General features: G+C 37.8%; 2 protein-coding genes and 1 non-coding gene across 5 annotated transcripts in view; 1 reads left to right on the forward strand and 2 right to left on the reverse strand.

The window, feature by feature from the left end:
* Positions 1–1,182: 1,182 nt before the first annotated feature.
* On the reverse strand, positions 1,183–86,196 carry LOC115214275 (flocculation protein FLO11). The gene is made up of 9 exons (XM_029783420.2): positions 83,875–86,196; positions 25,350–25,433; positions 18,697–18,918; positions 14,537–14,711; positions 14,251–14,327; positions 11,524–11,808; positions 11,291–11,367; positions 8,629–8,748; positions 1,183–5,761 (listed from the first exon to the last, which is right to left on the reverse strand). The coding sequence occupies exons 1-9, from the start codon at positions 85,886–85,888 to the stop codon at positions 5,588–5,590; spliced, it is 3,228 nt and encodes a 1,075-aa protein (XP_029639280.1). The 5' UTR covers positions 85,889–86,196; the 3' UTR covers positions 1,183–5,587.
* LOC115214591 lies at positions 79,897–79,999 on the reverse strand. Its single transcript, XR_003881927.1, has one exon. It is a non-coding gene; the product is annotated as a U6 spliceosomal RNA (small nuclear RNA).
* A 25,285-nt stretch (positions 86,197–111,481) lies between the features above and the next one.
* Positions 111,482–142,734, forward strand: part of LOC115214227 (cell cycle checkpoint protein RAD17-like) — a 52,524-nt gene continuing 21,271 nt past the window's right edge. The window contains exons 1-13 of one of the 3 annotated variants that reach the window (XM_036504703.1): positions 111,482–111,557; positions 114,825–114,933; positions 116,919–117,143; positions 124,558–124,632; positions 127,082–127,235; positions 128,406–128,530; positions 130,299–130,351; positions 131,539–131,664; positions 132,974–133,043; positions 135,246–135,357; positions 136,734–136,928; positions 137,262–137,350; positions 138,852–138,998. In XM_036504703.1, coding sequence (XP_036360596.1) covers positions 114,847–114,933; positions 116,919–117,143; positions 124,558–124,632; positions 127,082–127,235; positions 128,406–128,530; positions 130,299–130,351; positions 131,539–131,664; positions 132,974–133,043; positions 135,246–135,357; positions 136,734–136,928; positions 137,262–137,350; positions 138,852–138,998 — 1,458 coding nt within the window. In that variant the 5' untranslated portion in view covers positions 111,482–111,557; positions 114,825–114,846. Of the gene's footprint in view, positions 111,558–111,969; positions 112,227–114,824; positions 114,934–116,918; positions 117,144–124,557; positions 124,633–127,081; positions 127,236–128,405; positions 128,531–130,298; positions 130,352–131,538; positions 131,665–132,973; positions 133,044–135,245; positions 135,358–136,733; positions 136,929–137,261; positions 137,351–138,851; positions 138,999–142,734 lie in introns of those variants that run through there. The other 2 variants (XM_029783345.2, XM_036504704.1) reach the window with 2 other exon arrangements.

Here is a 142,734-nt window from a genome sequence, read left to right on the forward strand (position 1 = left end):
TAGCTATATAAAGCCGGAGAGCGGCTCACAAAGGATTTGGTGAGTGATGCCAAGACACCCTCAGCCTTCTTGACAATTTTAGTGATGTGTTTTGTCCAACGCAAATCACTGTCGACAATAACACCCGGGTCACGTTCACGTGAAGACTTTTTGAGACTAGTGTTGTGGAGGGAGTAGGTGGACGCTGGGTTTCTCCTCCCAAAATGCATGGTGGTACATTTGTCCACAGCCAGCTTGAGTTGCCAGTCCATGATCCACTGCTGCATTGTGTTCAGGTCTGCTTGCAATAGAGATCTATAGTGTACAGGATTTGACCTCTTTATTTCGAAGTACAGCTTGATGTCATCTGCATATTTCAGCACTGTGGCATTCTTTAAGTTGGCATCTATGTCATTAACATATGCAACAAATAAAAGGGGGCCAAGAACAGATCCCTGTGGTACACCAGATGTCATCTCATAGGGCGAAGAGTGCTGTCCTAAAACTGTGACGACCTCTTTTTGGCCGAAAATAAAGGACTTCAACCAGTTATAGAGTTCGTCTCTTACACCCAACGCAGAAAGCTTCACCATAAGTCTTTTGTGTGGCACAGAGTTAAAGGCCTTAGCAAAGTCCAGGTAAACATCCACCCAGGATCTGCGATCAGTGATTTGGGTAACGTCCTCAAGAAACTCGATAAGTTGATTACAGCAGCTGGAGTTAGGAATAAATCCAAATTGTGACGGCTGGATGAGGCTGTGAGACTTCCAGAAGTTCCAGAGGGTTTCTCTGATACAGGATTCCATCAGTTTGGCGATGCAGCTAGTAAGACTGACGGGGCGATAGTTGACAGGCGATGTGCAGTCGCCTTTTTTGAACAGAGGGATGACACTGGCAGTTTTCCACTGTCTTAAAAACAGGATACATTAGATAATATAGTCTCAGATATTCCTAAATGGACAAAAAAGGTCAAAGTTGGAATACCTCTCTGGCCATAGGTCCGTTTCTTTGATCAGTGTTGACCTGGAGCTAAACAACACAACATTTATATACCTGTCTCAGAGGAACATCACAATAGATACAATATGTTTTTTTTTTAATGTAAGATTATTTAATAAGCAATCTAGCAACAAGATCTCTTATTCCTTTTGTTGAAATTTTTCTTTCAAAGATTTTTTAGTAAAGAAAAACAAAACAATAATATGGTTTCATAAATAGGAATTTTTTTCTCTTTCTCAAATACTAAAAGATGGTAAAAGCAATGATGAACAACAGTGACAAAGGCACGAAATGCCTGTCCCATTACAGGTATATCCTTGCACAAATGTCCACAAGTCCAAATCCTAAAGATTATAATAATATGAAGTTCTTGTATTGTAATGATAAATTCTGATTGTGTAAGATTTTCATAGGATAATTTCATTTCATTTGTTTGTGTGAGGGTGTGTGCATTTGTATATATGTATGTGTGAATTATTTGGTTTGTTTTATGAGCTATGATTAACAATAGAATAAATTTAACAAATTCGTTAACAACAACAAAAAAAAAAAAGAAAAACAAACTAAATTTCTCAATTTCACACACATACTTTCTTTAGACACAGGCTGATTCATAGGTAAATAAATAAGGTATATGTAGATTAATAGAAGTAGACAGGGGTATTTGTGGATAACTTGGGAGACTGACAGATTTTTAGGTAACTAAAACATATGAATAAGAGGTAGACAAATTGATAGATAAGGAGAGAACTGAGCTATAAAGATTTAACTAATATAAGTAAACAAGTCAAAGAGAGTGAGATGGCAGAGTGCCAAATAAATATTTGTTATACAATAATAGCATTTATATGTACAGACTCTTATACACACATACAATCACACATACTTATGCTTAACAAACCTGTACCCGCCCATGAAAAACTACAATTTCATTATGAATTCCAAAGCTTTGTTAATGAGATATCTTTAGGTTCAAGTCATAGAATTAGCAGGATGAGCGTGTCTGATCCATTTTTTTTTCTTTTTGTGCGTGCATGTGTGTGTGTTTGTTGTATACCCCACCCATCCCTACACCACCAACACAGAACAATGTACAAGTTCCATTTCTACATTTGGAATTTTGAAAAAGTTTAAAAAAAAAAAAAAAGAAAGAAAAAAAAGGTTTGATGATAGTAAAATTTTAGTTTCTCATTTTCAGCTTATTACTGGGCTTGGCTTTTGTTATCGAGGCTCCTAAATTTCATATAGAAAAAAAAATACATATAGGTATTTCAAACTAATTAGGAAACCTCTTATAGTTAGTCACTCAACATGCTGAAAATTGCAGCCAAATCTTCCTCAAATTACACTCTACCATCTTTAAAAAAAAAAAAAAAGTTGAGATACACTATGTCTGAATAAAAGACAGTGATGATCACATGCTGTGACATCTTTGATCATAGGTCTGCAAGAGCAGGACTGACCTGGAGCTATACAACCACAACAATATACCAGTATTTAAAAGAAAATAAATGATATGTTAGCATGTTATGAGGAGTATCATCAATATCCAACATCAAGCAATCTTTCATCCATGAAAATGCAGCATTTTTCTTTGTCTACCTTATTCTCCTTTAATCAATTCATTTAATTTTATTCTCAACCACTTTGCCTTTACAAGAAACAATACTGCAATTCTTTGAAGGAGGCGCCTGAACCAAAACATTAAGATATTTCTTCTCCTCGTTGCACACCAACAAATCTCAATGTTTTGCTTCATACTGATTTGAAACCAGAACAATGCAGACCAGAACTAGTCTCCCAAATACTATTACTGACATACATCAAGTTAAGGAATATATATATATGTGTGTGTGTGTGTAGCAAGAGTGTACCATCTGGGTAGGCAAAGTAAGCAATGCCTATCCAGATTGAAACTATACATATTAATTATTTAATATAAAGGGTAAATGACTTCTAATTCATTATGAAAATGCTAAATTAATGCATGGAATTCAGTGTACAATTCAGTAAATGGTTAAATTTTGGTGTCAGGCAGCTATATCTACTGCCCTTCAACTATAATGTATAGACTAACGCATAAAGTTTGTTAGTCCCACATGCTGCAGAAGGTATAAAATGTAGAATGAAAACTGCTTGGGGTGTCATTACAGAGTGAGGAGTGCACGTGTGTGAGTTACATTGCATGCTTGTTTGCTTCTAACGATTGAGCTAATTTTAAGAGATATATCATATTATGTGAATGTATAAAACAGTAATAATATATTATAAATTATATATATATATACATACACAAATATGTATCTAATATCTTCCTTATAAAATAGTGTTTGCATGCATTTTTAAATACAATCCAAACTTTTTATGTACTTATAGATGTATGTAAACAAATATATATATATATATATATTTGAGAGTAGACATTTTCACATATTGTCTCATAAACGTCCTTTTGAAAATTTACTTTAATGCCTACTGCCTATGAGTATTTACTCATGGAACATAACTGATATATGTATTTGTATAGATGGTATGTTATTTTTTCTTGCTAAAATATTGATGCCCTTTCTATTAAGAAAAAAAAAACCTCTATTTTCCACCACCTACGCATACTGAAGCAACAGGCCTTATGTACCTTTGCATCAGTGCAGATTACAATGGTTATTGTAAGATGTGAACTTACGACCATAATGGCTTATAATACAGCCTTGTAACATTATAAATAGAGTAGCTTTCGTCTTCTTTCTAATATATGTCTATGTGCATGTGTGTGTATGTATATATATATATCATCATCATCATCATCAGTTAATGTCCATTGTCCATGCTGGCAAGCTGAGAGGCTGCACCAGACTTCAGTCTGATTTGATATGGTTTCTACAGCTGGATGCTACACACATAAATATACATACTTGTATATATATATATATATATATATATACAGATAGATAGATAGAGAGAGAGATACATACAGAGTAACTATAATGTACAATTTGATATCCTAAATTCTTATAACTTCGGTATGCTGCAAATGATAGAATTAATATGTAAAAACCATTTAAAAGCTAAATGCATGAATTTTATTGCTATCAATCAAAAATTCATTAAAATTATTTAATTAAAAAAAAAATGTTTAATAGTTACTTCACTTTACTTTATAGGAACATGTAAAGGCTATTGTTTACTTAATTAAAGTTCACTTGATAGATGACCTGGGTGCTAGGATAATTAACGTGATTTGAACATATTTTTAGAACTTCAGAACTGAAATGATGGTGGACATGTTGAAAAGGAATAATTTTAAGAATAAATCGATTAAAAATGTAATACTTTCTTTCACTTAACCGTTTTTCACAGATAAATTATATGATATGTAGAACTGAAGTTATTCATGTTTAAAATTGCTTAAGAACTTTATAATAACCCTATATATATGTTTGTGTGTATCATAGTGTAAGAATTGTAAAATATATTAAATACATGTTTTATGTAGTTCAGACTCTATTTGACATAGAGTTCAATATGCTTGTTAGAGTGAATAGATATGTTAAGGTTAAAAGCTGATAATTGACTCAGTTTTGTCCTTGGCAGGACCATTTGCATTAGTTCACAATAGTCTTGAACAGTCCAGCCTAGAGCAAAATTTTGAGTAGTCTGCTAACTTTTGAGAATATACATCATTAATGTGGTCTACATTGAAGGCTTTACTGTGGGGTGAAAAGGTTTTAGCTTTCCTAGTGTAGCATGCATGCTCATGCAAGTCTTAGACCTCTAGCATTGCTGGTGGTGGTGGTGGTCATAGTGTTGCTGCTGTCGATGAATAGTGATGTTTACTTGTTGACATTGATATATGTTTGATTTGGGAGAATAGGATTCAAATTATTCACAGGCTTACTTAGTGAGAAAGAATGAGAGAAACTGATGCATCAGACAATCAACAAAAGACAGAAGTGAATACGGAGGTAAAGAAGAGGTAGGGAATAAAGAAGTTGAGGATACTGAATAAGGTTGGGCAGGGAAGAAAGAGTGACGGATGGAGGTTAGGACCTACAATGGAGGAAACTGGATGGAGTAAAGATGAGGTTTGAGACGAGGAAAGGGATAAGATCAATGATGAGCAAATGGGAAAAGGAAAGAGGTAGCAATAACAAGGAAATAATTGAAAGGGATGATGGAATATGGCAAGGGAGGAATTAGTAACAAAAGGAAGAGGAAAGTAAGTCTAACATCAAGTGAGATAATAATTAAGGAACTGAAAAGAGCTTAGTGGGTAGCAAAAGAAAGATGAAGGAAATGAAATTTGAAATGACTATAGAACAAGGAACCAAGATTTTAATGAAGAAGGAATCAATAAATGACAGGTGGGATATAGCAATAACAGAGCAGTTTAGCTCTCGGTATAAGGATGGAATATAAACACAAACAAACAAATTGCCAAAAAAAAACAAAAAAACGTGGGGACATATTTTTTCATAAGAACATAAAAATGGTAAATTTTGGTGCCTACCAAACTGACAATGATTTATAAATACTAACAAATATTTCTAGAGACTGAAACAGTGTAGGAAACACTGTTATCGTTCTGGTCGATGATGATGTCATTCCTTATTCATAGGACAACAAAGTCATCACTTTCACTGGTCGGCTGCTTTAGTTTGCCATCTTGGTCAACATAGCGGATACGGAGGTAGCGTTCTTCATTTAATTCTAATTTGTCCATTTGTAAGTCACCACTTCGGCCATCAACAAATGCAAACGCTGGGTAGAGTCCTTTTTGTTTCAGCTGAAGAAGAAAAAGAATATAACAGATAAAACAGAGAAGGAAAGCAGCACTAATAATTTTTGTTTTAGGTTTCCAAGACAATTAGAAGAAAGAGAAGACAATCTTCATTACTTTAGACCTGGTTTAAATGCTTGCCACAAAGGTGTGGAGGCTCTGCTAAAGGCACTCAAGGGCCAAGTGGTGAGCTTAAATCAGTAGAAAGGTTAGTGTGTAGAGGGAAACCTGTTTGCCTTCTACAGCTTGTTACACTGTTGTGGCTATGTGGTAACAAGCTTGCTTTCCAACCACATGGTTCCTGGTTCAGTCCCACTGTCTGCCACCTTGGGCAAGTGTCTTCTACTATAGCCTTTGGCTGACCAAAGCTTTGTGAGTGGATTTGGTAGGCAGAAACTGAAAGAAGCCCATCATGTATATATATATATATATATATATATATATATATTATCATCATCATCATTTAGCGTCCGCTTTCCATGCTAGCATGGGTTGGACGGTTCAACTGGGGTCTGGGAAGCCAGAAGGCTGCGCCAGGCCCAGTCAGATCTGGCAATGTTTCTACAGCTGTATACCCTTCCTAACGCCAACCACTCCGTGAGTGTAGTGGGTGCTTTTTACGTGCCTATATATATATATATATATATATATACTTTTGTTTCAGTTATTTGACTGCAGCCATGCTGGAGCACCACTTTGAAAGGTTTTAGTCAAACAAATCAACCCCAGGACTTATTTTTTAAGCCTAGTACTTATTTTATCTTTTGCCAAACCACTAAGTTATGGAGACATAAATACACCAACAGTAGTTGTCAAGTGGTGATGGGGGGAGGGGACAAACAGACACAAAGACGCACACACACAGATGTATACATATATGTTTCTTTACTACCCATAAGGGGCTAAACATAGAGGGGACAAACAAGAACAGACAAACGAATTTAAGTCGATTATATCGACCCTAGTGCGTAACTAGAACTTAATTTATCGACCCCGAAAGGATGAAAGGCAAAGTCGACCTCGGCGGAATTTGAACTCGGAACGTAACGGTAGACGAAATACGGCTACGCATTTCGCCTGGCGTGCTAACGGTTCTGCCAGCTCGCCGCCTTATCATATATATACATATATACATGCCTATGTGCAATGATGATAATACATATATACAAATATAAGATGTTATAGATTTGAATGGTGTGAACTGTATAATTGTGCTGACCACTTCACCAAGGCAGTATCAACTTTGTCTAAATTAGAAGACTTAACCAGAGGCCTGTCAATAGGAATCACAGTCCACATTGTATCAAGGTTCTAATTGACAGCCGATTGACTCTAATGACTATTCTGTTTCTCTCTCTACCACTCTGCCAATTTCATACACACACATACTATAGTAACCAGAGTAAGAACAGGTTGGAAAAAGCTAAGGGAGCCACAACTGCTGCTGGCAAAAATAATCTTTTTCCCTCAGAGTGAAGGGTAGATTGCATGATGCTTGAGTTAGAACTGAAATACTGCATGATAGTGAGACATGGGCCTCAAATGCAGAAAATGTCACAAAACTGGAAAGTAATGAAGTGTGTAAGTGTGCATGAATAACAAAAGACAAATGTGTTAGGAGAAAAACTGGGCATAACAGGAATCAGAGATAGTATGCAAGAAAAAAGACTATGCTGGTATGGACATATACTGCTTATGGATGAGACAACTGTATAGAGGTCACTGATCACTTAACGTAGATGGAGCTTTTAGAAGAGGGAGACCCACAAAGACATGGGATGAAGTGGTGAAGGCTGATCTCAGGACCTTGAACCTCAAGGAGATGATAACAAAAGACCAGAATGACTGGTGGTATATGAACTTTAGGAAGACCAAACTATCTCAGTGAAACAAATTCTGAAAGCACAATGTGTATGTGTATATGCATAAGTGCCCTCCTTATTGCTCAGTTTCCATCTCAAAATATCCACACAACCCATCTTTCTCACTGCAGTATTCTGTCACTATAATTAAATGTGAGCAAAATTGCATACTTTACCAGCTATCTTCTCAACTACATATCACCTCTCTCTCTCTCTCTCTCTCTCCACTCTTTCTCTCATCCTTTTTCTGTCTAGTGTACCATTATTACTATTCTGCTGATCTTTACCCACTTTTTTTCTGCGCTGCCAGTCATTTCCTACTCTCCTCTAGGACCCATTAACTTGAATATATTTCATTATCCATTCATTATCCGCCATTCACTTCATCCACTCATCAACCCTACTTAATTTCTTTAGTTGTCACCTACCCTGCCTACATATCATCCCTCATTATCTTTTCTTCATTATATTCACCCCCTCATCCATTCCTCCTCTCTAAACCAGTTGTTATTCTCCCATACACACTTGCAGCCTCTCTCTCTCTCTCCATACTCCCAGTTCTATCCCCACTCATGTCTACTCACCACATAACTTGAGGGTCCACTCTCACACCTCATTACCATTATCTTCTTACTCTCCAGTTCCACTATAATTGAGTTAAGGTGGCGAGCTGGCAGAAACGTTAGCACACCGGGCGAAATGCTTAGCGGTATTTCGCCTGCCACTATGTTCTGAGTTCAAATTCCGCCGAGGCCGACTTTGCCTTTCATCCTTTCGGGGTCGATTAAATAAGTACCAGTTACGCACTGGGGTCGATATAATCGACTTAATCCGTTTGTCTGTCCTTGATTGTTCCCTCTGTGTTTAGCCCCTTGTGGGCAGTAAAGAAATATATAATTGAGTTATATCAAATATCTCAACCAACTAATGTTTAAATTAACACAGAATAAAATCAATGTGGCCACTGCCTGATAGCTGAAGCTAGTAAGGGAATAAAAAAACAATACTCACATCTTTGCTTTGGGTTACAAATTTTTCAAATTCTCCTTGGTTGCGACAATAAAATCCTATGGTGCAACTGGGATCCATGTCTTCAAATGGAAGTTTCCTTGGGGTTGTGCAATGGAATGACTGTAAAACAGAAAATTTTCAAAATATAATTAAGCAGCGATAAAATAAATATTTAAATGTCTGAGATGAGTTATCTTTTATCGTTTATTAATGCATCATTGGACTGTGGCCATGCTGGGGTGTCACCTCGAGAATTATTAAGATTATAATAGGGAAAAAGTTCACCATACAGCTTTTTCATTTTGAATTCTATACCACTCACTCATGGCACCTTGGGCAAGTATCTTCTACTATAACTTTGGGAGAAAGTAGAAGATGGAAACTGTATAGAAGCCCATCTTATGTATGCACATGCATACATACATATCTGTGTGTGTGTGTGTGCATGTCTACTCTTTACTCTTTTACTTGTTTCAGTCAGTTGACTGCAGCCATGCTGGAGCACTGCCTTTAGTCGAGCGACTCGACCCCGGGACTTATTCTTTATAAGCCCAGTACTTATTCTATCGGCCTCGTTTGCCGAACCGCTAGGTGACGGGGACATAAACACACCAGCATCGGTTGTCAAGCAATACTAGGGGGACAAACACAGACAACCAAACATACATGCACACACACACCACACACACACACACACACATATATATATATATATATATATGTATATATATACATATATATATATGTATATATATACATATATATATATGTATATATATACATATATATATATATATATATATATATAATATATATATATATATATATATATATATATATATGTATGTATATATATACATATATACGACGGGCTTCTTTCAGTTTCCGTCTACCAAATCCACTCACAAGGCTTTGGTCAGCCCGAGGCTATAGTAGAAGATACTTGCCCAAGGTGCCACGCAGTGGGACTGAACCCGGAACCATGTGGTTGGTAAGCAAGCTACTTACCACACAGGCTTTTGGTTTCCATCAACCAAATCTACTCCCAAAGCTTTGGTTGGCCCACAGCTGTAATGGAAGACACTTGCTTAAGGTGCTGTACAGTAGGACTGAACCCAAGACTGCATAGTTGGGAAGCAAGTTTGTTAACCACACAGCTGCATGAGAAATGGGTTCCAATGCAAGGCAGCTTTGCCAAAGGAGAGAATTATTGTTTGCTGTGGTTAATTAATGTGAATAAACAGTTAGAATGAATGGCAGGCAAATGAAACTATGCTGAAATAAAACAGAAACATATTTATATAATAGAAATTACAATGGAAGACATGGATGTGGTCACATGTAAAGTAAATCTATTGAAAGCTGTTGCTGTAAATAGTATTCTTTTATATTAGTAAAAAATGTTTTTTTCAGCAAATGAAACAATCTGTTTGTTCATCTGTTTTTCCATGCTAGTATGGGTTAGAAGGATACATAGTGAGGCATTGTTTTATGCATGTTATCCTTTGTGACACTAACACTCAAGTGTTTTTCAAATGACGGAGTTTTCATCCCCTCCTCTTCAAAAGCACAGAATTAGTAGATGATTTGTAGCTCAGTACTTTTTCCAAACCATATGATATCAGGTTCTGTCCCACTGTGTGGCACCTTGGGCAAATGCCTTTTGCTGCAGCCACAGGGCAGCTAAAGCTTCATGAGTAGATTTGATAGAGAGAAACTGAAAGAACCTATTGTGTGTGTGTATATATATATATATATATATATAGGATGTGTGTGTACCCTTGTCTAGACATGATGGCTGTAAATGAGCGTCATACAAGCAATGTTGTTAATTTTTTTGTCTTGCATGGAAATCAAGTCTTAGTTTGGGGAAAATATAACTTTGCTTGGAAATAGGTGAGGTTTGGCAACAGGAAGGACATCTGCCTGTAGAAAATCCACCTCAACAGATTCCTTCTGACCCATGATGATGATGATGATGGTGATGGTACAACCCCACCCACCCTCCACATGCACAATGGACATTGTATGGGTCTTCCTCTATTAGAGTTATTCTCAAAGCATTGGCCCAGAGCTATAAGCAGAAGACACTTGTCTAAGGTGCTGTGCCGAGGAATGAACACAAAACCACCTGGTTGTAAAGTGAAATTCTTAACCATGCAACCATGCCTATGCCTTCAACAATCTTTCACTGAAAAACATTTAATTCTTTTCATACCTCTAAAAATTGGAAAAGCTTTCACTAAAATCCCATATCTTTTCTAGTTTTTCTAAGATCCTGCAGTAATGGTTAGATTACACTTTCATAATAAAACCAAAGCCAGAATGCTAAAGCACAAATCTACTCTTTGCATTCTGTTTTCAGTTAAATTTAATTAATTTAAATTCCAGAGTTGCCTCCCCTTGCTATTTGCACTCAAATTTAATAGTTTTATTAATGATTATTCTCCTTACAGAGACTAATTACGATTAATTAAAATTTTAATTCTCACTTCATTAAATATATTAATATTGACTTAATTATATGTTGAGGATGGTTGATATTTTTGGTAGAATAAAAAAAAAAATTTTTTAAACTTTGGTAGAGTCTTAAATTTGATACGAAAGGGAAAAGATCAATAAATGGGAGGCAAGAGGGAAGGTAAAAAAAATATAAACTTACTGAAAATGGGAAATCTCCAGACATCACATCAATGTTGTCTTGGCAATAGTGAGGATCAAAGTATATCAACTTCTTATCTGAAAAATGAATAAAACAAACCCTTTGACATATGAATTGATAACATCTGGCTTCTGATGAGTGTGAGTGGGTGGAGTGGGGGTGAGTATAAGTGGGGAAAGATAGAGATGAGAGGTAGGAAATGAGGGGAGGCACAAATAAATAATACTACTTACCCTGCCAACCAACAAAATAGAGAGAGTGCTTTGGTTTACCACCAATAATACCGATACAATGTTCTTCTGCAAGCAGACTCTGAAGGCATGGAATGTACACAGAGTTAAGGGCTTCTCCACCAAGACGAACAGGAATAAGGACCACCACTGCCCGTTTCCAGCGGTTTCCAGAATCAGGCTCAGGCACTTCATGGTTCCCTTCATTTCCATCACTGTTGTTAGGCACCTTCAACAAAGTGTTGTTGTTGCCAGACATACATAAATCTGCTACATCTTGTAAATAAACTAATTAAAAAAATAGTGAAAAAAAACAACAATCAGAACCATATGAGAATAAATTGAAAGCAAGATAATTAATAGCTTAACTTCATATCATTTCACTTTATTTTTCTATCATGAAGGTTTCTATTTAACTAATTATAACCTGATAAAAATTAATTCAACCCTTTAGCATTTAAACAAGCCAAATCTGGCCCAAAATATTCTACTTGTTTCCGAGGAAATGACTAGAGATCGAGACCTTTGGAAGTATGGTGTGCATGAGAAGACCCGGCAGGACAAGTGAGACCATAACCTGTGGCCTCTACTTAGGATGTAGCCAGTCCACTTATGCATATCTTTCCTCCTTGGGACACAAAACTCTACTTGTGAAGACCTGTTAAGGCAAGTGAAAATCAAAATCAAAATTGAAATCGATCAACATCAATGGAAATTGTAGCTGTGATACCAGTGCCGGTGGCACGTAAGAGAACCATCCGAACGTGGGCGTTGCCAGCGCCGCCCCGACTGGCCTCTGTGCCGGTGGCATGTAAAAAGCACCATCCGATCGTGGCCATTGCCAGCCTCGCCTGTCACCTGTGCTGGTGGCACGTAAAAAGCACCCACTACACTCACGGAGTGGTTGGCATTAGGAAGGGCATCCAGCCATAGAAACATTGCCAGATCAGACTGGGCCTAGTGCAGCCTTCTGGCTTCCCAGACTCCAGTTGAACCATCCAACCCATGCTAGCATGGAAAGCGGATGCTAAACGATGATGATGATGATGCTCAAACTGACTAGATCCAACCTTTTACACCTAACCTACAAAATCAATCTGAGAATAAATACTCACATAATTGAAATCTTGAAGCTATGAAATAATGTATGATTAATTCAAAACAATGTTGAATAAATAAGCATTACATTTGACAGAGTGATCTGCATGTGAAAGGGTTAAACAAACTCCTGAAACTAGAATTGTGTAAACGGTAATAGAGAACCTTAGATTTTGTGATTGTAATGAAAGCAAGATGGACAATGAAGGTAAGTAGACTAACAACCTCTGAGTAGAGAGTACACGTCACATGAAGCTGCTGAAGTGTGTTCCAGGTTAGGTCAGGTAATTCTATGTACCTTAATTCACTTATCTAGGAAAAAGGTACAAGTACTTTTATGGTGAAGTTTTTTCAATAAACTAATACCACATGAAAAAAAAAGGTAAAGTTACCTTTTCGAGTCATACTAACTCATAAGGGGCAATTTCTCGGTTTCATGGCATATGTATTCCCCACCAGGACAGACACTAGTCCGTCATGAGATTACTCATTTTTGCCAGCTGAGTGGACTGGAGCAACATGAAATGAAGTGTTTTGCTCAAGAACACAACGCATTGTCATCATCATCATCATCATCGTTTAATATCTGTTTTCCACGCTAGTATGGGTTGGACAATTTGAGGACTGGTGAACCAGATGGCTGTACCAGGCTCCAATCTGATCTGGCAGAGTTTCTACAGCTGGATGCTCTTCCTAATGCAGGAATCAAAGCCACAGTCTTACAATCATGAGTCCAACACCCTAACCACTAAGCCATGCGCCTCAACAATACCACAACCATGAAATAATTTTCCTTCATTTGCTTAATATTACAATATTCAGAGTTGGGTACCAGCTCTATGGTGAACTATGTGGTTTATGAAAGGATTAATTTTGTGTGTGTATGTGTGTGTGGAGAGAGGGGGAGAGAGAGAGAGTTTCACAGCAAGCTGAAATGAACAGGCCATCAGTTTCCATCACTGGTACACAACTGCATAAGTGACAAAAAAAAAAACATGTCAATGGTCCAAACTACTTTATTTCAATGGCTCTACTCAAACAGCTGTTCAAATGTACACATTTATATAAATTCTTTTTTTTTTTTTACATTACAGTCAAGAGAGAAGGAAGTGTCCATGGCATTGTACAGAGCTTATGATACTAGTAGGAGGAATAGAAGAGGTTATCCTCAAATCAGAGACTCAGTCCAAATCCAAATGATTGAAGACTTCATTTATCATACCTTGGCTGATAGACTGAATTCATCACCCAATTTTACATCATCACCTGGCACCTTGAGTGCCAAGTCAGCCATGGTGGGATTTGAATTCACAACACAAAGAACTGAAACAAATATCGCAAGGTATCTGGCCTGACATTCTAACAGTTCAGTAACCTACTTTGGTACTTTTCATTAGTTCCAAAATAATTATAAGTCTAAGTTGACCTTGATGAGATTTGAACTCAGAGTATAGAATATAAAGTCCAGAACAAGTACCACAAAGCATTCAATTGGATACTCTAGTGACTTTGCCAATTCACTGCCATTAAATGTGATGAATACTATAGAGCAGAACTAAAAATATGTTAGTCACAACAAGAATCAGACTTAATACTGCACAAAGTACCAAACAGTTGATTTCAAATACCTACCAGTGCAGTCGGCAGCTACATACACGCAAATCTCCCTTAGAACAGGTTGGCACTCATAACTCTTCTCCATTGCCAATCTAAAAAGATATAAAATTAAACCAGCTGAATAATGACATGGATAATTAGCTTAATTAAGTTAATGAACTTGTGGAAATCATTCTTATACACATTATAATAATATGCACATTGTAGTTCTAATAGACAATTAAAGACTAATAATGTCTGCAGTTCTAATAGACTATTAAAGACTAATAAGTAAATAACTTTCATTATTGTGTATACTGACCTCAGCATTGTAGCTACAGTTGCTGGCCCATACCATTCTCCAGGCTTCCGTCCTAGAGTTGAGCCAATATCCACTAGCTGATGTACAGAGAAGGGGCACTGTTGGTAGTCTGCAAACCATTTAATAATCTGGCGGTAAACATTCAGGTCTTTATCCCGATGCTGAAGCCGCCAACCTAGTAACAAAAAAGAAAAAAATATATATATCAGACATGCTATACAGGAATAAGATTAGGTGTGGCTGTATGGTAAAAAAGCTTGCTTCCTGGCGAGCTGGCAGAAACATTAGCACGCCGGGCGAAATGCTTAGTGGTATTTCATCTCCCGTTACGTTCTGAGTTCAAATTCCGCCAAGGTCGACTTTGCTTGGGGTCGACTTTGCATGGGGTCGATAAATTAAGTACCAGTTACGCACTGGAGGTCGATGTAATCGACTTAATCCCCTTGTCTGTCCCCTCTATGTTTAGCCCCTTGTGTGCAATAAAGAAATAAGAAGTTTGCTTCCCAACCAGATAGTTTCAGGTTCAGTTCCACTGAGTGGCACTTTAGGCAAGTGTCTTCTACTATAACCTTGGTCCAACCTAAGCCTTGTGAATGAATTTGGTGGACAAACTGAAAGAACCTGTTTTGTGTATGTGTGTCTCATCATGTTGGAATGTTGAACACTGCACATTTTTTTGTCTCCCCATTTTTTTTCCTCTTAATCCTTTCTGTCAAGTGTAGGCTTGAAATGTAAAAGACTTTTCCATTCTTCATAAGCTTTAAACTAATACACTTACTTGTTGTTCCTACACCTGTTTTCATATTTTGTTTTCTGTAAATATATACTGTGTGTACACTTAGGTATATAACTACTATTGCATGAGTTAAAGCCCCAAGTAGATTATCATTATCCAGTTAGTCAACCACTGCACTTAGTGCTACTAATTATAATATGCTGAGTATAGGTAGTAAAAAAAATTAAGAAAAACACCAGCATAAATATTTAGTTCCAAGATATGTTGCACTATTGCAATTATTTGGAACTCAGCATTGGATGATCCAAGTGCATTCAGATGCCTAACCACACTTAGTCATCAGGGGAATACTTTAATGCATTCTGTTACTAATATCTGAAGTTAGACACATGGCAAGATCATTTATAAGTAATTAGAGAAGGAAGTAGACAGAAAGCACAGTTCCTGCTTTTCCTATCTTTCTCTCCCTCACTAATCAATCTCCATTTATTTTCCATTCATTTTCATTGATCTTCACTCCATTCCATCTCATTTTATATATACCATCATCATTGTTTAATGTCTGCCTTCCACGCAAGCATGGGTTTGGTTAGGTCGACTATCTCAGGCTACTGTGTCTGTTTTGGCAAGGTTTTTACAGCTGGATGCCCTTCTTACACCAACCACTCCACAGAGTGGACAGAGTGCTTTTTACATGACACCAGCACAGGCAAGGTCAATTTTGGAATGGTTTTTACAGCTGGATGCCCTTCCAAATACCAACCACTTTACAGTGTGGTGGACTGGATGCTTTTTACATGGCACCAGCACCAGCAGGGTCACCATATATATGTATTTACTAATTGTGTTTTATGTACAAGTATACCTTGACTTTTTATCCTGTTTACTACTATGTTGTTCAGTTTTTGCCTTCTTCTTTCTTTTCACCACTTCCTTCTCTAAACACTTACAAATAATGCTCAGGGAGTGTTACCACTAGAACAAGAATAGCCTGGGCAAAGTTCAGAAAGCTTCTACCCCTACAGGTGACAAAGGGCCTCTCGCTCAGAGTGAAAGGTAGATTGTACGATGCATGTGTACGAACTGCCATGCTTCACGGCAGTGAAACATGGGCTGTGGCAGCTGAAGACATGCATAGGCTAAAAACAAATGCATGATCTGCTGGATGTGTAATGTTAGTGTGCACGCATGACAGATTGTAAGCGCCCTGAGAGAAATGTTAGACATAAGAAGCATTGGATGTGGTGTACAAGAGAGATGTTTGCATTGATATGGTCATGTACTACGGATGGATGAGGAGAGCTGTGTGAAGAAGTGCCACTCACAAACAGTGGAAGGAATCCGGGGTAGAGGGAGACCCAGGAAGACATGGGATGAGGTGGTGAAGCATGACCTTCGAATGTTGGGCCTCACAGAGGCAATGACAAAAGACCAAGACCTCTGAAGATTTGCTGTGACTGAGAAGACCCACAAATAAAGTGAGTTCACAGCTGTAACCAACACCAGTGTTGCATAACCAGCCCACTCAAAAGTTCCTTGGATCATAGAGTGACATGCTGTGCTTAAAGAGACCTATTGAGTCAAGTTCATCAAAATCAAATCAAATCACATTCAAATGGAAACTGTAGTTGTGATCCCCATGCCGGTGGCATGTAAAAAGCACCACCCAAATGTGGCCAATGCCAGCACCGCCTTGACTGGCTTCCATGCCGGTGGCACGTAAAAAGTACCATCCGATTGTGGTTGATGCCAGCCCCCACTGGCCGCTGTGCCGGTGGCACATAAAAAAGCACCCACTACACTCTTGGAGTGGTTGGCGTTAGGAAGGGCAATCAGCTGTAGAAACACTGCCAGACCAGACTGGAGTCTGGTGCAGCCTCCTGGCTTCCCAGACCCCAGTCGAACCGTCCAACCCATGCCAGCATGGAAAACATGTTAAACGATGATGATGATATTATATATATATATATATATATATAAATATATATACACAAATATTTATATATACTAGCAGAGGTACCTAGCATTGCTTGAGATTAAAATGGCATAATTTTTTATTCTTTTATTTGTTTCAGTTATGTGATTGCAGTCATTGCTGGAGCAGCACCTTTAGTCGAACAATTCACCCCCAGGATTTATTTTTTGTAAGCCTAGTACTTATTCTACCGGTGTCTTTTGCCGAACCGTTAAGTTATGGGGACATAAACACACCAACATCAGTTGTCAAGCGATGGTGAGGGTACAAAGACAGACAGACAGACACACACACACAAATAGACACATATATATGACAATCTTCTTTCAGTTTCTGTGTACGAAATTCACTTGCAAGGCTTTGGATGGCCTGAGGCTATAGTATATATTTATATATATACATATATATATATATATATATATATATAAAGAAAAGGTGATCATGACAGACAGGCAGGGAGACAAAGAATTTTATATATATAGATTAAGCACATGTATTAAATGTTAATTTAAGGGTTAATATGTAACTGTAAATACCTTGGAACGTTGCAATTGCTACAAAAATTTCTAACTGGTAATTGAATGGTAAATGTGTAAAATAAGATGATCTTAATGTTATCACAATAGAATTAAAAGTGAAAGAATAAAAGTAAAACAATATTATAGTTAGAATTAAAAGTGAAACAATATATCACATTACAATGTAGATGTTATTGTTTCACTTTTGACACATAATACAGAACCAGTCTAAGAGATTGCTCCAGGCCTGCATTAGGCAAGAAGTTGAAAATTTGCCCAGGACACTCCATGGACCCTAAGTAATGCATGTGTAATTTGAATGAAATCAGTTTGGTAGTTTTAGTGATTCACACATAGAGACACACATTCTCAGTTTTACATACATATATATATATTACCTTTCTGTTAAGGTAAGATCAACAAAAAGACATATGCCATCTAGTGAGAGATAAATATTGTTTAATGCATACGGTATATAGTTCTGAGCTACTACTACGTTCATACACAGGAGATGTTATCTAGGCAGGTTTTAATAACATGCTCACTGTCTCCAAGCAATCACCGGGCTCTGAGCACATGACCTAAATTGCATAGGCCATGTATTTCCAATGTATGAAATGTTACAGCTCATAACTATATATGTGTACTTTAAACAATACATACATACATACATACATATATATATATACATACATATATATATTTATTTATTTATTTATAATTATTCATGCGGATGGGCAAGCTAGAGGTAGTAGATAGCTTCCGTTGGAAGTCAATAAACATGAATTCAATGGGAAAATATGTTCTGCATTGTAAGGGAGATACATGCTTTAGTAAGATATTTGAGGAATGCAACTCTTCTACAATACAGGAGCTGTCTACAATTATTAAATGGCTAAATAAAATACAATTGATGTTGAGTAACACTTACCTCTGCCAAAAAAATGTGTAATAAATCCTTGTGCTAACATCATCTGCCCAGACCGTATCATACAACCCCACCCACAATCTGTTGTGAACTTAGTGCCCTTAAAAGGTTCAAAGTCACGCCGATATGTAAACCAGAGGCGACTTGCAAAATCCATTTTAAACAGCTCCATGTTGTTCACGCGATTACTCTGACCAATCTCTTTGCCTCTGCCATCAACTTCATCTGAAATAAACATCAAGAAATTATTGGAAAAGAATAAAAGAACACAACTCAAAGTGGATTTTTTTTTCTTTTACCTGAAATGGAATTTCATCTGTTTAATTAAACACTGTGAAAAATACAGAAAACAATGATAATAAGAAAACTGGAATAAAGTTTCCTCTTCAAATCATTATTCTAATGAGTGCCACTAAAGATTTTGACACCCTATATAGTCTGTGACAAACAAGATAGTTTGGCAGGATTTGAAGTCTGAATGTAAAAGATTGTAGCTAAATACTGCAAAGCATTTTGTCCAATGTATCAATGATTCTATTGATTCACTACCCTCTTAACAACAACAGCAACAACAACAGTCTCAAATTTCAGCACAAGGCCAGCAATTGTAAGGAGTAGGGAAAGCTGATTACATCAACCCCAGTACTTGACTGGTACTTATTTTATTGGCCCAAAAAGGATGAAAAGTAAAGGTAACTTTGGATGAACTTAAACTCAGAATGTAAAGATGGATGAAATGCCAATAATAATAATAAAGATAAGAAGTATGATGAGATGGAAAACTGAACCGACATTTTATGGAAAAACCTTGCGCATCCCGGATATCAGAAGAGGGATTTTCCAGGGTGATTGCCTATCCCCATTGCCTTTTGTTCTCTGCATGATACCCCTGGCCTTGGTACTATGGAAAATTAACCTGGGGTACCAACTAAAGGAAAAATCCCAAACAATCAACCACCTCCTCTTCATGGATGGTTTGAAACTGAATGGCAAAGATGCGAAACAAGTAAGTTTCTTGGTGAACACAGTCCACTGTTTTAGTACTGATATTAGAATGGAATTTGGACACATGAAGTGCAGAATAATCTACCTAAAAAGAGGCAATTACGGAACAGAGACTTGATTAAACAAACCGAAAGGGAAGGATACAAATACTTTGGTGCACTAGAGTTCAACGAGATAATGGAAATGGAAATGAAAGAGCAACTGAGGATGGAGTATTTCTGAAGACTGAGGTTGGTGTTGCGTTCAAAACTGACTGGATGAAATAAAATCTAAGCAGTTAATATGTGTGCAATAACTTCACTTTGGTATGTAGCAGGAATTATAAAATGGCAAAAGAGAGAGATGAAAAAATTGGATACCAAGACCAGAAAAATGTTGATAGTACACGGAGCCTTCCACCCTCAAAGTGACAGTGATAGGCTGTACTTGTTCAGAAGAAAGGGTGGGAGAGGTTTAATCAGTTGCCAGGACTGTATTGAAGCAGAGGAAAACAGCCTAAGGTGGTACATAAAAAATGCCGTAGAGCCACTGTTGAAACACATGATAAAGGCTGGTGTCATCAACACTGAAAATTGTGTAACTAAAGACAAATTTAAACAAGAAATGACCAAAAAAGAAAAAGCATGGAAGGAAAAGATGTATGGACAATTTGCAAGAGATGTGAACACTAAGACAGAAACAGAGGACCAGTGGCTATGGATGAGGAGCAGTGACCTGAAGATAGAAACAAGCATTCATATGCACAGCTCATGAACAAGCATTAAGGACCAACCATATGAAGTGCAGAATAGACAACACTACCAATAGTGACAAATGCAGCATGTGTGGTGAGAGGGGTGAAATGGTATGGCACATTGTTAGCGAATGCCCGAAATTAGCACAACGTGAATACAAAAACACCAAGACAATGTGGTAAGAATGATCCATTGGGAGTTCTGTGGAAATCACAGCCTACAAAGACCAAAGATGTGGTATGAGTAGACTCCAGAAGGAGTCACCAAAAATGGGAAGTGCATAATCCTGTGGGATGCAATGATCTAATGCAATCACTTGACCAGACTTCGGAAACTGGACATTGTTGTGGTGAATAAAAAAATGAAAGAACATGTATGATAATCGACATAGCATACCCTGGCGACAACAGGATCAATGTGAAAGAAGAAGGAAAACTATACAACTATGATGATTTGAAGAGGAATGTATGTCTTCATGCCTTTCAGCTTTGTCCACCACAGCCACCAGGCAAAGGAAAACTGCCCAATTAATAATAATAATAACAATGGTTTCAAATTAGGGCACAAGACCAGCAAATTTTGAGGGGAGGGAGTTAGTCAAAACCATCAATTCCAGTACCTGACTGAGGCTATACTTTATTGATACCAAAAGGATGAAAGCTCAAGTTGACTTCAATACTTGAGTTTGATATAATCAACTAAACTTCCACAACTAAAATTACTGGTCTTCTGCCTAAATTAGAGTCAACTATTATTATCATTATCATTATTATTATTAGGCTCTTTGTAGTTTAAAATACTTTGTACTATAAAAAAAGCAACATTTGCTTTTTTTTATAGTATGTGAGAAATATTTTGTATGGAATGATGAGCATGATGTAGCTGTATGCATGTGTGCTGTATCTGAATGTGTGTGTGTGTGTTTGTATGTGTACGTTTATTTTTTGTGTGTATGTATGTCTGTGTGTGCATGAGAAAGAGAGAGAGAGAGAGAGAGAGAGAGAGTGTAAGAGAGAAAGCTATAGGGTGTGTTTATAAGTGTGTAAGAGAAATGTCTGTATGTAAAAGTCATTACTGAATCTAATTGTATGTGGAGGTGGATCATACACCAACTCGTGTATATTAGATTACAGTCAGCTCATTTCTATTTATATATACATACATACTTTACATACAGACATATACACACTTGTGTATTACCACATTCATATACATGCATGTACACATCTGCACTCATATACACACACACACACCACACACACACATATATGAATTAACATGCACATACACAAGTATGTAAAATTACCATCATTTTACATCTACTTCCTATACTGGCATGGGCCAGATGAGTCACCATGCTCTTTATCTGGAATTACTATTCTCTATGACAGGTTGGAGGACCACATCTCACACTTACATTCTCCTTTTTTTTTTTTTTGGTATGGTTCATATGGTAGGGTACCATTCCTAACACTAACTAGTTTAGAGAGTGTACAGCATGTATTGTCTAAGCACAGATGTAAATATAAAAAAAAATAATTAGAAATAACAAACACATGTTCTGTAGGGGTGCATGGATTAGTGGTTAGGGTGTTGAACTCATGAGCATAAGATTGTGGTTTCAATTCCTGGACTGAGCAATGCATTGTGTTCTTGAGCAAAACACTTCATTTCATATTGCTCCAGTCCACTCAGCTTGTAAAAATGAGTAATCCTGTGATGGAGTGACATCTTGCCCCAGTTAGGAATATATATGCCAGAAAAACTGGGAAACAAACCTTATGCTCAGCTTCATCATCATCATCATCATTTAATGTTTGCCTTCCATGCTGGCATGGGTGGAACAGTGTGACAAGAGCCAGCCAGGCAGAAGCCTGCACCAGACATCTGTAACTGTTTTGGCAGGATTTTTACAGTTGGATGCCCTTCCTAACACCCACCACTGAGAGGAGTGGACTTAGTGCTTTTTACATGGCACAAGCACAGGTGAGGTCAGTTTTGGCAATGTTTTTACAGCTGGATGCCCTACCAAATACCAACCACTTTACAGTGTGTACTGGGTGTTTTTTAGTGGCACCTGCACTGACAGGGTCACCAAGTACTTGCAAAAAAAAAATAATAAAAGCTATTTTGAGAGGGGAGGCAGCATTAGAGAAGGTGATTTTGTGTCGGATGATGAAAGGTTATCGTGAGGCAGAGAAACAAAAATAGGTGTCTTGCTGTAGAGGAGGTACAAGGTTTCCCGACTGGAGAGAGATCAGGAATGAAGACAGAAACAGGTGTGCTGCTGCAAAGGAAATACATGGTTGCCCAGCCTGAGAGGAGTGCAGGAGAAGGAGAGAAAGTTGGAGATAGCAGGATAAAGATGGTGGAAAAGTGCTGGGCATACTCACAAGGGACAGGAATCAGAATATAAATGGGATGGTTAAGTAAAGGAAGAGAGAGATATAGATGGTGGCAAGTGCCAGGGCCTTATGGAACAATAAGAAATAACCAACACATGTTTTATATAATGTGTAGTATGAGTGGATGGTTAAAAATTTACTTTGCAGCCAAGAGGTATTGGGTTCAACATCACAGTACTTATATAAAGTGCATTGTAAAAACAGGTAGTTTAATAGAGAAAGTCCTATTGAGACCATTTAGGGTATATAGTTAGAGGATCTAAAAGCAGTATTAAGAAGTTTATTGATAAACTCAAATGTAAAACAAAATGTTGGTACCATTAACTAACAGTAAATCAATGACCCTATTCAGCCAAAACAACACTGTGAACCATTAGGTTACATTATCAGCTTCTAATGTTAGTTTGTGCTAAGAGTGCTTTCCACATACTAGTTTTCCATGCAGTATCTGCTTTGGAATCATCTAATCATTCATTTGTTCAAGGTGATTGGTCCAATATAAATTGTGCTTGCATACCATAACCTCAATACTTAGATTTTGATTCCCTTCAAAATCTCTGTGTCTAGAGTCTATGAGGAGCAGCTAATATTCAAAATATGTCATAAGCATCTCAAATAAAAGCACTCAAGAACCTTTACATAGTGCTTGAATAGGATCCATGTCACGAACAAAGAAAGGAAATCAATACACAGGTATGATAAACACTTATCAACCTTGTGATGCCTTCTTGAGAAAAGACTTATGACATATCAAGACTGAAAAACTGTGAAGGAATCAGTTGCTTTCTAAAGCCTTAGAGGTATTTCAACTAAGATAGACTATTTTAGAATTGTGTTTCCTGTGGCAGACTGGTACATTACAACAATCTTGTCTGGACTAATTCTGAGTCCAAATACCTTATAAGATGTAGAATCAAGATCTATGAGAATTTGAAAGTCCTTAGTAGTAAGTACTATCATCTTCTTAACTAGTTGGAGTCATCTCATCTGCATTAAGGAGATCATTAATAAAAGAGTGAAAAACTTTTGCATTTGCAGTAAAACACTGTAAATTGAAGAGATGATCATAAGATTGCTATCATATATATATATATATATATATATGTTGTTTAAAAGTAAAAGCACATGTGAGAGTAACAATGAAATACAAGGAAAAGAGAGCTGAGGCAAGGATGTCTTCTTGTTGATATCATTTCTACAGGAATGGATCCTGCCATGCTCCCACTGACACTGACTCATGCTTCCATGTTATGAAATGGTTTAATTAACAATATAAAGTGTTCTGAACAACAAAAATTTATAGAGTAACTCTCACAGGTATGCATTATTCACAGAATCAAAGTTTTTTTTATTAGATCAATGTAAACCCTAAGAATGACCATATTCTGCTTATAGTACCTTACTTGTATCTGTCTTACTGTAAAAATAAAATCCATTGGTCATCTACCAGAATGGAAACCACTCTGAGATCCAGGAAGGATATCAATTACAAAGGATTTATTCAGGTGAGTAAGAAAAATTCCTGCCAGAACCTTGTCAACAGCTGACATTAGAGTAAAATTCCTCTATGGTTCTATGCTTTTTTCTGACACTCCTGCCTTTCGAAAGAGGTAACATAATTGCTTCTTTCCATTTTTTGGAAATAGTATTGCTTCTCTAGATTACATACACTAAGTTCATGAAGACTGTGTGATATGAATTTCCCCAAAGTGCAAGACCGTAGTGCAGACTTCAATCTTTAACTTTCTTAAGAAAAGTGAACACATCAGATAATGCAAACCTATATACCCATCATTCACCAAAATATGGAATAATCTCAGCTGTATTACAGGTCCGCTTGATCAGCATTGGACTGGAACCAAAAAACATTTTGGGACTGACTGGCCTACATTGAATAAAATAACCAGAATTTGTTTGTCAGTCAGGTTTAGGCAACCAGAATTATTAATGAGTTTTGGGCAGAGACACAATACAAAGACTATAGAGGGATTGAATTCACGATCTTCCTCCTCTGAACTTTAATCCTTCAGCATCTAAGACAGCCATATCCAGCTAAAACATACTACTTGTTTTATGTTTAAACTGGTCAAATCCAGTTTCTAACAGCTATTATACAATATCATACTAAGAGTAAACAATCACTTCATTGAATCTCAAAGCTATGAGATAATGCATGATTAACCCAAAAGGATATGAATAAATAAGCATTATATTATAACTGAATAATCTCACTTACACACATGATGCCCTACATGGTTGTTAAGTCTGCAAGAAATAGAAGCCAAATTGTTGTCAAATGACATCCTATTATCGTGAAAAAGAAAGACACATTGTTTAATGTGATCTATGATGTATTGTGCCAGGAAGAGGTAGGGATGGTCATGCTAGGTCTTTTCTGACAGACCTCATCATGGGCTATACCAAAACAACAGCAACATCAACAGTAAATAAAAAAAATGAGTCACCATTCAAAAAGAGAAAGAATTAAAATAAATGAGAATTAATAAGTTACCATCATGTCTTCTATGATAATGTTCTCCAAGGAGGAAAATAGGGCTGTCATAGCGAAAACTTGTCTTTCGGTTCAACGTCCAACCTAATTAAGAGAAAAAAAATATTTTGACATAAGAATGCTTTATATATAAACAAGTTTCAGGTTTATGAATATACAAAGAGAATATGAAATAAAACCTGTTCTTTATGAAAAAGTCTGTGGAAGATAGAGCCTGCATTATATATAAGGGTCATACAATTGTAGGTAATGAAATCTGTCATAGAAATGGCTCAAGACATAGTCAAAAACAAGAGAGGAATGTGGTGGAGTAAAGTCCTTTATATTATGAGAAATCATTTTAACCTTTTTAGCAAATGAATCATCACTAAGCCATGAAACAGAAGTCATCAATAAGTTATCTGGATTGTAGTAGAATTATGTGTGGCATGCTCTATCTGTTTTACAATTAAATCCGGTTACAATGTAGAACTCAGGTGGAGTCATGGAGTCAAACAGTAAAGACAGACATGTGGGACCCTGTTAATGCATTAGAAGCTCTAACTTCACAAGATTCTGAATAGACTGGTTGGCAACCAAACAGAGAACTTGAATTCTAATGTAGCTAACAATACACCAACTATTTTGGTATGTGTGTGCGAGTGTATGCATACTTAGAAACAACTCAAACAACCTATTCACACACACAGAGAGTTTACAAGAATAACCACACACATACACACTCACACATACATAGTTTAAAATAATCAGAAAGCAATTCTATCATTACAATCATTACAATAGTTTATCATCAATAATTAGTACATATTATATTGATAATGACCCATCTCATTAGATGGCATCTTAAAACACACACATGTACATATATACATATATGTGTGTGTGTGTATGCATGTGTATATATGTGAACAAGCATGGCTTAGTGGTTAGGGTATTCAGCTCATAATTGTAAGGCTGAGAGTTCGATACCCAGTAGTGCAGACACTATTTTACTGCTCCAGTCTACTCAGCTGACAAAAATGAGTAGTACCTACATTTAAAAGGGCCAGCTTTACCACATTCTTTGTCATGCTCAATCTCCCTGAGAACTACATTAAGGATACACATTTCTATTAGGGTGTTCAGCCACTTGCATGTTCATTTCACAAGCAGGCTGTTCCGTTAATCGACTGGAACACTTGTTATCATAACTGAAGAAGCGCCAGTTATAAATATGTATATATATATATATATATATATATGGTAAAATATTTTACCTTCGCCCATCCGATACAATAGATGAATTAATTGCATTGCAATTATAAGCATTTATGTATTTGGCATTTGGGTGCTTCACCAGCAGTATATTGGATAACTGATATCCCATAGTGGGTTACCCTCATAACCCCTATCTTACTTTGTACTATATATATATATATATATATATATATTATATATATATATATATATATGCTGAGACCCCCTTCGGTCATGACTGACCGTGGGATTGAACTTAGAAAGTTACTCTCCCAAGCACAAGTCCGGGCCAGGTTCTTTATGGAAGATCAGCAGTCACCCATGCATACCAGCCTCTCCTCTCCACACCACCAGTGTTATCCAAGGAAAAGGCAACAGCCTATACAGCTTGGCACCTGTGACATCGCAACTCATTTCTACAGCTGAGTGAACTGGAGCAACGTGAAATAAGTGTCTTGCTCAAGAACACAACATGCAGCCCGGTCCAGGATTTGAACTCACAACCTCATGATCGTAAACTTGACGCTCTAACCACTAAGCCATGCGCCTTCATAAATATATATATATATATATATATATATATATATATATATATATATATGCTGGCCACTGATAAAATCTTTTTTAAAAATTCTATCCTTATATTAGAAGTATATATATATATATATATATAATGTAGGTAGTTAGGGCAAATCCAGCTGTTTCCTCTTAAAGCACATCTGTGTATTCCATCACTACAATCCAATATATAGTCCCACTTGCTGCTGTATGTTAGTTCAATATACATATTAAAATTGAGAATTATGGAAATATCATTTGTAGGGTTATTGTATAACATTAATAGGAAATTGGAAACCATCACAAGTATTGCATTTACTAATCGGAATTAACAGTTTTACATGTTAAATAGACATTTAAGAAATTTCCTATTGGAAATTCTTCAGACAGAAATTAAATAATACAAATTTTATGTTTGGACGAAGTGTTTATATTTAGACAGTAATCAGGAGCAGCACAGACAGCCCCAGTGAAGGAAGGGTCACACACACGTGCTGACATACATGCACACACACACATATACACAAACACAAACATACATACATATATATATATATACATATGCATGCATACATATACGCATATACATATATATACATACACAGACAAATGTACATGTACATATACATACACATATACAAATATATATATATATATATATATATATATTATATATATATATATATATATATATATATATATATATATATAATATATATATATATATATAATTAAGTCAAAATAAGGGTGAAAAAATTGGATATTAATTTAATAACACCAATTAAAACACCAAGTGGCCTAGCGTATAAAAGACTGGGATTCAGTAAATATTATTAATACACAACTATAAGAGAGAATCAGCGTCCACATAGTGGATTCTCTCTTATAGTTGTGTATATATATATATATACACACATGCAGAGACAAACTGTAATTCCTATTAGCAAATGAAACATATGTAATGGCAAATAAATAATACCAAAAAATTTCCAGTTTCCTGTTTTGTTTGTTTGTGGATGCATACCTGTGTGTATGTGTATGTGTGTGTTCTCGTTCATTTGCTCATTTTATGTGGTAGCATAGGTTAGATGAATACCTATGCCCAGAAGATCCTAATACATTTTCTTATTACTTAAGGGAACTTAAGCCATTGAAGGAGTCTTTAACGAGATGGAGATAGCTCCAAATGTCCCTCAGACCATACCCTGTTGCCTTAGAAAAATGGTATGACACATTTGATAATGTGGAGGCACATGGCCTAGTCGTTAGAGCAGTGGACTCGCGGTCAAAGGATCATGGATTCGAATCTCAGACTGAGCGATGTGTGTGTTTATGAGTGAAACACCTAAGCTCCACGCGGCTCTGGCAGAAGGTAATGGTGAACTTCTGCTAACTCTTTCACCACAACTTTTCCTCACTCTTTCCTCCTGCATCTTGTAGCTCACCTGCGACGGACTGACGTCCGGTCCAGGTGAGGAACTTATACGCCAAGGAAACCGGCCCTTATGAGCCAGGCATGGCTCGAGAAGGAACAAACAAATGTTCCTTCTAAAGGATGAAACAACAACAACATTTGATAATGCAGTCTAATCCTGAGAATAAAATAAGACTGCATGTTCAAGACAGCAATAGTTACATTGGATCAAGGCTAAGCAACAACAACAACAACAACATGAAAAAAAGTCTGTACCAGCTCTGAAAATAGTTGTCTAACACATTACACAATTTCAAACAATAAGTTATAGACTGAAGTCTTAGATCAAACAGGCTTATAGTAAAGTAAACAAGCCTAAATTTGTATGACAGAGAACCCTAAAAGCTGTAAGATCATAACAGTACCACTATATTTCATGAAAAATAGCAAAAAACCATTTACATGAAATACAGGCAACTGATATGAATAGTTGCTTTCTAAAATATATGTTAGGAGACCTGAACTGTTTTTTGTAATGTAGGTTATCATTTGATATAAGCTATTTATACACAACAAGTGATATACTTAAACATGTGGGAAGATACCTTAAGATAATGGTCACTAGTATGGTTATGATGATGATGATGATTATATACATTAGTAAAATTTCCATGTTTCAAAGGAACAGTGTGTGAACTTCATTGTTCTGATTTATATTTTACAATTATAATATAAGAATTCTTAGTTGTCAAAAATGTTTCTTAAGCAGTTTGTCTTCCAGCCTGCTTGCTCCTTATCAGTCCAATGTAAGCTTGCCTTTGGAGAAGACATTTCTATTTATGCAAAAGATATATATCTAATTGATCAAACTGCTTGCAACTTCCCAATGGAAAATGAATACTCAACAGTACAATAGAGTATTCATAATCTATTATATGAATCTTCTATTGAACAATATAGCCTGAGTACAATAGAGTATTCATATAACATAGTATGAATACTCCATTGTACAGGCTTGTACAGCAATGGTAATGAAAGCAATCTGTCTAATCCACCAAATGGTCAGAATTTTTATGGAAAATCCATGTAGAAGCTGACTATTGTGTCTACTAAAAACGTTACATGTCTCATACATGTAAAATAACAACATTGCAAATTACTTAACAAGAGAACCTGCTACAAATAGCAAGCCAGACTTCACCTTCTTGAACAAAAAACGGACACATTGGATAACGTAATCCCAGAAAGACAAAACAGTCATGGCTGGGATACCTATGATCATAGATTTGCTCAATCCAATATCATTATCATAAGTATCATAGCCTCAGAGACTTTCAGACTGATTCCTCTACAACTGACTTGTGCATTTATTCACAGCCAAACCATAAACATGTGCATTATCATGAAACGAAGGTTATCAGCAAAGAGTAGGTTATCATTATATGTAGATTATAGATACCATGATCAAAATTTTATGCCTGTTTTCTGTGCTGGTAGAGTTTGGATGGGTCATCATAGTATGAGCAAATTCTTATTCACAATTATTCCCTTTGTAGATGGGTTGGGAACAAATCTCGCTTGTATGTTCCATTTTTGGCATGGATGGATTTTATGGCATGGATGATCAACAAGGTGTGATAAAGTGATAAGGAAGGGAGTAATGTGAGAGAGGGAGTAATGTAATAGATTGCAATGATGATGAGCACTGGTGAAGGATTGAGAGAGAATGTCAGTGAGTGATGCATAAAAACAGGGATGAGCAACTGTGCATGTATGTGTGTGTGTGTGTATGTGAGAGAGAGAGAGAATGTGGATGACAGAAAGGGATGACCTGGAAGAGCAGGAGGGATGACTAACAATACAGAAGAAAGATGTGAAAGGACATTAAATATGGAGGGGTCCAGTGCCATTCCTTATTTTACACACACACACAATGCCAGCATGGAAAACAGACATTAAATGCTGTCCATTACTGTTTCTAACAATGCTACCATTTTGGTGGGTTTTCTTTTATGTCTCAGTCAGAAGAAGACAGGCTGCTCCCGTGATCTTTTGCATGGCCCCTAATATTAATAGAAGTGGGAAAGATAAGAAGAAACTACAACTTAGTGGTTATCCTCAGACAAGGATCCTAGTATAAATACTTACAACAGACTATATTTTAAGGGCCAGGTGGTGGTGATGGAACTGGACAACATACAAATCTCTTTGACCATAATTTGCTCCAAAACTATATATGCCACATCCTAATACGTTACTACTTTACCTTCTATGGGTTTTCCCTGCCGCTAAGGCTTGACAAAGCATTATAAGCAATGTTTTGTTGAGGCAACAAAGAAACCTTTATGCGGTCTCTTGACCTGCTAGAAACGGCTGCAAAATCTATTTACAATTCACATCCAACTCTCTTTCAAACAGGATAAGATTTAATCTGGAGAAAGGGGCTCTGTTTATGGCCTCCACAGGCACTCTGAGGCCAGTAATGTTGATAAAATTAATGTTCCTCTAAACTGCTGTAGCAAAATCTTGAGCAGGGATGGAATTCCCAAGAGCTGTTATCCAGAGAAGGAGTGAAAATAATGGTTAGTATAGTGTCTGGTTGGGCTGGGAAGGGGAAACACAATTTGAGTGATAAGAGGAGAGACAAATGAGTCAGGAGTGGAAAAGCCATGAAACCATTGTAATCATAGATGAACAATAGATAATCTTGAAGAGAATGCTATTGTTCATATTACTGCATCATTAAGGATGACCCGAGGTTAAATAACAACAACAAGTCTTTCTGTTCAGTTAGTGGTCAGTAGTAAACTTTTGAAATACATTCAATCTTTGCCAGACACCCAAGACAACCAAATAATTTTGATCTCTTCAATACCATTTCTTTAATTTCTGTTGATTTGTTTGGTTTAGCCATTATAGATAAGACCAGAATGGAGCAACACCTGTGGCACATAACTTATGACAATTAGTAGTCCAGTACTTTAATGTTTTAGAATTTAAACCAACCATATCCAACCCAAGTATTTTACCTGTTTTATGCTCCAACTGACCAGATCCAGCCTCTCACACCTACCCTACAATGTCATTCTAAAAATAGATGATTACACTATGACAATCTTGGAGGTGTGAGAGAATACTTGATTAATTCAAAACAATATAAAAAAAATAAGCATTGCATACAAAATAATCTGAATGTTATTCAGCCACTGCTCACCAGCCAGTGAGGAAGCCTATACATGGTCACTTAACTACTAGAAATAGCAATCAAATTTCCTTCAGATCACATCCTGTAAAGCCTCTGTTAATCAATGTTGACCATGCATCTGCACATGTGTGTGCAGACTAAGGCAAGACATTTTGCCAAGGAAGACTAGCAATTGAGCATGCAGATAAGTGTCCTCTCTCAACCCTACTAAGGTAGGTTTATCCAAGGATGGCTGTTGACATGGGCCAATACAGTTTGGTATTAGTGTCTTTGTAGGTATTGTTGTTAGAATACAAAGAGCTATAACAGATACCATAAGACATCTTGCCTGATTCCCTAACTATTCCACCAATCCATTGTACTGAATTGATACGTTCTTTTTTTAACAATCCTGAAAGAAAGCCAAATTTGAACCTGGTGGGATTTGAACTCACAGCATGGAAAGTCGGAGCAAATACTGTGAAGCATTCTATTCAACATTCAAATGACTACGTTCATAAGCTTTAAAACTTTAGCATTTAAACTGGCTATATCTGGCCTAAATATTCTACATGTTTTATCTTCAAACTGGCCAGATCCAGTCTCTCACACTTACCCTACCATATTGTTCTAGAAATAAACAGTTGCACCATTCAGGTTTCAAAACTAATGCATGACTGATTTTTATCAATGTGAATAAATAAACATTAAATTTGATAGAATAATCTGAATGCTAAAGGGCTAATCACACCCTACTATTTTACGTAAACAAAGGCACTTGACAATGTAATCTCTTTTGTTTACAGAAGGAGAAAGGCTATATGTGGTCACTCAATTTTACTAGAAATGGCAGTTAAGCTTCCCTCAAATGAACACCCTACTATTTTAAATGCACACGGTTACTTTGGCAATGTAATCCCTGATATATATATATACTGAAAGACAGAATGGTCATGACTGGAATGACTTTCAATAATAAGTGAACTCAATCAGGACTGATATGTTGCTAAACAACAACAACAATATTTAATATGCTTAAATTCCCTTATCAACTAAATATGGTGCAAACAACAAATGAACTAATAATTCTCTCAAATTTTGGCATAAGATCAGCAATTTTAGTGGGTTGGGAGTGGGTCAATTACATCAAACCCAATGCTCAAATGGTACTTTTCTTCTTTTTTTTTTGTCTGAAGTACCAACAATTCTGCTAGCTCACTACCCTAATAATGACTAATAATGAACTACTAATGACTTGAATTCCTCTAAGTCCTTAATATGAGATTAATTACACATGTAGGTTTACCAAGTATTAACAGGATTGTGCTGCCCATTCATAGGCAATACTCTTAGTAACACATTGGGTTATCTAGGCAACAAAAGAGACACGTCACAATTTAAATTAATTTGGGTTCTATGTAAAATAATATTCATCATTGAATGACACTGCTTTGTTCTCTGATGCATAAATATTTCTTATAAGCTTTTTAATATTTACTTCAGTAAACATTTGGGAAGGTCTCTGGTATGAGGATAGCTTCCTTTATCCTGTCTCAGAAAATCTGGAAAAGGTCATGAATGTTGCCTTTCCTTTCTTGGACAAAACAAGCAAACCAGTAAGCTAACAACCCAACCAGCCAGCAAACAAGCAAGTGAGCCAAAAAGCCAGCAAACCAGCAAGCAAGCAAGCCAACAAGCTAGCCCATTACTCATGGGAGGGTTGTTGCGGTAGAGTCCTCAGGCACCTCCTCCATAGAGTCTTGTCAGAAGCAACCACCATTACACTTTCCCACTGAATTCCCAAGCATGACCAACTGAGACTACAGATGTTATCTAACCATCACATTCTTGGTCTACCCCTAGGTGTTCTGCGGGTTGGCTTGGTTTGAAGACTTTGTCTTGCAATTTTCTTCTAACAACATTCTAATCATATGTCCATAGTACTGGAGCTGTGATCTCTCAATGTGGCTTGACCTGGAGAGACTCCTTGATCTCTAAACTACACACCCTGTTGAGTAACAATATTCCAGAGAATTGGTCCTCCCAAGAAAGTCCTCCCTGCATACTCTGCAGGTTATGGGAACATCACTGAGACAAGTGGAGAAGTTTAAGTATTTAAGGGCCATATTCATGAGTGATGGAAAACTGGAGGCTGAATCGGATGATAGAATTCCCAATGCTAGCACAGTAATGTGCCAACCTCAGCATTCAACCCTCAAAATGAGAGGTTGGTACAAAATTCAAACTTGCTACTTTCAGTTTGATTTTCGTGCTTATTCTCTATGGTTATGAAAGTTGAGAAATGACGAAAAGAGTAAAATTATGAATACAAGTGGTCAAATGACTAAGTAAGAAAAAAAAGGGGGAAATAAATAAAAATGTGACTACACTCTCGGAGTGGTTGGCGTTAGGAAGGGCATCCAGCTGTAGAAACACTGCCAGATCTGACTGGACTGGTGCAGCTTTCGGGCTCCCCAGACCCCAGTTGAACCGTCCAACCCATGCTAGCATGGAAAGCGGACGTTAAATGATGATGATGATGATGATGATGTGAGTACTATCCTCATTATATTATCATTTTTCAAGCAGACAGCATCCATGAATAATTTCCCTCCGTAATATATTCAAACAGAACATGAATTAGTTCTATATTGCTGTTTACAATGATTAACAACTTCCTTCATGTTTACTATTTACTCTTAGATACTGTGCTATTCTGCTCAGTTTAATAATTGAGATAACATTGTTGACATTTGAATTGCAAACAGATAAGTTCTACTAGATTAACTACAATAAAATAGTACTGTAGCAATAAGTAGAGTACTTTTGTAGTAATATGTATTGTAGCAGTGAAGTAATTATGTAGAATGGTACTATAATAATAGGCATCCCAACTGAGTTTTTCTTCCCTGTTCAGCCCTAGGCTGACCAATGCATTTTGAGTGAATTTGGTAGACAAAAACTGAAAAAAGCCTCTGTGTGTGTGTGTGTGTATGTATGCACGTGTGTGTGCATGCATGTATGTGTGTGTGTGTGCATGTGTGGATGTATGCATGTATGTATATGTATCTATATGCAGGCATGTGTATTACTTTCTCCTTGTCTTGACATCATGCGATAATTGTAAAGGAGTGACCTGTCAAGCAAGTGATGTCTTTCATTTTCCATATTCTTTGGGAACATGCCTGCTTATGGGGAAATGTTACAGATGAGGGTTGGTGACTGGAAGGGCATCTGGCCACAGAAAATCTGCCTCGAAAAATTCTGTCTGACCAATGTGAGCATTGAAAAGTGGACATTAAAACAATGATGATTATGATAATGCAGATTAGTATGATATATAACAGTTTCTAGAAGGCAGAAAGAGCAATATCTGATTCTAACCAGCCAGCAAACCAGCAAGCCGAAAACAAGCAAGTCAACAAGCTAGCCAGCCATTTTCTCTGCCCATTTTCATGAGAGGGTTGTATCAAATGGGTAAGTAATAAAAGTTAATATCACTGACAATCTGATTTATTGCTGAATCTTTCCATGGTAACTCAATTTGTTAAAGATAGTAACCAAATCTTTTCAAATCACACCCGACTATGCTGAAAAAAGGAAGGACATATTGGACAAAGTATTACTAGATATACATAAAAAAATAAAATGGTCCTGGTTAGACAATCCTTGATTATAGAGCTGAATTGGAGCTAAATAATAACCTAGATGCACTTAGGCAAGTTGAATTAAATATATTGTCTGATTACACTTCTGCAATGGATTTAAACTTAAAACTTATGAAGCAGTAGTCCAGTATCAGATCTACTCACAATTCTATTGTGAAATACTAAGATGGTGTGAGTCAAAGTAGGAGCCTCTACATGGCCAGTCAGTCTGTAAGAAATAGAAGCCAAATCTCCCTCAACTTACAGTGTGCTACCTTAAAAAAAGGGAAGGATGTATTGGATAATGTAGATTTAGGTACTTTATATCTAAATAAAAGACAATGGTTACAACTGGAACATCTTTGATCTAAGTCCAATGGATCAAAATGGGCCTGGTGTTAAACAACAATGTCAATGAGGGAACTTCTATATGCTGAAAACAATAGCTAAATCTTTCTAAAATCATGGCTTACCATCTTCAAAAAGGAATGACAATTGGATAACCAAGTCCTAGACACATTGTGCCTGAGAAAAAAAAAAAAAGAAGAAAATATGCCTAGCTATAATATCTTTGATCAGAGGTTTCATGGATTATAGCTAACCCATGGGGCCAAACAACAATTAAAATTGTGAAGATCAACTAAATCCACCATCCACTCATTTAAAACAAGATGAACTTTATGTCTCAGAATGAAATGATAACACAAAGTACATCTCTGATAGACATAAATCAATAATGGAATAAATTTATGGTAAGTTTTATAGCATCTGCTAAAAAAAAAAGAGAAAATTATGAGGAAACGTAGCAACAACAACTGAAACAAAAACAAAATAATTCTTAAATAGCTGTCATGTCTGAATAATCTAAAGGAAGGGAAATGAAGAGATGGAGAATTTGTGATTTCCCAAGCGCATCAGTGCATTGAGTGCAATCGCTTCAAACAAGAATGAAAAACTCAGTTGTGAACTCAATATGGTGCCTATTGTTATAGTACCATTCTACATAATTACTACACTGCTACAATACATTTTACAACAAAACTGCTCTACTTATTATTGCAGTACTATTCCAATTATTGTTATATATTTTACATATCACTGCAAAACTACTGAGTTGTCCCATAAATAATGTAGCTTTTTTTAATACTTCTTTTATTTTTCAAAATTAAGATAAACAAAGTTCGTTTTTAATCTGAAATATATTCTCATTCATTTTCTACAATGCTCTTCCATCTATCTGATAGACTTGCAAGGCCCCTCTTCCAAAATTCACTTGCCCGTGATGAAAAATACTCCTCCACTACTGTTCTGACCTCATCTACATAATTCATATTTTTTCCATCCAAATGATTTTGAAGACAGTAGAATAAATGATAATCAGTTGAAGTAATGTCTGGTAAATATGGTGGGTGGGGTATCGTTTCCCATTCAAGCTGCTCCAGCCTTTGGAATGTCATCCTTGCTGTATGTGGTCGAGCATTATCTTGATGGAAGAACGCCTTTCATCATGAAACCAAAGATGGTTGTTTTCCTTCAAGAACTGACTTAAGTTATTTAAGTTGCTCAAGCTGCTTGCAGTAGATCTCCTTTCTTATCATTTGGATTAGGTTTAAAAGTCCAAAGTGGACTAAACCTTTCATATCCCACCAAACAGATAATACCTTATGTGGGTGAAGAATTCTTTAGCCTGGGATGCTGGCGTTTCTCCTACCCAATGTCTTTGGCACTTGACATTTCTCATCACCAGTCACTATTTGGTCCAAAAAAGGTTCATTCGTGAGATATGACAGCAAAGAAGAACAAGCATTCACTCTCTGCGCAATTAGACTCAGAAAGTTTGTGAGGAACCCAATGACCCAATTTTCTGACTTTTCTGGTGGCATGCAGGTGTGGTTGAACGGTTGAATGACCAAATTCAAGCTTCTCTGCTAGTTCCTCAACAGTTACGGTGGGATTTTGTTCCACCATGGTTTGCAGGACATCCTCATTGAGCTCTACAGATCTTCCAGTACAATGCTCATCTTCTAGGATGTAGTTTCCGGCTCTGAATTTCTGGAACCATCATTGACACTGGCTTATGCTTATTGTCTGATCCCCATATACTGCATTAATAGTCCTCACACTTCCCATTGCGTTGTTACCTTTATTGAACTTATAAAGCCAAATATGCTCTTTTGTCACTTCCATGATAGCTTTGAAAAAATAATTGTTAAAATCGAACTGCACTCTTCAAAACTTGCACTAAGAATAAGGACAAAGTAAAATTACTATGTTCTTTTATAGCAAGTTGATGCAAGTATTTTTGTCCCCCTCTGACTTTTAGTTCATGCAATTGAAAAAAACGCATTATTTATGGGATGACCTGATATTTCCATGTAGTGCAACCAAGACTGACTTAGTATGAAACAAACCAGCTATTTTATAGATTTTATCAAAATGTGCATCTATTTTCTTAATAAACAATACAGGCATATAGCTTCATAGATCAGAAGCTGGACTAACAAGATTTCAATACTCTGCAGGTGAACTTTGCTTGTGTGTGTTTGAGAGAGAGAGAGAGAGAGCACAGCATGACCTAATTTAAGTGTTCTAATTGTCGGTGAGCAGGGAGTTGTGATAACTGAAGAACAGGCTAGACTAGAGATTGAAGGTAGATATGAAAAAAAAAAAAAAGAAAAAAAAGAATTGGTGCATTAGCAAAATCATTGGGGCATCAGATAAAATGTCTAGTGGTATTTAGTTATGGCTTCTTACTATCTGAATTGAAATATCAACATCAACTTTGCTTTTCATCTTTCTGATGAGGTCAATAAAGAAAAACACTGATCAAGTACTGGCATTGATTTAAATTTCAATAATGCATTCCAACATAATATGTGTGAATGGAATTTATAATAGAAGACAAATTTTAAAAAAAGTTCAAGGTCTTTAAAAAATTTTTTTCGTGTTTCTGAGAATTGATTGTAACTTTTTTTCTTTTTCTCAGGCTTTATAAGACTGGAGGAAGAAGCATTGCCCATAACTTCTGCAGGCCCCACCAAGATCTGTGAGCTTCATGCCTTTAATGTTCCATTATTATTAAATTGTTTAAGGTGGTAAGCTGGCAGAATCATTAGCATGCTAGGCTAAATGCCTTGTGGCATTTTGTCTGTCTTTACATTCTGAGTTCAAATTCAGTCAAGGTTGACCTTGCCGTTCATCCTTTTGGGATCAATAAATGAAGTACCTGTCAAGTATTGGGGTCAATGTGATTGACTATTCCCCTTCCCCGCAAATTCCAGGCCTTGTGCTTATATTAGAAAGGATTATTATTAAACTATTGTAGGTCTGCCTCTGTAGGAAAGACATGAGTGATAAGGTTCTGAAGGATCAAAGTTCTGAGGAAAAAGACCTGGGCATAATGGTTAGTGTGCAGCAGAGGGGTTGGGAGCACCAAGAGTAAGGAAAGGTGGAAAGATGAGTGGATCTGAAGAACCTGAACGGCAAGGTACAAAACAACCCAGCTCTGAGGAACAGAAGTAATGACTGAAAAGACAGCAAACTTGTAGGCGAGAGGCTGGAGCATATCCATTTGTGACTGAATTTCAGTCAGTCAAACAGCCCTTGTCTGGATGCAGTTTATGATGTATGTGTGTGTAGTAGCAACAGCACTATTCCAGATATGAGAGTAGTACTCCATTTTAAGTCTCACTTGAACTCAATAGAGGGTCAGTAACTGTTAAGGGTTAAAATATTTTCTGATTCTCATCAACATATTTAATGTTGTCAACATCTAAACTCTAATTAGAAATACTTATGTGGTGAGGAAAAGACAACATTAGCTAATTCTTTTTATCAATGATAAAGGGTCTTTAACGATGGAAATATAACCCTTTTTATACTAATCTGTTTGAGACTGGTTCTATGACACAAAACTGGTTTTTGAAGGTGCATGTATTTCAATTTAAAACTTCATAATTCTCTGTATGAAAAAAACCTTTCAAGTTACATGCCAAATATAGTTTTAATAATCAATTCTAGTTTAGATACAGTTAGCAACTTTTTTGCAAGAAGGGATTAGTTGATTACATTAACCCCTGTATGTAAACTGGTACTTCAATTTATTGAGCCCAGAAGGACAAGAGCCAAACTTGATCTCAGCAAGATTTGAACGTCATATACAAAGAACCACAACAAATACCATGAAGCATATTTTCTGATGGTCTACTGATTCTACCATCACTCTTACAAGCTTAATAATGCAGAAATTATTTTCTTAAATCCTTTTTTTGCTTATTTTCAAAATTAATTTAAGCATAACGGAGAGTTGGTGGAATGTCAAATAATTCAATTGCTGGCAAGAGTAGAAAAATTTAACATTTCATACAAACAACTAATTCATTTTCTTCAAGTCTCTATTGAATGGCACTGACCTGAAATGTTAAAATTTTCCACTTCTCATGGCAATTGAATTAATCAAAAATCTATGAACTCATATCTTTTTGGTTTATTGTTATTGATACAGACCTTCAATACTCTTCTCTAATTCCAGATTTTAACTTAATTTGAGATATAGGCTGAGTATTTTGCTGAAAATATGGTCACAAAATGGTTAACATATCTAACACTGAAATAAACTTCAATTTCAGTTTATTTTGCATGTCAGGTCAAGAAATTAACTGAATGAAGCTTCTTTAAGTTTTCATCTACCAAATCCATTCACAAGGCTTTGGTTAAACTAGGGTTATAGTGGAAGACACTTGCAATGGGACTGAATCCAGGAGTATATGGTTGGGAAGCAAGCTTCTTAACCACACACCCATACAATATATATATATACATGCATACACTCAAACATATGTATGCACATAAATACATACACACATATATATACACATACATATGTACATATATACATATATATATATACATTCAGGCACACAGATAAAAAGATAGATGCATATATACATACACATAAATATACACCCACATATATATGTATATATACACATATATGTACATATAAATATAGCCACAGACATCTACACTTGTACATCATCATCATCATCATCATCGTTTAACGTCCGCTTTCCATGCTAGCATGGGTTATACACACATATGCATATATTCATACACGTGGACATACACAGACATACATACATAGACGCACACACTGACATACATACATAGACACACACACTGACATACATACATTCAAACTCAGCATACATCAGAGTCATACATACACATAACCAAATACACACTGCTTCCAATAGATAATTCAATTTTCCACTCAACTTAACAATCACTGGACTACGAGCATTGGGAATGAGTGTCTAACTCGTTGGTATCATAATGATACTGTTGTTGTTGTTGTTGTTGTTTCATTTGTTTGTTGTTCATCTCACTGGTACTAATATTAGTATCACTAACATAATACTGCTTACTTATTGAATCGACCTACTGAATGGGCTGTACATAGGTGATGGAGAGAAGCTATTAATAAGCAATACAATGCATGCATACACACATATACACACCCTTCCTTACACAGACATGCATGCATGCATACAATCCATCTAACTATGTATCTATTTGCCTATCAAAGAGATGGATGGATGGATGGATGGATACATACATACATACATACATACATACATACATACATAAATACATGCATACATGCATGCATGAATACACACATCATAAATACAAGTGTGTATGTACTGCAAGACACCAGAAGAATATGAAAGAATATAAATGAAGTGTGTGTGTATATGTGTATATGTGTGTGTGTGTGTGTATATATATATATATATATTGACCTGCTCGCTTAGCCAGCAGAGTGGCGTCATTTGAAGGCTAAAAAATAATGTGAAGCACATTGTGACCAGCAATGTGTAGCAACATCTGATAGCCTGGTCGGTCATGGTGGTCATATATATATATATATAATGATATATGTGAGAGCATGTATCATGCCCAAGCAAGAAATTAGTATTTATTCAATGTATGTTGTCATTAGCATTATTTTAAGTCTATATTTTTTCCTATGCTAGCCTGAGTGGATAGACAGATTATTAGGGTTCATATATTTTTGCACACAGTAACAATGAGAACCAACTTTGTTGTTGCGTATGTCTTATGGTGTAGACAATGTGCATTTCATTATGCCACTGGCTTTACATATTTATTCATAAATCACACTGTATTCCTATCAAACCTGTACTATTACCTGTAGCTTTTGGTATACAGGTGATCTAATTGGTGGCAGTAGGTGTTCCAAAATATATAGACAAAGTAAGAATGGGTTGGGAAATGTCCAGGAAGCTATTATCTCTGCCGATTAAAAAAGATTTCTCTCTAAGAGTGAAGAGCAGATATATGATGTTTATGTGTAAGTCAGATGTTGTTCTTCGACACATCTAAGGCAACTGTAACTCTGAATTGAATAAGAACTGACTTGGAACATATTTTTGTGAGAAGTACAGTTTTATCTTTGTGTGCAGGCAATGGTCAATTACAAACACACTTCACTCTATTTGACCGCATCAACATAGCAGAGACTACTCAAGCCTGGAGAAGTGAGATCACTTTCAATGCTACAATAAATAAATTTTTACACTCTTCTACTGCAATTGAGTATTGTTTCCCCCTTTTGTTTGTAAACTCAAACATACATCCATAGATGGATGGATAGACAGACAGACAGATAGATAGATAGACAGAATGTAAATAAATCTACATGTTTCAGGAAACAAATATACATTTAGGTGTAGGAGTGGCTGTGTGGTAAGTAGCTTGCTTACCAACCACATGATTCCGGGTTCAGTCCCACTGCATGGCACCTTGGGCAAGTGTTTTCTACTATAGCCTCGGGCCAACCAAAGCCTTGTGAATGGATTTGGTAGACGGAAACTGAAAGAAGCTTGTCGTATATATATGTGTGTGTGTGTGTGTGTGTGTGTGTGTATATGTTTGTGTTTGTCCCCCCAACATCGCTTGACAACCGATGCTGGTTGAATAAGTACTAGGCTTACAAAGAATAAGTCCTGGGGGCGATTTGATCGACTAAAAAGATGGTGCTCCAGCATGGCCACAGTCAAATGACTGAAACAAGTAAAAATGTAAAGAGTACCTGTTACGTTAAAAAAAAAAATTTAGCCTCATTATGCAAATAGACTTCATTATTAAACAATAGAAATTTCTTTACTCTATTACTCTATTTGCACAACTAGGCTAAATATAAACATATTAAATATATGCACGTGAGTATAAATGCTGTTTCAGTATTTTAGTTAATTAGTATAGGCATGTGTATTTACACAGATATGTATACATTCACACAAAATGTTTTCCATGCACATGTAAGTACATTTACATATACAAATATATATACACACATATATATATATTCACTGTTTGGAAAAAAGGTTTTAGTTCCACTGACATTTTAAAACCTATAGCTGTTACTAGTATTTAAAATTGCTGCTGTTTTATTCAAAAGAAGTCATTGAAGCAACTAGCATAGCGAGAGAGGGGCAGTGGGAGCAGTGTGTCCCAGGTGCCACTTTTAAAGGGGTGGCACTTTTGGGTCTGCTGTAGGCAATATGTGTTTTTTTGTGAGGTCTGTGGGGTAGAAAACGAAAGGGCTGCCCTAGGTAGCACACACTCTAGCTACGCTAGTGATTACAGCACAATACAAAACAAGAAAGATATATATCAGTTGATAATAAAACTATCTTATATTAAGGTGCAAGAGTGGCTGTGTGGTAAGTAGCTTGCTAACCAACCACATGGTTCCGGGTTCAGTCCCACTGTGTGGCATCTTGGGCAAATGTCTTCTGCTATAGTCCCGGGCCGACCAATGCCTTGTGAGTGGATTTGGTAGACGGAAACTGAAAAGAAGCCTATCGTATATATGTGTATATATATATATATATATATATATATATATATATATATATATATATATATATATATATATGTATATATGTATATATGTATGTGTGTGTTTGTGTGTCTGTGTTTGTCCCCCTAGCATTGCTTGACAACTGATGCTGGTGTGTTTACGTCTCCGTCACATTGCAGTTCAGCAAAAGAGAGCGATAGAATAAGTACTGGGCTTACAAAGAATAAGTCCCGGGGTCTATTTGCTCGACTAAAGGTGGTGCTCCAGCATGGCCGCAGTCAAAATGACTGAAACAAGTAAAAGAGTAAAAGAGAAAAGAGAGAGTAAGGCATTGAGATGGAATAATTGTTAGCATGCTGCACAAAATGCTTAGTAGCATTTCTTCTGGCTTTACACTCTGAGTTCCCAGTTTGCAAGGGTCAATTTTGCCTTTCACCCTTTCAGGGTTAATAGAATAAGTGCCAATCATTTACTGGGGTCAATATAATTAACTAGCTCTCCCGCCAAAATTTCAGGTCTTGTGCCTATAGTAGAAAGAAAGAAAAAAAGCTATCTTATATAGACTTGCAAAAAAAAATTAACATTTTAATTTATTTAATATTTTATTATTAATTACATTTCTGTATTTGTTTTGCAAGATTCTTGATGTGAAATCATGTGTTGAAACATACTGTTATACTCGGGGTTGATTAAATATTGCTAATTAAACATATGCACGCACACACACACATTATATATATATATATATATTTGGTCTTTACTAAAATAATAGTAATAAAGCTAAAGCTTTATTTGTATTATTTTAGTTTCTTTATCAAAGAACTTTTGTCACACACACATCCTGTGACCTCTTCAGTGATTCTCTATTAATGTTTTCATTTAAGAATGAGTAAAGAATTAATAGGCAAGGCACAACTGCATAGTTAAGTATCTTACTCCTCAACTCTGTGCTCTCAAGATTGAATCAATTTGTGGTACTTCGGGCAAGTACCTACTACTACTACTACTACTACTGCTACAATCTGGGGTCAACAAATGTCTTGTAGGTGGAATTTGGGAAACGGAAACTGTGTAGAAGCCCATCAGAAAGAGTGTTCCTATTCTAGAGTGGTAAACTTAATCCGTTGTTTGGTTTATTGGTTCAACTCTTTAGTGTTCAGATTACCCTATTAAATGTTATGCTTATTTACTCATATCATTTTGTATTAATCACACATTACCTTATAGCTTTGAGGATTCAATGATGTGATTGCTTATTTTTAGAATGTCAATGTAGGGTAGGTGTGAAAGGCTAGATATGGCCAGTTTGAATGTACAAAAGGAAGACTATTTGGGCTGGATATGGCTGGTTTAAATGCTAAGGCAGTGTTTCTCAACCTTTCTACCCTTGCATAACCCTTAAAATAAATTACATGTCTGAAGGAACCCCTACACAAAATTTATATACTATATCTTTCTCATATTTTTCATCGTAGATCACATGGTAAATATCATATCATCATCATCATCATCATCGTTTATATATATATATATTATATTAAATTAGAGACAAAACCACTCTTAGGCAAATCAAACAATGAAAAACTTAAGCCAATACATATGATTAATTTATATTATTTAAATATGTAAAAAATATAATTAATATCACACTACGATTGTTTAAACCTCGCCAAGAAAAATATTTAAACCACCTGATGAATGACTGCGACTCAAAAATTTGAAGACAGCAGGCATGAAACAATCGTAGTGTGATATTAATTATATTTTTTAATAATTTTGTTACATATTTAAATAATATAAATTAATCATATGTATTGGCTTAAGTTTTTCATTGTTTGATTTGCCTAATAGTGGTTTTGTCTCTAATTTAATATAATATAATATTTTACTATAAAATTGGATTCAATCCTAAATCTGATTTTTCCCTGTAAGTTTGGATTTATTCCCTAATATTTATTATATATATATATATAAAAGGTTGTTATAATTTTTTGACAACATAATAAGCTAGATAGGATGATTACAATATTACAATAACCAATAATATGTTGTGCATGTATAGTAATATGATCGTGAAATTAGCATTAGCTTATCTCACTCTTTCTCAAGGAACCCGGTTGAGAAACGCTGTGCTAAAGAGTTAACACATCAACTGTTGCAAGTATTTGGGCTAGATTTCTACTTTACCCCACAAGTCATGGAAGCCCTGAAAAAATTCATAGCCTCTTCCTTTCTCTCTCTCTCTCTCTCTCTCTGAATAAACCATTATAACATAAAATAAATAAAAAATTCAAGAAAACTGGTCATGAAAACTATATTAATAGCAAAATATAATGGAGAACTTTACGCAGAGATAGTATACCCTAGCAACAAACTAATGTCAGATAATACAACCTAACTGTTTCCTGATTGCTGAAAGAAGCCTATTGTTAATATGTCAAACATTTCGAATCAGAAAGATAATGAATCAGAAACAACAGACAGTAAATCACTCCCACAATTCCTGCCTACATTAAAAAACATCAATAACTAAGACAACTGATAACTACTTTATTCTGAAGATAAGACCAGGAATTGTATAAATGGTGCAAACCTTGGGAAGATTATTGTTCAAAACAAAATAAAAATAAAAGTATTTAGAAGAAAAAAAAAAGGAATATATGATATTATGAAAGATATCTTAAATAAGAGATTAAAACTAAAGCATCATCACTTTTATGTCCATTTTTCCATGCTTACATGTGTCAGATGCAATTTTTCTCTGACTGGAAGCTTTTTCTGTCACTAACCCTCACTTGTTTTCTAGCAAGGTAATATTTCTCTATGACCAGACATGTTTTTACAGATTAGAAACGAATGATATTGCTTATGTGATGGTAACATGATGTCAAGACAAAGAAGAACACACACACATACACACACATGCATACATTTGATGGGCTTGTTTCACTTACAAAGCTTGGGTCGGCGCAGGGTTAGAATAGAAGAGATTTGCCCAAGTTGCCATGCAAAAGGAGTGAACCCAAAACTACATGATTAGAAAGCAAACTTGTTAACTACACAGCCAGGACTCAAAAATATAATTTGTTTCCTAAATATAATTATAAAATTGGTTTCAAATTTTGACACAAGGCCAGTAGGTTTGGGGGAGGGGCTAAGTTGATTAACTCGACCCTAGTGTTCAACTGGTACTTATTTTATTGACCTCAAAAGGATGAAGGGCAAAGTCGACCCTAGCAGAATTTGAACTCAGAATGTAAAGACAGATGAAATGACACTGAGCATTTTACCTGGTGTGCTAATGATACTGCCAGCTCACCACCTTAATTATAATTATAATATTAATATATATACACAGAGTGACCCTATTAGTATTTAAATAATAAATAATATATAAAACATTTATTTTTATATTTTGCGGCAATTTTGTTTTTATATATTTTTAATACTATCTTTGCTATTTGATTGTGACTGCCTTTTGATATACATGTTTTTTTTTTATTAGTAATTGGCAGAAAGTTACAGAATAACTAAAGGGCCAAGAGTTTTGTGTGCTGGCTCTTTCTGCCAATTATTAATTAAAATATATACAAACTCATGTTTGGAGTTCTGTTTTTCCTGTACACCAACCTTATATATTCACATATAGATGTTAAATGATGATGATGGTCACACACACACACATATATTTATATATATATTTGGGAAGCACTGGGTAGATATGGTGTTTTTGCACCTTGTACCATTAGAGAGAAATTTTCTTCCATAATAACTGCAGTAAATTTACCTATAGAAGTTAAAATATGCCATAAACGTATTTTAACTAAAGTTTATATATATATTCTTTTATTCTTTTCTTTTTCTTACTCATTTCATTCATTCAACTGCAGCCATGCTGGGGCACTGCCTTAAAGGGTCTGTTAGTCGAAGAAATTGATCCAGGATTTATTCTTTGTAAGTCTAGTACTTATTCTATCAGGCTCTTTTGCTGAACAACTAAGTTACGAGGACAAACACAGAGACAAAGACACACTCACATAAATAGATACATATTTATCATATATACAATAAACTTCTTTCAGATTCCATCTACCAAATCAACCCACAAGGCCCTGGTCAGCCCAAGGCTATAGTAGAAGACACTTGCCCAAAGTGTCATGCAGTGGGACTGAACACAGAAGCATGTGGTTAGGAAGCAAGCTTCTTATCACACAGCCATTCCTGTGCCTATATATAAAACAGCTAGTAGTGAGGGATTATCAATCCAGGATCTGACCTAAACACAATGCAAAAATGTTCATGTGGGTTGACCAGATTACAAACACTAATGGCCACTTCTCAAATTTCAGCCATCCTATCCTGCTTCTTCTATAGGGTGACCACTTCCTCTATTCTTTCTATATCTTCCTCTCTTCACCTTAATCATAACTTGTCTTTCCATTTCCTCTTTATCTCTAATCCACTGGCCTCTTTCCTTCTCTTTTCTTCCCCATACCCCATCCATGTACCATTCCCTCGGTGTTCTGCCTTGTTATAACCAGAAATGGCTCTGACAAAAGTAGGATTAATTTTTTAGGTCATTCAATTTTTCTAAACTAATCAATAGACCAATTGAGTAAACCTATCAGTCATGTACCTATAATGACTACTGGGAACAGCTGTAAGCCTAATTTACTCTATTAAAAGGAAAATATGAAATGACCATTATTTATACTTTGTCATATATATATATATATATCACTGTGATCACCGTGACTGACCAGGCTATCAGATGTTGCTACACATTGCTGGTCACAATGTGCTTTGCATTGTTTTAGCCTTCAAATGATGCCACCCTGCTGGCAAAGCGAGCAGGTCAACAGAAGAAAGTGTAAGAAAAAGTTGTGGTGAAAGAGTACAGCAGGGATCACCACCACCACCCTCCCGGAGCCTCATGGACCTTTAGGTGTTTTCACTCAATAAACACTCACAACACCTGGTCTGGGGATCAAAACCGCGATCCTACAACCATGAGTCCGCTGCCCTAACCACCTCCACGTTTTATATATATATATATAATATATATACACAGAGTGACCCTATTAGTATTTAAATAATAAATAATATATAAAACATTTATTTTTATATTTTGCGGCAATTTTGTTTTTATATATTTTTAATACTATCTTTGCTATTGATTGTGACTGCCTTTTGATATACATGTTTTTTTTTTATTAGTAATTGGCAGAAAGTTACAGAATAACTAAAGGGCCAAGAGTTTTGTGTGCTGGCTCTTTCTGCCAATTATTAATTAAAATATATACAAACTCATGTTTGGAGTTCTGTTTTTCCTGTACACCAACCTTATATATTCACATATAGATGTTAAATGATGATGATGGTCACACACACACACACACACACATACACTACACACACACACATATATTTATATATATATTTGGGAAGCACTGGGTAGATATGGTGTTTTTGCACCTTGTACCATTAGAGAGAAATTTTCTTCCCATAATAACTGCAGTAAATTTACCTATAGAAGTTAAAATATGCCATAAACGTATTTTAACTAAAGTTTATATATATATTCTTTTATTCTTTTCTTTTTCTTACTCATTTCATTCATTCAACTGCAGCCATGCTGGGGCACTGCCTTAAAGGGTCTGTTAGTCGAAGAAATTGATCCAGGATTTATTCTTTGTAAGTCTAGTACTTATTCTATCAGGCTCTTTTGCTGAACAACTAAGTTACGAGGACAAACACAGAGACAAAGACACACTCACATAAATAGATACATATTTATCATATATACAATAAACTTCTTTCAGATTCCATCTACCAAATCAACCCACAAGGCCCTGGTCAGCCCAAGGCTATAGTAGAAGACACTTGCCCAAAGTGTCATGCAGTGGGACTGAACACAGAAGCATGTGGTTAGGAAGCAAGCTTCTTATCACACAGCCATTCCTGTGCCTATATAAAAACAGCTAGTAGTGAGGGATTATCAATCCAGGATCTGACCTAAACACAATGCAAAAATGTTCATGTGGGTTGACCAGATTACAAACACTAATGGCCACTTCTCAAATTTCAGCCATCCTATCCTGCTTCTTCTATAGGGTGACCACTTCCTCTATTCTTTCTATATCTTCCTCTCTTCACCTTAATCATAACTTGTCTTTCCATTTCCTCTTTATCTCTAATCCACTGGCCTCTTTCCTTCTCTTTTCTTCCCCATACCCCATCCATGTACCATTCCCTCAGTGTTCTGCCTTGTTATAACCAGAAATGGCTCTGACAAAAGTAGGATTAATTGTTTAGGTCATTCAATTTTTCTAAACTAATCAATAGACCAATTGAGTAAACCTATCAGTCATGTACCTATAATGACTACTGGGAACAGCTGTAAGCCTAATTTACTCTATTAAAAGGAAAATATGAAATGACCATTATTTATACTTTGTCATATATATATATATATCACTGTGATCACCGTGACTGACCAGGCTATCAGATGTTGCTACACATTGCTGGTCACAATGTGCTTTGCATTGTTTTAGCCTTCAAATGATGCCACCCTGCTGGCAAAGCGAGCAGGTCAACAGAAGAAAGTGTTAGAAAAAGTTGTGGTGAAAGAGTACAGCAGGGATCACCAGCACCCCCTGCCGGAGCCTCATGGAGCTTTAGATGTTTTCACTCAATAAACACTCACAACGCCTGGTCTGGGGATCGAAACCGCGATCCTACAACCATGAGTCCACTGCCCTAACCACCTCCACGTTTTATATATATATATATATATATATATATATATATTAGGAAAAATGTCATAATCATCATCAAAATATGAGAGAACATTGTGTCCGGAAAGATCCCACAACATAATAGAAACCTTGTTCAATTGTGTGTATAAGTTTAGTGTTGACTGTTGGAAAAAATAGTACTCAATACTAATTCTAGAGGATACCTGTGGAAGGGAAAGACCCAAGAAGACGTGGGACAAAGTGGTGAGAAAGAGTCTTTGGATGGTGGGCCTCACTGAGGAAATGACAAGGGACTGGGAGATGTGGCGATTTGCTATACTTGATGAGCCAAGCTAAGTAAAATCACCGTCTTCCACATGTACAGGCTTGTCCTTCCAGGTTGGTACTGCATAAATGCACTCATGTCAGTGCTGCATAAATGCACCACCCATGCTGGAGCTGTGTAAATGCACCATCCATGTCGGTGCTGCATAAATGTGCCATCCATGCTGGTGTTGTATAAATGCACCTGTGCTGGTGACACATAAAAAGCACTCAGCACACTGGTGTTAGGAAGGTCATCTAGCCATGGAAACCATGCCACAACAGTCAACTGGAATCTGAACAGCTCCCAGCTGGCCAGCTCCATGTCAAACTGTCCAACCCATGCCAGCATAGAAAGTGGACATTAAATGATGATGATGATGACTATTGATTGCACTGGCCACTTGCTACTCTGTGCACCTACAAGCAAAACTCCAAGTAACAAGAGACTGACTTGACCTAAATAACTATTTCTTTACTACCCACAAGGGGCTAAACACAGAGAGGACAAACAAGGACAGACAAACAAGGACAGACAAACGGATTAAGTCGATTATATCGACCCCAGTGCGTAACTGGTACTTATTTAATTGACCCCGAAAGGCAAAGTCGACCTCGGTGGAATTTGAACTCAGAGCATAGCGGCAGACGAAATACCACTAAGCATTTCGCCCGGCGTGCTAACATTTCTGCCAGCTCACCGCCTAAATAACACATACTCATACACACAAACAAACAAACACATACATTTATACATTATATATAATTACATACATATATATTGTATATATCCACACATGCATACATATTCACGCTTATAATTACACATAAATACAGCTATACATTGTCCCAATGTACTATAGCAAGAGGCAGAGTGGGAACTCTTGCTCCACATAACATCATACTATCAAACTTTATTCCATTATGGAACCATAAAGAATCAACCATTATTAATGATCTTTTTTTAGATGTTATTTCTGAACTCTGGCCTCACACTGTGCGGGCAGCAGGGGGTAAAAAGGATGTGATGATGGGCAAGTAGAAGATGAAATATGTACGATGATGGATGCTGTGAGAGTTATGGGTAGAAAGAGGAGAGATACTTTCAAATGATTTTCATACATGTAAGTAACTTTTGAACTGAAATATATAAAAGCTATTTCATAACAGATGTGCTACATGTTGACATGTAAACACACATGCATAAAAATTTGCACAGTAGTGGATTACAAAACCATGAGTGTGCGTGTGTGTGTGTGTATAAGCTTCTGTGATGAATCTGGTTTATATACATATGTGTATCATCATCATCATCATCATCATTTAGCGTCCGTTTTCCATGCTAGCATGGGTGCATATTCACGAGTGTGTGTGTATGTTTATTTGTTCATTCATTTTTACATCTGTTTTTCCATGCTGGCATGAGTTAGGTGATCATCATCATCACTATTTTTAACATTTACATTTCCATGCTTTCATGGGTCAGATAAAATTTGTTGAGGCAGGTTTTTTTGCTTTTTTTATGGCCAGATGTTCATCTTGTTGCCAACACCTCATCTATTTCCAATCAAGGTTATATTTTCCTTATCTGTTCAACAAAAACAGCTCTACAGCCAAATTATATGCATACACAAGCAACAAGCACACACACACAAATAACTTGTGTTTATGCGTAAATTTTTGTGTGTGTGTGTTTCTGTGTTTTTCAACATATAGATAACCTAACACAGATTTTAAAGAAAGGCTTTCACTATAATGACAGGTTGTTGTTGTTGTTAAGAGAGAAATTCAGTGAGAGAGAGAAAGAGAGAGGGACAGAGAGAGAAAGAGTGTGTGCGTGTGTGTGTGTGAAAGATAGATAGTAGGATGTTGCAACCATAGCAACTAATATGTAACTCACTATATAACAGTCTACTATTAAAAGCAGGTATGTGCATGATTAACAAATATTGTTACTGGCAGCATAGCGATGGGTAAAGACCTAGTCAAGTAATAATAATTCTATCTACTCTAAGCAGAAGGCCTAAAATTTTGGGGAAACAGGGTTAATCAATGACACTAACCTCAATGATCAAAAGATGCTTATTTCATTAACTTGACACCAGTACAGATGCTATTCACAAAGCATAATAATAATAATAATAATATTAATAATCCTTTCTACTAAAGGCGCAAGGCCTGAAATTTTGTGGGGAGGGGACTAGTCGACTAGACTGAAAGCCCCACCACCACCACCCCACCCCCTCCTCTGTGTTTCACTGAAACTTAATTTATCGACCCCGAAAGGATGAAAGGCAAAGTCAACCTTGGCAGAATTAGAACTCAGAACATAAAGGCAGATGAAATGTCACTAAGTATTTTGCTTGACGTGCTAATGATTCTGCCAGCTTACCACCGAAATAATAATAACAACAATAATAATAATAATAATAATAAATTCTTTCATTGTCCAATAAGGGTGTTGAATAAGAAGGCCATTACAAAGAAATATAGAAATTGGGAATTGATGCGATGGGTATACAAAATTAACAAAGAGCAAATACAAGTATGAAAGAATGTCTACAAGAAATATGAAACTAGACATCTAAATTAGTGGGAAGGGTAACAGGCAATGATTTGGGGCCAGTTAAGGAACTCTCCTAAATCTAGATTCACCCTGACTGCCAGGGGTTAGTGCTGTCTTTCAACTATGTTTTCTGGCCTAGAGGTGCATGCTGATGGTGATGGTGGTGAAGAGGAGAATATGAATAACAACAACAACAAGAGGGAAAAAAAAAGACAAGAATATGAAAAATGAAGGGAAATGGAGAAGAAAAGAAGAGAAAAGGGCATTAGGAGTGAAAGGAGCAAAGAGGAATAATGAAAAAGACATACTGTAAGAGAAAGGAAGAATATGAAAGAAATGAGGAAAGAGGGAAAAAATAAGAGAATTAGATGTAGAGTGAAGAAGTAGAAGAAGTAAAGGAGGAGGGGAAGAAAGCCAGATCAATATGTTTGCTTGCTAGGCTGAGTATAACGAAAAAGGCAATTCTATTTAAAAGTCTTCACAGTGGTAGAATATAGTAAACACCATTAGCATGTCTTTATTTTCTTTCACAATGTACAGTAATGAATGCAACTATTGTTTACGCCTCATTTGACACAATGGCCCTAAAGTAGATATCGTGTATGTGCATGCATGTGTGTGTGTGTGTGTGTGCGTGAGTGCGCACACACACGCACGCATATCCTTAAACCACCAGAATGAGGCTAGCAAAATGGTAAGAAGCAGTAAGTTGTGAAAAAAGAGGAGACATGCAACTAGTTCAAGAGAATGAGAGAGAAAAGGCGAGATATATGTGTGTGCGAGCGCGCGTGCGTGCATGTGTGTGTGTGTGTGTTAAGTGTTTGCATGTACAAAGCAGAAAGATTGTAAGAGAGGAAGAGCGTATGTACATGTATGAGAGAAAGAAAGAGAGGAGGCAATCATGCTATTGATGGTGGCTGGTAATAAAGAAGAAAAGGAATTAGAACTTGAAACTAGTGATAGTGTGAGAGCAACGAGGAAGCCTCTGTGCAGTCATTTGCTCACCTAGAAATGGTAGTCAAATCTCTCTTAATCACGTTCTACTGTCTTAAAAGAAACGCTAGGATATATCAGATAATGTAGTTCTAGATATAGGTGTGGCATGGCTGGGTGGTAAGAAGCTTGCTTCCCAACCGCGTGGTTTCAGGTTCAGTCCCACTGTGTAGAACCTTGGACCAGTGTCTTCTACTCTAGCCCAAAGCTGGAGGAGGAGACACTTGTGTGTAGATTTGGTAGATGGAAACTAAAAGCAGCCTGTCACATGTGTTTGTATGTTTGTGTCTGTGTTTGTTCCCCACCACTGTTTGACAACCAGATTTAGTGTGTTTATGCCTCCCCCCCATAACTTAGCAGTTTGGCAAAAGGGAGTGATAGAAAAGTACTAGGCTTTATAAAAAAAAAGGACTAGGTCAAATTCATTTGATTCAAAATTCTTCATGGTGGCGCCACAGGATGGCTGTAGTCTAATGACTGGAACAAATACAAAAAAAAATACACTGTGTCTGAATGATAAGAAGGATAATCACATACATGAACAACTTTGAACATAGGTCTCTAAACAACAACAAACTAATATCATCATCATCATCATTTAACATCTGTTTTCCATGCTAGCATGGGATGGACGGTTTGACAGTAGCTGGTAAAGGCTAGGGTCTTCACCAAGTTCTGTTGTCTGTTTATAAAAAATGATATGTTATTTTGCTCTGAAGAGTATCATCAATATCAAACATCAGGCCGACTTTGATCACCAAGCTTTTGCTACTGCTTTTAAGTACCCATGTAGTTGTAAGCAGGCACAGAAAACCATGACCCAATGGAACATCTAAGATGTGACAGACAGAGGGAGAGATGGAGGCTGCACCAGCTCTGGGCTAATACTTCATTGATCCTGGGAAGATGAAAAGCAAAGTTGACCTCAATGAGACTTGAACTCAGAACACAGGGAACCAGAATGAATACTGCAATACATTCCATCAAGCTTTCAAATGACTCTGCCAATGGACTACTTTTTCATACAAATACACAAACATGCATGCATACACACACACACACACACACACACATGTATGTGTGCAATGATGATGAAAGGCCACAACAAACGGTGAGAGGCTATAAGAACCATCTAACCCAAGCCATAATGGTAAAGTGGACATATGATGATGATAATGGCGATGGTAGTGGTGGTGCATCTTATCTCTCTCCTGAGTTCAAATCCTGCTATAATCAATTTTGCCTTTAATTTCTCTGGAGTTTATAAAAAAAAAGATCTACCATCCTACCCTCAAAACAATTGGCCAAGTGCCTAGTGAAAAGAAATCAATTTTGTTATATTTAGGTCATTGCAGTTTCTCCCATTTTCCATTTCTATGAAAATCCTACATTTCACATCATGTCTATTTAGAAAAAAAACCCTCTGCAATTACTAGGATATCAAAAAAAAACAACAAAACCACTCCAACCTATGAATTCAGTACAACCCATGTCATTAAGCTATGTCCAGACAGAGATATACATCTATCCTTGTTTATCATAAGAGTTTATGTAAAAACAAACAGCGATAAATAAATCAGTGATATATGAATCATCTCCATTCACTTTGTGAATAGAACAAATGTTAGATTTATTGATCCCTGAGTAGCAAAGCTTCCGTCATGTATTTTCTTGATAATCTCTAACTTTTCCTGTAGAGAGAGAGAGTATATTCATCTGCATCATTTGTTAGGATCAGGCACCTTCATATTTTTTTCTGTTCATTGGCCTCATGTTTAGGGGTATGAGTACATAAATCTGTGCAAAAAATATGCAGCCTTGCAACACTCATGTAAATACAAGTGATAATCAGTGCATTCTAGGTAGCTGAGCATTGTAAGTGGTCACAGAAGCATGTTTTTGTAGTACAAGCAGAATCTCTGAATGATCAACCCATGTTATCACAAATCAATCCATGAGAAGTGTAATATAGTTCGTAAATGAGCAATAGTGTATTATCTCAGAGCAGTGATAAATAGATCAGTAATAAATGAGACTACACATAATGTGTATCTTAAAATAATGAAAGAGATGTAAGGTGTCATATTGCATATATAAGAATACTGTATACTGCTGAACTATTGTATACTTAACTCATTGTTAACAAATTTAACATAGGGAGTATTAAAAGGCTAACAAGAAATAGATGTATAGGAATATCAAAATGATATTAATAAATGATTAATATTATTTCAGTTTCCTAGCAAGAATGGGGAACAACTTCAGATGACATGTTTTGGTATTATTCTGACTCATTAGTTAAAACAAAGCTTTCACTGAACTTGCTGAAACAGTGATGAATAAATCATGAAGTAAATATAGAAATGTGTATAGAAATGTTCATTGGTGGAGGAAAATAGAATTCTTCAGGAATTCAATAATTCAGAGATGTTAACTTCTGATAGAAAATAAAATAAATATTAAAAAAAGTACAGTCTGTATTATGTCCAAAACGAATCACATTGTTGGATTGCATACAAACTAATGAAGGTAAGTAGCATTTTTGTTTAGCCCAAGGTCTGCCCTGACCAGGCAGATAAATGAGCAAGAGCATTTCAGCTGTGACCATTTCATTATTTTGTTTTTTAGACATTATTTAGTGTATCCACCCTTTCTGAAAGACAGTAGAATGTGGATCGAAAAAAATTTGGCTGCTCTTTCAAGCAAGTCAAGCATCTGCTAAGCAGCATGAATGGATAATGTGTAATGCATAAAATTCACTGAACCAAAAAGAGGTAAACAATGGATGTTTTGTCAAGTGTCAGAACCTGGCCAGAAGATTGCTTCACTCCTAACTGTAACCATAAAATTAGTAACAATAATTATGGTTATTATTATGACACTAATTAACCCTTTTGGTTGCCATATTTCTGTTGAAATACACTGCCTTATTACCATTTTTTTTTTTTTACCTGTTTCAGTCATTAGGTCACTATCTTGAAGAATTTTAGTCGAACAAATCAATACCAGTACTTGCTTTTTTTAAGCCTGCTATGTATTCTGTCAGGTTCTTTTTTTAAAGTTTTACCCCTTTTACAACAAAAAGCAGATATGATATATCCATTCAAAATTTCATTACTCTTAACTGCAAAAAGCAGTTTTAAATACCAGGCTATCTTTTGTTGAGGAATGTCATGTTTGAAGTTATTTTCCATTGATACAAATCAAGTTTATCGAAGCAATATGACTTACAGAAAAAAATAAATTTTTTTTTTTTGGTAGATATTTAATATCATAACTGAAATAACTACAAAATTTAATTTCACAGTTAAAGGGCCAGCCATCCCTGGAGGAATGGTATCAAAAGAGTAAGAGCAAACAAATTTCTAAGAGGTAAACTCAACTCTTGAAAGAATATTCTTTAGTTGAAGGATTAAACTAACAACAATGCAACAAAAAACTAATTCAGAAGTATAAAGGTAGAAACTAATAATGCAATGCAAAGAATACAAGCTGGAATCATATGATGCTCTGTACTAACCATGCATTCAAAACACTAAGTTAAATCAGTTAAATTATCCCAATAGTTTAACCAATAAGCATCTAAATATTCTACCTGTTTTATGTTCAAACTAACCAGATCTGGTCTCTCACACCTACCCTACAATGTCATTCTACAAAATAAGCAATCATGTCATCGAAATCTTGAAGCTATGAGATAATGCATGATTAATTCAAAACAGTGTGAATAAACAAACATTACATTTGATAGAGTAATCTGATTGCTAAAGAGTTAAAGCAACAGTGAAACAATGTTCCGACTACCATAGTCACTGGATTTATTAAACATAATACTAAATCTTCATCAACAAATATTCTTACTGTTTTTTTGTTTTGCTTTTTATCTGGGAACCGTGTTTTAATTCCTAAATCTTACAACACTATGCTTCACAATGGCTGACTTAATCCCTTGCTTTGGTTTTAACATCACCACCAAACCTTTTGATGACCTTAGTGGAGTTTACTCAGTTACAAGCATTCAACACAAGGTCTCCAGTTTTTTCCATCAAGGCCTGTGAAGGTCTTGCAAAAAAAAAAAAATTATGTGTACTACCCTCCTTTCTTTAACTCATCCATAAAACTCTAGTTAAACATGAGCTAACAAAAGAACTTTTGTATGGAAACTTGATCTGTTAGAAATATTAACCAAATTCTCAATAACACCCTGCCATCTTAAAAAAATGAGTCATTAGATAATGAGATCCTAGACACCTTGTGTCTGGAAAAAAAAAGTAGGGATTGGATTGTCTTTTGATCACAAGGTCTTACTTGAGCAGAAGTGACCTGGAATTAAACAACAACAACAGTTCTAGTCAAACACAAACCCATATACTGAACATCTGGGATGCTGGTTGTATAATTTGGTCATATCTAAACATTTTATTAGTCCTACATTTTGTAGGTTTGTTCAGGTAGGATTGGCTGAAAATACTCAATAACTCCAACAAGACTAATTATGACAATGAAAGATCATTTTGATGCTCATATAGACTAGCTATATGAATGGCATAATTACTTGAAATGTACCAGGACATACAATATTTTTTTGCTTAATATCAACTAGAACAAGATTGAAAGAATTTAATATTTATATCCACACTATGTTTTAACTGATGTAATCGTTGACTATCATTAGGTATCCTGTTCCTAGAATATGACACATAATGATGATCAGATGTAGTCTGAAAATTTATAACTTAGATGTTATTAGAACAGAGTAATATTAAATTAATCTAATGAGAATATGTTTACCCTAAAGTCACCAAAACAGAAATAGTATTGGTCAAGCATAAGTGGTTTTAGTTTCAGAAGTACATCTTTAACTCAGGCCAAGGACTTGAACTCAACAGCTCAAGTCACCAGCTTGCTGGATGAAGAGTTTGTAACTTCTAAATGGTCTTGCACTGTGTCCATGACCAAAATCCTTAACCCTTACAAACCTAGGCCACCTTGCAGCAAAAAAGGACACCATAAAGGTGTAGCTCATTGCTGGAAGCAGAAGATGAATTTATAATTAATAAATGTGTGATTAAATTTAAGTACTGAGTTCAAACCCTGGTATAGTTATTATGACTTTAGCTAAAGTATGTTGGATTGGAACATACAAATGAGATGAGGACTCACAGGCTATTCATCTATGAGAGCAGTTACACCAAATAACAACTAGAGGATGACCATTTAGTCCTCTTTGTTACAGAAGGACAACCTTTCCATTGCCAGTGGTATGTTAAAATGCACTCAGATGACTCTGTAAAGTGGCTGGTGATAGGAAGGATATCCAACTAAAGAAAACATGCCAAATATGGAATGCATGCGCAAGACATGGATTCGGTAAGACACATCACATACTACTTATCTAGGAGGACAGAAACAGTGAATAAAAACTGGTTGGGGGTAGAGAAAAGGCTTTAGTCCTCACTAGTGAGGCTATTCCTCCAGTGAAGTCAGCCTTTCTAGAGCTGGTGGAATGACAAATTGTAACAATTCCACAATTTGTGGAATGACAAATTGCATCCAACGCACACCAAAGACAGCCAGTTTTCTGTTTGTATGCAAAATAGTGTGGAGGTGCGTGGCTTAGTGGTTAGGGTGTCAGCATCATGATCATAAGATTGTGGTTTCGGTTCCTGGACTGGGCGACGCTTTGTGTTCTTGAGCAAAACACTTCATTTCACGTTGTTCCAGTCCACTCAGCTGGCAAAAATCAGTAACATTATGATGGACTGGCGTCCCATCCAGCTGGGGAACACATACGCCACTGAAACCAGGAAACCGGGCCGATGAGCCTGGCTAGGCTTTAAAAGGGCACATTTATTTTTTATTTATGCAAAATAATGCAAACTGTAAAGATTTGTTCAACTCTTGCCAGCATAGAAAACACACATGAAATGATGATAGTGGTGGTGATGGTGGCAATGATGATGATGATGGTTGATTTATCTGATTAGGAAAGGTCAGCTAATTGATTCTATTTATTATATTTTCATTAAAAAAAAATAATGATTACTGATAACTCTATTGACACACATTTTGATGCTCGGTGTAAACTCTTGATTTATACTATTCCCACACATAAAAAAAGTCATTACAATGAAAACACTAGGTATATTCAAAGTGTGTGACACAATTGACACGCAAACATAAACATACTTGAACAAATAAATCAAATACACAGACAGACACACATTACAAACTACACTCCAGGAAGGAAGTCATATACAATGATACATCTAAATGATGTCAAGTGATATCTGGGATTCACCAATGAGGTATCCACTCTTCTCTCATGTCTTTCTTATATCTAAACAACCTTCCTCACACATAAACATACTAAAGAGAAGCCGCTATGCTAGCAATTACAGCCAAATCCATCCAAATCATACCCTACTATCTTAAGGAAATAACTTTTTTTTCATTTTTAATCAAAAAAGATGGCAGTTCCCATGACCCTTTATAGCTGAGGTCCCCAGCATTTTTTTTTTTTTTGCACTACAGACTCATTTCATACCAGACAATCTTTCCATAAACCAAGGAATCACATGCATAACAAAACAAATAAAGTGCATATATAATGTAATTATTACATATATAATACATGTATATTACACATATAACACATATAATGCTAGAACACCCTGTAGACTAGAATTATAGTGAACAGAATAGAAATAAAATTTTAATGATTCATGGTCAGGTCCTGGCCCTCGACCTCTCATTACAGGACCTTTAATACTGATAGAAGGGAAGATGGAAGCATCCCAAAGCTGGAGACCTGGCCCAAGTACTCGCAACACAGTGGCAGCAAATAAAGGGACCAAAGATTCCAGATGATGGTGTTAAATTGGGCAACAGATTAATTCTACAACCTTGACAGGATCTGAACACAGAATACAAAGAGCCAGAACAAATACTACCAAACATCTGGTCTGACAGTTCTTATAGTTCCACCAACCCACCACACTGGATTGATACTTTTTTATCAACCCTAAAAGTACAAAAGCCAAAGCTGACCCCAGTGGGATTTGAACTCGGAGCATAGAGATTCGAAACAAATACCACCTCGAGACATTTTATCTGACACTCTAATGATTCTGCCAATTTGCTGCCTGATAATGTAGTTATGAGAAGGAACATGACTCAGTGATTACAGCATTGGGCTCACAATCATGAGGTAGTGAGTTCAACTCCAAGATCAGGCTGTGTGTTGTGTTCTTGAGCAAGACACTTTATTTCATGCTGCTCCAGTTCACTCAGCTGTAGAAATGAGTTGCAATGTCACTGGTGCCAAGCTGTATTGGCCTTAGATAACATCAGTGGTATGGAGAAGGGAGACTGGTATGCATGGGTGACTGTTGGTCTTCCATAAACAACCTTGCCCGGACTTGTGCTTTGGAGAGTAACTTTCTAGGTGCAATCCCATGGTCATTCATGACTGAAGGGGGTCCCTCTTTTTGTATTTTTAATGTAGTCATAGATGTACTATTCCTGAATAAAATGTGGGATGGTCGTGGATAGAATGATTTTACTTATAGGGTTGCATAATCAGGACTCCCCTAAGGCTAAACAATAATGACAACAACAGCAGTATAAGAATACATATTTAAGACAATCCCAAGTACAGTTCTAACTAAACTCTCTACAACTATACACAACTTTATGTAATTATATGCAACACTAATACAACTAAAGGTGTAGGCATGGTTATGTGGTTAAGAAGCTCAATTTGCAACCATGTGGTTTTGGTTTCAGTCCCACAGCACAGCACTTTGGGCAAGTGTCTTCTACAATTGTCCTGGCTGACCAGTGAATTTGGTAGACAAGAACTGTGTGGAAGCCTACCATATACATGTGTGTGCATGTGTGTGTGTATGCATGTTTGCCCCCTCCCCACCACCACTTGACAACCAGTGTTGATTTGTTTACATCCCAGTGACTTAGCTGACTGACAAAAGAGATCAATAAAATAAGTACCGGATTTTGAAAAAATAAGTACTGCAGTTGATTTGTTCAACTAAGCTCTTCAAAGAAGTGCCCCCAGCATGGTCACACTCCTATGACTAAAGTAAAGACCTCCTTCAGTCATGAATAACCATGGGATTGCACCTAGAAAATTCCTTTCCAAGGCACAAGTCCAGGTAAGGTTGTTTATGGAAGACCAGTAGTTGCCCATGCATACCAGCCTCCTCTCTCCACGCCATCAATGTTATTCAAGGAAAAGCAAAGGCTGATACAGCTTGGCACCAGTGATGTCGCAACTCATTTCTACAGCTGAGGGAACTGGAACAACATGAAACAAAGTATCTTGCTCAAGAACACAACACACTGCCTGGTCTGAGAACCGAACTCACTACCTCACAATTGTGAGCCCAATGTTCTAACCATTGAGCCATGGGCCTTCACTATTGATATACTATGTTTGAATAAAAGACAGGATAGTTATGGCTGGAACACCTTTGTACATAAACCTATTGGATAAGGGGTGAGTTGGAGTCTTAATAAGTCCCCAAAACACACACACAAGGTTATAGTCAAATTTCAACATTAATGTATCAGCACTAACACATGGATATTGATAGCTGTCAACACAATACCTAATTAGATATTGATAGCTTTCACACAACACCTAATTAATCTAGAAGCAAAAACAAAAGAGAGAGAGAGAGAAAACCTGATTCAGCAAGAAAGGATCTGCATGGTTGAACAACCTGCAGGACATAGCAGACAAACTTCCCTAATAACTCACTCACTACTAAAAACAGAAGTGGGGTGGAGAAGACATGTTAGATAATACAGTCAGTCAGTTCTGATAGTCTAAGAAATCTTCCATCAGATTCTGGATGTCATCCAAGTACACTATGTCTCAAGAGAAAGAACTACAAAGACAGAGTGCCTTTGATTATATTGACCTGCTTGATCAAAATGAGGCCTAGGGTTAAACAGCAACAACCCACAATAATATACCATATTTGATGGTATATAAGACACTTATTTTCTCTCCAAAAATGTCTAAAAGAAAAACCATCCTGGGTCCTATATATGATTTGGGGCCTCCCATAAGCTTTAATGTACTAAAATCTTTTTTTTTTTCTTACATATATTGCTGCTGAAACTGAGGTATGTCTAATATATTTGTGTGTTTTTTTATGCTATTAAATATAGTAGATAATACAGAGATAAACACCAGACATGCTTGAGCCAACATTGGTCTCTACAGGCTTCTTCAAGTTCCTAGAAACAGCATCCAAATCTCATTCAAATCACACTCCCACTATCTTAGGAAATTCCCTGTACATAGGAAAATAATAGGCAGTCATGGTTGGAATGCCTTTCATAATAGTACTGTTCAGCCAGAGCTGACCTGGGGGTTAAACAACAATAGATATAAACTTATTAGGACATATAATACTCAGGTAAACAGGAAGACATACAAACACAACAAAGAAAGTAAAAAAAATAAATCTCTTATTCTAGGATCATACATAATACAAACGTAGAAATATTTGTTGTACACATAAGTGTCTGGAAATCCATCGTGTGTGTGTGTGTGTGTTTGTGTGTATGTGTGTGTGTAGATGTCCCCCACCACCACTTGAGATCCAGTGTTGGTTTGTTTACATCCTCATAACCTTAGGAGTTCAGCAAAAGAAACTGTCAAAATAAGTACAAGACTTTAAAAAATAAATACTGAAGATGATTTCTTCACCTAAACCCTTCAAGGTGATGCTCCAGCAGGGCTGAAACATGTAAATGGTCAAAGATAAAAATATTGGGGGGGGGGGTAAATATGTTCAGAAAGATAATGACAGAAATATGAAAATATATAATTAACTTGCTACTACTGGATAAAACATTTAACCAGTTAAACTATTAAAAAAAAATTAAAAAGAAATTTTTTTTAAATCCCAGCTAAACTGACAAATCACACACAAAAAATATGGTCCTAGAATGTTCCTTACATCCATTTCAATGGAAGAATTGAAAGAATATGTCTAACTAAACCTGCAGAATTTCTTTGTTTTGCCCAGCTAGCCTTGAGAAGAAAGAACACTTCATTGGCATGGCTTCTTCAGTGATATATTTTCTCAAAAACTCTTGTCAAGCAAGAAATAGCACCAGAATGCTTGTGTTTTGTAATCTTCATAATACAGAGAAATATTTGCACTGAGATATAATTGATACTTGAGACCAGATGAATTCTTAGAAAGTGTGTGTGTGTGTGTGTGAATGAGTGAGTGAGATACGCACGCACGCACGCACACACACACACACACACACACACACACGCGCACACACACACACACACACACACACACACACACACACACACACACACAGAGAGGAAGAGATATCGTTCTTAGCAGAATTATCTAGACTAAACCATCTATAATTATGTTGCTTTATTTTCAAAGCAGAAATTTATCTTGAAATACATTGCTATGTGTGTATTGTTCCTACGGTTTAGCTTTCCATGGTAAAGATAATCAAATGAATTTAAAAACAAACATTTATTTATTTATTTATCTTGTCATTTTTTTTATTTCTTTATCAGAACATTTACATAACTTCAGAGGTAACAAGAGGAGAAACTTTGATGCATTAAACACAGTCCATCAGAAGGGTTTACATAATTTCCCTCTATCAAGTTTCACAAACAAGGCTTGGGTTGTCTTGAAGCTATAATAGAGGACACTTGCCCAAGGTGTCATGTAGCGGGATTGAACTGAAAACCACTGTTCAGTTGTAAAACGAAAGTTTTGCTTACACAACTATTCCAGTCCACCATCGTTTTAATGCCTACTTTTCCATCTATGCATGGGTCGGATGGAATTTAGTGAAGCAAATTTTCTATGATTGGCTGTCGTGAAAGAGAAGGTTCAGAAAGATTTACTGCAGGAGTGTGCATAAGGTACAAGAGAGTAAACTCGATGCAGTTAACAGATTTAAAGTTATTAACAACCTAGCATCACCTACAGAGACATACAGCTTATATAAGCAACTGGGAACTGAACAACAATAAGAGACAAGACACCAAAACAAGAAAGATGCTGACCATAGAGAAAATACACCATTCAAAATCAAGTATTAACAAGCTGTACCTATCAAGAGCTTTTGAAGGATAAGGTCCAGTTCAACTCTAATTAACCTTCAGGATTACAACTATTGGGCAGAAAATCGTAAACCATAAGGTCTACTCCATCACAAAAGAAGTTGTGTAATTCTTTAGAGTTTGCAGTCCCTGAAACTCCACCACCACTCTATAGTAGTCAGCTAGAAAGTCATGGCTTTGAAGTCAGTACATTGACCTCAATGCCACTAAAGTCTCTATCGTAGCAAATAGACAAGGAATGTATTAAACAATTAATGAAAGCATTCAATCAATGTATTCATTTACTACATCGATCTTAGTGTAGAGCTGTTGTTTAAACCCAGGACAGTCCTGAAGATTGAGGTCAGACTCTATGACTGAAGACATCCCAGCCTTGACAATCCAGTCTTTTTATACAGACACAGTGTATCTACAATTACATTATACAATGTCACTTTTTCAAAACAGATGTAATTAGAAGATTTGATTGTTATTTCTAGCAGGGTGAGTGATGATACATAGTCCCACATTGGTGTGTAATCCCTTTATGGTTCAGTAATTATAGGGTGGAATTCTATGACATTATGACTCAATAGTGGAGGCAATTAGTTTAGTGGTTAGGATGTTGGACTCATGATCGTAAGATTGTGGTTTCAATTCCTGGACCAGACAATGCATTGTGTTTTTGAGCGAAATACTTCATTTCTCATTGCTCCAGTGCACACAGCTGGTAAAATGAGTAATCCTGTGACAGACTGGTGTTACATCCAGGGAGTAATATATACACCAGAGAAACTGGGAAACCAGCCCCTATGCTTCTTACAGAGTAATGTGGACTAATCCATGAATCAATGAAGCAGAGGATTTGAGTTCAAAGTCTACAAGTACTGAGTTGTGTTTCTAATCTTCATGTATGTCTTAGGGAAGCTGACTACAAAAAAAAAAAAAAAATCCACAGCCATCACTCACATGTACATGTGACTTGGTAGCAAGTACCTTCATCATCATCAAAATTTAACATCTGTTTTCCAAGCTGGTACGGGTTGGACAGCTTGACAGGAATTGGCAAGGCCAGGGACCGAACTAGGTTACATAGACTGTTTTGACCTTGTTTCTATAGTCAGATGTCCTTCCTAAAACCAACCATTTTACAGTGTGTACTGGGTGGTTTTTACATGGCACCACCACCCATATGTTTTAGGTGCCTATGTAGCTGTGAGTAGACATAACAACCCCTGTGGCTCTCTCACCATTATTTCAGCACAACATCTAGAATGTGACACCTGGTAGGAGAGAGGGCTGCACCAGTGCTGATATAGTATTTATTTCCAGCTGAGTAGACAGAGCAATGTGAAATACAATGCCTTGCCTAAGGACACAACATGCTGCCTAATCCAGGAAATGAACTCACAATCACATAATCGTGAGTTTAATATTTTAACCAGTAGGCAACAAACCTTACACATAATACCATGTTTACATCTCTCTCGGTTGGTTGGCATTCAGAAAGTTATGTAATTGAGAACTTAACAAGAAACTGTTGTTAATTAGCGAGCTGGCAGAAACGTTAGCATGCTGGGCAAAATGCTTAGTGGTATTTCATCTGCCGCTATGTTCTGAGTTCAAATTCCGCTGAGGTTGACTTTGCCTTTCATCCTTTCGGGGTCGATTGAATAAGTACCAGTTACGCACTGGGGTCGATATAATCGACTTAATCTGTTTGTCTGTCCTTGTTTGTCCCCTCTATGTTTAGCTCCTTGTGGGCAATAAAGAAATAAGAAACTGTTGTTAATTAGATTATTATTTTATTTTCTGCACTATCAAGCACATGTTTAGAAATGAAGAAAAAGAAAAACAAAAGCGTTTTCATTTCTAAAGATGAGGTTAATAATTTTTTTAAAAATTGTAAAGGTGCAGGCTAAGCTATGATGTTACCAAATTCACTTTGTGACCACATGGTTTCAGATTTGCCTCCATTCTTCACATCTTGGACAAGTGTTTTCTACTGAAGCCAAACTATATCTGTTCTGATAATTGGCTATGACTTGGTCAGTGAATCCTCTCTGATGGCTGACAATTGACAGCAAGATCATCTGCTATGGATCATACTAAAGCGTGTATGCATGCAACTGGGGACCACATACAAACTTGTATTCCCACTGAAACTCTAAACATGATTTCTACACGTCAACAGCAAATGATGACTACGACTATGGAATCTGCGCTATCCAATACACTTGCTTTCTCAGCGGAGCACTCATCAATTTTGCATGCTGTGGTTGACCATTAAATGTGTGGTCAGCATTTGTGAGGAAGATGGTAAACTTGTTGATTGGAACCAGCTCAACCCACCCCAGGTGAATGCCACTGCAAGTACAAGTAAGTACTGAAGCTTTGAGTTGTGAGAGAAATCCTATAAACAGAAACCGTATGGAAGCCCAAAGTCCATTATATATATTATATTTTGGTTGAGTCTATCTCTTTGCTACTCTGAGTTTCATATGTGAGTGCACAGTGTCTTTCTTCAGTCAAGCTGTCACCCGTAACCTATGAGCTGTAACTTGCCCTAACACCCTGTGCACCCAAATGCAAATCTCAGAGTAGCAAGAGACTGACTTAACCAAAATAAAATATATTAACTTCTAATATGGTATTGAGTACTCATTTTCCAAACAGTCAGCATTAAATGGATGTGTGTGTGAGTGTGTGCCTAAGTGACAAAAACAATAACTAGCCTGTTGATAAATAGAGATTCATAAAATAAGTAAAAGAGTAAAGGGTAAAGAGCCCCTTCGGTCATGAAAGACCATGGGACTATACCTAGAAAGTTACCCTCTGAGGCACAAGTCTGGGAAAGGTTGCTTATGGAAGACCAGCAGTCGCCCATGTATACCAGTTTCCTCTCTCCATACCACTGATGTTCTCCAAGGGAAAGACAAAAACTGATAGTTTGGCACTAGTGACGTCAGAATTCATATCTACAGCTGAGTGAACTAGAGCAATGTGAAATAAAGTGTCTTGCTCAAGAACACAACACAACAACCCAATCCAGGAATGAAACTAACTACCTAATTATTGTGAGCCCAACACTCTAACCACTAAGCCATGCGCCTTCAAGAGAACAAGACTGAAATAACAAATGAGGTTGATATAAACAACTAAAACCCTCAAAGGTAGTATTCCAGCATGGCCATAGTTCAGTGGCTGAAACCAGTAAACAAATAACTATGTAATTATAGTTAAAAGAAAAATATTTGAAATATTTACACAGACATCCATATTTTGAAAATTAGAAATAAGTGACAGAAGATAAAAAGGTAAAAAAAACAAAAATAAATAAATAAAGTACAAATGAAACAACAAATACTTTGTTCTAAGACAATGACAACAAACTACAATAATCACATAAGTTAATTAGAACTCTTTGAATAATCTCTCACATCTCTATCATCATCACCATTTAAATATTTATGCTTTTCCATGTTTGCATGGGTCAGTCAGAATTCATTCAGGCAAATTTCTATTGTCCAGATGCCCTTATTGTCACCAACCCTCACGTGTTTCCATGCAAGGTAATTTTTCCTCATGGTCACCAGTACTTTCACAGAAGAATGGTATCAAGAGACTCCAGATCTATAACTCTTACTCTCTTTTACTCTTTTACTTGTTTCAGTCATTTGACTGCGGCCATGCTGGAGCACTGCCTTTTAGTCGAGACAATCGAACCCAGGACTTATTCTTTGTAAGCCTAGTACTTATTCTATCGGTCTCTTTTGCCGAACCGCTAAGTTACGGGGACGTAAACACACCAGCATCGGTTGTCAAGCGATGTTGGGGGGACAAACACAGACAAACACATACACGCACATATATATATACACATATATATACATATATACGACGGGCTTCTTTCAGTTTCCATCTACCAAATCCACTCACAAGGCTTTGGTCAGCCCGAGGCTATAGTAGAAGACACTCGCCCAAGGTGCCACGCAGTGGGACTGAACCCGGAACCATGTGGTTGGTAAGCAAGATACTTACCACACAGCCACTCCTGCGCCTAACAGTAATGTTTGTTTACAACTATTGCCCACTGTTAAGAAAAAAAGACAGAAACACTCACCCATGCATGCATGCATGCACACACACACACACACACACACATATATATGAAGGACTTCCTTCAGTTTCCATTCACCAGGTCCACCAACAAGGCTTTGGTTGACCTGAGTCCAACCAAAGATATATGCCCAAGGTGCAAATCACAGGGACTGTATCCAAAACCGTGTGATTGAGAAAGAACGTCTTAACCACACAGCCATGTCTGTGCCTGTACCATATCTGACATATAGGTAAACATCATGTATCTCTTGTGTGTGTGTGTGTGTGTGTTTCCCATATATGTCTATGTGTGTAAAAGAAAACTAACAAAGCAATCTATCATATTTTTCAGACCTAGTGTATCCCAGTCTACACTATTTTATCGTTTTCAGGCTGACCGTTTTCTTTAAGATGGCAGTGTTGTTTGAAGGAAATTTGAGTATTATTTCTAACAGGTAAAATGACAGCATGGAGGCTCCTTCAGTAACGTATACAGAATTATGTTATGTGGGACCAAACTTGAAATCATGTGTTCAGAATTTTGTTTTCCCAACAAATGAATAGGTAAGATGTGGTAGGGTAGAATGTAGAACAAGAGGAAACTGGTGATAGTCTATGTCAGCAATAACCAGTTTATAGGAGGGAGTTCAGTAAGTTCAATTGCTGTGATAAGTGAAGGATCTGATGTTATAGGCTCTTGACCTTCATCTGAGACAAAGAAAGGGAGAGAAGGAATTGAAGGAATTATTTGTAAAGCAAAGTGGAAGAGCTGTGAGAGAGAAGTGTAAGGGAGGGTTAGCAGTAAGCAAAGGAGGAGGAACCCAGAGAATGTAGAAGGAGCCAATATCTCAGGGTAAACAGATGAAAGAGAAGAATGGGAAAATGAGTGGAAGACACAAAAATATGAATAAAAAATTGGACTAGAAATATCAAGTTTGTTGATTTTAATTCAATAACAATCTATTTTTATGTTGTAATTAAACAAGAGCATTGATGGCTACAGGTTGTTCACTGCACTTATGACAGTAACTGTGGCAGGTATCAGTAACTCAGTGCAGAACAAATATTGCAAAGGACTTCATTCAATGAGCATCATTTGTTTTACTTTTTTTGCTGATATTTACATCCTCTCTGAAAGATAAACATACTTGTACACACACACACATAGTTCTTTTTTTTAATTCTTTTTATTTGAATGGAAGGGGCAGTGCCTATGACCCTTTACAGGACCCATGAAACTGGTAGGAGGAAGAGAGGAAGATATTCTAAAACTGAGGACCCAGCCTGAATGCTTCTAACAGAATGGATCCTATTAAAAGCACTCAAAAGTTTCAGGTGATTGTGGTGCGAAACCAAGTGATGGATTAAAAGTTTTTAGCTTTTTTACTCGAATCAAGACTCATATGTCTACAATAAACCTCATGGCTGCATTAGCCACTCTGATGTGCATGTGTGTATGTATATGAGAGAGAGGGAGAGAGAAAGAGAGTAAAAGATCCACTTTTGTGTAGTTTCATGTATTGAATTTTGAAGTTATAGTAGAAGACTCTTTTCCAAGGCACCATACAGAGTGATTGGACCGAAAACCATGTGGTTTTGAAGCTAACATCTTAATGATACAGCCATGTCTATATCCATGGTGGTCAGCTAGTTATTTGATCCACAAAAAATGAAAGGCAAATCAACTCTGGGAGGATTTCAATATAAATATTGCATAGCAGTGTTCCATGCGCACGTGCAAGCATGTGTGTGGTACTGTTTTGTTAAGCATAATCTATAATTGATAAGCTGGCATTTAAGAGTGCATACCTAGTCAAGATTCATTTTGGTTGTTCTTGTTTATTTCCAAAACAGCTTTGATTTAACAAATGTTTGCTTAAAGCTATTTCAGCTCCAATCATCTTGTCTTTTATTGTATATCAAGGATTACATTGTCCAATACGCCCTTTCCTTATTCAAGATGGTTAGGTGTAATTCGAGAAAGGTTTGGCTGCTATTTCTAGATGGGTAAGTGAATACATAGAAGTATCTTACTGATTCTTTCATTACTCATTTATGTCTGTTTTTCCATACTGGCATGGGTTAGACATACTTATTTGAGGCAATATTTTACAGCCTAGAGGCTTTGCTCTTACCTGTTTTTCAGGTAAGGGATTTTTATTATTTCACTTAGCTTTGAAAGCACAGAGCTACAGGATGCACTGTTTACAGGAGATGTAAACATGTCATAATTATTTCCTCAAATGGTCACATGGGAAGCAGAAATTCACAAACACACACATATATGCATATAACATAGCTAGGAAGCAAACTTACGACCACATGGTTGGTTCCATAGTGCCTCACCTTGGGCAAGTGTTTTCTACTCTAGTTTGGGCCAACCCAAACCATGTTACTGGATTTGGTAGGCAGAAGCTGAAAGGAGCCTGTTAAGCTGTCTTGTGTGAGTGTTTGTCATGCACATGCAAATGTCAGCATGTATATTTGTGTTTCTTTGTTTTGATAGTATGTAATAGTTGTAAATAAGTGTCACTGTCATACAAGAGGTATCGTTCTTTTGTAATCTGCCATGAAAACATGTCTGGCCATGGAGAAATATTGCTTTGCTTGGAAACAGGTGTGCATTAACAACATGAAGAGCATCCAACTGCAGAGATTCTGTTTCAGTGAATACTGTTCAATCCATGCAAATATAGTAAAGTGGATGTTAAAATGATAATGATGATATACATAAAACAGGCTTCCATACAGTTTCTTTCTACCTATTTTAGTCGCAAGGCATTGGTGGACCCAAGACACCTGCCCAAGTGTCAGACTGAACTCAAAACAATATGATTATGATGTGAACTCTTTACCATACAGTTATACCAACATCCATTCATATACTGGTTTTAATTTCTAGCACAAAGCCAGCAATTTCGAGAGAAGAAGAGTTTAGTTGATTACACTGACCCCCAGTGCTGAACTGGTACTTATTTTATCAACCCCAAAAGGATGAAAGTCGACTGTGGCAAAATTTGAACTCAGAACATAAAGACGGACAAAATGCCACTTAGCATTTGGCCCAGTGAGCTAATGTTTCTGCCAGCTCACTGTCCTTACCCATTCATATATCAATTATAGTCATACTCCAGTATGTTGTCTATAAAGTGGATGAGACAGAAACATTTAAAAGTCATTGTCAGAGACATAAAAAATGGTCAAACTCCAATTTTTGGCTAGGAACTGATTTAGTATATCATATCTTCTGATATGTTGAGTACAAAGACAAACACATAACCTCAGATTACATCCTACTGAGACATCTACTAGCATTCTCTTGCACAAGAAAATGAATTATTTAATTTTTGAACAGTTCTGTTTTCATGCTCCAGTAATCTTATATATTTCCATATAGATTCATTCATCACTATTTCAACAAGTATAGTGAAGGATATGGTTTTCTATTGAGGTTAGGACAAACAAGTTCAGAAATACCTTCCAATACTGATAAAATAAAAATAATATTGGTTTCAAATTTTGGCACAATTTTGGGGTGGGGTAAGTCAATTACATCAATTGGTACTTATTTTATTGACCACAAAAGGGTGAATGACAAAGTTGATCTCAGTGGAATTTGAACTCAGAACGTAAAGATGGATGAAATGTTGCTAACTATTGAATATTAACTGATGGCAACAGCTATTTTCCATCTCTTTGATACCACACAATTGGCTAGGAATTGATTTAGTATTTAGTATATCACATCATCTGATATATTGTGTATAAGCACATACAAATAACCTCAAATAACATTCCACTGAGACATCAACTTACATTCTCTTGTCTAGAAAACTAATGAATTATTTAATTTTTGGACAGTTCTATTTTCATACACTAATAATCTGGTATATTAAATTAAAATGCTGAAAGATCATCATCATCATCGTTTAACGGCCGTTTTCCATGCTAGCATGGGTTGGACGGTTCAACTGGGGTCTGGGAAGCCCGAAGGCTGCACCAGGCCAGTCAGATCTGGCAGTGTTTCTACAGTTGGATGCCCTTCCTAACGCCAACCACTCCGTGAGTGTAGTGGGTGCTTTTTATGTGCCACCGACACAGGTGTCAGACGAGGCTGGCGAACGGCCACGCTCGGATGGTGTTTTTTTATGCGCCACGGACACAGGTGCCAGACAAGGCTGGCACGGCCACGATCGGATGGTGTTTGTTACGTGCCACCAGCACGGAGGCCAGTCGATGCGGTACTGGCTACGGCCACATTCGGATGGTTTTCTTATGTGCCACCGGCACTGGTACCACAAAACTACAAATTCCATTGATGTTCATCGATTTTGATTTGATTTGATTTTCACTTGCCTCAACAGGTCTTCACAAGTAGAGTTATGTGTCCCAAGAAGAAAGGTATGCACAGGTGGACTGACTACGTCCCAGGCAGGGGCCATAGGTTATGGCCTCACGTGTCCTGCCGGGTCTTCTCGCGCACAGCATACTTCCAAAGGTCTCGGTCTCTGGTCATTTCCTCGGTGAGACCTAAAGCGCGAAGGTCGTTCTTCACCACCTCGTCCCAGATACAACAAATAATTGGGTGATGATTTTAATCTGTGATGATTTTTCATGGCAACCCAACATAATGAAACTCCATTACAAAGACTAAAATTCTTTTTTAGAGCTAGAAAATACTAATCAATTTCTGTTCTCTCTACAAACCTTAAGACCCACAACAGACTATTGCTTCCACATCTGGGCATGATATTTCTGCTACATATACAGGGATCCTAAACTACATCTAAAAGAAGGCCATCTGATTGATTGACAGAAACTCATTCATCAATATGCTATAACATAGGTGAAGGACTTGCAGCCTTCCAAAAGAAGTACATCATTTGAGAGAAAATCATTATTCCAGAGCATATTTTTGTTAATTTAATTATATTCTGAAGTCAATCTTTTCAATGAAATTATAAATTTTAGAAACACCAATTTATATTTCTTTATGCATGCTTGTAATTACTGAAGGTAATTACAATTGTTTGAAATGTAGGAATCTGAAGAAATTCTTAGAAACAAAATGTTACAGAGGGCTTAGTCTGAAACTCAAACCTTTTCTACATTCTGTTACAGATTGAGTCAAGTGACCTATTGAGTCAAGATGACCTATTGAGTCAAGTTTGACCTATTGAGTCAAGTACACCAACATCAAAAATCAATGGAAATTGTAGTTGTGATCCCTGTGCCAGTGGCACGTAAAAAGCACCATCCGAACGTGGCCGATGCCAGTGCCACCTTGACTGGCTTCCATGCCGGTGGCACGTAAAAAGCACCATCCGAACGTGGCCAATGCCAGCGTCGCCTTGACTGCCTTCCATGCTGGTGGCACGTAAAAAGCACCAATCAAATCATGGCCGTTGCCAGCCTCGCCTGGCACCTGTGCCGGTGGCATGTAAAAAGCACCCACTACACTCACGGAGTGGTTGGTGTTAGGAAGGGCATCCAGCTGTAGAAACACTGCCAGATCAGACTGGAGCCTGGTGCAGCCTTCTGGCTTCCCAGATCCTGGTCGAACCATCCAACCCATGCTAGCATGGAAAATGGACGTTAAACAATGATGATGATGAGAATATAAAAGTCATACAATTGAACTAATCTGTTGCTTAAATAAAGATATTTATTTATACAGAGACATAAGGTGCTAAGTAACATCCTAGACAGACCGATAACACAGCATGAGACACACATGAATAGCAGTATTAAAATCTTTCATTCACCAAATACCAACTACAGAATGAAGGCTGTAGTAGCTTTGACAGTAGTAACTCTGCGTGATCTCACAGCAACTGGCTGACATGAGTAAAAGAGAATGCCAACAAACCCAGAAAGAATGACAGGTTAAGCCAATTTTGATGCATGCAATAAACTACACACATACATGAACTATCAAATAATGTGCTGATAATCCAGTCTGAGATCAATGATTTAATCACAAGCTACTTTTGAAATAACAGCAAAACAAATCTCATAGTCTTGTTGTAAAATTCCTTCTAACCATCTAAGACAACCATTTAGACTAGATGCTTGTATAGGATGAATTTAATAAAATACACATGCAAGCTAGTTATATTATAGTCTGTAATCAGAACCAAACATCATAAGATGAATAGCAACTAGGGTTTTGAAAAAGTTTCCTATTGTCATTTCTAAGTCTAAAAGAACACAACAATACTGTGTTGTCTTTAATTTAGGCACCGAATCCTGTATTTTATCTGGCAGAAGAACAATTTAAAATCAGTGTAAAAAACCAAAAATCTAGTGTAGCGAGCACTATGTCAAATAACATGTTTTCAATAAAACATTCAGTGAGATTTCTTTATTATTAATAATGGACAATTCCTCCTTGGAGACTCACTGATAAAAGATAAATACAGAAACACCAATGGATGAAAATGCAGGAGTGTCATCAATTCAGGCTCTACATCTCACAGAAATGTAAAGTCTACGGGAGAGTCATGGCAAAATAATGATGATGATGATGATGGTGGAAGGTGGGGGCAGACAACAGAAGCCTCTAATTCTCCATCCTGCTTAAATGTCTGATAAAACAAAAACTACAGTTGAATGATTCCTCAACATCTTTAATCAATTCTGAATTGCAGTTAGAGCAGAAACATCTGCTCCAAGAACACAAAAATATCCTAGCCAGAATAAAAAATAAAGAAACATAATATTCATATTGTTTGGTGACTCAACAATAGCTGAACAGGATTTTTGTGAATGGGGGAGTATATATGCAATAAGAGTAGCAGAGCTTCCCTTGTCTCTTTCTTTCCTTCTTTTTTTTTTTTTTTCTGAGTCCAAAAGAAGACGTTGGGTGGTGCTCATGGTCTTTTAATGACCTAATAGACTGGGAGACTGGATTACTTGAGAAAAGTGAATGCAATTAACAGCTAATTTGAACTACTGCATACTAGTAGATGGAATCAGGAAATATCACTGGAAATAGATTTTATTTTCGGGGTGATGGTATATAGATAGGGTATTAAATCTGAATGGTTTTTGGATTTCAACATTACACAGAATTCTCCAAGAATAAACTGAAGTGGTTTCCTGTTGCTGTTACCAAATCCATTATAGGATTTACACACAACCTGTCAAGCTAAACTAAACATTCATAATTATAGGGTGCTCCTACTCTTTATAGTGAAGGCATGTGGGTTAGTGGTTAGGGCATTCGGCTCATGATCGTAAGGTTGCGAGTTCGATTCCCGGCAACGTGTTGCGTCCTTGAGCAGAACACTTTATTTCACATTGATCCAGTCCACTCAGCTGTCAAAAAATGAGTAGTACCTGTATTTTAAAAGGGCCAGCCTTATCACACTCTGTGTCACGCTGAATCTCCTTGCGAACTACGCTAAGGGTACACATGTCTGTGAAGTGCTCACCCACTTGCACATTAATTTCATGAGCAAGCTGTTCTGTTGAACCTTGTTATTGTAACCGACAGAGTGCTCCTACTCTTTACAGCAGTGAGCTGTACCCATTTAAGAGACAAATTTATAGCTACAGGATATAATGAGCCTCTACTTCTACTGACTCCATCAGATAGTGAAAAATGTACCACATATCCTGTTAGTGTGCCATTTTCACATCAGTATGGCTTTCAAAGCTAATAATTTCTGTAATCACTTCAACTCACAAGAATACTCTGGTTGTTGAAGTTTGCACGATCTACCTTTAATGTACAAGTAGCATTAAGATACTCTCTGGTTTGAAGAAGACAAGAAGACACTAAGAGTTGATTACATTGACCCAAGTATTTGATTGTTAGTTTATTTAGCATAACAAACCTGTTAGAGTTAAATGCCACTGATGATACAATTTTACCTATCAAATATAGCCTTGCCATCACCTGTGCTGGCTTGCTTCAGTAGATTCCATTGAACCTTGTAGTGTATGACCAACTGAAACACTTGGTGCTGCATTGATATTTTTTCCTTTCTCCCCACCTTTTTTTTTGTTTTTGTTTTTCTTTAGTAAAATATATTCCTTTTCATATTCTGAATAAAATGTACTCTAAACCAATAAATATACTAAAACCTTTAGACAATAAAAGTGACTTCTATGCGTTCATTAAACCTAAGAGTCCAATATACTAACAACTTTAGCCAACAAAGAGATTATATGGTCACTAAAGTTACTAGTTCAACATACTAACACCTTTAGCCAATAAAGAGGCTTCTATGTGGTCAATCAACTGGTTACAGACAGTGACCAAATGTTCCTCAAATGACACCCCACCATCTTAAAAAAAGCCAAAAAAAAAAAAATGGTTGGCATCAGGAAGAACATTTGGCCATAAAATACTACTTCAATAAGTCTCATCCAACCCATGCCAACATGGAATTGTAGACATAAAATTGATAATGATAGTATGTGTTAATGTATGATGTGCATTTATAATTACTAGCAATGAAATCTTGGAAAAAAAATCTGATGTACACTGTACAATGACTTTCTTTTAGTATCATGATATAAGGAAAAAACAGGTGTTCAGTCAGAGTTCTTTTTTTTTTTTTTTATTAATGTATAAAATACATTGAAAAGATGCAACACATCCTAAATGATAGTAAAAGCAATTTGAAAATGACCATTGCATTTTACTGGTGTAGGCTGTAAAAATGCACCACATTGTGGAAATCACCTGATCACTTTTCTGTTTCATGAAAAACAGTCTATATTCAATACAAATAAATGTTATACATAATTTGTTCATCTTTTTAAGGTTGGTGCTTGTAATGAAAATTTAGACAAGGAATTCATGAGGTATAAATTGTAGATACATAGAAGGACATCATGATTTGTAGGATGTTTAACTATAGTAGTTTCCAAGTAATGTTTGTCCTGGCTATGACATTAAACTGCATCTCATAATGGGGCCCTAGTTTAGGAGTTCCAAGATTTTGAAGAGTGTGGAACCACTTCTTAGCAACTATTGTTCCTAATTCTATGCTGACCCGGAGTAGGGTTCCAACTATGGGCTAATTAGCATGTTATGGAAGAAGCTCTTAGAATGAACCCTCATTGCCTTGTGAGTGCCTTGGGAAAGGGAAAAGGTTAAAGGAATCAATCTTGACAGCAAGTCAAGGGGTGGAGTCTTTCAGATAGTCTGGTGCCCTCTTTGACACCCTTCTGGTGGGCAACTCCAGAGTAGAAGGAGCTCTCCAGTCCTATAAAGCAATTCACTAAAGAAAAAGGCTATTCCAATGTAAAACGGACAGTTTACTGGTTACTGCAGCTGCCTTAGCCCACTGAACCACACTGGTTAGACCTCTAAGTCTAAAGAATGAGATCAGATTGCATGGACTGACTCTCCTTTTAAAACTATTAAGTGCAAGCAGAAGAAAAAAAGCCTTGCAGCATCAAAGATAGGTTTAGATAGCCACTTGAGGGCATGCCACTCTTCCTTGTGATCTTCAGACATGAAGCAAAACTGCCATCATGCATACGTAATACTTACGTATGTATGTATGTATGTATGTATGTATGTATGAGTAAGATTCAGTTGAATCAGGTACTTAAATTGAGGCACCTTGTTAGATTGGAATAATATACATACACAATATTATGTAAATATCAAACTAGGTACAGAAGTACCAACCGAATGATATTCATGCAGTGTATGTAGACAATTAGACTCGGCTGAATAAATAGATCTGCTCTTGAGTTATTCAGACATACACATTATATTAAATATACAGTCCATAATATTTACAAAGGGCAAATTCCAAGACAGGTGAATAAAATATGAATGAGTAAAAGTAGAGGTACAGGTGTCAATCCATGTAATGTTTCCATTAATCAATTAAAGAAGTCGTTAAAAACAGCCATAATGGATTGCCACCTGTACCTCTACTGTTACTCATTCATATATATACATATATATATATATATATGTATATATAAATATAATAAATATATATGTATATATATATATATTTCTATATATCTTACAAGTCATGATGAATTATATTACAAATATTTGAAATGTGTATTACAGATATACACTAAAGTACTCTGATACAACTCTACTTCTTACTCATACTAAGATCAGCAAGAAGAACATATATGTAGTTATTTGACCAGCTAGAAGCAACAGTAAAATTCCTTCAAATGACATCCTACTGCTTCAAGAAAAATAAGAAGGACACATTGAATTGTGTAGATCAAGCTACATTATTCCTGAAAGCAAAATGGGATTGTCACATTGAAAGTCTTTGATCAAGTTACTAAAGCTAGTTGCAAGATTACCAAGCAGATAAGGTATTGAATATTGGTTATGGTTACTACAGTAACAATACAGTGTGGGTTATCAGTAAATTAATATTATGCATATAGCTTTTACTTGTTTCAGTCATTAGATTGTGGCCTTACTGGAGCACTGCCTTGAAGAATTTTGAGTCAAATAAATCAACCCCAGTTCATATTTTTTGTTAAAGCCAATACTTATTCTATCAGTCTCTTTTGCTAAACTGCTAAGTTACAGAGATGTAAACACACCAACACCGGTTGTCAAGTGTTGACAAACACAGATACACACATATATGTATATATACATGATGGTCTTCTTTCAGTTTCCATCTTCCAAATCTACTCACACGGCTTTGGTCGCCTGAGGCTATAGCAGGGGACACTCACCCAAGGTGCCATGCAGAGAGACTGAACCTAGAACCATGTAGTTGGGAAGCAAGCTTCTTACCACACAGCCACACCTACATCTAAAAATATGGAATGCTTCATGAATTTGCATGTCATTCTGGCACAGAGGCCATGCTAGTCTTCTCTGTATTGTTCCAGTTTTAGTATGTGTACTGCTGAAGCATAAATTTAATGTCATTGTGAAATTAGAGTACATGGTCCTTTTAGGCAGTGTGGACTGAAGATTGAATCAGCTATTAACTGGTACTTGATTATATCAAACCTGGGAAAAATGAAAGATAAATTTGATCTCAGTATGATTTGCACTCAGAATATAGACAGTCAGTATTTATTTCAGCTCTTTACATTCTGAGTTAAAATCAAGTTGAGGTCAACTTAACCTTTCATTGTTCTACAGGTTGATGAAAGAGAGTACAAGTGAAGAACTATGTTCAATAAAATAGACTGTTTCTTTCCCATTCCTTTTGTGCCTGGTATTGTGCCTGTGTTAGAAATTATTATTACTTAATAGATTGCCATATGTACATTAAACAGTAAGATACAAAATGATGACTTTATTCTTTTATTTGTTTTTCAGTCATATGACTGTGGTCATGCAGGAGAACCGACTTGCATATTTATTTTTAATACGTTCCAGTAGATTCATCATCATCATCATCGTTGTTGAATGTCTGCTTTTTATGCTGGCATGCACTGGATGGTTTGACAGGAGCTGGACAGCCAGAGAGCTGTCCAGGCTTCAATTATCTGTTTTGGCTTGGTTTCTATGGCTGGATGCCTTCCCTAATGCCAACCACTGGCATGGATGGTTTTTATGTGTCACTGGCACAGGTGCATTTTATGTGGCACCACCACAAATGCATTTTATATGGCACTAGTACCTGCAAGACAAAGACCTCTCGGCTGGGAAAGGGAGTGAGGACATGGCCATATAAAAACATACCTGTCCAATGTGATATGTTAATCACTGCTGTGTTCATCACAGGAAAACAGTTTCTCTTTTATGATGAATATGCACAGGTTCATAACACACTTAATTCATAGTATATATGATTTTGGAACAACTGGTGTTTCAACACCTTTGTGTTTCATCAGCCAGAAGCAACCCCAGACCAATGAATCGAACAAGAGCCTATGGCCTTGTTTATAATTTCAGTGCGCAAACTGTTTGCTAATCCATGTTGGCATTGTTATATGTATGGGGAATAGCATTGATCTCTTTTTCCTTAACAGTTAATGTTAAGTAGCCTTCAGTTACTTATTAAAATACAAATATGTATCTTGGTGTAAACTCATTTGTCTAATGGTACATGGTAAACAGTATGACAATAATTATTACAGTACCAGTATGAATCATCATTGTTGTCGTTTAACATCCGCTTTCCATGCTAGCATGGGTTGGATGGTTTGACTGAGGACTAGCAAGCCAGAAGGCTGCACCAGGCTCCAATCTGATCTGGCAAGGTTTCTACAGCTGGATGCCCTTCCTAATGCCAACCACTCCAAGAGTACAGTGGGTATGGGAGCCAGTCAGGCGGCACTGGCAATGGCCACGCTCGAATGGTGCTTTTTACATACCACCAGTCCCTTGCCTATCCTCATTTTGTCCCCTTCAAACACCAGAACCTACATTAATCCTTTGATACCAACCCACGAGAAATCATCCCTCTATACTAGTATACAAAGTCATATATTAATTAAAACCTTCTACCATGCTTTTATGTAAGGTGCTTTTGTTAAGTTATGATACAAACACCATTTTGATAATGAGAGTTCTTAATAATTTCCAAAATTAATTGAAAGGTTATGTGCCCCACCTTTCTTTGAATTACAATATAAAGAGAAAAATGCTGCAAATATATATATATATAAAAAAACTAGCATAGTGGTGTCCAGATTCATCTTTATAGTGCAACCCTAGGAAGGTTTGTATGTTGATTATAGGTTTCTAATACACCAGAAAATCGTGACACATACAGCTCAATGGGTTTAGTGTGAAGTCTAAGAGAACAACCCTGATTTCCTAACTTCTGTTCCCTTAAAGCTACATTAAAAAGAGCTTAGGGAGTAAAACCTGAAGAATCGGGAGATAGGATAGTTAAGGCAGTTGGTACTATTTCCAACCAGTAACAATGGTGGTGCCAGACTGCATTAGCACTTGTGCTTGGACTATAACGGCGTTGTTGTTGTTGTTTATTCTCGTGTTGGCTCTGATCGAGCAAACCCACGATCAAACTCGTTCTAGTCACGACTATCAAATTTTATTTTCTGGAATAGTGTACTTCGGGTTGCCTTATCTGATGGCCGCTTTATTAAAACAGTAGGATAAGGGGTTTTGTGCTGCTATACCAGGGTTGGGAGAAAATGTGGTGTGAGTAGAAGCCTAATGGATACTATAACATAAATCTCTTCATAATTTGTAGCGTGATACAGAAAGATGCCAGATAAGCAACAGCACACTGCCAAGAAAAAAAAAACAACAAAAAAAGGGAACGTCAGAGTAAGACAAAAAAATCTATAAGCTATGTAACGAAAATATCTATAAACTATGGCATAAAGATAAATAAATATGGGTTGCACAAAAATAATATATATATATATATATTTCCGCTTCTAAAATGCTAATAAAATAAAATAATTAACATTATCCCAAGGTATTTTTAGCAACTTTTATAGCAGGAGTTATTTCTCTTGACTTCCGCCACCTCATCACCCAATGATGAGATGCAATGTTATGTTTGATGAGACAGATGTTTTCTTTTATGGAGTCTAGTTTTTACGCGCAAAATCGAGCGATGAAGCGTTAAAAATTATAGAGAAATAATTAGATCAATTATCAGAATAATGTTTACTCAAAGTAGCAGGTGTTTGTGTGAGAGGGGTATATAAAGTGTACGTAAAAGAATAACAGGATTACAAGTTTAACCTCATCATCATCATCAGTTTTAGATTCATCTTGCTATGAGTCAATGGGTTGGACATGTTTGCACTACAACATCCGTTCCGCATGCAATGACCCCACACCAGCTATCTGTTAAATAACACACACACAAGAAAGAGAGAGAGACGAAGTGCTCAGCATAAGTGGACTTTGATTAGTCTTTTGACGTAGCAACAGAACTGGTTGCTCTAAAAATCCTTTCGTTGTCAGGTATGCGGGGCCAGTGCAATGTGCATGACAGTAAGCCAAACAAGACAATCTCTGTGTAGTTGCTCGACCTGCTAGAAATACCAGTCAAACATCCCTCAAATTACACCGTCACTTTGAAAAAGGGAGAGCACATTGCATAATGTAGTCCTACATACACAATGCCACGAGGGGATGATGATCATGGCTGAAACATCCATCTACTGATTCAGGGTTGATCTGGTGTTAAACATTAACAGGACTGAAGCGGCCGACAGAGAGTAGAAAGTGAATTGGTCGGGGTTTAGAACCGATGCTGCATGTTTACAAAGCCAATGGTAGAATTATATAAAAAAAAATATGTCAAATAAACTCGTAGAATGAATAACTTCTTACATTCAACAAGCCTAGCATTTAAGGAGTCGATAGCGAAAGGGGGGCGGTTGCAAAGCCAACAATTTAATCAATTGTTCGGATCACAGAGATTTATAGTGACTCAATTTTGTGAATATTTCGCAACCGCGTCTCTATAAGCATCCACAAAGCATGATATCGGTTATTTGTGAGTGAATGAAACTTAATAAATCCAATGCGCTGGTTAACATGTGTAAGCCATTCAAACAACACAACTATTGGTTTCACACCAGAACATATTAATATGTTTTACGGAAAGAAAAAGAGATAGAGGGGCAGAGTAACGCTGAAAAACATTGTTGTTGTTTACGTGAACAATGTCAAAATCACTACCGCCCTCCAACAGAAACCAAACACCTTTATATTCCGCTTGTTTTCTTCACTCTTTTCTAACCGATTCATAGAAGCATGCTAAGATGCACGATAAAAAGGGTTTCCAATAAATATTATAAAGCTTCCAGTAACAAATTGAAAGTAAATAGATAAAAATCAACTTACCATATTTTACATTGTTCCACATAGACATGAGTTTTGATTTGACTTTTTCAAGGTTTTCCCCTTCAGATTGGCCATTACTAGGCGAGGGGTCTATTGAAGTACTTGCAAATTCACTAACTGACATAGAACGTCGGGCAGGTACACTACTGGCACGGTGGCTGCTCCCACTACTTGTAGGTATCTTACTACGACTCGGTCGGTCAGCTGTATAGTAGACATGTTCTTTGGAAGAAGGGCGGTTGGGTTTTTCTTCCACACAGAACACCTCTTCACTGGAACCTTTCATTTTCTTGTCATGGCTTTTGACTTTTCCTCTATTGTGACTGCTGGATTTACTTGAATAACTTCCATAATCGCTCGTGTTACCGGCGCTACCATAACCACTATCTTTACTAAAACTACTGTAGTTACCTTTGTAATCAGTATACGCGGTGTTACTACCAAGAGTGTGGCTGTAGTTTGTGTGTTTTCTATTGCTACTCGTGTCGGTACTTCTAAGAATAGGACTAGTGTTGTAACCACTTCGAATATCAGCAGCGATATCGTGGCCGACTCTGTGCTTACTTGAAATCCTATATGTGGGTTGAGAATCCCTTAACTGAACAAGTTTTTGGTTGGTTTTATAAAAGTTTTGAATAAAACTATTATCAATGTTACTTATGTTATGTTTATCGCTTGAGGAAGATCTGTGTTTCGTCTCCCCAGACGGTTTAGGAAGACCGTCTCCGGCAACATTACTGAATGATGTGGTCCCACGAGTATAGGAAGTTAAATCATTCGGAGGTTTTTGATCCGACAGTAAATAAGATCTGTGTTTATCAGCTTCCACAATATTTTTGTAGTTGGTGTTTTTGCTACTTGTAACGGTAGTATTAATCGTAGTGTTAGCTGTAGTTGTTGTTGATAATGATGATGTGACATTACAAGATTGCTTATTGGAACGGGCTCGGGCAGCAGCTGATGTCCTGGTTGGAGGGAGCACGATATCATCTTTCCTTCTGGTATCCAGATATGGTGATGCTGGCGTAGCACGGGCCGGGCTGCCTGGTCCACTAGATGATGGAGATGGACATGAAATTGAACGTTCGGTGACAAAAGGGGCTGGACTGGGGAAGACTGGTGCAGACTTAACATTGCCACTACTTCCATCCACTTTTTTCCTTGTACTTCGAACATGAGAATCAATGACTATGGGAGATGGAGGCAGAATTTTCTTGTGACTTCCTTTAGCAATATCGCTTGCGCTGCCAGGAGGACTGCCCGAGACAGCTGTATTATGACGAGAAGGGGATGATGAAGACGATCGACTACTTTGTCCACTGTTCGATCGGTGACGATGAGGGCGGTGTTGGTGAGGTGAGGATGGAACTGATGGAAGAATGCGTTTAGTCGAAGAAGGGGTATGCCTCGGGGAAACCTCCACAGATGACGTCGGAGAATCAAACGAAAGTGGATTTCGAACCAGTTCGGGTATTTCATCCGCGTCGGTCACTCCAGTGCCATGATAGGCTTTACCTTGTTGGCAATGATGAGACGACATTCGACTGATATATTTTTTACTCTGTGCAGGGCAGCTGGAAACATAGTCAAGAGTAGACGCATCCGTCGCTTCCTTGGGAACAGGTGACGAAGAGTGGTGATGCTGATGATGTTGGGAACGATGACGGGGGATGTGATTATGTAGTGAGACATCTTGCTCAGGCGCTGGTGTTTGCATCTGTTTCTTTTTCTTCTTCTGCAGCTGTTGCGGTAGTTCTCGATGCTGATCTGTATTGTAAACGCCGCAATCAGCACCTTCTTTAGTAGCCTTCTGCCTCGTTGATGTAGGTGAAGGTGAAGGCGAAGACGACAAATGTCTTAGGGGTGAACAGGGTCCAGACGTCCCAAGTCCAGTATTACCAGCAGTGCAGATAGTTGCAGTAGTGTTACGAACTACAACCGTAGTGCCAGTGGCGGCTGTTAGTGTTCTTGCTGCGGTTCGGGAAGAGGATAAAGCAGCATTGTTATCTGTCATTGTCCCAGCAATGATTCAACCATGGCGCCGCAGTACGTAAGACTTCTTCTTTGTAATTCAAATACAATGCTTATGCTTCCTCTGCTTCTTCTTCCTCTGGTGTAATCTTAATAAGAAGCAGAACGTGGATACTTCCTTTGTAAAATAAACATTAGTTGCAATTTATCAGAGCGGTTGTAAAGAAGAAACCACTCTTTGACATACACACATACGAGAAAGGGCAACTAGCACCGCTCGTAGTGTTAAAGAACGAACACTATTTCTGATTTGACACACACGCACGCACTCACTCACACTATCAATCACAAAGAGAAAGCAGACGGTGGTTTTTCCAATAAAGTGGATTGGAAAGGCGAAACGAAACGGATATAAATATGCTTTTACATGATTAAGTATACATATATATTTATGTATATAAATTTATTTGTATAAAGAACAATCGAGAAATTGTCGGATACTTTATTCTTCCTATTTTCCATTCCAATTTTGTTTATTAAAGTAGATTCCAAAATTACGAAACGAAACTATCAGTTTCCTCTATATAAATACGCACATACACAATCAGAAATAGTTATCACTTAATTGTATTTATATATTTATGCGGAGTTAAAAGTCTTTTAGACTACACCTATAATTTTTTTTTATGTATGCATAACAATATGAAGGTGTAGCAATATTTTTATTTTTATTTTAAATCTTCGTGAGAAATATTTGTTTTTAATTACATTTTCCTTTAGCTGTTCTAGGTTCTATAACATAAATACAAAACATACAAACGAAAAGAAATTTTAAAAAATACGAGAACTGCTACGCACACACATATACGAATATGAGAGCGTGCATGAACATTAATTTAATGTATTTAAATATTATAAATAAAAAATATACGTGTGTGTGTGCGTGCGTGTGTGATACTTGTGGAATTAACTGAAATAGTAATACTGTGAGGCAGATGTTGTTTCTACGGTAGGGTCTTATCAGATCAGGACAGCTTGTGACAATCACGAGATGTAGTCCTTCCGTTCAAAACAAATTGTCAACAAACAAGGAGGTATAACTAAATAACAAGAAATCTTCTGCTTGCGAAAATAATGGCATTTTAGTTTGTTATGAAACGATACGTTGACAAAATGTTAAAAAGTGGTTAAAAACCCTTTAAACATAACTGAATTTCTGAATAATAATAATGATAATGATGATGATTTCTTTATTAACCATAACAGCCGTTGTAATTATCTTGAAAAATAGAAAGTATTGTCGTAAAAATCAATAAAGGCTACTTGAATCTTCGACTAAAAACAAAACCATCACAACAGATAAAATGTGTTCTATATTACTATTATCAATTCCATTCATATCTAGAATGTATTATAAGAATTGATTCTTGTACTTGAGTGGTATTTTATGTTATCAACCCCGCCCTAAAAGGATGAAAAGCAAAGTTGAACTCGACGGGATTTCAAGTCACATGTTAGAGAGTAGAAGTTTAATTTAATAGCAGTTTATTGAATTTTTCTATTTATTCGTCCAGTTAGTTTTGATGTATAGAGAAAGAAGGTGGAATTGTAAAATACTTTGACGTGTGTATCAATAACTGACGTTAGCGTTAATGAATGACAGAGGTAGTAAAGCGTCAGACGAAATGCATTGTAGTATTTAGTTACATCCCTTTATACTCTGAGTTCATACCCCGTCAATGGCCAATTTGTCATTCATCTCTCCAAGGTCGCCATAAATAAGTAACATTTGTAAACTGTATCGATTCAATCGATAACATTTTCTTTCGTATATCGTAGCATTTTTTTTTTAAGTAATTAATAAAACAAAACAAAATCAGTCGTTACAAGATAGGGAGTTATTTAACCCCAAGTATTGATCCAACACATAATATGATCGAAAATATTCAAATTGTGACGATCCGTCTTTTATTTATTTATTTATTTATTTATTTATTTATTTGACAGTGAATTTACAACTTTCTTTTTAAGATAACGTTGCGTGATTTGGGAAGAGTTCAACTGTTATTTGTAGCAGATCGAGTGATACTACCCCCACATATTTTTCCTTGAGGCCCAAGCCAGCTCTGACCGAGCAGACAATTGATCAAATGAGTTCCAGCAGCGACTATTTCGGTGTTTTGTAGTTGTTTTTATATTCTAGGATCACTTTGACCAACATTTCCCCTCTTTTTCTGGGCTTTAGGATGCGATTTGAGAGAATTTAGCTACCACTTCTAGCAGGTCGAGTAACTGTCTAGAGGCTTACCCACGGGCTAGAAAAGTAAAGATTTAAAAAATAATTATTAGGCACAGCACTAAATTCCTTGTGGTATTAAATGTCATTCTTTTGTATTCCAAGTTCAAATCCCTTTGGGGCCAGCTTTACCTTTCTTTCCTCAGGATTGATAGAATAACTGAATAATTGATTCAATCGATAATATTTTATCTTATTAAAAAGATGACTGAGTAACCAATCATTAATCAATATTAAATTTATTGATCCATTCATTTAAATGTTAAAAAGAGAAGTTGATTTTTTTTTCTAGCTCAGTGCCAGCCTTGATTAAGCTGGCACTGTGTGACTAACTCATTACTTTTTTTTTAATGATAATGTATGTACATATGTAACACGTATGCATATGATACATATATAATTCAAAACCACGTTAAATACAAATCCAAGACCGAAGGAAATGCAAACGTGAGTGAAGAAAGAAAAAAAGGACAAAAAGAAGGAAAAAGAAGAATGAAAGAAAAAGAAAGAAAAAAAACATCAATTCAACCCAAATGCTTCAATTGGTCACACATCACAAGTTTCAATGAAACCTACTGCAGCAAGCCAACACACTCATGGCATTACTGCAGGCAATGGCTAGGGTAAGGTGTTGAAACAGCTAGGTAGCCTCATGGGCATCACCTGACATGGGCATCAGTAAGGCAATGACAAGAACATTGCCATTAGCAGCCCAGCCCTTCCAAACATCTCACACTTCACAGGTTGGAAGAAATAGTTCACTGACAAGTCCCGATACTTAATGATTTTGTTCCATTCAGCTATGGAAGCAGTAACCCTCCCATTTAATGCAGCATCCAGGATGTGGGAGGGAGCAAAAGAGTCACAGATTGTGACATTCCAGATAGGGCACATACCTCTTACCCAGACCAGAGACAAAGGGTAAGACCATCTGGTCTCTTCACACATCACTTCTAGATAATCCTGCTGGCTCCAGAACCGAGGAGGTATCAACCCAAGCCAGAAAAACAAAAGTATCTACTATTACATTATCCAATTCCTGATTTTTTTTTTTCAAGACAGTTAGGCGTGATTTGAGGGAGATTTAGCTGCTATTTCTTGCAGGTACTAATAACATCTTAGTGCCCCCCTTGTTGGCTCGTAACAGATGAGTAGACTGTATATCATCATAATCATCAAGAACATTATCATTATCATTTAACATAGGTGTAGGAGTGGCTGTGTGGTAAGTAGCTTGCTTATGAACCACATGGTTCCGGGTTCAGTCCCACTGCATGGCACCTTGGGCAAGTGTCTTCTACTATAGCCTCAGGCTGACCAAAGCCTTGTGAGTGGATTTGGTAGATGGAAACTGTAAGAAGCCTGTTGTATATAATGTATGTATATATATATATATATGTGTGTGTGTGTGTGTGTATATATGTTTGTGTGTCTGTATTTGTCCCCTCAACATCGCTTGACAACTGATGCTGGTGTGTTTGCATCCCCGTAACTTAGCGGTTCAGCAAAAGAGACCAATATAGTAAGTACTAGGCTTACGAAGAATAAGTCCTGGGGTTGATTTGCTCGACTAAAGGCGGTGCTCCAGCATGGCCACAGTCAAATGACTGAAACAAGTAAAAGAGTAAAGAGTATCCACTTTTCCATGCTTGCATGACTTGAAAAGAATTTGTTGAGGCTGATTTTTCTATTGCTGGATGCCTTTCCTGTAACAACCCCTCACCTGTTTCCAAGCAAGGTAATATTTCCTCATGCCTAGAAAAGTTTTTCACAAAAGACTAGAAATGAACAGCCTTGCTTGTATGATGATGATGCTGATGATGCTTTACAACCATGTCATAACCCTCCTGCTTGCCAGCTCTTGTTAAACCATACACCTTATGTCAGCATGGAGAATGGATGTAAAATGATGGTGAGGAACATGATAATGTAATATCTCAACAAGGGTACACACACAAACACACACACCTGCACATACAAGCATACATATACAGTTATTTATACCTCTGGTTTCTTTCAGTTTACATCTATCAAATCCATTCACAAGGGTTTGGTCAGTATAGAGCTACAGCAGAAAACACTTGCCAAAGGTCCCACACAGTGGGACTGAACCCAAGACAACATAATTGGAAAGCAAGATTCTTAACCACACAGGCACATGTGAGCCTATATAAAATGAACTAAGGGAAATAACTCAAATGATCCAGTGACATGACTGCATAAATGAGTAAATGTGTAATACTCTGAATGCTGTATGTAGAAACGAAAAAACAAAAAAAAAATGATATATTGAAATACCTGTAGTCAGGGATGGAAATGGATATTAGGAACTAGGTGTATGATAAGGGCTGAGAAGGCAGGATTAAATGCTATAAGTCAGCCTTCTCTGTGAGTTGAAAGTAGATCACTGTACTCCTGCACCCTGTCCAACCCCAACATCATCCATTTCCTTCTGCTTTTACTTGGAGAAAGTAAATAAAAACCTTGTTAGCAACTCTTAAAAAAAAAAGTGGGAGAAAAATTTCAAGATATTAAATATCTTGGAGCTTATTGATGAGTTTAACTCATTAGCATTTAAACTGGCAATATCCAGCCCAAATATTCTACCTGTTTTATGTTCAAACTAGCCAGATCCAGCATCTCACACCTGCCTTGCAATGTCATTCTAAAAATTAATAATCAAATCTTCAAAATCTCTAAGCTATAAGATAATGAATGATTAATTGTTAGAAATGTGAATAAATAAGCATTATATTTGACAGAGTAATCTGAATACGATGTAGTTAAAGGAGCAAATGTTTGATCTTTGTTGGCTGACTTGAGACAACTATTGACACATTTAATTTTATTAGACTTCATTAGCATAGTCCATGGTATTACTTTAAGCTGCATCCGGTAGTGGGATCCAGGAGTTCTAGGGTTTTCAGGAGTGTGGAACCATCCTCTTAGCCACTGTTGATCCTATGTCTATTCTGACCTGGAATACTAGCATTTGTCAGGGTCCCAGCTGTGAGTTAAGTAGCATGTAACCACTCGAGCCAGGTTACCTTGAAATCAGGGAATGCAGCAATGTGAATTATTTTGGCAAATGAACTTATTGAATCAATATAGGCACAGGTGTGGCTGCATGGGAAGAAACTTGCTTCCCAATGACATGATTCTGGGTTCAGTTCCACTGTGTTGTACTTTGGGCAAATGTCTTCTACTATAGCCTTGAGCTGACCAAAGCTTTGTGAGTGGATTTTGTAGACAGCAACTGAAAGAAGACCATTGTGTGTGTGTATGTATATATATATATCTGTATATGTATGTATGTATATGTATATTAAAAATGGGGAAGGTCAGTTTATGGGATTACCTTAGGTTTCCTGTCCATAAATGGTTTAACTTTATGGTGTATCATCAGATCCCAAAAACCTGTTGGCCCATGACCTCTTAAAAACATGGAGGGAGAAATGCCTCTGGGGATTATCTCCCTTCACTAATGGCTATCAACTTCTGGCTGCCAGAAGTCAATAGCCATTAGCAAAGAGAGATAATTTCCAATTGTTACCTTCGAGTAGTAGTGAGGCATTGCTCTTTCCATATTTTTAAGAGGTCGTGGACCAACAGGTTTTGGAGATCTGATGATATGCCATAAAGCTAAACCCTTTATGGACAGGAAACCTACTGTAATCTCATAAACCGGCCTTCCCCATTTTTAATATATACTGCTCTACATCTTAGAGTGGGCTTCTTTCGGATTTATGTTTTTTTACAAATGCTATATATATATATATATAGAATCGAAGGGCCTTAGAGTCAATCTAGCTAAAACCAAAGTCGTAATCAGTAGGAAGGTAGACAAATCACAAACGCCTTCAGGTAGATGGCCCTGCTCGATCTGTAGAAAAGGTGCAGGTAGAAACTCTATAAGGTGCACCAAGTGTAAGCTATGGACACATAAGAGGTGCAGCAATGTCAAAGGAAGGCTAACTAGGAAGATGGTTTTTGTATGTGGCAGATGCTCAGGAACAATAAACACTGAAAATGCTCTGAGACCAACTTCTGTCACTTTCCAGGGAGAAAAACTAGAAATAGTTGATAGCTTCCGTTACCTAGGTGACCAAGTCAGCAGCGGGGGCGGGTGTGCTGAAAGTGTAACTGCTAGAGTAAGAATAGCTTGGGCAAAGTTCAGAGAGCTCTTACCTCTGCTGGTGACAAAAGGCCTCTCGCTCAGAGTAAAAGGCAGACTGTATGACGCGTGTGTACGAACAGCCATGCTACATGGCAGTGAAACATGGGCCGTGACTGCTGAGGATATGCGTAAGCTCGCAAGAAATGAAGCCAGTATGCTCCGATGGATGTGTAATGTCAGTACTCATACTCGACAGAGTGTAAGTACCTTGAAAGAAAAGCTGGACCTAAGAAGCATCAGTTGTGGTGTGCAAGAGAGACGTTTGCGCTGGTATGGGTATGTGGCGAGAATGGATGAAGATAGTTGTGTGAAAAAGTGCCACACCCTAGCGGTTGAGGGAACCTGGGGAAGAGGCAGACCCAGGAAAACCTGGGACGAGGTGGTGAAGCACGACCTTCGAACTTTAGGTCTCACTGAGGAAATGACTAGAGACCAAGACCTCTGGAAGTATGCTGTGCGCGAAAAGACCCGGCAGGACAAGTGAGACCATAACCTGTGGCCTTCTACATGGGATGTAGCCAGTCCACTTATGCATACCTTCCCTTCTTGGGACACAAAACTCTACTTGTGAAGACCTGTTGAGGCAAGTGAGGATCAGAATCGAAATCGATCAATGGAAATTGCAGCTGAGTTACCAGTGCCAGTGGCACGTAAGAGAACCATCCGAATGTAGCCATTGCCAGCGCCGCCCAGACTGGCCTCATGCCGGTGGCACGTAAAAAGCACCATCTGTTTGTGGCCGTTGCCAGCCCCGCCTGGCCCCCGTGCCGGTGGCATGTAAAAAAAACACCATCCGTTCGTGGCCGTTTGCCAGACTCGTCTGGCACCACCATCCGTTCGTGGCCATTGCCAGCGCCGCCCCGACTGGCCTCGTGCCTGTGGCACGTAAAAAGCACCATCCGTTCGTGGCCGTTTGCCAGCTCTGTCTGGCACATGTGTGGGTGGCACGTAAAAAGCACCCACTACACTTACAGAGTGGTTGGCGTTAGGAAGGGCATCCAGCCGTAGAAACACTGCCAGATCAGACTGGGCCTGATGCAGCCTTCTGGCTTCACAGACCCCAGTTGAACCGTCCAACCCATGCTAGCATTGAAAGCGGATGCTAAATGATGATGATGATGATGATGATATATACATACATACATACATACATATACATATTGGGTCATCACATAAATAATGCAGATTTTTCAATTGCATGAACTAAAAGTTGGAGAAGGATGGTATAAACTACTTGCATCAACTTGCTGTAAAAGCAGGCAGTAATTTTACCTTGTACTTATTCTTAGTGCAAGTTTTGAAGAGTGCAGTTCAATTTTAACAGTTATTTATTCAAAGCTATACTGGAAGTGGCAAAGGAGGATATTCGGTGCAACAGAAAGTGTGAGGAATATTAAAGCCGTATATGGAGTTTGGACAGTAAGTGTAAGCTAATGTCATAGAAACTCTGAGCCAGAAACTACAGCCTAGAAAACAAGCCTCATCCTGGAAGATCTATAGAGCTTGATGAGGATGTCCTGCAAACCCTGGTGAAACAAAATGTATATATATATGATGGATTCTCTCCTGTAGGTTTTGACGTGTGAGGCTTTGACAACATACTCTTTCTTTGTCAATTATAATGTTTATGTCGAATGTGTAGCAATATTGTTTTCTTCATTGCTATCTTCACCGTTTGAGAGAAATATCAAGAATGATCTCCTTTGAGATTGCAAACATCTTTGGCTAGTTTAACGTTGTTCTGTCCACTATTTTGATTGGTTGGCATCTAAGCGCGATTTGTCTCTACTTATTTCGCGCCACTGACCAAAGCCAACCAATCACGGCCTTTGGTTAAGGTCCCATTTCCTAGGCTCTGTTGGGCCACCTTACTTGTATATAAGGGAGTGTTTTCAGTATACTTGCGTCTTTGGTTCCAGTCCTTGTAAGGACTAACTTCAGACCACAGCGTTACTCAACCCAGCGATATACGATTGCTCCTGCTACAACTAGCGACGACGCTAATGTACATTCACCACAGAAAGCCTACTATCTTCGTCGTCGCCTCTAACATCTTCGCCATACAAACTGTAAACCAATTTCCATTATTAACCCTATGCTTTGTACCTTTCTATGCCACACGCATTCACCCTGATTGTATCTGACACACACACGAACATACAGACACAAAAACGTGTTGCATACGCACATACGTGCTAACACTTACAAACTTCTAACATTAACACCATTGTAAATAAAATAATATCTATCCCTCAAACGGTGGTACAGCTTGTTGTCAATTCATCTATATTCTATTGGCACTGCATTGTGTAAAATTGTACTAATGGCTTATCTACATTCGTTAGGAATGCGACCACGTGCGATCATATTTCTTACACTGGCGACCCTCCGTTTTCAAACACGCAGCCATTTTATGTTCCCTCGAAAATTTCACATAGGTGACTTTGTGCCAGTTGAATTGACCAACCATTCGAATATCATCTTTGCTTCAATCTTATCGTCGTTTTGTCGTAGACAAAACGTCTGGCAAGAGGCTATCTGTAGCAATATTGTTTTCTTCATTGCTATCTTCACCGTTTGAGAGAAATATTAAGAATGATCTCGTTTGAGATTACAAACATCTTTGGCTAGTTTAACGTTGTTGTGTCCACTATTGATTGGTTGGCATCTAAGCGCGATTTGTCTCTACTTATTTCGCGCCACTGGCCAAAGCCAACCAATCACGGCCTTTCTTAGGCTCTGTTGAGCCACCTTACTTGTATATAAGGGAGTGTTTTCAGTATACTTGCGTCTTTGGTTCCAGTCCTTATAAGGGCTAACCTCTGACCACAGAGCTACTCAACATGTCCAGTCACAGCGACAGACGATCAGCCACGACGACGCTAATGTACACCCGCAACAGAAAACCAATTTCTATCTCCGCCGCCGTCGTCACCATCATTGTAGCAACTTCGAGTCACCATCACCATCGTCCACTTCAGACATGTACACACCAACTTCACAGATTCAACTCATACTGTTAGTGTGAAAATCTCACCACGGAAAAACAGTTGCAGTATATATATCTGAAAAAATATCTATATCAAGAGAAAGATAAGCACAAGTGATTCAACTAATCTCAGCTCCGAGACACAAAATCCCAGGATTTCATGGAAAGTTCCTGGAAAATTCCAAGAAGTTTCCGAGGATTTCATGGAAAGATCCGGAGATTACCTAACTTACTGGAAAGTTTGTCGGAAACTTCCTGGAAAGTTCCGGGATACATCAACATCCTGAAATTTTGGTCGGAAACTTCCGGGGATTCCCCAACTTCCTGGAAATTTTGTCGGAAACTTCATGGAAAGCTCCGATGGTTTCATTGAAAGTTCCGGGGTTTTCTCAACATCCTGGAAAATTATTCGGAACCTTCCTGAAAAGTTCCGTGGATTTCATGGAAAGTTCCAGGGATCCCCAACTTCCTGGAAAGTTCCGATGATTTCATGGAAAGTTCCGGGGGTTCCCCAACTACCTGGAAGATGGATCGTAAACTACCTGGAAATTACGAATTTTCGATCAAATATCCCGGAAGTCAGGAAATCATCGGAACATTCCTGGAAGTTTTTAACCAAATTTCCCCAAAGTTAGAAAATCCTCGGAACATTCCAGGAGGTTTTCGACCAAATTTCACACAAGTTAGAAAACCCAACCAATTTCCAGGAAGTTTTCGACCAGATTTCCAAGAAGTTACAAAATCACCGGAACTTTCCCGGAAGATTTCGACGAAATTTCACGGAAGTTAGAAAGTCTCCGGAACTATCCAGGTAGTTTTCTCCCAAATTTCACGGAAGTAGGAAATCCTCGGATCATTCCAGGAAATTTTCGTTCATATATTTCGGAAGTCAGGAAATCATCGGAACCTTTGAGGAAGTTTTCGACCAAATTTCTCGGGAGTCTGACAATCCTCGGAACTTTCCAAGATGTTGTCGACAAAATTTCACGCAAATTAGAAAATCCCGGAATTTCCAGGAAGTTTTCGACTAAATTTCCAGGAAGTTTAAAAAATCACCGGAACTTTTCGATAAAATTTCCTGGCAGTCAGAAAATCCCTGGAACTTACCAGGAAGTTTCCGGCCAAATTTCCCGGAATTTGGGAAGTTCTCGAAACATTCCAGGAGCGTTTCAACCAAATTTCCCGGAAGTCATGAACTCCTCGGAACTTTCCAGGAAGTTTTCGATCAAAGTTCCCGGAAGTTCGAAAATCCCAGGAATTTTCCAGGAAGTTTTCGACGAAATTTACCGGAAGGTAGAAAATCCTCGGAACTTTCGAGGAAATTATCGACGAAATCTCCTAGAAGTTAGAAAATCTTTGGTAATTTCCAGGAAGGTTTCGACCAAATTGCCAGAAAGCTAGAAAATCCTCGGAACATTTGAAGAAGGTTTCCACCAAATATCTCGGAAATCAGAAAATCCTCGGTACTTTCCAGGAAGTTTTCGACAAAATTTCTCGGAAGTTAGAAAACTCCCAGAAGTTTCCAGGAAGATTTCGACAAAAATTTCCCGGTATTTAGAAATCCTCGGAACTTTCTAAGAATGTTTCGACCAAATTTCCCAGAAGTTAGGAAATCCTCGGAACATGCAGCAGTTATTCTATGAAGGAGTCCCTAATTTGCATACCGAACATTTTTAACCCCTCTATAAACTGTTTAAATACTCAACAAATGCAGAAGTTATTCTATGCAGGAGAACCTAATTTGCATACCGAACATTTTTAACCGTTCCATAAACTGTTTAAATACTCAACAAATACAGCAGTTATTCTATGAAGGGCACCCTAATTTGCATAACGAAAATATTTAACCCTCTATAAACTGTTTAAATACTCAACAAATGCAGAGGTTATTCTATGAAGGAATCCCTAATTTGCAAACCGAAAGTGTTTAACTCTCAATAAACAGTTTAAGTACTCAACAAAGGCAGCAGTAATTCTATGAACGGGTCCCTAATTTGCATACCGAAAATTTTTAACCTCTCTATAAACTCTACATATACTCAACAAATACAGCAGTTATTCTATGAAGGAGTCCCTAATTTCATACCGAAAATTTTTAACACTCTAGAAACTGTATATATACTCAACAAATGCAGCAGTTATTCTATGAAGGAGTTTCTAATTAGCATAGCGAAAATTTTTAACCGTTCTATAAACTGTTTAAATACTCAACAAATACAGCAGTTATCCTATGAAGGAGTCCGTAATTTGCATACTGAAAATGCATAGCACTCTATAAACTGTATATATACTCAAGAAATTCAGCAGTTATTCTATGCAGGAGAACCTAATTTAAATACCGAAAATGTTTAACACTTTATAGACTGTTTAAATACTCAACAAATGCAGCAATTATTCTATGAAGTCCCTTATTTGCATACCGAAAATTTTTAACCCCTCTATAAACTGTTTAAATACTGAACAAATGCAAAATTCATTCTATGAAGGAGTGCTAATTTTCATATCGAAAATTTTTAACCGCTCTATAAACTGTTTAAATACTCAACAAATGCAGCAGTTATTCTATGAAGGAGTTTCTAATTTGCATAGCGAAAATTTTTAACCGCTCTATAAACTGTATATATACACAACAAATGCTGCAGTTATACTATGAAGGAATCTCTAATTTGCATACCGAAAATTTTTAATACTCTATAAACTGTATATATGCTCAACAAATGTAGCAGTTATTTTATGAAGGAATCCCTAATTTGTATACCGAAAATTTTTAACCCCTTTATAAACTGTTTAAATACTCAACAAATACAGAAGTTATTCTATGAAGGTGTACCTAATTTGCATACCAAAAATTTATAACCCCTCTATAAACTGTATAAATACTCAACAAATCCTTAAATCCTTAAAAATGTTTTAGCCCGAAGGCCGCGGCCATGCTGGAGCACCACCAAATGGAGAAGTTATGCTATGAAGGAGATCCTAATTTGCATACCGAAAATTTTTAACCGTTCTATAAACTGTTTAAATACTAAAAAAATACAGCAGTAATTCTATGAAGGAGACCCTAATTTGCATACCGAAAATTTTTAACCGTTCTATAAACCGTTTAAATACTAAAAAAATACAGCAGTAATTCTATGAAGGAGATCCTAATTTGCATAACGAAAATTTTTAACCGTTCTATAAACTGTTTAAATACTTTAGAAATACAGCAGTTATAGGAATGGTGAACATTCCAGAAAGGGGTTTTTGAGAAGTGAAGGGGAGGAAATGGAGGAAGGAATTTTAAACATTCCAATGAGAAGGATTTGGGAGGTGAAGGGGAGGAAGGAATTCGGAACATTCCAAAGAGAGGGATTTGAGAGGTGAAGGGAGGAAGATGAGGAAGAAATGTGTGGAATGTCAGGAATGTCTGGAATGTCTGGAGTGTCTGGAATGTCAGGAATGTCTGGAATATCAGGAATGTCCGGAGTGTCTGGAATGTCAGGAATTTCTGGAATGTCAGGAATGTTGGGAATGACTGAAATGTCAGGAATCTCCGGAATGTCGGGTATATCTGGAATATCAGGATTGTCAGGAATGAAGGGGAGGAAGAAATGTTGAACGAACATTCCAGAGAGGGGGATTTGAGTGGTGAAGGGTGGAATGGGAGGAAGGAATGTTGAACATTCCAGAGAGGGGGATGTTAGCGGTGAACGTAAGGAAGGGGAGGAAGGAATGTTGAACATTCCAGAGAGGGGGATTTGAGAGTTGAAGGGGAGGAAGTGGAAGAAGGAATGTTGAACATTCCAGAGAGGGGGATCTGAAAGGTGAAGGGGAGGATGGGGAGGAAGGAATGTTGAACATTCCAGAGAGGATGAATTGAGAGGTGAACGGGGAAAAGGGGAGCAATGAATGTTGAACATTCCGGAGAGGGGGATTTGAGAGGTGAAGGAAAGGAAGGGGAGGAAAGAATGTTGATCATACCAGAGAGGGGGATTTGAGAGGTGAAGCGGGGGAAGGGCAGGAAGGAATGTGGAACATTCAAGAGAGGGGGATTTGAGAGGTAATGGGGAGGAAGAGGAGGAAGGAATGTGGAACATTCCAGAGAGGGGGATTTGAGAGGTGAAGGGGTGGAAAGGGAGGAAGGAATGTTGAACATTCCAGAGAGGGGTATTTGAGAAGTGATGGGGATGAAGATGAGGGAGGAATATTGAACATTCCAGAGCGGGCGAATTGAGAGGTGAAAGGGAGGAAGGAATGTTGAATATTTCAGAAAGGGGTTTTGAGAGGTGAAGGGGAGGAAGGTATTTTGAAAATTCCAGAGAGTGTGATTTGAGAGGTAAAGGGGAGGAAGGCGAGGAAGGCGAGGAAGCAATGTTGAACATTCCAGAGAGCGGGATATGAGAGGTGAAGGGGAGGAAGGAATGTTGAACATTCATGAATGGGGGATTTGAGTGAGGAAGGGGAGGAAGGAATGTTGAGTATTCCAGAGAGGGGGATTTGAGAGGTAAAGGGGAGGAAGGGTAGGAAGGAATGTTGAACTTTCCAGATCGGGATTTGAGAGGTGAAGTGGAGGAAGGAAAGTTGAACATTCCTGAGAGGGGGATTTTAGAGGTGAAGAAGAGGAAGTGGAGGAAGAAATGTTGAACATTCCAGAGAGGGGGAATTGAGATGTGAAGGGGAGGAAGGGGAGACATTCCAGATATTCCAGATATTCCTGATATTCCAGACATTCCTGACATTCCAAACAAGTTTGAAATTTCCGGGCACTGAACAATAGCGTGCAGGACTGTTTCCACATCCCGCTCGCATCTTGGACAGTTCGATGGTCCACCGTGATCATGTCTTGTGAGCTTATCCCGAACGGGTAAGGCTCCTCTGTAACATTGCCAGGCCAAAGACTTCTGAAAGTTATTCAGCGTCCTCGGTCCGAATGTCCTTTGGAACAGGCTGTCTAACTGATTATTATCGAGACCCAAGATCCTTCCCAGGGCATCGTCATTTCCGGCCTCTACCAACCTACTATAAAAAGCTGTGGTGGTACCAAAGCCACCGGCATTGCCGGACTTGCGGAAGTGGAAGAGGGCCTTACGGCACTCTGAATACCACATACTCGACCTAAGTCTGCGACGATACCAGGTTTCTCTACCACCAAAACTGGCAAAGCTGGGAAACATCTGCCTCGCGAGCGGGGACCACACCCGTTCACCATCCAGGTAGAGCCAAAGATGCCTCAACCTCAGCGCATGTTTGCGCATCAACAGCCAAGGCATCCCCAACCCACCCTTTAACGGCTTCTGACAGCAAATAGAACGTTTTACAAGAGGAGTGGCACCCTTCCACAGAAAGCGAAAGATTTGCCTCTCCATCTTGTTCAACCACGAATCCGGACAAGGAACGACGGTCAGGCGGTAAGTGATGACCGATGCTATAAACACATTGGCCACCTCCGCCCTCCCTTTCAAGGATAGCCACCGCCAAGACCAAGTCTCGACCGCGTAAGCCACCTTGCTCGCCACCTCAGACCAGTTCTTTTCTATCTGGAGATCTGGACCAAACCAGATCCCTAGCAATTTAACCGGGCCCTCCGTCCAGCGTCCCACGATACTATTCGAAGGCATCGACTTTTCCCTCCAAGTGCCGAGTTGCAAGCCGACTGACTTTTCCCGATTAATTTTTGCTTCTGTCACCGTCTCGTAAGCCTTGATGGTATCTCCCACATTCTGTAGGAGTTCCACCTTGGTCGCGATGATGGTGATGTCGTCTGCATACGCTGTAACAGATCCTCCACCTCCTGGATTCGTCGGGATGGCATTCAGCTTTCGCAGTAATGGCTCGAGAGCCATCACATATAAAAGCGGGGAGAGCGGACACCCTTGACGAACTGACCGTTTGATGCGGAACAGCTTCGAAAGGAAGCCATTCACCCGAACGATCGAGTCGATGTTGTCGTACAACTGTATAATCCACCTGAGAAAACCAATGCCTAGACCGAACTGTGCAAGCACAGACACCAGGTACCGATGGTTCACTTTATCGAAAGCTTTACTCTGGTTTAAATGAACCAGTGCCCCACCTTTGCCAGAATTGTTCCCGAACCCTTCTACGGTGTAACGTATAAGGTGAAGATTATCCTGAATGGTCCTTCCGGGGACCGCACAAGTTTGTGCTTTCCCGATTAGGCCATCCGCGACACGCGTCAACCTTTTCGCTAACACCTTGGCCAAAATCTTCACCTCTGCATTCAGCAGGGTGATGGGCCTGAAGTTATCTATTCTATCCCCCTTGCTCGGGTCCTTCCTGATCAGCGCCACCACTCCCCGGCGCACAGATCTGGGAATGAACCCATTCTTCCGCCAGTTCGCGAAAACGCCGGCCAGTACGTACCCGAACAAGTCTGGCATACTTTTATATAGTTTGTAGGGTAAACCATCAATTCCTGGCGCCTTACCTCCGTCGCAGTCAGCCATGGCTTCAGCTACCTCCTCAGGCGAGATTGACCCTTCACAGCTCTCCGCGTCCTGCCCGAGAGGTGCGGCAGCCCGGCGAGGAGGTCCGTAAGGTCCGTCCTCTCACCCGGCCCGCCGTCGCTCCCGAAAAGCCGGGCGAAGTGCTCCTGAAACGTCCGACACATCTCCTCTGGTTCGGTTACCACATTGCCTTGCTCGTTCGTCATAGACTTGATTGTGGAATCGTTTCCACGTTGAGCTTCCACAACTCATGCCCATCCGGCAGCCTTAATACCCTCGCTCCCCATTGCGCAGAGTCTAGCTCTGACAAACAACCCATGTGTTTGGCTTCGAGGTGCTGGTTTAATTCCAGTCTCTTCAGCCTAACCTGGGCCCCATCGCCAGATCTCATGGCTTCCTCTAAGGCCTTAACTAGCCCCTTTTCTTTTCTACGCCCACTAGCTACTAGTCCTATGCTATATCTAATGGACTCGTATTTAATGGCTCTCTTGAGGGCGTACCACCATTTGTTGTTAATAATGGAACCGGTTAACGCCCTCTGAATTAATAACTTAATCCGGCTTCTGAAATTCTCAATAGCCAAAAGGTACTTATTGAGTTTCCAGTAACCGGATCCCTTACTACATAACTTATCTAGGTGCAGTTTACCAGTGACCATCTTGTGATCACTGTAACTGACCGGGTGAAGCTGTGGACACTTAACTATGTCTTTATCTATTTTTCTAATGAGAATCTTATCTATATAGGACCTGACAGACCCGTCGCTATTTGACCACGTCCACTGTGGAGCGTTCGGGAATTCAAGTCTGTAGGGATCTACTAGCTGAAAGCGACTTAGTAGATCCCGGAAGCCACTGTTTGGTTTCCTATCTTTAGAGCCAACGCTATCGACACACGTATTGACTATAGCGTTACAGTCCCCTAGCATGACTATGGATTTTGACGTGCCAAGAAACTTCTCTAGGTCTCGGAAAAAATCAGTCTGACGTGAATTGGGTGCGTACACCGCCACCAGCCTGATTTCCTTACCACAACTGAACGTCAGATCTAAGACGACCAGCCTATCTTCTGAGTCAGAAAAAATTAACTTTTTCTCTGAGACTCGATTTCTTTTGAGTATGACCAACACCCCACTCCCACCCCACCGCCAGCCAGGAGAAATAAATTTCTCGTAGCCATCCAGGAGCGGGAGTAGATCTCTTGACCCTTCCACTTGAGTCTCAGTAGCAACAACAACATCTGAATTCTGCGACCTGATATAATTTAGGAAACGCCCCTGTTTCCAGTTCGATATCAAGCCGCGCACATTTAAACAACCTACATGAACTGCCATAATTCACCAACCTTGTTTCATCTGGGTCCGGAGGACGGGAGGGAACCCGTCCCTTCTACTTCTTGGGCCCGTGGAATCGGCAGGTTGGTGTTGTTACTTTTTGCATCTCGCTTTGCGTCTTCTGCACTCATTCTCGAGGGGCAGACATCTTTCCTGAAATCGTTCACTAATTGGTTCTACGTCTTCTGACCCATTTTGTAACTTCTCCATTCACTTGCCGCTTCTTCTGTCTCTATTTCTTCTATATGATGAGTTTCTATTCTCCTCATAATCTCTCTGTTAGATAATCTCACTGCTACGTACACCTGGTTGTCTGTAGCTTTCTCTGGCTTTTTCGCCTTTTTAATTTCTCTTGCTTTCTCTGGGGAGGGGTTTTATGCTTTCTTTTTTTGGTTTGAGTCCATCCCTCCCCTTCTTCTGGTATAGGTGTTATTCTCAGCGGTACTTTAGGGGTAGTAAGCTCTTCAGTCCTTTTTTCTTATTCTACCGGCTTACAATTTTTCCTCAGGTGCCCCTTTTTCCCCGCAAGCGAAGCACCTGGGCTGTCGGACTTCAACCATAACTGGTAGACGGTTTTCACCAACTTCGATAATCTTCTAGCGCGGCCGGTTCTGCTTGCAGAATTACTTAACCTTTTGGCCTTGCCAGTTTTTCGTCTCTTCTACCGTTGCATCTCTAATCTCTAGTATCTCCTCTAGGCCCAGAGTAATTGCTGCGACTATCTTCTCCGGTTCGATTTCCGGCGGGACATTCGCTATGGTTACTTTGGACATCCTTCTGCCCATATAGATGGGCAAAAGCGTCACTGTTTCCGTTCTCAGTGGGTTCATTGAGTGAAGCCTTGCTTCCTCCTCGGATTCGAACCTCACCTCTATTGTGCCGTACCTTTTTCCCCTTGCAATGTATTTTACTTTGCTAGAAATAGGCTTGAGGCATGCCTCCACTTCGTTTTGTGCTGCGAATTCGATCCTCTTTTCTTTGTTTTTATGTTTTATATATAATTGTTTTTCTTTCTACATTCTCTTTTACTTCTCTTGGTTGTACGATTTTTGTCTCGTATCCCTCTTTTTTCATATCCTTTTTTAGTTCCTCTAGGTTTGTGAGTTCGATTTTCTTTTCCGTGGTGCCTGCTGCTTCTGCGAAATTCAGCTGGGTTTTTTTCGCTAGACTAGGCACATCTATGTTCCTTCGAACCTGCAGCCTCTTTTTCTCATTTTTGCTTTCGTTCTCTTCATCAGAGTCTGAAAGCAACTTCAATTTGCCGATTCTTTCCAACTCTTTTTCTGTTTTTTCTCCTAGGCTAACCGCAATTTGGCTAGCCGTTTTTCCTGGGCTTTGGTTTGCTGTTCTCGCCATAACTCGGTTTACCGCTTTTCCCGGGCTTACCACAACTCGGCTTGCCGTTTTCTCCGGTCTCGCCTCAATTAGGTCTGCCGTCCCTCCCGGGCTGGCCATAATTTAGCCTACCCTCACGGGCAGTTCCTTCACAGAAATAACAAAAATTTTTAACAATTTTTAACGGCTGTGTGGTAAGTAGCTTGTTTACCAACCACATTGTTCCGGGTTCAGTCCCACTGCGTGGCACCTTGGGCAAGTGTCTTCTACTATTGCCTCGGACCGACCAAAGCCTTGTGAGTGGATTTGGTAGACGGAAACTGAAAGAAGCCCGTCGTATATATGTATATAAATATATGTATGTGTGTCTGTGTTTGTCCCCCCAGCATTGCTTGACAACCGATGCTAGTGTGTTTATGTCCCCGTTACTTAGCGGTTCGGCAAAAGAGACCGATAGAATAAGTACTGGGCTTATAAAAGAATAAGTCCCGGGGTCGAGTTGCTCGATTAAAGGCGGTGCTCCAGCATGGCCGCAGTCAAATGACTGAAACAAGTAAAAGAGTAAAAGAATATCCAATAAAGGTAATCCAACAAGGGTAATCCAATAATGGCACGGTAGACAATACAACTAATACTTCCAAAGGTCTGAAGTCGAAAGACGAAGAATAGTGAAAATGCAAGCCTATTTATAGCCCTTGGTAGGCTCAAAGAAGGGCATCAAGAAGCAGGCCTTATCCGAAGGCTGTGATTGGTTGGCTTCACACTCTGGCGCGAAATAGGAAGTAGAGACAACCCGCGCCACATGTCAACCAATCAGATCAGTGGACACAACAAGAACAACCCAACCAAAGATGGCTGTAATCTCAAACGAGATCATTCCTGCTGTGTCTCTCAAACAGTGAGGATATCAGATGCCGCTACAAATTTTTAAAGGGCTTTTATTTTTAGGGTGAGGTCAAACAGTCGAATCCATTCAACCATATCGTCACAGTCTTTAGCAACATCAACTTCCAAGAACTTGAGAGAGGTGACAGACTGAAAGAGGACAAGAACCTGCACACATTTTCAGCATTGCAAGATTTTGGAGCTATTTTTGTCAGAATAGAGCTGTCTTCAAGAATCCAAGTAATGCTATGTATTGAAGAGTAGCCGTAGATGCTGGTCATATTGTTGTTTGCTGCTACTGTTGTTGTCACATACTTTTTATTTTGACGCTACTTTACTTCAGAAGTTGGTTAGTCATAAATTCCCTAGGGAATTTTAAGCCCAGCTTCATCACTTTTATTTATGTATTTTTGTTCTTGCTTTAAAACGAAATCTAGCTTCAAGCATCATATACAGATAATTTTTTAGACACTGGGTGCAAATTTTGATCTTGCACCACCTGAAAATTCCAAGGGGTGCAGGTGCACCCCCTGTACATATATTTTTAAAACATTCATTAGCCAGAAAATATATCTGATTTTCAGTAAGTGTATATTTTTTGGTGGAGGCACATGGCCTAGTGGTTAGAGCAACAGAGTCACGGTCGAGAGATTGCTAGTTCGAATCTCAGACCGGGCGATGTGTGTGTTTATGAGCGAAACACCTAAATTCCATGCGGCTCCGGCAGAAGGTAACGGCGAACTTCTGCAGGCTCTTTCACCACAACTTTCTCTCACTCTTTCCTCCTGCATGTAGCAGCTTACCTGCGACGTATCGGCGTCCCGTCAAGGTGGGGAACCTATAAGCCAAGGAAACCGGCCCTTATGACTCGAGAAGGAACAAACAACATCAACAATATATTTTTCAAGTTGAAGGAATATGTACAAAAGGAATTCGTAATTAGACCAAATTGTTGGTAGTGTTAAAGATACTGATGAAATCTTTCATTTTGTTATCATAATAAATAAATAATTATTATTATCTTCGTTTAAGACGATGGCATTAACGACGACTAAAACGTTAATCTGGACAACAGATAGGATAGTTTTTCATTTCATTTAATTTTGTAGTGTGTAAATTGTTACCTCCTGTAGTTCGATTATCTCCCTTGGGAGGTTAGCTGAAAAGTTTAGGCTGACTATGAGGGAGCGATGCTAGAGCTTTGAAATTTTGCAGGCATCAATTCTTATTGATGACACTATTGTTTCTTTCCTGGTAAACTGACGGCAATCTTTCGTCTCTAGTAGACCTTTCCGTCGATTTCCGTAAAAAATTTTTTTTTTTACAAATGGGCTTGAGGGAAATTTTGAGGTAATGAGAGCGAAAGAGATTAAGAGAAAGCGATTGTATGACGAGGGAAGTTCTTTTGAAGCTACCGAAGCATTGATGTACATGTGTGTGTGTGTGTGTGTTTTTGATGGGGTGTGGGAGACAGAAAGTATGTTGTGTAAGTGAAGTGCTTTTGTAAGTGCGTGTGAAGAGATAGTAATGTGTGAAAGAAAGAGATAACTGAAATTTTTTACTCGGTGTATGTCTATATCTATGTATATTACTTCAAAAGTTCCCGCAAGCCTATATGTAAAAAACAAAAAAATTTTTACGGAAATCGACGGAAAGGTCTACTAGAGACGAAAGATCGCCAAACTGACAGCTGATTGTTTAAAGAAGACTTCAAACGTAATTGATGACAACCTCTCTTGAAAATGGATAAAATTTGGTATCGTGGTGTAATCAAGTACCTACAGATATGGTTCCTAAAATCAGCAATAGTGTAAAAACGGGCAGCTGAATTCAGGATGGGACGGGAGAGTTTTGAAGATGACTCTAGGTCTGGACGCCCAGCAACTGCCACCATTGGGTAAAACATTGATCGTGCCACGTGTTCTAACACCTTCTCAAAAGCGCACCAGGCTGACCGACCACATCGCGGCAAAATCAGACATTGTTTGAGGTAGATCCAGCTGGTTTCCACGAACGTTTTCTAACACAAGATGAGTGTTGGTTTCGTCTCTGAGTCAGAGACAAAAAGACAATTTATGTCGCGGAAACACCCCCTCCTCACCTTCTTCAAAGGAGGCTAATGTCATTTCGTCTGCATGGAAATTACGACTTCAGTTTTTTGGTATGCAAAAGGCATTGTGTTTATTGATTAACTTTAAAAGGGCTATACAATCAATGGAGAATATTTTGCCAACTTGCTGAGGTAATTATGAAAAGCTATCAAGACCAAACACCCAAGAAAATTGATGAAAGGGGTCTTGAATAAAAGTCTAAGGGAAATAACTCACAAGTCAAAGATAAGAATTTGAATAAATGAGCAAAGGGATGATGTACTGAATAACATACACAAAAAATTCTGAGCTTATTAAAATTACACTGTTCGAGAAAAAAATTATGAAAACTTTTTGACCAGTGTAATTTGCATAATTAAAAAATAGATAATGAGCCAGGCACGACTGCATGGTAATAAGTTTGCTTCCCAACCACATAATTCCAAGTTCAGTTCCATTTCTTGGCACCTTGATTTCACAGACGGCATTAAAAGAAGCTTGACTTTTGTACATGCACCTTTGATGAGTTGTAGTGCACCTGGACACTATGCACAATAATTTCATTATCATTATATATATATATGTATATATATATATATATATATATATATGTATATGTATATATATATATATAAACCCAGAGAGCTGGCAGAAACGTTAGCATGTTGGGCAAAATGCTTAGTGTATTTCGTCTGTCTTTATGTTCTGAGGTCAAATTTGCCTTTCATCCTTTTGGGGTCAATAAATTAAGTACTAGTTGTGTGCTGGGGTCGATCTAATCGGCTGGCCCCCTCCCCCAAAATTTCGGGCCTTGTTGCCTCGATTAGAAAAAGAAATATATATATTTATAATTATCATTTAATGTTGGGTGGTTTGACAGGAGCTGGCATGCTGGAGAGCTACACCAGGCTATAATGTCTGCTTTGGCATGGTTCTGTGGCTGACTGCCGTTCTTAATGCTAACCACTTTACAAAGGGTACTGGGTGCTTTTTATGTGGCACCAAAACCTGTAGGGTTACCAAGTAACTTATGAGACAAAGATCTTTCAGCTATGAGAGGGAATGGTACCAGAGAAAGTGGCTTGGTGCCAAGTGAGAAATTAGAGTATAATAGACGGATAGAGATAGGTGTTTTACTTTAGAGGAGATACTTATAAAAGAGAAGAGAGGAACAAGAGATAGGGTTAGAGAGAAAGATAGAGATATAGCCAGAGTGAAAGAGAAATAGATGTTGTTAGCAATGCAATGGGACCTGCCCACAGGGAACAGTGGGAGTATAAGTGGTACAGAGGGGATAAAGGGAAATGTTTCATTAGAGTGTGAGGAGAGATGCTCAAAGGGAAAGAGGTGACTGTAGCAAGTGATGGTGTTAGGGGCCTGCAGCAGGTGGAGATCATGGGTGCATAAGGTGGGGTACATGGCTGTAAAGGAGATGCCTGTATACATGGACTAGCAATATCGCCCGGCGTTGCTCAGGTTTGTAAGGGAAATAACTATAAAGCATTTTTAGAGAGTTATAGCCAAAAAATAGCAAAAAAATGATGGTAAATTTTTTTTTGAGATTTAAAAAAGGTGGAGTTGCGTCCCCTAGACAGTTTGTGGTTCATGTTTCTGATTCTCGACCCCATGTCGAATTTATCGATTTTTTTCAGAACTGGGGGAACTTTTCAAAATTTTCGCTGTGTTAGTTTTGAATTATGACATTGGGCTATGTGTGTGTCAAGTTTCATCAGAATCGGTTGAAAGCCGTGGTCAGGGTGAGGGTACAAGCAAACAGACACACAGAAACACGCACAGACAAACTGCCGTTTATATAGAGAGAGATTTTCAGAACTGGGGGAACTTTTCAAAATTTTCGCTGTGTTAGTTTTGAATTATGACATTGGGCTATGTGTGTGTCAAGTTTCATCAGAATCGGTTGAAAGCCGTGGTCAGGGTGAGGGTACAAGCAAACAGACACACAGAAACACGCACAGACAAACTGCCGTTTATATATAGAGAGATTTTCAGAACTGGGGGAACTTTTCAAAATTTTCGCTGTGTTAGTTTTGAATTATGACATTGGGCTATGTGTGTGTCAAGTTTCATCAGAATCGGTTGAAAGCCGTGGTCAGGGTGAGGGTACAAGCAAACAGACACACAGAAACACGCACAGACAAACTGCCGTTTATATAGAGAGAGATATCCATGATTTTACTTAGCTTGAATGTCTTCTCAAACACAGCAATTCATCAGATGTCTCAGTCACTCGTCATGTCTGAAAATCATTTCTTACCACTTCACCCAACCTCTTCCATAGATTCCCTCCACAATTAGAGATTGGTACTTTTTTCTGCAGTTCTGCTCATCCATTCTTATCAGATACCAGTGGTGTCTTCTCTTTTGAACATTGTATAACAGTAGAAGTTTATTTTGTAACGGTTGAGATTAATTTGTAAACAATAATATGGAACGTCGGAGTTGTCACCAGTTTGTAAGGATTGGTTCTTCCTTGATTGCCATTATGTAAAGATGAAGGAACAGTGATTGAAGTTGTAAAGAAAATATTCATTTACCGTTACATTGTATATATCCAAAACCACGAAGGGTTGGTATGTATAAGTAGTAAATGGAAAAGTTGTGTCTAATAGTTGGCTGATTATAACTTTCTTTCTCCTCTGACCATTTGTCTTTAGTAGCTGCTTGCATGTGGCCATTACTAGTTGTCTGTTCACTAACCAATGACCGCTCTCACTAACATCATTCTCACTAACTGACTTTTGCTTGGGGGTTCTTGCTTTTATAACTATCCAGAAGGATAGACATATCATTGAGAACAATAGATTTTGTTGGAGGTCTGTGATATATCTATTCTAGCTTTTGGTGAAATAGAAGAGGTTAGAAGGGTTAAGTGGTGAAGACATTATTTTGCTTAGCTAAGGCATCTGGCAAATGTAACAACTGTCACAGAAAACTATTGTTTTAACTTGAGGAAAGTGCTGTTGAACTGTTAATTCAAATTTGGCTATCTAGGATCGAATCCATGCCATGCCTGCAAGATCCACTACATCACTCCCCTCTCCAGTTAGGTTCTGAGTGAAGGAAACGAATGATTGAAGCTGAGAAAGAAATGTATGTGAAATGCCTTGAAATATGCAGGAGCAAAAGTGTGGCATGCTGGCGTGTTGTAAGGGACAAACAACTTTCTCTATGTATGCGCAACCGACCTAGGGTCTTACAGAGACTCATTGTGTCTACAAGGGCACAGGAAACATGAAAAACAAGCGAGAAAGCATATGTGGGGCATGAATTTGACAGAGTTAGCATGTGTGTATGTAACAATGTGTGTGCAAGGCCAGGCGCTGAGGAAAGGCGCATGTGTGTGTATATGCAACAATGCATTTTCAAACTGAATGAGAAGAAAAATATATACATGCAAAATGCAACGTGCAACAATGTGACTGAAAGAAAGTGGAAGTGCAAAATATGAATAAAAATGAGAAGGCATGCAAACAAAAATTCAGGTTATGAATAAATGGGATCTTTTCTGACCGACAGATTTTTTAATTAATTTTTTTAACTAAACACTTTGAAACTTCTGATACTGTCGTACATGAACATTCATATTGCACATCCAGTGTCTATTACTATACCCTCGGGCCGATCAAAGTCTTGTGAGTTAATTTGGTAGACGGAAACTGAAAGAAGCCCGCCCGTCGTATATATATATATATATATATATATATACACACACACGTGTGTGTGTGTCTGTGTTTGTCTCCATCATCGCTTAACAACCGATGTTGGTGTGTTTACGTCCAGGTAACATAGAGGTTCGGCAAAAGATACCAATAGGATAAGTACTAGGCTTAGAAAGAATAAGTCCCCGGTTCGATTTGTTCGGCTAAAGGCGGTGCTCCAGTATGGCCACAGTCAAATGACTGAAACAAGTAAAAGAAACACATCTCAGAATCGTATTTCGTTTCGGAGTTTCCGTTTTTTTAATTAACCTTTTTCTTGTCACCTGCGTTTATAAAGCTTTGACTTTTTTCACCTTAAACTTCCGGTAGTCTCCGAAGGTTACTTCCTGTCGGTTTCACTCTTATTCAGTTACGTTTTTCCCATACGACGTGTTGCGTGCTATCAGTTTGAACTTTTGTTTTTGTTAGAATTTCATATGTAAGTACATATTATTATATTACAAATTGCAAGTAAGAAATCAAAAAGATAAGCAAAAAAAATTTGAAAACTTTTTGATATCAAAATTGTTTTTAAATTATTACACCGGGAAAAAAAAATTCAAATTTGTCAACGAATGAAATGAAGTTTCACACCAGGCTCGACCAGTCAGAGCAGTGCTTTTCAAACTTTTTGCTGGAGCGGAACCCCAAGGAAACATTCCACTGGCTCAGGGAACCCCTGTGCAATAATGTAATAGTCTTATGCACACATATCTGCACAGGAAAATTAAAAATTACTGCCGATTTTAGCAGTTTTGTAACTTCTTGCGGAACCCCTGGACTGTACTGGCGGAACCCTGGTTGAAAACCACTGAGTCAGAGGAACAACAAAACTATAAATTTACCTAATTTATTTTGAATGAGAATGTCAGTTAAAACAAACTTTGGAAATGTTCTTGCCATTATCTCATATATTATTTTAGTCGAGTCGGTGACTTACTACTTATTTCACCGGTAGGTGTACAGTGGATTCATGTAAGTTATGAATATCCTGTATTAAGGAAGATCAAGTGCTAACTTGCTTGAACACTCTGTGACCCATTCAGATGGAACTCAGTGTAGCAAGAGACCGACTCAACCAAAAAATATACTATTAATCTCAACTACGGTATTGAGAACTCTTTTTTTCCAACTGTCAGCATATATACACGTATACATATAGTTTAAATGTGATTAGTTTTAAATTAACACTTTCGTTGTATATTTTTACCTACTTTCATTATTGTTTTGAAATATTTCGAAAATGAGTATTTTTCTCTAAATATTTTAAATGCTTAAAATTTAATATCTGAATGTTTGACCGAATTCTACTTTACGCATATAACCTCTCATAACTTTATTTGTCGGACTTAGGAAGCACAAACAAGTTGGAATTATTCCCGTTTTGACAGGGATTTTTGAGATTTTTTTTTTTTGCACGATGTCCTTGGGGATGTTCTGGACCAGCGTTTTAGCAAAAGAAAAAATATATATTTGCGAAAAGCGATGTCTTCTTTTACGTCCCCATTTCCCCTTCTCTGGACTGATTTCGGTCGATTTTGTTGGCACTGTGCACTTAAAAATGGCAGAGGTAAAGAATATGCCGAGTGTGCGAATTCGTTATTTGTTACGCCCTATATTAACCGCGAATTCTTTACCTTCGCCTTCTACAGTTTTTAAGTGCATAGTTCCCCTCCCCACCCCAAATCATAGTGCCCACAAACTCGGTCGGGGAGCATCATTTTTCGCAATTTTTTTTTTGGTAAAAAATAAGAAACCTGAAAAATTCCAATTTGGTGCTTCCTAAGTCGACGTCCACCAAATATTTTAAGTTTTCGAAATTAAAAAAAAAAAAAATAGGCACCTGAATTTTTGGTTTAAATCTCTGCAATAGACCATTAAAGGTGTTTATGGGGAGAAAGATATTGAAAAACAATCACTACGTCAGACTTGACAAAAAAAAAATGAGGTAATCATGAGATGTGCTAAAATAAGAGCTAAATATCTCCTAAATAACGTGGTGGAGGCTTTAGTTGTTGCAGCCTCCTTTTTTGCTTTGTCGTTTCTCTTCTCTTCTCTGTTCTTCAGCTTCAAAACGGTCTGTTACAGTGGAGATGGAATGATGCCAGCTGGGCCTGTCCTGAGCTTCAATGTCCCAGGCTTTGGGATTGATTCCAGTCAGGTGTAGGCTTTGATTCAGCTGGTCCTTGTATCTACAGACAACAAGCCATGGAATCTTCTTCCAGTTGCAAGTTCACCCTATAAAATATGACAGGGCAGCCTGGTCTCTTTCATTCTTACTATGTAGCCCACCCATCTCCGATGTTTTAGGATGGTGGCCTTGATGCTGCTGCTTTTCGTTCTCCCCAGAACAGACAGCAGTCACATTGTCATTCCATTTGATATTCATAATAGAGTGGAGCTTCTGTTGATGAAATTGCTCTAGTTTTTTGATGTCATCTTGGTAAAGAGTCCAGGTTTCACAACCATAGGGGAGACTGTAGATAACGACTGCTTGGTAGACGCTCAATTTTGTTTAGTGGTTCAGGTTTTTGTTCTTAAAGACCATTTTTGCGAGTCCACCAAATACATTGTGAGCTGCTCTTAATCTGTTCTCCACATCTTTTTCCAATGTGTTCTTGTTTGAAAGCAAACTTCCTAAGTATGAAAAGTGGTCAACTTTCTCCAGTGGCGTCTCCGAGATGGTAATGTTGAGGTTTAGAGTTTCCTGACTTAGAACAGGTTGCGCCAGGATTTTTGTCTTTTTGATGTTTGATGAAAATGTTCACTGCAGTGGCAAACTGCTGCGTTGTCATCAGCATACTGAAGTTCAGTGATCTTTTGCTTTTTGGTCAGTCTTTGTGACTTCAATATGGCAAGGTTGAAACATCCCCTATCATATCAGTACCTATTGTTGGCTCTTGGATTGTCTGAAGGCAGTTCATGAAACATTACTGCAAGGTACAGGGAGAAGAGTGTCAAGGCCAAGCACGTCCTTGTTTTAATCCTCTAGTAATGGGGGAAGTCTTCAGACAATTGGTTTTGATGGAAGATAGTTCCAGTCATACCGTCATGTAATCCCTGTACTAGAGAAATGAACTGATCAGGGTAACTGCAGTGTCAGAGGACCTTCCATATTGCAGACCTTGGGATGGTGTCAGAGGCTTTTTCAAGGTTGTAGAATACAAGGTTTTTGAGAAAATTACTATTTTTAAATCTCACAATGAGAGATATTCAGCAACAGTACTTTGGAGTAAAGATTTTTTGCCAACATAGCATGGCAGTCCTGGTTTAGGACAAATGTTGCTGTAATTTAGCTCCTGGAGACCTCATCTCCAGCTGGCTATACGACACGATCTGTGTCCTTATAGTTTCGAACAAGGGAAAATATAAGGACACAGATTGTGTCATATAGCCAGCTGGAGATGATGTCTCCTGGGGCTAAATTACAGCAACATCTGTCCTAAACCAGAACTGCCATGTTATATTGGCAAAATGAGTATTTTTTCTGTCGCATTACATTCTGAGTTGAAATCCAGCTGAGGTAAACTTAGCCTTGCATTTCTCTAATAAATACTGTAGTCTGAAGTGCACAACACTTGAATATAAAATGGGACTGCCTTTGATGGTAGATGTGTGCAATGAGAGCTGACTCTAGTTAGGCAACACAGCAAATGATATGGTATAAAAAGAACTCGTTCTGATTAGTTTCTTATTGTCTTTTTAGTATCATCACATGCGGGACAGGTATGAAGAAAAATACCATTCAATGTACACTGTTTGAAAGCTTTTCTTCTCTACAAGATGGAATGATGGATTCTTGCGCAGCAAAGAAGGTAATTGTCTTAAATTTTGTTGCAATTAACATAGTGTATCAATCTTGTCTTTCACATAGAGATTTTCTCTAGAGTACAGTTGATTGAATCATCTTGAGTACATAACTGTCATTTGTTTTATTGCTTCTGGTGAGATTTGAACTCAGTAATTTAAAGAACAGGATTAAATATTTTAAGATATTTAGTAGTCTACGCTATCATTTCTGTTAATGACCCTGCGCACGTAAGCAAAAGTAGGGTATTGTAATCACTCATCTTTGTGTTTGCAAAATTACTGGAAAACACCAAATTTGGCAGAAATACTCATTGGATGAGTGGCTTGAAATGATGAAAATTTGGTTTGATTATCTTCAAACATACATTAATACATACATAGATATGCGACTGTGTGTGTACAGTGGGTTTTGTTTATTTATGAGTTGATTTCTTAATTTCACCAGAGTATAAATACCTATAATGGTGATATTTAAAAAAAACAACTTTTTTCAATTAAAGTTACAAATTTCCCAATAAGCAAGTTTAGTCAAACATTTACAAAGCTTAATTCAGTTTAAATTAAAAATCATGGGTAAGCAATGCATTGTAAAACACTATAACTGGCAAAAAAATTTATTTGCACACAGGTTATGCATTTCCCTTCTGATGCCTTTTTTTTTTCGTTTATAACTCTTTTGGCACATTTCATTTTCCAACACCTTTATACATCTTTGAGCTAATCATCCAAAATATTCCTTTCTACTAACGGCACAAGGCCTTAAATTTTGGAAGAGGGGACTAGTCAATTACATCAACCCCAGTGCTTCACTGGTACCAACCCTGAAAGGATGACAGGCAAAGTTGACCTCGGTGGGTGAAATATCACTAAGCATTTCATCTAGCATGCTAATGATTCTGCCAGATTGCTGCCTTGATGCAAAATAATGAGATGTGTTCCAGCATCATGTTATCACTTGTTACTCTACATTAGTACATACCATTTTATCTTATGTAATTAGATACTTTGAAGTATTTTTGCTTTTTCAAATGTCTTTTTTTTCTTCTTCACATTTTGTGCTAACCAGATAGATATTTTTATAATGTAAAAAGCAGTATTTACTATCCTGCAGTGTTGACCATGTTATTCAGTTCTTCCTTTTAAAAGACAGTATGGTATGGTTTGAAGTAACTTTGGATGCTATCTCTAGCAGCTAGAATGACTTCTTGAAAACTCCTTAAATACTGACAGATATAAAGCAAATTTCTTCTAATTGCTATAGGAAACAGAATGCAATTATTAAAGGAGATTATAAGGCTGATGAAATTGGGGATAATACCACTATCATCATCTTTGAAATCTGAAACTGTATTTGTTTCTTGTATTTCTTCATATTGTCACATTTTATACAATTATATTTGAAGTATAGAGGCTTGAGATAGAGAATTGGACTAATATGTTCAATACTTAGTCTCTCATCTCAGGTTTCAAATCTCTATAGGATCAGTAAGAATAGATTTTATTAATATTTTTTCAAATTTTGCTGTTGTATGAAATGATTCCCTGCAAGCATGGCTTTGTGGTTAGGAAGCTTGCTTCCCAACCATTTGGTCTTCAGGTTCAGTCCTACTGTGTAGCATCTTGGGCAAGTATTCTCTACTCTATCCTTAGGCTGACCAAACCCTTGTGAATGGATTTGATAGATGGAAACTGAAAGAATTTTGTTGTGTGTGTGTTTGTGTATTACTTTGTCTAGACATCATATGATGGTTGCAGGTGAGCATCATCATCATACAAATAAAGTTATTTGTTTCCAGTCTAGCTATGTGAAAATATTACCTTGCTTGGAAATAGATGAGGGTTGGCAGTAGGAAGGGCATTCAACTTGGAAAATCTGCCTCAACAAATTCCGTCTGACCATTAAAATGGTGAAGAAGATGATGAGTTATTTCCTTTGAACAATTATTGCTTATCAGTAAATAAATACATAAATTGTTTGTTTGATTTTCAGAAGAGTATGCAGTGGGTGTCTTCTGCATTTGACAGTGGTAGTGAGCAGAATGAAACACAAAATATATCCAATAGCAAAGCATTAAAAAGGAGTTTGAGTTGTGCTTTTAGTAACAAGTCAAAATGTAAACCGCCCAGTTACAGTAACTGTAAAGCTTCTGGAATTCGTCAGAAAGAAAATTCATTTGAAGAACTCTGGGTGGATAAGCATTTCCCGTCATCTATGGTATGTATGATCAGCTTTTCTTGTTTCTTGTTACTCAAGCAGGAGCTTCTGAAAGTGATATATATTGTGACTTGCATGTGTCTCAGCGAGCTGGGTCAAAAGAGTAATCAGCCTATGGATTGACACCTTGACAGTTCTAATCTGATCACCAGCATGTGTTGTGTCATGTGGTCAGATATTTAGATATTGGCTTCAAATTTTGGCACAAGGCCAGCAGTTTCGAGGGAGTGGGTATGTCAGTTACATCAGTTCCTGAGTTTAACTGGTATTTATATTGACCCTGAAAGGATGAAAGGCGAAGTTGACCCTGGTAGTAGTTGAACTAAGGCGGTAAACTGGCAGAAACGTTAGCATGCCGGGCGAAATGCTTAGCAGTATTTCGTCTGCCACTACGTTCTGAGTTCAAATTCCGCTGAGGTCGACTTTGCCTTTTATCCTTTCGGGGTTGATAAATTAAGTACCAGTTGCGTACTGGAGTCGATATAATTGACTTAATCCGTTTGTCTGTCCTTGTTTGTCCTCTCTGTGTTTAGCCCCTTGTGGGTAGTAAAGAAATAGGTAGTAGTTGAACTCAGAATGTAAAGTTGGAAGAAATGCTGGTAAACACTTTTTCTGGTATGGAAATGATTTTGCCAGCTTGCTGCCTCATGATATTTAGATTTTAACAGCCCATATCAGCTGCAAATAGGTACTGTATCATGTAATACTATAGGTAGGATATAACTGATAAGTATTTTATATGTTGAGTTCATCCTTCTAGGAGGCACCAGGAAACCACTTCAATATAGCCTCGCCCTCTATGAAAAGACCTTTAAATAGAGAAGATTTTATGTATTCAGTCTTAACAAAAACTGTCTATGAGTTTACTGTGCTGGATCACCGACCTTATTGGTTATGATTCAAACCTTACTGCTGCAGTTATTTTGCTTTGATCCCGAGCAAGGAACATACCTTTACTTGTTCTAGTTAGCTAGGTTGAATGAAAGATGGTGAAGTTGAGTTTGGATAAGGCTGTGGAGAGAGAGAAGAGAAATGTGACGTTTCAAAGTTATGTCATCTGAATGAGATAGATTTTTTTTTTGTTTCCAGCTAACTAAATAAAGAGTTCTCAAGGAGATCCTTGAGTCTAGAAGATGCTATTTAAAAATGTAATGTATTGATTTGAAATTTCTTGTTCTGCTTTGTCTGGCTGACATAAAACAGGTATCTCTATTTCCTACTTCATTGTTTAGTGGTTAGCAATAGAAAGGACATGCGAATATTTAAAAACTTCATCATCGTTTAACGTCCGTTCTCCATGCTAGCATGGGTTGGATGGTTCGACCGGGGATCTGGGAAGCCAGAAGGCTGCACCAGGCTCCGGTCTTATCTGGCAATGTTTCTACAGCTGGATGCCCTTCCTAACGCCAACCACTCTGTGAGTGTAGTGGGTGCTTTTTACGTGCCGTTTTTCCTTTGCAAGCATGGAAATACAGATGTAGATCAGTAAAAAGACAATATTGCTATGAGACAAGGATATATCAGTGGTTTAGTGGATATCAAACTATTTCCATTTGATGTATTGCTCCTGTTCTCTGGTCTCCTGCTAGTGAGTAATGTATGAGAGCATTTTTAAATGATGTAGCCGATCTCAAAACGCTGAGCCTCATGAAGGAAATGACAGGATTGAGGTATGTAATACATTGCTGTATTCAAGAAGAACTGTCCACCACACCAGAATTGATATCCCAAAACTAAGGTGCCATGCAAAACATTGGTGTGTGTGCTGGTACTACATAAAAAGCGCCTAGTAAACTCTGTAAAGTGGTTGGCATTAGGAAGGGCATCCAGCTGCAGAAACCAAGCCAAAACAGACTATAGAACTTGGTGCCGCCACTAGTCTTGCCAGTTCCTGTCAAGCCATCCAACCCATGCCAGCATCGAAAACTGGCATTAAATGGTGATGATAACATTACTCCAATGAAATAATAAGAACTGAAGTTGTCTTCCAACAGGAACGTTGGTAGCACTTTAACTACTTGACCATTGCAACTTGTCATCAGTAAGTTCATACCTGACCAATTCAATTCAATTCAGTTCTGCCTTAGGATATCAGGAAGATACGGCTGGTATTCCTAGCAGGTCGAGCGACCACTTTCCTTCGTTGTCGCGAATGCAAACATCAACAGTTATTGAGTGGTTGCTTCCCTTGACTTGTTTCTTACTATTTTACTCGTTTACTTGTTTCAGTCATTTGACTGTGGCCATGCTGGAGCACCGCCTTTAATCGAGCAAATCGACCTCAGGACTTATTCTTTGTAAACCTAGTACTTATTCTATCGGTCTCTTTTGCCGAACCGCTAAGTTACGGGGATGTAAACACATCAGCATCGGTTGTCAAGCGATGTTGGGAAGACAAACACAAGCACACACACACATATATATTCGACGGGCTTCTTTCAGTTTCCGTCTACCAAATCTACTCACGAGGCTTTAGTTGGCCCGAGGCTATAGTAAAAGACACTTGCTCAAAGTGCTACGCAGTGGGACTGAACCCGGAACCATGTGGTTCGTAAGCAAGCTACTTACCACGCAGCCACGGTACTACTTAAGAAGAGTGGTCCTGGTGCGCGTATTCGCACATCCGCGCTAGCTAGTCGTGACTAGTCGATCCTACAACGACTACCTAGCAAAGTAAATAAAACACAAAATAATTTTTTTACTCTTAAACTTGGATACAACTGTGAGGTCTTCCTGGTTTCCCGTGACCCGACGCTTGGAGATGCTGTCGCCGATCGCAGCTCGAAGTAAGAGCGATCTTTATTTCATGCCTTTCAGCAACAAGCCTTGGTTACCAGTTGTGAAGATACGTCTGAGATTTCTTTTTTTTTTTTATTTTTGGTTCTTGCTTTTGCTCTCCTGCTTTTCCTACAGCTGATGCGCAAGACTGTTTGCTTGGGAAGGTAATAAGGTGAGATTCGTGGCAAAGCTGTGGGGCAGGGTTGCCTATTTAGTATAGTATATTCTATTTTATGCTAGATCTAGCATTTTTTTTTTTCCAGCATTTAGCTGAATATTTTTGAATCTAGCATTTTGCAGGGAAAATAGCCGATTTAAAATTATTTAGCACTTTCTTAGCATTTTTCTCTGATCATGAGATTCCCACAAAAGTTACCTTTTTCTTTTTCTAATTTCGTTAATGTATCTTATAGCCAAATTTTAGTACTATTGGCTATTGTCGAATTTTTCTTTCAATTTCTTGAAACTTCAAATGAAAGTTTATCAAGTTATTAACTCACCCCTCCCCCCGGCTTTGATACAGAGTGGTATTGGCAGGGGGAAGATTGCTGATATGTATTAATGATTTTCTCCACTGTGTTGATGAGCCATTTTCTATCAGTAATAAAACTGTTGGCATTTTTTGCTGACTTAGGTATGCTAGTCTATATAATAATCTGCTAGTTCATTCATGTTATACTTTAGTTTGTGATAGAGGTGGAGTGAGTGAGAGGTAGAGTAAAAGTGAGAAAGAGGGGGAGGAATGTGAGTATAAAAGAAAGAAGTGAGGAAGAAGTAGAGAAGGATAAGGCCAAATGTGTCATGAGGTTAGTTGAAGGGAGAAGTGAAGACTGAGATGTGTTAATGTAGTGCTGTAGGTTGACGAGGGAAAATGAAGAGTAAGATTTTCGACCTTAAAGAAAGGCAGAGAGAGAGAGAGAGAGACGGACAAGGGAGACGATTACATTGAGAGAGAGAGAGAGAGATAGGCAGATAACATTTGTATTAACAGAGTACAGATAAAAATATAAAGAAAAAGATACAAGCAAACATGAACTAGATTGAAAACTTTGTTACTGAAAACTACACTCATGATAATGGTGGATAGTGAAAAGTATTTCTTTTATTGAACTAAATGTATAACATTCTTCAACCTGTTTGTTCACACATTATGCTTTAGTTTATTAGAAAAGAAGAGGAAATTTGAGAACGAGGGAGGGAACAGATAGCCAGCTGATGCATTATGCTGTTACCTGTGTGGTTAGTGGAAGTGAGGGAGAAAGAGAAATGTTAGCCACAAAGAGGAAAATTACATGGTTGAGAAGTTTGTTGAAGAGGTAGAGATATAAGGTGCTGAGCAGAGGGAAATTTTAAAATCATATCTTATAATAATTCTGCTTGTTATTTCGTTACTTAGCCCATCAGTAATGCTTTCATGTGATTAGCGAAAAAGCGGGAGAGAGAAGCGTCCATGAGGTGAGGTAGAAGGAATGTAATTGTAACACTTTCATGTGATTAGTTGAAGGGAAGGAGAGAGAAAAAGAGGATAAGGCAAAGACGGAGAGAAAAGCATCCATGACGTGAAGTAAGGGGAATTTAATATATGGTTAAAAAAGTTAGTTGAGGGTTGTGATGATATAGAGGAAGAGAGCTAAAAATGTAATTTTAGCAGAGGGATGATTGATATTCTGATTGTGAAGTTAAAGAAAGGCAGAGAGGAAGAGAAATGATGATGATGATGGTGGAGGTGGCAGTGGTGATTGGATAGTAAAAAGTGTATTTTTACTCTATGCGCATAAGGGAAAGCAGGGTATTGTAGTCACTTGTCTGTTTCTGTGTTTGCAAAATTACTGGAAAATGGCTGCATGGATTTTCACCAAATTTGGCAGAAATACTCATTGGGTGAGTGGCTTGAACTCATTAAATTTTGGTGGACAAGTGAATCAAAATATTTTTTCTTTTGTTATAAAAGCATAACCTGTAAGCAGGGGAAATAACTCTTGATGTCATTTTGTTGAAATATGAATTTGTCTGAGATTATTTAATTAAATTTTATTTTATCCTTGTGTGCGTGCGGGATATTGCATCACTCCTTTGATGCCTATTTTTTTCCTTTTGCTTTTTTTTTTAATGGAATAAATTTTTTTTATATCACTTATCATCTCATGCACGTAGGTGCAATTCTGTGAAATATTCACGCTTATTTATTTGGAAGTTATATTTAGTTTAACTAAAGGTTGTATCATATGTATGGGATATTTTTTTTGTTTATGAGAACCTTTGAAATACTTTAAGGAAAGAGATTGCTAGGTCTTGTATCCAAGTAATCACGTACACTCCATCTGTTGTTATGAAACCATGTTCAATGATGATTATATATTTGTTTCTAATTTTCATCAGTTTATTGATACTAAAAGTAAATGAAAGGGTCAGACTCAGTGTTGTCTTAAGTCATGGGCACACTAACCAGTTACCCAAGCGTCCTACAAGTCTCGAGACCTAATGCTATTCTTTTTATTTTGTGTATGTAGGGGACCTCTTTGCATGGCTTTGTTTTAAGGCCTGTAATTCTGTTAAAATGACCCTGATCAGATTTTTATTTCTTTGAGGTGTTGATTAGCAGAATTGTTGGACAAAAATTCCTTGTATTTGTTCTAACTCTTTACTTTCTGTGTTCAAATCCTGTTGAGGATGACTCGTACTCCAGTATCAGTCAGTTACTGGGGTTGATTTAATCAGCTACCCAACCTCTGAAATCTCAGACCTTGTGTTAGAAATGATAACTCTTTCATTATCATTAAACTGATGTTTGAACATAAAAATATTGTACAGTGGAAAATTTTCATTTCACTGTGAACCCTTTGAAACAAATGGTGTTGCATAATAGAATTAAAAGCAGTGTCCTGCAAGTTGGTATGAAAAGGCGTTAAGACAGTAGAGTGTTATTTATAGGAGATTTGGCTGCTACATCTAGTTGGTCAAATAATCACAATATAGTTATGCTGCTCACTTGAATTTCATGTATGAGCCATTGTTGCAGGTCTTTTGGTTGAATAATGAAATAACTTCTCAGCTGAAATTTTTGGATGCATCGATATTTGATTTTAATATGTGACAATTAAGCTGTTTCTTAATTGTGGGCTACTCTTAAAAGTGGACTACTCTGCATTTTGCTTCATTGTTTGTTGGAATCTCTCAGCATTAGTAGACTAGTCTTATTCATATGACCAGCAATAATTATGCTGTATAGAAATTTGAAATAATTTTTCTAACTGGAATATTTTGTCCTAACACCAACTATAGCTGATGGATTGGCAGATTCTTTAGGAATGTTGGAAAAAAATCAACAGCATCATTTAACTTCCATATTCCATGCTGGTATCGATTGACAGGCTTCACAACATACAAACAAATATGCACACAAATATTCATATACAATGAATTTCTGCAGTTTCTGGCTACAAAAATTCCTCATGTTGTGCTTGAGAAGAAGATCCATCAAGCTGAGCGAAATCACAGTTGTAGCATGTAAACGCACCCAGTGTCATGCAAATGGTACCCATTACACTCTCGGTATGGTTGGCGTTAAAAAGGGCATCCAGCTGTAGAAAACCATGCCAAATCGGACTGGTGCAGCCTTCCAGCATGTTAGCCCAGTCAAACAGTCCAACCCATGCCAGCATGGACAACAAATGTTAAATGGTAATGAGACAGACACATAAGTAAGCACATAAATGCAAAACAAGGGGGTGAAAAAATAGTACTCAGATACTGAAGTTATGCTGTTTGATCACAACTGTCCAATGAACGAATACATGAAACTCCAAGTAACAGCTTTTTGTGATGTTTTTGCAGCTTTGATAGAAAAGTATATATATATATATGCGGATGCGCAATGGCCCAGTGGTTAGGGCATGGGACTCGGGGTTGTAGGATCGCGGTTTCGATTCCCAGACCAGGCGTTGTGAGTGTTTATTGAGCGAAAACACCTAAAGCTCCACGCAGCTCCGGCAGGAGGTGGTGGCGATCCCTGCTGTACTCTTTCGCCACAACTTTCTCTCACTCTTTCTTCTGTTGGCCTGCTCGCTTGTTGGTGTCATTTGAAGGCTAAAACAATGCAAAACGCATTGTGACCAGCGATGTGTAGCAGCATCTGATAGCCTGGTCGGTCACGGTGATATATATATATATATATATATATATAAATATATATATATATATGACAGGCTTCTTTCAATTTCTGCCTACCAAATATCCACTTTACAGAGCTTTTGTTGGCCTGAAGCTATAATAGAAGACACTTGTCCAAGGTGCCACACAGCGGGACTGAACCTGAAAACATGTGGTTGGGAAGCAAGCTTTTTACCACACAGCCATGCCACTCAGGAAACTGTAATTGAGTAATGTGTGTTTTCAGATCCATATTCTGTTGCTAATTAATATAATTCACTAGATAATGAGAAGAAATAAGTAAAAAGGACTTTGGAAGCCTGTTGATTTATTTAGTGTCCTTTATGAAAATTCAAAGGAAACAAAATATTTCATACTCACATGTATGCATCTGTGTGTGTTACTGTTAGTAAATACACTCTATAATTCAAATTCAATGAAAGTTGGTCTTTAGTCTCTTATCTTCAGTTTGATTTTAATATTTTAGGAAGAACTTGCTGTTCACAAAAGGAAAGTTCAAGAGCTGGAAACCTGGATGAAGAATACTCTAAATTCTAAGAAGGTATTTGCATTACATTATTTACATTGTTTACATTTTGATATTTGTCCTCATCTTGTTTGTTAACACATTTCGGCTGATATACTCTCCAGCCTTCATCAAGTGTCTTGGGGAAATTTCGAACCTGGGTTCTCATTCCTAAGGTATTTTTCAATGTTGTTGCTGTTGCTGCTGCTCTTCTTCGTCTTCTTCAAGTCACTGCTTGGAATCGAACGTGGAATCTTGGGGTTAGTAGCCTACGCTCTTAACCACGGGCATATGATGTAGTGGTTAAGAGCGCAGGCTACTAACACCAAGATTCCGAGTTCGATTCCAAGCAGTGACCTGAATGATAATAATAACATCAAAAAATACCTTAGGAACGAGAACCCAGGTTTGAAATTTCCCCAAGACACCTGACAAATGCTGGAGGGTATATCAGCCAAAATGTGTTAACAACAAGCAAGATGAGGACAAATATCTGTCAAATGTAAATAATATACATAATTCCTCATCTCTTAAAAAAGAACTGTATTATCTAAGAAGGTAGTGTTTTATTTATTTATATTTTCTTTTTTATTTTCTAATCTTTGATTTAGATATATTTCCTTTGAAATTTGAAATGTGTGTTTGGATTCAGAAAATTTTCAGTGCACTGCAGAATCATTTAAAACATATTGTTTGTTGAAGTTATCCATTCTTTTGATCAGGCATGAAGTTTGTGTTTAGAAAGGAAAAGAGTTTGATTGATTGAATATCAGTGTATTTTGCCTTCTACTGATTCCAGGAAGAGTGAAGAGTGAAGTTGACTTCTCGTGGAATTTGAACCCAGAAACAAGAGCCTGCAAAGAATCACAAGTATAGCTGTGTAGTGAAGGCATTTGCTTGCAACCACTTGGTTCTAGGTTCAATCCCACTGTTGTTATAGTCACCAAGTGACCATTTCATTTATATATATGTATATATGCCTGTATGTATGTGTTCATATTTTTTTGTCTTGAAGCAGGTATGATGATTGTAAACAAAACTCATGGTCATACAAACGGTGTTTGTTAACAAAAAGTGTGTCTGGTTTTTGAGTTGTTTATTGTTTAAAAGGCTGGGCAAAATAGTTTCTTACTTGGAAACAGGTGAGAGGTGGAGATGGGAAGAGCATCTAACTGTTGAAAATTCTTCCTCAATGAATTTCATCTCACTCATTCAGATATGAACAAGTGGTTGTTGAAACAAGGATGATGATGATGGTGTTGTACATGTGCATGTTTTTCATTGATGTTAATTAGTTCAGAATATCAAATTTGATAAAACTGTTTTTCTAATTCTACAAATTCCACTTTAAGAATGAGATTATCTATATATAATAATTCTCAAGGGCCACCCTTTAGCATTTAAACTGGCCATTTCCAGCCCAAATATTTTACCTGTTTTATGCTCAATGGCCAGATCCAGTCTGTTGTACCTACCTTACTATGTCATTTCAAAAATAAACAATCACATCATTGAAATTTGAAAGCCACAAGATAATGCATGATTAATTCAAAACAATGTGAATAAATGAGTATTACATTTAACAGATTAATCTGAATGCTAAAGAGTTAAATTCCCTGCTATGGCCTGGAGGACTATGATGAATAGATGAGGACTGAGTCCTGGTGATCTACTTATTAAATTTGTTGCTGTATTCATTGTTAACTCTCAACTAACTAACAGCACATAATACATAGCTCATGTGGATCACACAAGCCACTTGTCTACCCCTAATTTTCTCATTGACTATCAGGTCGCAGAACAAGGGAACCTGTTGAAGACTTTATCCATATTGATGAATCCCAAATATAGTGGCTTACATTTTGCTAAATAATCTTTGTGTAGTTGTGTTACTAGAAAGAAGGAATCAGTAGTACTTTTTTCAATCATAGAATTAAAGTGCACTTTGTCTAACTTAATTCTGTTCCTGATTAATTGGTCTATAACTCTTCCTATAATTTTCTTGACCTGGTCCAGCAATTTGATACATCTTTAATTACTTCTGTCTAAGGGCATCTCCTTTACACTTGTAACAGCTGACGATAATGTTGCTATCCATTCCTGTACAGCTTGATTAATTATACAGACAACTAAGTTGTGTCCTACTCTAGCAGATATTTTAAGCTTCTCAGCAGTGACTCCTGATGGACCAGAAGGCTTTCTCTGCCTTCGTTTCCTTCATTGCTTTATTCATCCATCCACCCATCTGCTCACTAAGTCAACTTGTTATCAAATACACGTAAACGACAACCAAATATACCAAGTGCTACTTCTTTTGTATGTTTACTTGTATATCAAACAGGCTACATACCATTATACATGATTGAATGGGAGTGATGCTAGAACTGAGAATAGAAAGTTGGCTTGCTGATCTATATCTCTTAATCTAATTAAAGTACTGAAATAAAAACCAAGGTTTTTTCCCTATCTTTTTTCCTGTTTATAGCCAGCTCCTGTGTTATTACTGACTGGACCTTCAGGTGTTGGGAAAACAACAACTCTCAAAGTCCTTGCAAAAATGTTCAAATATGATGTCCAGGAGTGGACCAACCCATTGACGTCTACTTTTGAGACTTTCTCTGATACGTGGAACGCACAAGGTAAGTACATCTCATGATGGCTGATTGTTGTTTTTATTTATTGATTTTATTTTTAAAGCATTACTATGATGAATGTAGCTAACTATTCTATGGTATGGGTAAGTTCTTGTTGAGTTGTTTAGTGCAATTTGGTTTTGATTCATAGTAGAGAATAGGTTTGGTGGTTATGGTATTCTGCTCATGATTGTAAGGTTGTGAGTTCAATTCCTGGTGACATGTGTCCTTAAACAAGACACTTTATTTCATGTTGCTCCACTCAGCTGGCAAAAAAGAGTTGCACCTGTAATTCGATGGGCCAACCTTGTCACATTTGTGTCATGCTGAATCTCCCTGAGAACTATGTTAAATGTATATGTGTTTGTGGTGTACTCAGCCACTTGCATGTAAATTTCACAAGCAGGCTGTTCTGTTGGTTGGATCAACCGGAACCCTTGTAACTAACAGTGTCAGTCTCTTTCCTGGTAGAGACTGTTTGCATTTCTTTAATTACTAATGTCTTTTGAAATGGCACGAAATATAAATAAATGTTATAGTGCCTGTGTATTTCCTGCCATACAAGTTAAACTTTTCTGACCCAAATTTACTGCTCCAAAAAAAAAAAAAAAAAAAAAAAAAAAAAGGTAGGTTGACCTTTTCACTAATATGACTTTGGAGGAGCAAAAATTCCATGTGAAATGCAGCAGGATTCAGGAAGATACCAATGATATTTGAATGTTTACACTACATCTTTATATTATATACTACATCAACTTGTATGCCAGGAAATTCACTGTATTCTTCATAGGAAAGGAACACTATGAAATACTTTGAAGTAGGAAACAATTTGTAGCTCATCAGCTGATCTTTTTTTTCAATTTTCTACAATTTGTAATTTTAAAATTGCTAAAACTGACAAAACTAAGAAAGAGAAATTGAAGGAAAAACTTGAATTTCAGATTTGATTATTTATTAAAAAAACAAAACAAAAAAAAATCATCATTAGAAAATTGAGCTTCAATTTCAAATTTTTCCTTATTCTCTTTTGAATTCCTGAAATTTATCATTATGAAATAAGCTCATATTCCTAATTTATATTAGTATATATATATATTTTTTTGAAAACAAAACATTTCAAAGAAATATATTTCACACTCATGTCTTTTAAATTCTTCTTTCCAAATTTTTCCCCAGTAGATGGCTCTCACTATGAATCTCAGGTGAGCCTCTTCAAGGAATTCCTTTTGCGTGCAAGTAAATACAAACAGTTGGACCTTCTTGGCTGTGAGCAGTTTCAGAAAAAGATTATCCTTGTTGAGGTTTGTATACAGAGAGAATACAATCACATTATAGATATGGCTTTATGGAATCAATGAAAATTGATTGTGTCAGATATTGTAGATAAAGTTCAGCAACACAGTATCTTGTAGTTATGGAAATACCATGTTGATATTATTATTAACAAAATATAGATGGAAGCATGGCTGTGTGTTTAAAAATTTGTTTTGCAATCACATGATTTCAGGTTCAATCCCACTGCACAGTATCTTAGGCAAGTGTCTTCTACTATAGCTCCAGGTCGATTAATGCCTTGTGAATGATCTGGTAAATGGTAACTGTACATATGTCATCATTTAATATTTGCTTCCCATGCTGGTAAGGATTGGACAGTTTGACAGGAACTGTTCAGACTCCAGTTGGCATCTTTTCTATGGCCGGATGCCCTTCCCGACACCAACCACTTTACAGAGGGTGCTAGATGCTTTTTGCATGCCATTGGCACAGGTGCGTTTATGGAGTTTCTATCTCTTCCACATGTCTCCTCCACAGTAAGAGATCAGCTGTTCTTTATACAGCTGTCCTCGTCCATATACATTACATACCATACCAGCCTTCTCTTTTGTACACCACAGCTTACACCTAACTTTTTTATCAGCATGCACACAGACATTGCACATCCAGTGAAGCATGTTAGCTTCATACCTTTCAAGCCTTCGCATGTCCTCATTGGTCACAGCCTGTGTTTCACTGCCATGTAGCATGGCTGTTTGCACACAGGCATCATACAATCTGCCTTTCACTCTGAAGGCAAAGCCCTTTGTTACTAACAAAGGTAGAAGCTCTCTGATCTTTGCCCAACCTATTCTTGTTCTAGAAGCTACACTCTTAGAGCATCCATTTATCCACTACTTTTAAATATCTTCTCTGTCATTTAACAAAGTCTATTTTTTGTACATTTCTAGTGATTATTGTACCTTTACATCTGCCACACATAAAGACTACTTTATCTTTTAACCTTACTCTGATATTCCTGTACCTCTTATATGTCTATAGCTTGAACTAGACACACCTCATGGAGTTTCTATCTATGCCTTTTCTACTTATTGAGCAGGGCTGTCTCCCTGAAGGGATTTGTGATTTGTCTTACTAAGACTTTGGTCTTTGCTAAATTGACTCTAAGGCCCTTTGATTCCAGACCTTGTTTCCACACCAGGAATTTCTTTTCTAGTTCTGGTAGAATGAGGTCATCAGCATAGAGGAGCTCCCAAGAGCAGCCTGTCTTAAATCCCTCTGTTTTTGATTGTAGGACTATGATGAACAAGAGGGGCTGAAGACCAAAGCTTGGTGAACTCCTACTTGTACACTGAATTCATTGCTATACTCATTGCCAACCCTCACCTTAATGACAGCATCCCTCTACAAGGCTTGTACAGCTCTCACCAACCACTTATCTATCTCTAGTTTCTGCATTGACTACCAGATAAGGGAGAAGTAGACCCTGTCAAAGGCTTTCTTCATGTCAGCAAGTACAGAGTTTATTGATGGCCAAGTATTTCTCCTGCAGCTGCCTTACCAGGAATATAGGATCAGTGGTGCTTCTCCCTAGCATGAAACCAAACTGCATCTGTTCTTGACTAACTCTCTTCTTAATGAGTTGGGCTATGACCCTCTCTAACTTTCATTACCTGATCCAACAACAGAAATTTTCCCCATCTTCATATCCTTCATAGTTTTATCTACCAAGCTACTGTCTAAAATGTAATCACTTCATGGTGGATTTATTGTTTCTATCTATTTCTCTTGCAGGATTACCCCAATGTATTTTTCCAGAATCCTACTAGTTTCCAATCTATTATTCAGTAAGTATTCAGTTTAAAATACCCCAAATTCTGGAGTTTTTAATTTAACTTTAAAAACACCATGGTGTATGTGTGTGTGTTTACATCTTCTTTTTCCTGAGAATGGGTTAGATGGATTCTTGTGGTTCAAGTCTTTATTCAGAATTGCTACTCTCTTTGATGGGGCTGTATATTCCACTTTTTGGCATGGTTTCTATAGCTGGATGCCTTGTCTATTGCCAACCACTTTATAGAGTATACTGTTTGTATTTTTCCATGGCACCAACACAGTTGTCTTGATCATACCAACAGAGGTTGTTTTGACCACAACAAAAGGAGTCTTCTCTATTCTGTTTTCATTTATTCATTTACCTGTACCAAAGGATTGTCTTGTCCTTGACAACACCAGAGTCTTCTCTCTGTATAGTCACTGTTCATCCATATTTATTTTCTACATCTGAAAGGAAGAAAGTTTGTGATACTACTTGGTAACAATAGGGAGGTTCACAGATGGTGGCTATTTGAATATCACATTTATTGAAATCCGATCAGTCACTGATTTACTGCATTTTTATTGGTGAGAGTGATAAGGGATTGTCTGTAACTTAGGCAGAACAAATACCACTTGTTTTTTTTTTTTTTTATTCAAAAGCAGTTTTTTCCATTTTTCTCATTCTTATTTACATATTTGACCAGTATATAACAAGCTTTTGCACAGTTTCTGTTTGTCAAATTCCACTTTCAACCCATGGCTATAATAGAGAGACCTCCTCATTTCCTAGTGCTGATGTATATTTTTCAACCCATGCTAGCATGTAAAAGTGAGTTTTAAAAAAAGAATGAAAGATGTGTGTGTGTGTGTGTGTGTGTGTGTGTGTGTGTGTGTGTGTATACTTAAATATGAATTATATTTTTTATAAAAGCTTCATAGGATCATCATTGTTTAATGTCCGTTTTCCATGCTGGCATGGGTTTGATGGTTTGCTAAGGAGCTGGTCAGCCACAGATAAAAAAGGATATTTCAACCCATTGGACACACACATACATTCAAATACACTCATCAACTCAGCACACGTAAATGCACTCACTCTCGAAATCAATCCAATCCAAGTATACTTATACCCACATCCATACTCACACACACTCTCTCTCACATACATGCAGACATACACAATGTTCCTTTTATTTCTAATATTCTGTTTTCTCAGAAAATATATTTCTACTGGGCTGAATCCACTGGTGTTTATAATAAGTGATTCTGCAAGTAGCAGCCACAATGAAAGACTTTTGTTTCCAAGTGAATTCCAGCACAGTATTGGCATGAGTCACATAAGGTAAGGTTTCTTCAGATTTTTATTTTGAAAATATTTCAGGAATTTTAGAAGATAAAATGGCAGAAAATAATACCAGAATACTTGCTAAGGAGGAATAAGTCTTGTTTAACTGAAGGGCAATATGTCCATCCTGTATTTTTGTCTCAGTTTATCTTCAACCACATAGTCCGATGTGTTCTTTCTTGCTTTTAAGATGGTGAAGTATGATGTAAAGTAGATTTGGCTGCTATTTTAAGCATGACAAGTGTCCATATAGAGACTTGAGATTTGAGTGACGAATCAATAAGAAGCCAATCTACAAAATGAAAGGTCACAAGTTCATATCCCATTAAAAACACTGTGCTGTGTCAGTGGCCCATGTACTTAAATTTCGAAGACTTCCAATAATCTGCTAGCCGTAAATAAGGACTTCATCATCATCATTTAGCGTCCGCTAGCATGGGTTGGACGGTTCAACTGGGGTCTGGGAGGCCAGAAGGCTGCACCAGGCCCAGTCTGATCTGGCAGTGTTTCTACGGCTGGATGCCCTTCCTAACGCCAACCACTCCATGAGTGTAGTGGGTGCTTTTTATGTGCCAGACGGGGCTGGCAAACGGCCACGGTCGGATGGTACTTTTTACGTGCCACCGGCACAGGGGCCAGGCGAGGATGGCAACGGCCACGATCGGATGGTATTGCATTTCTGGGTTTGTTTCTTCTTTCAGTTTAACTTGGAAATAACGGTTTCACCAGCCTGTTTTTGTTGTATAGCTGTAACTACATTGTTCAATATGTTTTTCCATTTTTATTATGATGGTTGAGTGTCATTTGAAGCGGATTTGATAGCTATTTCTAGCAAGGTGAACAACCTTGTATTTTACTGACACTTTCTATTATAAGTATGTTTTTCTATTCTGGCACAAGTTGGACAGGTTTTCTGAAACAATATTATCAAATGATGGTAAATACACAATAAACAAAGAATAATTTACTTTCAAATATTGATTAAAGTCATTTTTATTTCACTTGTGTTGTTAATATTTTTGAAGAAAGTGATGTACATCACAATATTTCTTTTACTGCTACTCTAAGTATCTAATGTTTTAGTGATTTTCTCAAAGGAGAGTGGTAGACTGAGCACTTTTACATTAGCCTTTCTCACTTCCTTTCTGCTCTTTAAAGATTTGTTTTTGAATAGAAAATATAGAATATTTTAGTTCCATAAAACCCAGAATTAAAATAAGATGTTATACAGGAAGGCTTATTGGCCCTACAGTGGTGTAAACTACAAGCAAATGGATAAGTAAAATACATTTTTTTTTTTTTTCAGTTTCAACCCTGTAGCACTTACTATTCTTACCAAAGTCCTCACCAAAATTGCCTTAAAAGAATCTGTAAAGGTCAGTCAACTTCAGTTTTTTTTCCTCTATTTCATCACACAAATCTGCTGAAAAGTTCCTGGCTTTGGTTGAAAGAAAATACAGGAGGATCAGTTAATTATGATTTTATTGAACATATTCTCTCAGACTCACACACTAATTGCAATGGTTCTTCAGTTTTTCTAAGCCATGTAAAAGAATTCAGAAGATTGAGCCATTTGTGACACCCTTAAAGCCAGGAACTTTTCCAGCACACCCTCATAAAACCAATGCAAGTGTTGAATGATAGACATTAAAAGACAGAAAAGATAAAAGCATGATGTTACTTTAGCAGTTTATGGGCTGAAGTAAAGAAGACCAAGTTACATGCAACTGGATCTGGAACCACACTGCATTGTGTTTAATAATTATATGCATGAAGCAAGCAGACTATTTAAAATATTTCATCAAATTTGATGACTGGCATTCGTGCTAGTGGAGCCCTAAGAGTACCATCCGAGCGTGATCGGTGCCAGAGCAACAAACTGGCTTCCATGCCAGTGGCACATAAAAAGCACCATCCAAGCGTGATCATCTTCTGCGTCGTGTTACTGGTACTTGTGCTGGAGTCATGTGAAAAAACATTCGAGTGAGGTCGTTACCAGTGCCACTGGACTGGCTCCTGTGCAGGTGGCACATAAAAATCACCATTTGAGTGTGGCCATTGCCAGTATCGCCTGACTGGCCCTCATGCCAGTGGCACATAAAAGCACTCACTATACTCAGGGAGTGGTAGGTGTTAGGAAGGGCATTCAGCTGTAGAAACTCTGCCAGATCAGATTGGAGCCTGTTGCACCCATCTGGTTCGCCAGACCTCAGTCAAATCATCCAACCCATGCTAAGCAGACGTTAAATGATGATGATGAATCCCTGTGTGGTCTCTTGCCTTGCCAGTTCCTGTCAAATTGTCCAACCCGTACTAGTATGTAGAACATGTTAAATGTTGATTTTCATACTGGCATGCATTGGACAAGTCATCACTGGCTGTGTAGTTCTTATTCAGAATTACTGCCGTGTCTTTCTCAAACATTTCACTTTTGGTTTTGTTTCTACCGCTGGATGCTCTTCCTGTCACCAACCACTTTATAAAGTGTATTGAATACATTTTATCATGGCACCAGCACTAGAGAGGTTGTCATGTACCACAGTAGACTGAAAAGTCCTCACTACTTTACTTGGCATAGATCAAGATGGTGAATAGTAACTGTCAAGAGAAAAACCAGGATGGATGGCAGAGGGGACTAGTGTATGAGGGTAGAAACAGAATTATGGGAGTCAGAGGGCGGTACAAGAGAAGAGTGTGCTAGGTGGACACTAATAAAATTGAGTGTAAGAAGTACAAAGAGATCCAATGCAGTTATTAGTACACACTGATACATGCATACACACATTCATAAATGAATAAGTGTGCTGACATCTACACGTGTATAGTGCAATAGAGAGAATAATTTTCATCATCATCGCCGCTTTCCTTGCTGGCATAGGTTGGACGGTTTGACTGAGGACTGGCAAGACAGGCTGCTGCACCAGGCTCCAATCTGATCTGGCAAAATTTCAACAGCTGGATGCCCTTCCTAAAGCCAACCACTACGAGAGTGTAGTGGATGCTTTTTACGTGCCACCTACATAGGAGCCAGTCATGTGGTACTGGCATTGACTATGCTTGAATGGTGCTTTCTATGTGCCACCAGCATGGGTGCCAGCCAGGCGGTACTGGCATTGACTACACTTGATTGGTGCTTTTTATGTGCCAGTGATATGGGACCAGTCAGGTGGCACTGGAATTGACCATGTTTGTATGGTGTATTTTACGTGTCGCTGGCATCGGAGCCAGTCTGGTGAGACTGGCATTGATCACGCTGAAATGGTGCTTTTTACATGCCACTGGCTTGGGAGCCAGTCAGGCGGTATTGGCATCAATTAGGTATGGGTGTGTGGTTAGGAAGCTTGCTTCCCAACCACATAATTTCGGGTTCAGTTCCACTGCATGGCATCTTCGGCAAGTATCTTCTGCTATAGCCGCAAGCTGATCAAAGCCTTGTGATTGAATTTGGTAGACAGAAGGTTCTGTCATTTGTGTACATGTGTGTGTGAGTGCTTCTGCTTTCCTAACAGAGAGAAGGGGGAAAAAAAAAGAATGATATACATATATAACAATTTGTTCATTTAACCTTTGTTTTGTAGAGTACCAACAAGATAAGTATGCCATCAAAAACGGTTCTGGAGTCTATAGCTTTATCCAGTAATGGTGACATTAGAGGAGCTGTCAATGCATTGCAGTTTTCTTGTTTAAAAGGTTTGTCAAATTTGCATTTTGCATTTTCCTTGTAGCTATCTCAATATGTTACTGTGCAGCCCCAGGTCAGCTTTATGCAGGTAAACTCAGGGCTTGTGCTGATAATTGGTTGAATGATAAGCTGTGAGTCACAGATCTATTGTTCTAAATACACCATATCTTCACCTAGCTTTACATGTTTTTTCTATGCTGGCATGAGTTAAATGAATACATATTGATATTGTATTTTTTTATATAGCTTGGTACACTACCTGTCACTAACCCGTACCTTTTTTCAAGTAAGGAAGTTTTTGTTCTACTTCAAAAGCACAGAGTTACCTGACAATTTATTGACCAAGAAATGTTAATAAACTACACCAGCCATAATTTAGAGCAACAAAATGTAAACATTCACATCTACGTGCATACATGTGACGGCTTTGTGCAATTCTTGTGTACCAATTTCACCCACAAGGCATTGGTTTGCCAAAAGCTATAGTTGAAAGCTCTGGCCAATGAGTCTTGAAACCATATAGTTGTGAAGCAGACTTACTCACACAGTCATGCCTGCATACTTAATATTTATCCTTACTTGGACACGTAGAGTAATATACTTTACTCAGGAATGCAAGAAAGGGCCAGCACTGGACTTAGACTCATTCATCTTGCCTCCACAAATAAACATTGTCCTCGAGCCAAGAAAGGTGCCTCTAGATCGATGGTTCTTAGCTGGGGTCCAAATGGCCCTTGGGGTTCTATATAAGATTTTGTTAAAATATATTTGCAATAAATTGGTTATGCTTCTACAATAAAGAAAATATTTTAATTTTTTTTTTACACAATTCATAATAATATTTAATTATAAAAATATAATATTTTTTTAAACATTGAATAACTGGGAAGGTCAATCTAAGTAAAATAGGATTCGGAGTGGTCAGTAGGTATAAAAATGGTTGACAACCACTGCTCTAGATGGTTGTTTGATATGATATAGCAGCGAAACTTCCCTCAAATTACACCATATCATCTTGAAATAGGAAGGGCATATTGGACAGTGTAGTCTTAGACATACAAAACTATAGGATGGTTAAGGCTAGAATGCCGTGAATCATAAACCTGCAGGAAGGGTATCCAGCTGCAGAAAGTTCATCTCAACAAATTCCATCTGATCCATGTGAGTGTGGAAAATTTGATGATGATGTAGATATATTATATGTCTTGATGATGCTGCAAAAGTTCACAACCAAAGGAAGTAGAAATAACAAAGGAGTTATGAATCAACTTCTTAATGCTTACTTTTTATTTACCATCAGATCTTGATATGTTCCTCTGTGTTGTTGTTACCATTAAATTGTGAGATCATAAATGTTTCCTTTTGTTTTTCTTTTTTATCCTAGATACTTCTGATCTCATTGGTACTTTCTCCCGGAAACACAAGCAGAGGTCAAAGTCCACATCACAACTTAAACAGAAACACACCACCACAAGTACAGATTCTTCACCTGGTGATGTCCAATCTATGCCTTGTATTGGTGGCAAAGATGGATCCTTATTTCTTTTCCGTGCTTTAGGAAAAATACTTTATTGTAAACGTGAGTAGAATTCTTTTTTTGCTTTTCTCTTTTTGCTGCTTTTAAATCCATTTCTCATTCTGGAATTGTTGGTATTGGTATTGTGGTGGGATGATATTATAGTGGATTTGGTATTGTGGGGTGGCGTGGTATTTTGCTGAGTCTGATATTGTGCTGAGCTTGGTATTGTGGTGGGACTGTGTTAATTTTGTAAGGTTTTGTTGCAATTATTTTATGGCTTGGTCAGAGGAGCAAGGCCAATGCCTAATTACTGTTTTGCAAGACGTCTATGACTTTTGGGAGAAAGAAACTAGATACCTGAACCATACATTTATTGTATTTTTCTATTTTCAGGTGAAACAGACTCTTCCCTAAGCAAACAGTCTTTGTTACCTGCTCATTTAGCTCATCATGAAAGGCTACCATTACTTGAAATACCCGAAGTTCGTTGATTTCTTTTTTATTTCTATTTTCTTTTCTATTTTTACTATTTTATTTTTACTGTTTGACTCTAGTTTATATCTGAGTTATTTTAAAACCCTTATTTGTAGTTGAACTCCAACACTGCTTTATGTTGTAGTCTAACAGTCATTGAATTGAGAGTAGTTTCGTTGACCTATTACGTATACTAATGTGGAGGTACTTTTATGAATTTTACCAATATATACATAGAGAGATTACATTAGAGAGATTTTTGGACACCATAAACATATACACACAACTGGAGATATTAAAGACCAAGAAAAAAACCTTTACATGATTAATTGACCTGCTAAAAATAGAAGTCAAATCAAACTTCAACTTTTCAAAAAGGTGGGACGCATTGAATAATGCACCTACTAAAATGATAGGAGGGTCATGACTAGAACACACCTGATTTTAAGTCTGCTCTGTTAAAGTAGACTTAAGGTTAAATAACAGCAGCTGAAAGTTGTAGTTGCTGTTAGTAGACTAACACTGGGGGTCTTATAAGTAGGTTTATTATTTACTCTAAGCTGGAGCCATTATTCTGTGACTAATTTGGAATCAAGGGTCAGTTGCAAGCTAATGTTTGAAGCATCATCATTGTTTAACGTCCACTTTCCATGCTGGTATGGGTTGGACGGTTTGACAAGGAGTTAGCTAGCAGGGAGCCGTCCAGACTCCAGCTGTCTGTTGAGGCATGGTTTCTGTGGCTAGATGCCCTTCCTAGTGCTAACCACTTTAGTGTATGCAGGGTGCCTTTTATGTGCTACCGGCATGGGTGTGTTTACACAGTACTGGCCTGGCTGCATTTACACAACACTGGCATGAGTATTCTCATGCAGCACCGGCATGGGTACTTTTTAAGTGGCACCAGCACCTGAAAGCACAAGCCTGTATGTGTGGAAGACAGCGATTTTACTTAGCTTGATGTGTCTTATCAAGTACAGCAAATCGCTACATCTCCTACCAACATACACTGACATTAATTGCGTGCATGTGTGTGCGCGCGCACACACACATACACATATACCTATTTCTTTACTACCCACAAGGGGCTAAACACAGAGAGGACAAACGGATTAAGTCGATCATATCGACCCCAGTGCGTAACTGGTACTTAATTCATCGACCCTGAAAGGATGAAAGGCAAAGTTGACCTCGGCGGAATTTGAACTCAGAACGTAGTGGCAGACGAAATACCACTAAGCATTTCGCCTGGCGTGCTAATGTTTCTGCCAGCTCGCTGCCTTATATCTGTACAACCTTGTAACCTATTGGATATTTCTTTAAATAGGCTGCTGCTGGGGTGCAGGCATAGAGGAATGCCTGTAGCAGTTACCAGTGGAAGTAGTGAAGAATGATTAATGAAATGAAATGAAAGTGGGATAGATCATGAAGACAACAATAAAAAATGTCTTGTATTGTAAACTTTATGGATTATCATTTTTTTTTCTTTTCTGTTGTGTATTTATTTTACAGGAAGTAGTCGATAAATCTCACATGTCTGGAGAGCTGTTCACCACTTTCCTCGAACAGAACTACATTAATTTCTTCCACAGTATTGAAGATATTGAGTGTGCAAGTGAATACTTAAGTGATGCTGATATTTTCACACTTGATTGGTCTGTACGTATTTTTTATTTGCTTTGTCACTTTTACTCATTTTTAATGTTCAGTTTTTTTTTAAATTTTTGTCTTCCCCGTGATTGAAATGTATGTGTGAAATGGCAGGTTTCATAGGTTTGGAGTGACAGCTTATTAGTTGCAAATTCATATCCACTATAGATCTTACCCTGTGTTTCTGGTTATGATAGTATATTCTTTACACTTCAGTACACCAGGCTCTGTGGTTGAAAAGTTTGTCTTGTGACTATATAGTTTCAAGTTTGATTCCATGCATGGCACATTGTGGAAGTATCTTCTATGGTTTCAGTTTGACCAATACTTCATGAGTGGAATATGTTAGACTAAAACTATGTGGAAGTCAATCCTATTGTCATTATGGGTTTATAGCCTTTTAACATATTGGTGTGGATTTGATGGGTTGTCACAGTCAGCATATATATGAGGGCGCAGTTGCTCTTCCTAATGCCAATCACTTTACAGTGTACTGAGTGCAATTTTCCATAGTACCAACACCTGGGAGATGGCCATTTCCATGGCACCATAAAAGAGACTTCTTGACCTCACTATTTTGCTCACTCACAGGCCATATATCATCATCATATCCACTTTTCCATGCCTGCTTGAGTAGGATGGAGTTTATTGAGGTGGATTTTTTTGTGACCAGATGCCTTTCCTCTTGCCATCTCTTAGCTGCTTCCAAGCAAGGTAGTGTTTCCTTATGACCAGACATTTTCACAGAATGTTTGGAGTGAATGACACTGTATAGCAGTGACACTCATTTACATCTATCACACAATATCAAGACATCATCATCATCGTTTAACGTCCGCTTTCCATGCTAGCATGGGTTGGACGGTTCAACTGGGGTCTGGGAAGCCCGAAGGCTGCACCAGGCCAGTCAGATCTGGCAGTGTTTCTACAGCTGGATGCCCTTCCTAACGCCAACCACTCCGTGAGTGTAGTGGGTGCTTTTTACGAGAGTGTAGTGGGTGATTTTATGTGCCACTGACACAGGTGCCAGATGAGGCTGGCGAACGGCCACGCTCGGATGGTGTTTTTTACGTGCCACCAGCACGGAGGCCAGTCAATGTGGTACTGGCTACGGCCACGTTCGGATGGTTTTCGTATGTGCCACCGGCACTGGTACCACAAAACTACAAATTCCATTAATGTTCATCGAGTTTGCTTTTGATTTTGTCCATTTTCACTTGCCTCAACAGGTCTTCACAAGTAGAGTTATGTGTCCCAAGAAGGAAGGTATGCATAGGTGCACTGACTACGTTCCAGGTAGGGGCCATGGGTTATGGCCTCACTTGTCCAGCTGGGTCTTCTCACGCACAGCATACTTCCAAAGGTCTCTGTCTCTGGTCATTTCCTCGGTGAAACCTAAAGAGCGAAGGTCGTTCTTCACCACCTTGTCCCAGGTTTTCCTGGGTCTGCCTCTTCCACAGGTTCCCTCAACCGCCAGGGTGTGGCACTTTTTCACACAACTATCTTCATCCATTCTTACTATGTGTCCATACCAGCGTAGACGCCTCTCTTGCACACCACATCTGATGCTTCTTAGGTCCAACTTTTCTCTCAAGGCACTTACACTCTGTCTGGTATGAACACTGACATTACACATCCAATGGAGCATACTGGCTTCATTTCTTGCAAGCTTACGCATATCCTCAGCAGTCGCGGCCCATGTTTCACTGCCATGTAGCATGGCTGTTCGCACACATGCGTCATACAGTCTGCCTTTTACTCTGAGCGAGAGGCCTTTTGTCACCAGCAGAGGTAAGAGCTCACTGAACTTTGCCCAGGCTATTCTTACTCTAGCAGTTACACTTTTGGCACACCCACCCCCGCTACTGACTTGGTCACCTAGGTAACGGAAACTATCAACTATTTCAAGTTTTTCTCCCTGGAATGTGACGGAAGATGATCTCTGCGCACTTTCAGTGTTTATTGCACCAGAGCATCTGCCACATACAAAAACTATTTTCCTAGTTAGCCTTCCTTTGACATTGCTGCACCTCTTATGTGTCCATAGCTTACACTTGGTGCATCTTATAGAGTTCCTACCTACGCCTTTTCTACAGATCGAGCAGGGCCATCTACCTGATGGCGTTTGAAATTTGTCTACCTTCCTACTTATTAGGACTTTGGTTTTAGCTAGATTGACTCTAAGGCCCTTCGATTCTAATCCTTGCTTCCACACCTGAAATTTCTCGAGTTCCGATAGTGATTCAGCAATTAGAGCAAGGTCATCAGCATAGAGGAGCTCCCAGGGGCATCCTGTCTTGAATTCCTCCGTTATTGCCTGGAGGACTATGATAAATAGGAGGGGGCTGAGGACTGAGCCTTGGTGGACCCCAACCTCCACCCGGAATTCTTTGCTGTACTCGTTGCCAACCCTCACCTTACTAACAGCGTCCCTGTACATGGCACGCACAGCTCTCACTAACCATTCATCTATACCTAGTTTCCTCATTGACCACCAGATAAGGGAACGGGGGACCCTGTCAAAGGCTTTCTCCAAGTCAACGAAAGCCAGGTACAGAGTTTTATCTTTCGCTAGGTATTTCTCCTGCAGCTGTCTCACCAGAAATATGGCATCAGTGGTGCTTTTCCCTGGCATGAAACCAAACTGCATCTCGTCTAGGTTGACTCTCTCTCTAATCAGTTGGGCTATGACGCTTTCCGTAACCTTCATTACCTGATCCAACAGCTTGATACCTCTGTAATTAATTGTATCTAGAGCGTCACCCATACCTTTGTGAGACAAATATATGCACTCAAGCTCACAAACACATTTATACATACATGTGCCTCTGTGCCGGTGGCACGTAAAAACACCATCTGTTTGTGGCCGTTTGCCAGCTCTGTCTGGCACCTGTGCAGGTGGCACGAAAAAAGCACCCACTACACTCACGGAGTGGTTGGCGTTAGGAAGGGCATCCAGCCGTAGAAACACTGCCAAATCTGACTGGGCCTGATGAAGCCTTCCGGCTTCACAGACCCCAGTTAAACCGTCCAACCCATGCTAGCATGGAAAACGGACGCTAAATGATGATGATGATGTGCATGTGCACACATGCATACATAGGCTTCTTTTCAATTTCCATACACCAAACTCACTCACAAGGATTAAATCATCTTGGGCTAACAGAATACACTTGCCCAAGATGGGCCTGAACCTAAAATCATGTGGCTGGTATTGCTTGTATATATTCACATATGTGTATGTGCTTGCTTGTATCTCTTGTTGATGTATATCTGAAGAATTTGGAAAACCAGTGGTAGTTTCCTTGTCACTTTTGTCATCAGAAATGCCGTGAACTTTTGATTGCTTCATTGGTACCAACACTACTATTGTTCACAAATTACAATATAAATTTTGTAAGTGTGTTACCTGCTATTAAGTATAGGTAACATTCTAGATCAGAGGTTCCCAATTTTTTTTCACTGTGGACCACCTCAAATTTTAAATTTATCATAAAAGACCTGCTACTCATAAATATTAGTGTCATATCCACTTTGCAATGAAAGTTCCTTTATCGTTCTTGTAAGGGACATTACAGAGAACAAATAACTGGAAGCACCAATAATAATAAATGCACATGATTCTCAAAAAAGCTTTATTTGATATAACTGAATAGAAAAGGTTTGCAATGGTATTCTCCAAAGTACTCCTTTGGCTTGACGAATAAATCAGGATGGATTTTTTTGTAGATGATACAACAATTTT

Source organism: Octopus sinensis, linkage group LG7, assembly GCF_006345805.1.
Source record: "Octopus sinensis linkage group LG7, ASM634580v1, whole genome shotgun sequence".
NCBI lineage: Eukaryota > Metazoa > Mollusca > Cephalopoda > Octopoda > Octopodidae > Octopus > Octopus sinensis.

Excerpts from the sequence above, each read along its gene's own strand:
- LOC115214275 (XM_029783420.2), bottom strand. The coding sequence starts at position 85,888 with ATGACAGATAACAATGCTGCTTTATCCTCTTCCCGAACCGCAGCAAGA. Across the intron at positions 11,368-11,523 it reads CTATTTTGTTGGTTGGCAGG|ATAAGAAGTTGATATACTTT; the intron begins GTAAGTAGTATT and ends TTCATTTTTCAG. Across the intron at positions 5,762-8,628 it reads TTGTAACCCAAAGCAAAGAT|CTGAAACAAAAAGGACTCTA; the intron begins GTGAGTATTGTT and ends TTTCTTCTTCAG.